At 37.3% G+C, this 144,179-nt stretch overlaps 8 protein-coding genes across 8 annotated transcripts; 4 read left to right on the forward strand and 4 right to left on the reverse strand.

The window, feature by feature from the left end:
* Positions 1-28,197: 28,197 nt before the first annotated feature.
* Positions 28,198-28,641, reverse strand: KRTAP15-1 (keratin associated protein 15-1; the record flags this gene model as incomplete). Its single annotated transcript, XM_082698400.1, is given in 3 exon segments — positions 28,198-28,448; positions 28,451-28,574; positions 28,576-28,641. Coding segments are annotated over 3 exon segments (441 nt in total).
* Positions 28,642-33,103: 4,462 nt separating this feature from the next.
* On the forward strand, positions 33,104-33,610 carry LOC309846898 (keratin-associated protein 14-like; the record flags this gene model as incomplete). The annotated part of the gene is made up of 1 exon (XM_082696527.1): positions 33,104-33,610. One exon carries the CDS (start codon positions 33,104-33,106, stop codon positions 33,608-33,610), a length of 507 nt encoding a protein of 168 aa, XP_082552653.1.
* Positions 33,611-41,220: 7,610 nt separating this feature from the next.
* LOC309847711 (keratin-associated protein 13-1-like) lies at positions 41,221-41,745 on the reverse strand (the record flags this gene model as incomplete). The annotated part of the gene is made up of 1 exon (XM_082698416.1): positions 41,221-41,745. The coding sequence occupies one exon, from the start codon at positions 41,743-41,745 to the stop codon at positions 41,221-41,223; it is 525 nt and encodes a 174-aa protein (XP_082554542.1).
* Positions 41,746-48,220: 6,475 nt separating this feature from the next.
* On the forward strand, positions 48,221-108,309 carry LOC309847715 (uncharacterized protein; the record flags this gene model as incomplete). The annotated part of the gene is made up of 2 exons (XM_082698428.1): positions 48,221-48,713; positions 107,759-108,309. 2 exons carry the CDS (start codon positions 48,221-48,223, stop codon positions 108,307-108,309), a joined length of 1,044 nt encoding a protein of 347 aa, XP_082554554.1.
* KRTAP13-1 (keratin associated protein 13-1) lies at positions 76,886-77,401 on the reverse strand (the record flags this gene model as incomplete). Its single annotated transcript, XM_082696509.1, has 1 exon — positions 76,886-77,401. One exon carries the CDS (start codon positions 77,399-77,401, stop codon positions 76,886-76,888), a length of 516 nt encoding a protein of 171 aa, XP_082552635.1.
* LOC309846889 (keratin-associated protein 13-1-like) lies at positions 84,768-85,283 on the reverse strand (the record flags this gene model as incomplete). Its single annotated transcript, XM_082696517.1, has 1 exon — positions 84,768-85,283. The coding sequence occupies one exon, from the start codon at positions 85,281-85,283 to the stop codon at positions 84,768-84,770; it is 516 nt and encodes a 171-aa protein (XP_082552643.1).
* Positions 108,310-127,756: 19,447 nt separating the features above from the next.
* On the forward strand, positions 127,757-128,283 carry LOC309847722 (keratin-associated protein 13-1-like; the record flags this gene model as incomplete). The annotated part of the gene is made up of 2 exons (XM_082698444.1): positions 127,757-127,966; positions 128,032-128,283. 2 exons carry the CDS (start codon positions 127,757-127,759, stop codon positions 128,281-128,283), a joined length of 462 nt encoding a protein of 153 aa, XP_082554570.1.
* A 7,632-nt stretch (positions 128,284-135,915) lies between these two features.
* KRTAP27-1 (keratin associated protein 27-1) lies at positions 135,916-136,552 on the forward strand (the record flags this gene model as incomplete). Its single annotated transcript, XM_082695164.1, has 1 exon — positions 135,916-136,552. The coding sequence occupies exon 1, from the start codon at positions 135,935-135,937 to the stop codon at positions 136,550-136,552; it is 618 nt and encodes a 205-aa protein (XP_082551290.1). The 5' UTR covers positions 135,916-135,934.
* Positions 136,553-144,179: the final 7,627 nt, after the last annotated feature.

The following is a 144,179-nucleotide window of genomic DNA, read 5'->3' on the forward strand; positions in this document are numbered from 1 at the left end:
CAGGTGGTATGCTCTCTCTTTACATCATGAGTTCCTACTCAACTTCAAAAATCAACCCAACTTTTATCTTTGTTCTTATTGCTCAAGATACCTGGTAGCATCATTTATGACAGTATCATGTGACTTCCTGACCACGCCACTGGCCTCTAGTCCCTTATATAGCTCTTTTATCATAACACTTATCACCAATAAGTATTATATATTTGCTTGTTCGCTCATATATTTTGTGTCTTTCTCAGGGAATGCAAAATCTTTATGGACAAGGACTTATTCTGTCTTATTCATCACTGAATCCTAAGTGCCTAGAGCAATGCCTGATCCATTGACAGTATTTCATAAAATATGTACTTAATAAATCTGTGATAGTACCAGCCTAGTAATTACTTATCTATATATACCAAATTACCCATTATATTAGGAGTCCTCTTATTACTATATGAGCCTATTGATAAAAAAAAGCTTTTATTTTTATTTTTTTTATTATTATTTTTTTTATTTTAAACTTTATACTTCATTCATCATTTCCATAGATACAGATAAACCATTTACAATACACTAGGCACTCTGCTTGGTGTAAAGTCATAGCCACAAGCCAGTGTCAATACAGCTAATAATGATAACTTATATTCATTGTGTACTTACATAATCTGACATTATTACCCCTAAACTTCAAAATTTAAGAGATAGTTATTGTTATTCCATTGGAATAGGTGAGAAAATTGTAATTTGGAGAGTTGAAATTACTTTTTCTAAATCATACAATAGTGAGCTATGAGTTAAGAATAACCAACGACAAATTTAAAAAAAATAGAGGTTGTTTTTTTTTTTTTTTTTAATAGAGGGTTTTCAACCTCAGCACAAGTTTGTGTACCTCAGTACACATACTACGCATGGTTATAAGAAGGCTTCTTGCCTGTTACTATGACAACCACACCCACATCAATGTTATATAACCATAAGTTTGATACTCATCCGAGAGCTGGGTTCACTAATAGGACTGGGGGTTGGCTGACAGTTGGTGTGGCTACATGTGTTACTTGGCTCTGCCCCACAAATCTCTTATTCTGCAGTAGATGACCAGATGTGTTCTCATGAAGGCAGCATGAGTATGACAGCAAAGTAGACACCTGCAAGGATATTGGACACCTATACCTAGAATAGACACCATTAATTCTGTCTTGTATTATTGGTCAAAGCACATTATATGGCTGAGCCAGGAGGCAGACTGGGAGAACACCACAAAGCCACAGGCAGAGTAAATGAGACAGGGACAATGCTTTTCCTTCTATCACAGACCCCACACTCTACCCTCTCTTTTGAGAAATTCTTTTTGTTAAGTTAATGTCATTTACTCAGAGCAAACCATGGTCTCCTCTCTGTAAGCTGATAACTCTCTAATCTATAACTCCAGGCTGTGGAGATGCCAGATAAAATAGTAGGACAACCCGTGAAACTTGCATTTGAGATAAACAAAAAAATGGGTTTTAAAAATAAGAATACAATATAACACTTGGAGCATATTGATAGTAAAAAGAAGTTATTTGTCTGAAATTGAAATGTAACTGGCACTCTGTATTTTCATTTGAACAATACGGTATCCCTTTCAATCTTGTCTCTCTCCTGGTGTTTTTCTGCTTGAAGAATGTTTCTAAATGTGTGTCAAAATAGGCAACTGAAACTCAACATGTTCTGACAATAGATTATTCTCTCACATGTTTCCATTTCTGCCCCCAGACCTTCCATTTCAGCATTTCTATGACCTGGTACTCCAAGACTGAAAAATCAGTAATGAAATTAATTCTCAATTTCTCTCCTCTCTTCATTCATTGATCATTAATTATTAATTCTGCCATTGAAATCTTACAGAAAGACGGGGTGCCTGAGTGGCACAGTCGGTTAAGTGTCAACTCTTGGTTTTGACTCAGGTGGTGATCTCAGCTGGTGGGATCAAGCCCCACCTGGGGGCTCACTTGGAGTCTGCTTATGATTCTCTATTTCCCTGGCCTTGTGCCCCTTCCTGCTGTGTATGCATGCTTGCTCTCTCTCTCTTTCTTTCTCAAATAAATAAATTAATTTAAAAAATAAAATAAAATAGATCTCACTTGAAGAGATTCTATCTTTTTCATCACCAGTTCTCCTTCCCTCTTTCAAGTCTTTCCATATCTTCAACCCCGTTGTCTCTCTTAAGGGTCATCCTAAATCCTCTTTTATCCTGTTCACATCTTAAGTTTCTTCTTTATGGCCATCTTATTGGTTGGAAACGCAAATTTTGAAGTCAGACTGCTTGAGTACCAATATCAGTGTTGACTAACTCCAAGACCTTGGGCAATTTATTTTACTTCATTAAGTCTCACTTTTGTTATTTTCATATTAAAGATTATTTCATTGTTTTCCTTATAATGTGAAGAGGATTAGTGAGCTAAGGTTCATAAAGCACAAAAGAATGGCCAGACACAGACTAAATATTAGCCATTATTATTACCTTAATGATTTTATCTCCTTAAAATATCTCCCCCCCCATATTTCACTCCATAAAATACTTCCTTAAAAACTACCCTTATGTCTCAGTGGGTTAAGCCTCTGCCTTCTGCTCAGGTCATGATACCAGCATCCTTGGATCAATCCCTGCATGGGGTAGGGCGCTCTGCTCAGTGGGAGCCTGTATATATCATCCTCTCTCTCTCTCTGCCTACTTGTGATCTCTCTCTCTGTCAGTTAAAGAAATAAAATCTTAAAAAAAACAAAAACAAAAACAAAACAGCAACAAAAAAACTACCCTTCTGTCATGGTACAGAGGGGGGAAAAAGGCTATTCTCAATGTTATTCTTTTCACCTACTTCCTTTTTCTACAACAAACTTTATTATACCAAGTGATGTTTGCTTATCTTTCTCTCCTTCACAACAGCAAGCTTTTCTATTGAAATTTGAATTCACTCAGCTTTAATGCATCTGTACTGAAATTCATTATGGACTCATGTGGTGAAATGTCTGACTTTCTTATTTCACTTCTGGCTATAATACTAGATGGTTATTAAACTTGATATGATCCTGTTGTAAGTTGAGTTTCTTTCATGCTATATTTTTATGTTGAAATGATAACTGAAATAATTTGCTAAAAAATTTTAAATAGCCCATATAGAACACTGGATTGCTTCTGGGCTGACAGTAAATGTCCAAAGCAAGTGCAATAAATTATTAGAAACTTAATTTCAACCTCCATTTGTACCATATGAAGAGACCCAAACCCAAATTCTCCCCACCAGACTACTCCAAGGCTCTGTTCAGGGGTCCCAGGGCAGTAATTGCAAGGAAGTAATTAAAGGAAAGATACCAGGCCAGTATCATTGTCTTCACTGTGTACTTTTCATCCAGAGGTAAGACTGTGAAGAAAAAGACAATTTACCGGACATGGTTCTTCATTGAAAGAGATGGAAATCATTTTTAAAAAGAGAAGCTTTGAGAATGTGGGTAACTCAAAGAACCTGTTGGTAAGTGGGGGGATGAAGTTGACAGGGTATCCAGGACCCAGGGATGTGAAGACTGCTGGACCAAGCTAACACTACAGTAACAGTTTTGTTATGATACCACTTTTCCTTTACTGTCACAGCTGCTTTTAGCCACTACTGGACATCACTCTGAATGAATGAATTTTGAATTATTCTTTGTCTTTTCATCACTTTGTCTCAGATCCAAGACCAAGTGACATCCTAATTCTTAATTCATGGATCCAATGATATCACTACTAGGAATAATAAAAGGAATTGTTTAGTCCTCCTCAGGCCCTGTCTGTATTGGGAATCACAACATTTCCTCATTCTGGAACAAAGCTTAGCTACTGAAGAGCCCCATCTCCCTCCCAAAAAAGTAACATCAGTGACACAGAGCTGAAATTAATCTACATTAGATGTTTTCTTCCATACCAGATTCAGCCCAGAAAATATGTACATGGTCCTCTTAGCTAAGTGATATGGTAAGCTAGTTGATTTGATCTCTCAATCATACCTCCTGTAATGGTTTGTTTTATGTGTCAGTTTGACTGGGCTGTGGTACTCTGTTGATTTATCAAACAGTAATCTAGGTGTTACTGTTTTGGGGGGCTGGTCTTAGCCTACCAATAACCAATGTTGTGGTTGGGCTAGCCTCTGTAGTTCTTATTAAGATTGAAAAATGCCCTTCAGCGATAACCATGGTGAAACTTAAAAAAAAAATGAAGGGATATTACTTATAAGATCTAAAAATTACATAGCACATCTGGGACCACACAGTGAGGTCATTGGAAGGGGAGAGAAAGAGAGAAGGCCTGCACAAGAGAGAGAGACAGACAGACAGACAGACACACACACACAGAATGGACCTGGGCTTCTGCTTTTATTTGCTGTTGGTAAACTTAAAACATGAGAGGAAAAAACAAATGGCCAAATTTGCAGTTACTGCAATCAAGTAATATCCCTAAAACCAAGAAGCCTTAGTGTGGGAAGGTGGCCTGGCCCTTTATTCAGTATGTGGCTGGAAATGTGTTTATTCAGGATCACTATCTTTGAAGTGGATGCCTCTCTGAAATGGGGGCAAGCAAAGCTTAAGTGAGGTAATTGAATTAAAAGAGAAAAACAACAACAAACAACAGTCAGGGTTTACACTACACTGTGATGATATTTTGAAGATGTATTTAACATCTATAATCAGTTGACTTTAAGTAAAGGAGATTACTGTGTAATGCAGGTAGATCTAATCCAATCAATTAGAGGCCTTAAAAGTAAATTGAAGTTTCCTAAAGAGGGCATTTTACCTCAAGATAGCAGTGTCAACTCCTGCCTGAATTTCCAATGGGCCAGCCTTTCCTTCTTGTTTCTGATTTGCCAGCCACCACAATCATGTAAACTGGTTCCTTAAAACAGATCTCTCCATCTAATTATATGAGATCACCCACCACATATACATATATATATATATATATATATATATATATATATATATATATACACACACACACACACACACACACACTATATACTGTACTATGTACAATATAGAGTAGCGTGTACTATATACAAGAATAAATGTATATATTAAAATAGCACATACACACACATACACGCCCAATATTGATTCAATTTATCTGGAGACTCTGATAAACCTTCCAAACCACTCCTCCAGTTTTCTATAGTTCATGAAAACGCCCCTAAATAAAAATTAGCGCTTAAGGTTACGACATGGGATCATGGTTGGAACTGGAAATTCATTTCCTGGAGTTGAGACGAAGACTGACCATCCGTACACACTAGACAAAACCTGGGGGAGGAAAAGTAAAGAGCAGTAGGAGAAAATAAAGAGATGAACTTCAGTGAGAGATGTGGTGTCAAAAGAACAGGCTCACTGGGAAAGCTACAGTGAGAGACCTGGAACCCAAGACAGAACCTGTAGGGAGTGAGTGTGAAGAAGAGATATGACAAGGGGGAGGGGCAGACACCAAAAGGAAATGGAGAAGGAGTCAGAGATCAACTATCTCTACAAAAATTATGCCCCAAGCTTTTATTGATAAAAATGTGTTGTAGATAATACCATCAATTGTCTATCTTACTCTCCTTCTGGAGGGCTTTCTCAATCAGCAGGGCAGGCAAGTGGAAAACAGGTAGACTCTTGACTCGAAGGCTCACCTAAGTTTATATCCAACTTGTGTGCTGAATAGCTGTGATGCCTTTGCATATATTATTACTGAAATTCTCTGAATTGAGAGCAATAATAGTTTCTACCTCACAGGAGGATCATATTAAATGAATTAATTAAATGAATTAATACATCTTAAGTTCCTGGTACAAAAAAGTATCAATAAACACTTAATGTTCATATTCTCACTAATATCACTACCAAGCTGACAGATGTGTCTGTCTCAGGGACTCAGCTGAAGTCATTAACCCTTCAACAGAAGTTTGTTTTGAAAAATGGTTAAACAGATCATGGCGTTTACATAAGATATGTTCTTACAGAGAGTGTCATAAGCAGGAATATATAATTAGAGAACCCAAATAATGTTTTGAAACACAATTGGCGTATTACCTCATGTCAAGGAGTGAGTTTATGGGAATCTAAACCAAGGTAGGATAAAAGCTAAGGCTTTGAGGATGGAAAAATTACCTCTAATAGGCACAAAGCTGATTAAAGGAATACTAAATTAAAACATGTTCACATGCTAGAATCAAGGGGATATTAAAGAGTTTGGGGGGTTCAGATGTCATTTGAACTGTAGAGGCTGCAGGCTTTCCCAGCTTCACTTCTGAGGATTTGTCAAGTCCCTGTGCAGAGAGTGACATTTAAGCTCAAGTAACTCAGCTTTTACTACCCAACTGAATTCATTCCTGTAATAGAGAGTAAGCTGAGGTCATTGACAATCTGGGTTTCCACACAAATTTTGCAATGGGTAGTGTGACCTTAGGATTTTAGTCACCACTCTCATTTGGATTTGAAAAGGAGGACTTTGGAGGACAGGGTGAAAATAATATTCTGGCCTCTCTCTGGTCATGGAGGATATATGTTCCCAGCAATCAGTTCAACACTTATTAACAAGATGTTAACATTCTGTCTTCATTTAGTTAATATTATCATTGCCCCATCACAGGGACCTATTTTGATCACAAGTAGAGTGGGATCTTTCAAGCATGGCTTTTGTCCACCAAATAATTTCATTGAGTGACTATTTAATTGTATTTAATTTTTAGTATTTGTCATAGACTCTACCTCAACTTTGATATCTTACAAATCACATTGCAGTATTCCAGGCTGCTTAATTTCTACCTCAGACATATCATGTGGAAAGAAATTTTAATGGGAAGGAGGAAATAAACTCATAAACTCTCAGTTCATGCCTGAGATGAGATGTGATAGCATTTTTCAAAGGTGTTATTTTTCTGGTAGATCCTTTCATGAGAGTGTTGTATCAGTTATGTTATTTCCTATGTGGACACTTGGTTGCTATGGACAGTCTTTATTTTTTATTCTAAGTGGTGGAAAATATAGAAACACCATAATATTTTAAGCCCCCAAAAGCAAACATTTAACTAGTACTCAGGGGGGATGCTAGTGAAAAACCAAGTCTATACCAATTAAAACAAATCAGTCCAAGAAAATAATCAAACGAGCCATTTTTGCAACATGTTGAGCAATACGATTATTAATTTTTCTTTAATATTTTTGATGCATTAAATATTTAGTGTCGGGGGGGAGAAAAAAACCTATATGACAAAAGTCTTGTAGGATATGGCATCCTAATCTCAATGAAGGTTTAATAGGAAAGAACATAATGACTTTGCATACAATTTAATTGGCCCATTTTTATATCAGTTCTTCCTTTTAGAAAGTCAGTTTTACCTACAGCTTTTGACTTTGTGGTTGTATTTGCACAATCACTTTGTTACATTTGCTGACTTGGCCCCAAATATTCGTTTATATCTTTCACAACAACTGTGAGCCATTAGTTTTCTCCTTGTATTTTCAGTTGGAATCTACTTGTTATTGTTATAAAAAAAGCATTGATTTCTGAGTATCATGCTTCTTTGGTGTTGATTAGGTCTTCTAAATGAGCAATGATTTCTTATTTTTAGAGATAATATATGTTATTCCCATAGGCACCTGATTAAAATGACTAGGTAGACACAAATGTTTTTCAAAGCCAATTTAAAGGATGTAGCTGATATAATAATTTTTTAACTCAACAAAAACACATCTCTTTCCTTTTAGAAACAACAGTAACTAGTCCATGGTAAATTTAAGTGTGACTTTATCTGAGGAGATAATTTTTTTCAACTTCTTTCCCAAAGAGTGGCACAATACAAACATTGTTCACCATTTATGTGCCATGCTCGCATTTGCATACTGCTTCCATAGTTCACCCAGGTACCCTCTGTAATTCATGTGTTGTACCAGATTCATGACCAAGGTATTTCGACATTCTGTGATTCTTTTTTTTACTGTTGCTACTGAGAAGAGTTTCTTTTTTTATTATGTATTTTTTAAATTAAATTAAATTAAATTTTTTGGTGTATGTGTTCCAAAATTCATTGTTTATGCATCTGACTCAGTGCTCCATGCAATACTTGCCCTTAATAACCACCAGAGTTTCTTTTTGAATACTAAAATTTTATTTAGAAAATAAAACCAAAAACCTTTAAAATTAGATATGTCTTTTGGGTTTAAGACATCTGGTTAAGAATTTTTATGACTACTACTACAAATTATTACCTAATACATGTTTTTATGTTTTTTAATTTTAGCATAACAGAATTTCCTGAAATGTTGATTGCCTACCTCATTTGGCTGTCTGATTATCTGTTAGATAGCCTGTAGTGTCTTAAGGAAAGTGTTACATTTTTCAAGCCAAATATATGTTTCCAGTTTCTCCTAAAGTACAAAGCTATAAAAAAAATAACTACCCCTTAGTGTTTACTGAAGAACCTAGTGAGTATTTAAATTGATGCCTTGAAATAACTTGGGTTAACTGATCTTTATTTTCAAGACATTTTCTTTCACTTCATAAAATGATATTTACTGCTAAAAATAAAATAAGAGAATATATGCATTGAGAAGAGTTTGAGTTACGGTGCTCAGCACTTAGTTAGTCAGGCTGGCTTCAACTTTAATCATCTGAGATCAATTCATTTGGATTTTAACAAAAAATCCACCATTTACAGCTGAATAATTTGCAACAATATGGATGAACCTGAGGACATCATGTTATGTGAAATAAACCAGATGCAGAAAGAAATCCTGCATGGTATCACTTTCATGTGGAACTTAAGAACATCAATATAATAGTAACAGAGAATAAAACAGTGGTTCCCAGGGGTTGGAAGAGGGGCAAATGGGGAGGCGTTGGTCAAAGGGTATAAACTTTCAGTTAAAAGATGGAAGTTATGGAGACCTAATGCACAGAATGGTGATTATAGTTAACAATAATGTATTGCATACTTGTAATTTGCTAAGAGAGTAAATAGCAAGGGTTCTCCTACCAAAAAAAAAATAAATAAATAAAAAAGGTAACAATGGGAAGCAATGGATATGTTGGTTGGGTTGATAGGGTAATCATTTCGCAATGTAGATATAGCTTAAGCATTACGTTGTCTTTCTTAAGCATGTACAGTTTATTTGTTCATTATACCTCAATAAAGCTGGAAAAAAAAACCCACCATCTAAATATACGATTTTACTCTAAACATTTCATCCTAATCATACATACATACAAGATAGGGAAGCAGAAACCAGAAGGCCCCTCTACTTATAAAACTTATGAAGAGTTTGTATCCCCTTCATGACAAGGCAACAGTTGCCAAAATGCTCTTGGGTTCAGCAACTTTCTTTTATTTGATTCCTTTCTTCATGATACCTTCTTTACATCACTTTATCTTACCACCTTTGTCCGAATTTCTTTTTTCCTCTAAATATTTACATTAAGCATTCTCTTTACTGAAACAGACAGAAAAGAATTCCTTTCCAACATATTTCCCTCCTTAAATTCTTCCTATAGTATGTTATATTTAAATTAAAGTGATACAAAATACACAGAATCAACTAATACACTTTTTTTAATTTTTATTTTTTATTTCTTTTCAGTGTAACGGTATTCATTGTTTATTCACCACACCCAGTGCTCCATGCAATACGTGCCCTCCCTAATACCCACCACCTGGTTTCCCCAACCTCCAACCCCCCACCCCTTCAAAACCCTCAGGTTGTTTTTCAGAGTCCATAGTCACTCATGGTTCACCTCCCCTTCCAATTTCCCTCAACTCCCTTTTCCTCTCCATCTCCCCATGTCCTCCATGTTATTTGTTATGCTCCACAAATAAGTGAAACCATATGATAATTAACTGTCTCTGCTTGACTTATGTCACTCAGCATAATCTCTTCCAGTCCCGTCCATGTATACACTTCTTGACACATTAGACACCACAAGTATCAAAGATAACTCTATTTTTTTATAAATATCAAGAATGTGTTTGCATTTGAATAAATAGATATGTATGAATATTTTTTATTTTAACTTCCCATATGTGAGGGCCACCCCTTGTAGACTACTTAACTGTGAAATCTATATTAATCTTCATCTAAATCAATATCAGGAATAGATTTAATTTTAGATGGCTGAAAGTTTTTTGAGAATCTAACCTAGAAGAGGGAGGAGAAAATTTAAAAAAGAAAGTACTTTTTATATGAGTTGATAAAATATTAAAGTTGATTGTTTCAGCTTGAGTGTTCATCAGCTAGGGCCACTGAAATTATGAAGACATAATTTTACGTTGATCCCCTTCTATGTCTTTTTTTAAAAGACTCTGAAGGAAGAGAATTAAGTCTTCAAAAATCAAAGTGAGAAATGCAGAGAAAATAGAAATGTTTTCCTAAATTGCTTTTACTCTTGTTACACAAAGGTTGGGAAACGGTATCAAAGTTGGAAGGAGTGTGCTAGTTTCTTATATGTACCTTGATTGCTCACTGGAATTAATCACAACGTTTATATTTCATCTATTGATTAAAAACCAGCTTCTGGTAACTTTAAAAAACTCCTGTTTATACAAGCAATGTTCTTCTGAAACTGCAAGTTACTATGACTAGCACTTGAAAACGTATATACATTTCTAGACCTAGAAAGAAATTCTATAAATCTCTGTCAGTCCTTATTTGTGCAATACTTCCCTGCCTTTTTCTTTCTTTCCTTTTTTTTTCCCAAAACCTATTTTATTGAGGTATGACTGACATTCAAAAAGCTGTGTATATTTAATGCATACAACTTGATGAGTTTGGAAATAAAAAGATGAAACCATCACCACCATCTATGCCATAAATGTATCAGTAACTTCCAAAAGTTTCCTCCCATCCTCTGGATGATGATGACGGTAATGAAAACACTTCATATAATAAGTTTTTAGATGAGCAATACAGCATTATTATCTATAGACACCACACTGTACAGAAGATCTCTGGTATTATCTTCCATAGCTAAAACTTCGTACCCTTTGACTAATACCTCTTCATTTCTGCCTTGCCCCAATCCCTGGCAATGACCATTCTACTCTTTGCTTCTAGGATTTCGACTGTGCTAGAGCCTGCATGTAAGTGTATCAAGTCATATCTGTCCTTTTGTATCTGTTTTATTTTTTTATTTTAGATTTTTTTCATTGATTTGAGAGAGAGAGAAAATGCACACAAGCGGGGTGGGGGGAGGGCAGAGGGAGAGGCAGGGTCCCCACTCAGCAGGAACCAGATGTGGGACTCAATCCCAGGACCCTGAGCTCATGATCTGAGCTGAAGGCAGATGCTTAATGACTGAGCCACCCAGATGTCCCTTGTATCTGTTTTATTAACCTTCGCAATAATGTCTTCAGGTTTATACATGTTGTCACAAATGACAGTATTTCCTACCTTTCTAAGGCCGAAAAATATTCTATTGTTTGTGTATACCATATATTTTACTCCATTTTCCTGTCAACAAACACTTAGCTTACCTTTATGTCTTGGCTATTGTGAATAATGCTCAGTGAATATGGAAGTGCAGATATTTTTGTTTCTATTTCAGGTGAAATGTATTGAGGTTTCTATGGGTTGCTTTACAAGCATTGACCTTATAAAAGAAAACTAATAAGGAAAAAAGTGTGGTTGCAGAGAAGAGAAATGAGATTAGCCAGCATTAAAGATACCAAGAATCTTAGAATTGGTAGACATAATAATAGAAATATAACATACCAAAATAGTATAGCCCTCACTTATTCATTACCTAATTTAAGTCAAAAACTTAATAACTTACATAATCTCTGAAAACATTATAATTTCCAATAGCAAGAATAAAGAAATGGAATCAGAACGTTTAAATGAGTTACTCAAGACCACACAGCTAGTGGGTGATAAAGTTAGGAATTAAATTGGGATCCAAAACCAGTGCTTATTCTGTTTACTACACCTGCTCTTGTCAGAGAGCACACATCACTAGTTATATTAGTGAAATAAAATAAAATAATAAAATAAAATAAACTCTCATCGTGGACTATTAGAAATGGTGGATTGACTATGTACTCATCACTCATCATTGGTCAGTTTTTTTTTTTTTAAGATTTAATTTATTTATTTGACAGACAGAGATCACAAGTAGGCAGAAAGGCAGGCAGAAAGAGAGAGGGGGAAGCAGAATCCCCACCGAGCAGGGATCCTGATGCGAGGCTCGATCCCAGGACGTCGGGATCATGACCTGAGCCAAAGGCAGAGGCTTTAACCCACTGAGCTACCCAGACGCCCCCATTGGTCAGTTTAGATTGAACATAAATTGGTAAAACTCAATCAAATTTTAGAAACAAGAATAAAATAAAGAGAGAAAAGTGAGTCTTGTTTAAGATTACAATTTTTGACTGGAGCACAGCTGGGTAAAATCCAGGAGACACGTGTCAGCTAACTATCAATAGTTCTCTAGAGCATTCTGTTTTAGCAAACCTGATTTTAGATAAATTGGAATAGATTATCAATAATACTTTGTGTAGGCTTTGAACAAGAACCACAATTCTAAATAGAGAATGGACAGAAAGGTCACCTTATTAGAGGAAAATTCTCTAGGCTCAGGACCGCAACGATGGGACTGTCTAGTGGGATATGATGAAGGAAAAGCAGATGATATTAATCTTTCCTCATTCTCCTCTTGTCTGTCTCCTTTTCACCATGGAAAATATGGTGCCTCAAACCCTATTTGATACCTTTTAAGGACGATAAGCATTTTGCAAAACTGCTCCAGGGAAAGCAAAGCATTTTATGGGAGATTGGCTAGGTGTTTGGAAGGAGGACATTTAGAAGGATAACCAGCTAGACCATGAAGTATAGCTTCTCTATGCTAAAGGTGATTGGACTTTACTAAAGGGCAGATGATTTGAACAGCAGAGGTAATGTAAATGAGGTGCTCATTAGATAGGGTTGTAAGGAAAATGACATTTTAAAGTAAAAAAGAAAATCATAATAGGGAAGAGAATCTGTACGATTTTCTCACAATTAGAGATTCTATAAAAATCTCTGATACAGATATCTGTAACTTGAATCAAGCAAAATGGTTGCAGTGGTGCTTTTGTACACCAGGGGGCATATTATAATTGTTCACTCTTTGTCCACCACCTTTTGGGATTTTTATCTAAATAATTCTCAGAACTCTTTCATTCACTTGTTCTGTCATCTATTTATCATATGAATATCTTTCAAGACTGCCCCTTGTCTCTTCTAATGTTATTCTGGAACCCAAAGACCTGATGTAAACTGGAAGTTTCTACTTTAAGTATCATTTATAGGCCAACTGAGAGCCATTTTAAGATTGGAATAAAACTTTTCAAACTTCCCATTCTTTATTTCCAAGCCTAAATACTTTGTTCTATGAAGCCTGACATTTCTGTTGAGGTAGAAACTGGTGCAAATTAGGATGAGCACGACCTAGTTTTTCATAACTTATGCTTTGGGTGGTTGTCCTCCAATGTTAGCTTGCTGAGGATATTTTGAACTTTATTTAGAACTATTCTCATTAAAAATCAATGTCAGATTGGGACACAAATGTCCTAAAATGTTGTTTAATGGCTCCTAAAGAAAAATTATTCATTAAGGAAACTCCTTTCTTTTTGCCTACTAAAGAGTATAGATTTTTGAAACTATTTTAATCTATGGTATACAGTAAGTACTATTTAGTCAACAAAAATAAAAGGATATATGCATATCTGTATATTTAATTGCAATACATACAGTTTATGTATATAAACTTTTATATATAAATTTATATATGTTATATATAGTTTATTACTATATATTGCATATATACTATAATATATAGTTTATTATAATTTCAGGACACATGGAAAATGTAAAATTGAATACAAAAAGTTATTCTTATACTTTCTTGAAGAAACAGTTCACAGTTTTAGTGTGTTGGACACCAGTATTCTAGAGAAAGAGCTTTGTCAGCCAGTTGATTTTTAACACTTGAACCCAAAGGAAACAGGAGCTGTGTGTCAATAACAGAAAGCATGATTTCGATGTTCCTTGCAGAGCACAGCCTTTGTAAGGCAAGTACCTCCTACAGATCAGAATTAGGAAACATATCAGAGAGCAGCAACTAACGTAGCTTCTGAGGCATCTCATCAATCATACTCCATTTACACTCTGGAAATGTCTCCGCTGGTAGTCACCTCTGTTTTCAGAGGTCAAGTGGAGTACTCTTCTCCTCTTAAATGCAATGCAAACTACAAAGCAAAGCTTAGTGACTGAATTGTGGTTTATTTCTCAAGAGACTCTGATAATTACAAGTGAAAAAATCCTGGACTGTTCTCATGATAGAAGGTTTTGGAAAGAAATATACCAATGCACAAGTGTTGCCTAGCAGCATGGTTTTCAAAAGGAAAAGCCAATTGTTGAACCTTTCAGAAAGTCATCACTGAGGATACCATATTCCTACTCCTTTAATGAAAGGGGGAGAGAATTGGATAGAGGCTAGAGGACTAAGTCCTTTTTGACCCCACTATCAATACTGAACTAGTGATGCATATTATATATGAAGTTCCAATATTTATTTCTTTATGCAATGATTCACATTTTATGGGACATTGCTGACAAACTAAGCATGTACTTCAGTGTGATGTCAACCCCTCACCCCACCAGATCATCTCCACTATCTCTTGAAGAAGTAGAAAATGACAAGGAAAATGATCATTACATCAAAGTATTGCCATATTACTTAATGGCTTAAAATTGGCATAATATTGCAAGGATCATTATTTAAAACACTGACTGGGGAAACTTTTCTAATTACAAATGGGATAAATATCAATGGAATATCTACTATGTGATTAAAAAAAAACTGGGCTGGATGTCGTATTTGATTTTTAATGAAGGTAATACTCAAATGGTAGGAAATAAACATGCAGGAGTGGCCATAATACCAGGAGAACACTGGGAAGTACCATCTCCTTAAGCAGAGGGACTCTTCTGAGGGGAGGAAAGTATGAAAGGCTAAGAGTCTAGCATTTCAAAGTATAAAAACAGTATTATGCCTCCATCAGAAAGGACGAATACCCAACTTTGGTAGCAACATGGATGGGACTGGAAGAGATTATGCCGAGTTAAATAAGTTAAGCAGAGAGAGTCAATTATCATATGGTTTCACTTATTTGTGGAGCATAACAAATAGCATGGAGGACATGGGGAAATAGAGAGGAGAAAGGAGTTGGGAAAATTGGAAGGGTAGGTGAACCATGAGAGACTATGGACTCTGAAAAACAACCTTGAGGGTTTTGAAGGGACGGGGGGTGGGAGGTCGGGGTACCAGGTGGTATTATAGAGGGCACAGATTGCATGGAGCACTGGCTGTGGTGACAAAATAATGAATACTGTTATGCTGAAAATAAATAAAAAATAAATTAAAAAAACAAAACAAAACAAAAAAAAACAGAGCAATGTCCCAAACAAAAACAAAGGTATATCAAAGCCTGGTGTGAAGAGGAAACTAATGAACAACTTGGAGTGTGGTAAGAAATGAATCTGCAAAAGCAGCTTGGGACCAAATCAAAGACTCTTCTGTGAAAGAATTGTACCAAATAAAAAGCAGACAGAGCTAAGCCCTGGCTTCAAAAACCATTAGGCAAGTATCCTTGGGCATGTTATTTGTTTTCTCCTATCTTGGGTACCTACCACAAAGAGTTGTGAGAATTAAGTAAAATACTTCATGCAAAGACCAGACTCCATAGGCACCCAGTAATGAGAGCTCCGTAGTTTATGTAAATGAGTATGAGAGAGCCACAAGAAAGGATTCAGGACATCTTATTTCAAATACTATCTTAGGTTACATTTGTTTTGTTTTGTTTACACACAGACACACTTAGTGTATAAATAATATAGATATAGTCTTCTTTCACAAGGAAATATGCTTTTTGTTGTTGTTGTTGTTTTGTTTTAAAAACATAGAGCCCTCTCTTGGGGCATGTTAGTGGCTCAGTTGGTTAAGCATCTGACTATTGATTTTGGCTCAGGTCATAATCTCAGGGTCCTAGGATGGAGCCCCTTGTGGGGCTTCATGTTCAGAGGGAAGTTGGCTTAAGGATTCTCTCCCTCTCCTTCTGCCCACCCCACACACTCCTTTTAGTTAACATTTAACTGAGCGATGGGAGGGGTCAGACTAAAGCCAGAGGTAAGAAGGGGTCAGAGACCTGGTATCACGTTGCTAAGGGCAAACCAGTAATGGGTTAGCCTCTATGCTGAAATCAGCACTGGCATGAATGCCATGAATTGTTGTTGGTTTAATGACTCAGCCTGGTAATGGTACTGGAATGTAAGCTCTCTGGGGTCAGGAACCTTCTTGACCTCATTCACCACTCTACCCAGCACTTGCCTGACATAATGGGTTAAAGGGTGTTGACTGATTGGCTCCTCGTTGATGCAGAAGTCCTTTCTGACTCACCCACTCTAGGGTTCTACTCACAACTTATTTCCTTAATTGTATTCTAAGTATTTTAATGGTGGGAGGTGTTGACTTTTAATTCTTTTGGTTTCCCACAGTTCCTTTGAATGCCTGTGATATTTTTTAAAGGTTCTCAAAAAAGGTGGGTGGCAATTAGTTTAAATTACAGCTTTTCATGTGATAAAGTTGTATGATCAGAATATTTTCAGGGATCCAGTTACCTCTGGTCATACTAGATGCTTAGCCATGGAAGACTCCAAATCAACGTTTGAGAACTAATGGCTAAAATTATGTTGAACAATTTCTTTAAAAAGATAGAAGATTTCCAAAAATAAAGTATTTTATAAGATTTGTAACATATAAATAATTTTCCCTCACCACCAACTTGCAGGAAATTCAACTACATCTTAATGTATATGACAAATTTGTGCCAGCAATTTCATTAATGTAATAGATTTCTCTGAATCATCATATTTAGATGTCACACCCACTCATAACCCTTTATGGGTTAGAACACCAGGTGATACTCTATCTTAGACCACTTTCTAAAAATGAATTCAGCAGAACGACTATCATCTGTTATTCTGGAAACTTCAGTCAGGTCGCTGGGGGATCCCTTTGGCTTCTGTCCTGCAGTTTTCCTATCCAAGCCACTTTCTTGTCTTTCTAGTTCTTTTCAAGATAATTACCAATTCCACAGTGACTGCCACGATTCTTTCCACAATACCAGTGGCTACCAGTGTTGTGGCCAGTCCCTGTATTTCCAGCTAAGACTTACTCCCTCTCCCATCCTTGGCAAAGAATGTATAACAGATCTTGGGATTCTGGGAGTGAGTTCTACCATCTGAGCAGAATATCGCTGGGGTTTCTACCATTGAGTTATGAACATCTGTGATATCGTACCATGGGAGAAACTGGTCACCTGTGACTGCTTCAGAAGCATCTAGGAACTACCACTAAGTTTGCAGGAATTCTCAATCAATGCCCCGGCCCTCTTTCTAAAAGTCTTCTAGTCATGAATATTAGTAACTTGCAAAGTCTCCATTCTGAGGAAATTGCAAAGCAATGCCTTTATGAAAGTAACAAATATCTTCTATAATACAATAAGTGGTGTTCATGAGATAATGCATGTGTATTAAAGTCCATATAAATTGTAAAACACTACACAACATTAAACTTTGTTGAGTATTACTTGAAAGAATTCAAGCTCAATATCTACCTGATTAATCTCTTTCTTGGATCACTAATATAAGCAGAGATATATATGGATTATTTTTAAAAACAATGATTTAAACTTGCATCAATGTATTTTCTAATTTTTACTTATCCTAAAAGAGATAAAGGCTCTGATTTTGTCTTAACTATCTTTCAACCTAAGGCTTGCAATTTCATTGAATAAAGAGTGTCAAGAAATCTAAAATTTCTTCAGTGGACATTTAGTGACCTGTGGTTGAACCTTGGTTTGCTAGAATTTTTTCCCACTTACTGGGGGAGAGACAGTGGGCAGTCATATAAAGGAATGGAAATTTTTTGAGATGATTTCAAGCAGGAAGACACAGAATTAGCTGCTTTAATAACTCCCATGTGGGCAATCCCAATAACAAAAATTTCCAATACTGAGCCTTATATCATTAGTGGGCCACAAAAATCTATTTTTTGATGGTGAAAAGTATTCTTTTAATAAGAACTAATAGAATGGAATGACATGAGATGGGATGAGAGAGGATAGAAGATGGTAGAGTCATCTTACACATTTTTTTTTCCTGCCTATTAGGTTCTTAGGAAACAGTAAGAGAGAGAGACACACACACACACAGAGAAAAAGAGAGAGGCAAATAGTTTCTGAAGTAAAATGTGTTTCTCAGTATGGGTTCAGGTCACACAAGTTTGAAAGCCTCTGCTCTGCAAGAACCTTTCTTGGCACCTATCCCTATGGTGTGGACACTCTGCAGTAGAGCTGTTCTGGATACAGTTTTAAAGACACACCTACTTAGAGGAAGAAGTAATAAAATCCCCATGGCAAGTGTCCATTTAAATTATACAGCATTTGAAAACAATTTTCTTCTTTAGCCAGGTAAAACTTGTTTCTAATGCACTTAGACACACATGGAGATTTTCTTTCTACTGCTTTTTTTTTTTTTTCTTTTTTAACTGCCCTGTAAGTTGTTTGAGGGTAAGAACTATCTTCTCATCTTTGCAAACCCAAGGACAGTGCAGTGACTGCCACACAGTTGACAATCAGTAAATATTTCTTAACTATCCACTGAAGAAATCTCCATGGTTGAGGACATGTAAATTAAAACTAGTAAAATAATAGCGGATAGAATCTAGCATTTATCAGCTGTCTTACATTAGATAACACGTGTTGTCTCCATTAAATGCTTAGACTAATCCTATCACATAGATGATTTTAACCAATTGTAAAAATGAAGAAATTGAGGCTAGGATGTAAGTCACCCAAGGTCACCAGCTCATGAGCCAGAAAAAAAAAAAAATATCACACTTGACAACTAAATTTAACAGGAAAAAAGAATTTATGTAGATTTCTCAAGAATGTGTGTAAACTAAATGATGGGATCCTAAGTCATCTTTCTATTACATTCCAACTCAGAGGACACTCAGGCTCTTAGCCTATCAATAAATACCTCTCTTTCACTCTCTCTGTCTCTGTCTGTCTCTGTTTATCTTTCTCTCTTTGGTTACTTAGTCTTATTGAATGTATTTTTTTTTAAAGATTTATTTATTTATATTAGAGAGGGAGGGTGTGAGTGGGAGGTCGGGGGGTAAGGAAGAAGAAAAAGGACAGAGGGAGAGAGAGAATCTCAAGCAGACTCCACACTGAGCATGGAACCCCACACATGGGCCTGGATCTTACGACCTGGAGATCATGACCTGAGATGAAGTCAAGAGTTAGACTCTGAACCAACTGAGCCACCCAGGCAGCACAGTCTGCTGGTTTTAAGAAACACTTTTAGGGCGCCTGGGTGGCTCAGTGGGTTAAGCCGCTGCCTTCGGCTCAGGTCATGATCTCAGGACCCTGAGATGGAGGCCCGCATCGGGCTCTCTGCTCAGCAGGAGCCTGCTTCCTCCTCTCTCTCTGCCTGCCTCTGTCTGCTTGTGATCTCTCTCTGTCAAATAAATAAATAAAATCCTTAAAAAAAAAAAAAAAAAAAAAGAAACACTTTTAAAAAAGGGAAACGTTTTTATTCTTAATAGAGCTCATGTCCGGGTGCCTGTTGCTCAGTGGGTTAAGTGTCTGCCCTCTCCTCAGGTCATGATCCCAGGGTCCTGGGATGAAGCCTCACATCAGGCTCTCTGCTCAGGGGGGAGTTTGCTTCTCCCTCTTCTGCCTGTCATTCTCTCTCCTTGTGCTCTTTTGTGCTCTCTTTCCCTCAAATAAATAAATAAAATCTTTAAAAAAAAAATAGAGCTCATGTCAAGTTTTATTCTTCATAAAGTCCATTTTATACATCAAATATTGTTGTGTATGCAACAGAATAATAAAATATAAATAAATACTGAGTAATTAAGTGTACCCATTGAAATACAGGGTATCTTTGGGGGTTAAGGGGAGCAATGGACAGACAAATAAATCTTAATTTCTCATAAAAGAATCTGTACAAAATTGACATATTTCATGATTTTTGAGGAAATAGAATGAATTTACAATTAATTGACCACAGCTTTAAAGCTTCCTGGTATTATGAGCTTGAGCAATTTAGGATTTATCATTATAGACTTTCATTACTTTGTTTCAATATGCAGCAAAAATATTCTGAAGATGACATATGAAAGAGCAAAATTAAAATGTTTCCTATTTTTAATTCTCTTGCTGGTTCTTTCTGTATTCCCTCTATAATTATGTAAAATCCAATTACTTAAGTCAATATCATAATAGTTAGAAATCTCTAATTTAGTAGTTATGAGAGTGTAGTAGCCAAATGGGTTTACTGGGAATGCATTGTATTTCAAACAAGAAAGCCTGTTCTTTACTTAGTTCTTCTGCATGAACATTCCTATTTTTGTGCAGATATGTAAATCTAGGTAGGATCTTTCTCCAACTGTATGTAATGCCATCCAATTCTTCAGACTATTTCTTTCATATTATTGTTCCTCAATTTGTGTTCCACTTGCCCAAATAAATATTCTTAAATATTACATCATATGTCCTGCCATATTCATTTAGGATTTTTTTAAAGCATTCATTTACCTTTTGCAGAGATTTTATTCATAAAATAAATTTGTGGAAATGCAATTTGTTAATGGCACAGATTCTTAATAACCAAATCCTACATTATCTAAGATCTTTGGAAAAGGTAATGCTCACTATTTCCTTGATGTCAAATGCTTGGAAATGTTATTTAGTCAAATAGAAATTTTACCACCTAGAAGATTGTTGACAATTCACTATTATCAAGATGAGTGTTCTCTTGTTCGTTTGTTTGTTTTTACTCATTGTGTAAGATTATATGTTTTTTTAATAGAGTTTTAAAAGTAGAACTGAGTTTATAATATAATATTGACTAGCTGTGTGACTTTGGACAAATAAATTTCTATGCCCCTAATATATCTTATTAAAAAAACAGACAAACAAATAAAACCGAATATGAAAACCAACTCTTTGTACTGTTCTATGGATTATAAGAATTTATTGCTATACCACGTATGGTTAAAAATAAAAGCCCACAACATTTTGACAAGTGTTTTTAAAAATAACATAAAGGTGAATAGACTAATGACCTCAATTTTCACAACTTATTTTTATTTTTAGGTATAATGATGAATCAGTTGCTAACATACTATTCAATGAGACTCTGAAAGTAATGAATTATGTAGAAGATCACATTTCTGTCTTAAGGGTTCCTTTCAAACAAAGTGGCAAGAGTTGGAAAGTAGCATATAGCCCATAACTACAAAAATATTTCTAGTACCTTCTGGTCAGAAGGATTCCAAGAGAAAATATGGGGGAAAAAAGTGAATTAGAAATATTATTGCAGGGGTGCCTGGGTGGCTCAGTGGTTTAAAGCCTCTGCCTTCAGCTCAGGTCATGGTCTCAGGGTCCTGGGATCAAGCCCTGTGTCATGCTCTCTGCGCGGTGGAGAGCCTGCTTCCCCCTCTATCTCTACCTGTCTCTTTGCCTGCTTGTGATCTCTCTCTCTGTCAAATAAATAAATAAAATATTTTTAAAAATTGCAAATGAAACATCAACTAAAACAACCAAGTAAAAGTTCTTATTTAAAAACGTGCTCCCCAAAAGCATATTAAATTTAGGTGAAAGAAGGAAATTCTAGAATTACTCAGAAATTTCCACTGTTCTTCAGTTCCTTTTATCATCTAATCTAAATTTGTTAGCATGATATCCATGGACAAATAGCCTTTCTAGTTCAAGCTCTTTACCAAATGCAAAAGGAAAAGGAGGTTCCTTGCCTTTCCACAAACAAGTACTTTGCACAATGTACTTGTCCTATTTCGTTTCCTGTGACTTTATTCTGCCTGATTAAATGCATTATCCTCTAGGTCCTAACCTGAGCTTTGCTTCTTCTGGGAAAAGTCTTCAATCTCCATCTCTTTTCTCGTGAGACTACACAGGTCTGATTAGAGTTATAGTTAATTCATAATATTGAAAAGCGTGTGCCAAATTCCATTACATTTTTGCTTAAACTTACATCCTCCAGGACTTAACATAAACTCTGTCATGTAGCAGGGACAAATAAATATTTGTTTAATGACTTGTTTTCTTGTATTTGAAATATGAGTCTCTTTGAGCAGATGCTTGTTAGCATGACATATTTGGTAGACACAGCTGAAGAAGTTCAAAGTCAGTAGAGTGCTCATATGATTAATTGAAATGAGGTGTTGAGACACTTAAATAGTGAAACCCATGGTATCAGCTTCCAAGCTTCAAAATGAAGAAAGGTAGTTTATGATCAGCTCCATCACTGCCGGTCAATACTAAGAATTGAAGTCTTTTTTTGTGGAGTACACAGAATGCCTTGGACAAATTGAAGAAAATCCTGAGAATACCCAAAGATATTAAAGCAAAGTCCATAAACTAGGAATTGGTCTCAGTTGGTCTTAATTATCTGAAAATATAGTGAGAAGATAATCCAAGTTTTGCTATTTCTCCTTGGTCCAGGATGATCAAAGAGTGAGTATGATTCCTATAGAGAACTTAAATGTTCTGGGACTAAGAAACTGGTCACAAAAATGCCATCTTTTTTTTCTCTAATTGCAGTTGAACAGGTCATTACAATTATCAACATCATCACAATTACTACATTCGTGTGTGATAGTGGAATAGTATTTACCAAGTAAGTAGCTCAACAATATTTTAGATTTATGAAATATACATGCATTTATCCAGTAGCCATCACTTATAACACTTTATTCATGCATGGAGTAATAACATATTTTATTTTCACTGCCCTATCTCCATCCCAAATAGGGAAGATGTTCAGTGTTCACGGTTAAGAACTATCCCAAGCACCTCATCTCAATCAGTGGTCCTAAATGAAGAATAATTTTGCCTCCCACAGACAATTGGTAATGTCTGGTGACATTTGTGATTGTCACAAGGGAATAGGGTGTGTGTGTGGAGGGGTTGGCGGTGCTACTGACATCAGGTAGAAGAGGTCAGAGAAGCTACAAAATATCTTACAGCGCACAAGACACCTCTATCCTGACAAAGAAGTACCCAATGCAAATGCTAATAGTGCCAGGAGCTCTGGAAACTATAAAAAGAATGAATGTTGGGGTAATGTGCAGGAAGCAAAGCAGAAAGGTAGAGAATGATAAAAGAAGGTATGACAAAAATGGGGTGGAGTATGACAAAAGCTAATGAGTGAAATAAACATGAGAAATATCATGACCAGGAATAGCATAAGACGGGCAAATATATTATTGGGGGTGGGGGTGGGGGAGGAGGGAGGCAGTGCCTGGGTGGCTCCATTGGTTAAGAGGGTGACTCTTGGTTTCAGCTCAGATCATGATCTCAGGGTTGTGAGATGGAGCCCTTCATTGGGCTTGGTTCTCCGCATGGCGTGGGGGTGGGGTCTGCTGGAGTTTCTCTCTCTCCCTTTCCTGCTCGCGTGCTCTCTTGCTCTTTTTAAAATCAAAATTAAAAAAAAAAAATGAATCCTTCAAAGAAAATTTTCCTGGAAATAAATTCCCTGAACACTGTCCTCTGCCCTAATATGTCTCATGTGCACAGATAGCCAGAGTTGTGTTCCTAGCAGGACTGCATTGGAGAGATCTTTAGCAGAGAAGGAATGGTTCTAACCAACACACACAGACATGTGTTAAGAGGTTTCCATATTCCAGTGGGAAACTGTGAAACTGCTAGAAATCTCTCTTACAAATTAGACTTAAGAATCTGAAAAATGGGGGCGCCTGGGTGGCTCAGTCATTAAGCATGCCTCTGTGGCTCAGGTTCGAATCCCAGGGTACTCGGATGGAGCCCCGCATCTGTCTCCCTGCTCAGCAAGAAGGTTAATTTTCCCAATCCCACTCCTCCTACTTGTGTTCCCTTTCTCATTGTCTCTCTCTCTCTGTCAAATAAATAAATAAAATCTTAAAAAAAAAAGAAAAATGATCTTTAAAAAGTAGGAAAATAATTTTATAAACTGAGAGGAAGATTACTTACAAGTAAAATTTTAATTTACTCCTGCTTAAGGTCTTATGCACTAATTTATACTGTATATGTTATGCAATAGATACCCTCAGGCCAGATTTTAAGAGAATGGATATTGTGGTAGATAATTTCTATGTGTCAGCTGGAGTAGGTTATGGTGCCTTCTTGCTTGGCCAAGAACTAGTTTTGTTGTTCTTGCGAAGATATTTTGTAGATTTAATTTTCATTTACAATCAGTTTTCTTTTAAAGAGATTATTCTAGGTAATGGGGGTGGGCTTTGTCCAATCAATTAAGGCCTTAAGAGCAAAAACAAAGTTTTCTCCTAGAGGAAGAAATTCTGCTCAAGACGGCAAATAGAAAGCCTGACTGAGTTTTCAACCCCCTGGCCTGCCCTAAGAGTTTTGGACTTGCCAGCTCTCACAGTCATAGGAGGTAATTCCTTAAATCTCCGTGTGTGTGTGTGTGTGTGTGTGTCCACACGTATCTCTCTTTCTCTAGTCACATCCTCAAGAGAAGACACAGCCAAACCATTTTATAGTTTTTGAGAATGTTTTAAACTTCAGAAGAAGCTTAGACATTCCTAAGGCTTAGACATTCATAAGAGGGAGAGATTTACTCTCAAGTAGTTCATTCTGATAAAATGATATTACCCCTCCCCCACAACACACACACACACACACACACACACACACACACACAGTACTTCTCATTTCTTGTGAAGGGAGAGAAGGTCACAAGTACCATCCGTGGACTATGTGGTGGCTTCCCTGAAGTGGTGACAGTAATCTTATCCTATATAATAGGAATATTTTATATAATAGGAGCTCAACAAATGTTTGTATAATGAATGCCTAACTGAAAATACAAAAACAAAAAACAAAAACTGAAGCAATTAGATGAATAAAGGCACCTAGGAGAGAATATACATCTCTCAACACATGAGCTATGTCATAGATTTCAACTATTTATTAACCTCTCTCCATTCTGTCTGCAAAAATGTTAATAAAATATATGAAAGAAAATATATGAAAAAAATATGAAACAAAACAAAGAATGTTGATCCAGTGAAGACAGTTGAAAAGTACAGGATGCATTTGCTAAATGCGCCCTGTTAATAAAAAGAATGGGAGGGGCACCTGGGTGGCTCAGTGGGTTAAAACCTCTGCCTTTGGCTCAGGTTATGATCCCAGGACCCTGGCATCGAGCCCTGAATTGGGCTCTCTGCTCATCAGGGAGCCTGCTTCCTCCTCTCTCTCTGCCTACTTGTGATCTCTGTCAAATAAATAAATAAAATCTTAAAAATAAATAAATAAATAAATGGGATACCTGTGGGATTTTGTGCTTAGTGCCACTGAGGTGACAAGGCAAAAAACTGTCTATGTTTCTTGGAGGCTGTGAGTTACAGTGACTAGTATTCCCTGTATCTCTCCCAAAATGCTGCAGTGAGTCATCAGCGTTTGCTGGGTGAAAAGAAGCTGCTCTAGGAGCAAACTCTGCTTCCATGGATAGGCAGATAGTGTGTGTGTTTCCTCTCGGCCAAGGCCAAGAGGTCTGTCTCTAGAGCAAACAGATGCTATCAAAAGAAAGCTGGATGGGGCGTAGCTCTGGTGGTGGGAGGGACAGAGGGTGAGGAACTACCGAGAAGCTGTGGAAGACTGTGGTCACTGTCAGGTGAATGATTCAGTGCAGAAGGTTCCAGGCAGTGGTGTAAGGTGGTAACAAGATGCTTTCTGGAAAACACACCACAGTCTCCACTAGGGAAAGAAACATTATTCAGACACCTGTGAAAACTGAGGATCTTCAACAACAAAGACAGATTCACAAATTACACTAGCTAAGTGAACACTTTTATGCCCCTTTGAATATCAGCCAGTATGTTACTTAAACAAAATAAAATATAGCCAAACTTCTTGGATGAGGGGAGGATGCTGGGAGTTTGAGCTGTTGACTCCCAAGAGAGGTGTTAGAAGTGAGATTCTAGGTTCAAATGGTGTCAGGGCAGGAAATTGATTGGGCCTGGGCAAACTTATTATGTGATATTGTAGGACTGGCGAGCGTAGCAAAGAGAACATACTGGCACAGGTCTCTCAATAAGCAAATGGTTGCTTACTTTGGCCTCTGTTTTTCCAGGTAGTCGAAAGCATGCTGGAACGGATGACGTGAGTTCTCATTTTCTTTCCTCCTGTCTTTTCTCTCTGGCTTGAACAGGAGAAATTGGGAGCAGCATATTAATGGAAGACAAGGGAGAGCAAGGAGCTTAAACCAAACGACCAGGTCACCAGTGGTCTGTCAAATCACGTGACAGGCCTAAATTAAAGAAAAAGGGAGGAGGCTCATTGTAGCTATAATGCTGATTTTTAATTTATAGTGGATTGAAATTAGCTACTAATGTGAGATAAAGATGTTTCTTAATATCTTAATGTGATCATGCATCTGACCATGGAATTGTTCAGAGATCCAGGCTAGTTAGAGCCCTCAGGTAAGTGCGAAATTCAGTATCATGAGAAAGATGAAGGAATTTCTTAATTATACCCTATTGGGTCTAGCATCTTTAATACATTAGTTATTTTAAAATCAAAGATGGCCATCCAGTAATTCTCAATTCTTTCTCATATTCATCTGTAGAGTTAGAGTTTCACTCACTGAGTCCTAGATAGGGTCTGTTTCAGAAATTAATTTTTTGACCTAATTAAGTAAAAAATAAAAAAAGATACTGAATTTAATTCATGAAAAATACCATCTTTTTATTTATCATCTCACCATTTATCACTATTTTGCCTTATTATAAATCAAAATAAACATCACAGAAGCTATGGAAATGTAGTTCTCACACTCCCTCTGCAGGGAAGATTATTGACTGACATCTCTAGTCTCCAGTCTCTGAATCTACCACCACATGTATGCCAACGTCATACTGTGCCCTCTCCTTGGCCAGTTACTGAGCTTGGCAGGGATACTAAGGCAGGCCCATCTCTCTCTGTGAGATAGGAACTACTTTAATGGATAACTTATCAAAGCTTTCTTGGATCTGCTCTGAAGAAGGTTATTCCAACAAAATATTCCTTCTTTGCTTCTCTCTTTCCTTCACTGAATTCAAATCTTCATTGTGGTCTGATGACTCTTCCAGAATTCTCCAGCTACCTCTCCATATTCCCTGACAGGCATTTTCTCTAATAAATTTCTTTTGGCAGATATTTCTCAAAGGACTACAACTAACACATTAGATCTACAAGAGTTATTTTTTTAATACAAAATTGTAACTCTTTGGTTTGTCAATGATGAGTTTTATGTGATTTCCTCACACTATTTTTTCCCCCTCACACTTTTTTTGAAGTCCCTGTTCTTCGTATTCCTATTGAAACTTAGTTTTTTGTCCCCATTATTGCACTTGCTACATGACAGTAAATTAGAATGGTATGTATGTGAACTTCATGAAGGCAGGGAATTTATGCCTTTATTCAGGACGATGCCAGATCTATAATCAAAACTCAATATTTTTTGCAGTGAATGCCGAACTAAACACAAGATTTTCTAAAGCAATTAGATAAACAAATTCATCTATCAGGGTACATAAATCCTTATCCTATAAGATATGTCACATATTTAAATTATCCTTTAAATTCCTTGTTTTCTATTCAGTAACATATTAATAAAACCTATGAAACAAACAAAACAAAACAAAAAGGTGCTTACTTAATGATGACAGTTGAAGGCACTGGCAACATTCAACAAATGTACCATAAGAAAAAGAAAAATGGAGTGTCATAATTCATGGTACAGAAAAATTTATTTTAAATGCCAGTGCTATTTGAAATATACTTCAGTGAAAGAATCCTAAGAGAAAAATAAGAGAAAAATCTTGGAGAGGAATGAAAGGGACTCTGAGCATTGACATAAAAATGAAAATCCAAGATTTATCTCATATGTCTGATTTAGAAAAGGTCACAGGCCAAGGTTACTTTGTCCACAGTGAATCACATACTCTGGGAGAGATGGTGATGGGAAGTCCTGGTGATGCAGATGGTCAGTAATTGCAGATATGGGACAGGCTACATGTTCAAGTTTCATAAGGTACAGACACAATGGTGAAATGATGGGGAATATTTCGCAAGTTGATCAAAAAAAGCAAGAGCTAAAGGCTCGTTGGTAACAAGTTGACTGGCAACTCCTGGGAGTTAAGTAAGTTGGATGATTGAAGCTGGACCCACAGCCCAGAGATTGGAAACCAGTGCTTCCACAATGAAGAGACCCAAGGCCAATATTTCCACATCCCAGAGACTCCATGTAATTTGTTTGACAGGGACTGAGGAAGATGGAATTCTTTGGGTGGAAGCAGGATTTCTGGTAGGATCTGGCTCCAGCACAGATGTCCCTAAGCTGGCAGGCTCAAAGCCCATCTTCTGATAGCCACCAAAGACAGAGGAGCCCAGCTGGCAGGTGCTGGGAGAGTAGACTACATTGCTGGGGTAGAAAGAAGGATAGGTGGAAGGAACATGGGTACCCCAGGTGAACTCCAAGGGAGTGGGAGGAGAAGTTTCCAGGGCTGCAGTTGTCATGCATATCAAGTTCTGAGTTCAGCTGAGTTGCACAGAGGTTTGCTGAGTGTGACTGTTAACTTCTACTGGACGATTATATAACCTAGCAATGGGTTGGTAGCATGTGCCCATTTTAATAAGAATGCTTAACTAATCTCCCGTCAAAATGAAATACATTAACCTTCAAAGACCTTTTTTTTTTTTTTTTAAATGAAGGCAGACTTTTAAATGAAAGAATTTCATTAGGTTTTCAAAGCAATTGTTTATGAGCAAAGATGTCATCTCTCATTCAACTAGCTTGGGTAGATGAATATAATTGTATGGTAATTGTCCCTATAAGATTGGTGTTTCATTCATCCTATCCCTCAAGATATTGTATCAAATGGGTAACACAGTGAGAATTTTGTTCTGTTTAAAGTTCTAAAAAAATACTTTGTGATCGGGAGGGCAAATTTATTTTGTCCCAAGTTTAGGAACCCAGTTGAGAACAGAAAACAAAACAAAACAAACAAAAACCAAACCAAACGAAACCAAAACAAAACAAAAAACCTACAATCCTTAATATCTGTTTCATTTTCCAAATCTTGTGGGCATTATAGAAGAAATAACCCACTAAGAACTCTTCACTGGTAAGAAAGCTAAATGTGAGTCCTACAAATTTGGATTTTGGTTTTCTTATAGCACAAGTACCCAAGGTACTTTTGTGTGTTCAGGTTTTTGATTTAAGAATGAAGGGTCCAGGGGCACCTGGGTGGCTCAGTCAGTTAAGTGTCTGCCTTCAGTTCAGGTCATGATCTCAGAGTCCTGCAAGCCAGCCCTGTTCTGGGCTCTCTGCTCTGCAGGGAGTCTGCTTCTCCCTCTCCCTCTGCTGTTCCCTTTGCTTCTGCTCTCTCACTTACACATTCTTTCTCTGAAATAAAGTAAAGTAAAATAAAATAATAAAATAAAACAAAACAAAATAAAATAAAGTGCACAGGGGCATCTGGGTGGCTTAGTGAGTTAAGTGTCTGACTTCTGCTCAGGCTGTGTTCTCAGGTCCTGGAATAGAGTCCTGTGTGGAGCTCCCTGCTCAGTCATGAATCTGCTTGTCCCTCTCTCCCTGCCGCTCTTCCCTACATACTCATACTCTTGCTCTCTCTCAAATAAATAAAACCTGGAAAAAAAAAGCATAAAGGGTCCAATATTTGCAGGAGTACATTGAAGATTACATTGTAAAAATACTGAAGCTAAAAATCCTCGCCCTGAAGTTGACTTGTTGACTTGCTTTTTGATAGGTCATGAATAAATTATCAAAAACTCTTCATCCGCATAAAGTTTAAGTAAACTTTTGGTAGGGTTGATGGTTTGAGAACAGAAGAATAAGGACTACACATTAAAAAAAACGGACTTTGTTCTCTTTGTTTCCTTTCATAGGGTAGGAATTTTACTACAGAAGGTAAACAAAATGAAGTAATTAGAAAAGTTGGGAGGGATTGGAAGAAGTTGGTAGAAAGCAGAAAATTGGAAAAAAACACATGATATGGTTTCACTTATTTGTGGAGGACACATAGCATGGAGGACATGGGGAGTTAGAGAGGAGAAGGGAGTTCGGGGAAATTGGAAGGGGAGGTGAACCATGAGAGACTATGGACTCTGAAAAACAATCTGAGGGTTTTGAAGGGGTGGAGGGTGAGAGGTTGGGGTACCAGGTGGTGGGTATTAGAGAGGGCACAGATTGCATGGAGCACTGGGTGTGGTGCAAAAATAATGAATACTGTTATGCTGAAAATAAATAAAAAATAAATTAAAAAAAAGAAAATTGGAAGAAGTCATAGTTATAATAGTTATAAATGATCTTTATAAGTTGAAATGGGGTGGGTGGGAATCAGAACAGATGATAATGTGAAATAAAGAATGAATGCCTTTGGGATTCATTATAATTCATTATAATATAAATAAAGAATGAATGCCTCTGATATGACACATGTATCAAATGACATACATATTATGCCTAGAAGACTAGTATTATAAGTCTTTTTCTAACCCCTCCTATCAAGTGCATCATTGATGACCACAAGTAGAGTAGTGCATGGGTGCGGGAAATGGCTTAAAATAACCTATCGGAATGGGCAAACCTCATAAGATACCCATCTTCAAAAACCGATATGTTGTCCAATGGAAGTGAGCTGAGACTTACTCTAGAAAGAACTGAGATTGCTAGGTGGAAGTTTTAAAGGAAGATTCAGTTAAAAATCTAAAACAAGTCACTTTTGTAGATAATGAGATTTCCATCTTGAGGGGACTGGGAATACCTTGTCAGGATATTATAAATGTGATTCCAGTCTGGTAAAGGACTGGGGATAACTGCTAAACCCCCAAATTGTAAACTTTATAGGTCTGAACATTTTGAATAGACAAAATGGTTTTCAAGTATTTTCATTTATCATTCCTATCAGCTATTTCTGTGGAAGAATATTCTATGAGTCAGATATTAAGTAATTTTTGAACATTCTTTTCTCAACAAAATGGAGGTTTTTTTTTTTTATATATAAATTTTTATTTTTTATAAACATATATTTTTATCCCCAGGGGTACAGGTCTGTGAATCACCAGGTTTACACACTTCACAGCACTCACCAAAGCATATACCCTCCCCAATGTCCATAATCCCACCCTCTTCTCCCAAACCCCCTCCCCCCAGCAACCCTCAGTTTGTTTTGTGAGATTAAGAGTCACTTATGGTTTGTCTCCCTCCCAATCCCATCTTGTTTCATTTATTCTTCTCCTACCCACTTAAGCCTCCATGTTGCATCACCACTTCCTCATATGCGACAACATGGATGGAACTAGAGCGAATCATGCTTAGCGAAATAAGTCAAGCAGAGAAAATGGAGGTTTTTGCACTCCAGCACTTTTGTTCAGAAGTGGAAGGGTATGCTTTAGAGTGAAAGGAATGAATCAAACAGCCCAGAAGCCATGGCAAGATGAACCTTCTCAATCAAGGTATCAATCTTCATTACCCTACTATGTAGAAGTGGAATACAAGTCATAGAACAAGAAAAAATATGACCATTATTTTAGAATTTTTGTAATACTTGTCAGAAACACCTGAAAACAATTTAAGTCAAAGTGATATATGTTGCTTTCCGAGGCAAGGAAGAATCTCCTTAAGATGGCTGCTTTGGTCCAATACTTCAAGGCAATTACCTTATAAACTTTCTTTAGAACAAGAACATTTTCCAGGTTCTGGGGAGGTTTTTTTAGTGATAAGCACTGCCTCTGATTAGAGATAGAAATACATGGGTCACTTATGGTGACTCTTAATCTCACAAAACAAACTGAGGGTTGCTGGGGGGAGGGGGATTGGGAGAAGGGGGTGGAGTTATGGACATTGGGGAGGGTATGTGCTTTGGTGAGTGCTGTGAAGTGTGTAAACCTGGTGATTCACAGACCTGGGGATAAAAATATATTATATGTTTATAAAAAATAAAAAATTAAAAAAAAAGAAATACATGAAGAATTTTTGCCATGTTTTGTCATTTTTAAAGATTTTTCTTTTTTTTAATGATTTTATTTATTTATTTGACAGACAGAGATTACAAGTAGGCAGAGAGAGAGAGAGGGAGAAGCAGGCTCCCCGCTGAGCAGAGAGCCTAACATGGGGCTTAATTCCAGGACCCTGAATCATGTCCTGAGCTGAAGGCAGAGGCTTAACCCACTGAGTCATCGAGGTGCCCCTTTAATGCTTTTTCAACATCTTAGATGAATCTCCTCTAACATTCCAGAATAATATAAAATAACTTCAATATTTAACTTATACCAAAGTAAATGCTTACACAAAAGAAAGAAAAACTGAGATCAACGCTTACCAGTCTGCATATGGTTTAAGCAGGAACATGGGAAATGAGGGAACCTCAGTTAATATTTCACTGAAGCTGTTCAAATTGAGAGCTGACTTTAAAAAAAATCCTCCTACATCTTGCATATTATCACTGCTGCTTTCTGATGACACTGTTCATTAAGTAAACTTGCTTGGCAACAATCAATGTGTGTTTTTGTTTAAAAGAAATGACTATGAATAGATCAGTTAGTTAGCAACTTTGCTATCCAGATGGCAACAATTTTGAGACAGATTGTGAAAGGGGTATCAATTATTTTTAATTAAGCCAGCTCTCCTCATCCCAGACACTGTCTACCTCTGAAGCAGTACTTTGAGTGATCTGCTGGGTGACCTTTGGTAGAGGGAGATGACTAATAGCTTTGAAGATTCAGCACTATTACCTGAATTCCAAGGCACAAACACGACTGCACTTTCCAGTTGTAAAACCACAAACACTACATATGTTTGATTATGATGATCTTTTCAATTCAGTTAAAAGCAGAAGGTAACCTGTTTTTATGTGTCATGTGGGTGGCACACCCGATGATAAGGGTATATAAATGCCCCAGTCTGAGAAGTGGCATTCAAGCTCAGAAGCTTCTCATTGTACAACACATCTCCTGCCACCATGTCCTACAACTGCTGCTCTGGAAACTTCTCCTCCCAGTCCCTTGGGGGATACCTGCGCTACCCAGGATCTTTCTGCGGCTCATCTTACCCCAACAACCTGTTCTGCAGCACTAACCTCCAGTCTCCTGGCACATACCAGCTGGGCTCCTCCCTCTCCAGTGGCTGTCAAGAGACCTGCTGTGAGCCCACCAGCTGCCGGACGTCCTACCTGGTGTCCAGACCTTGCCAGACATCCTGCTACCCCACGAGGACCTCCACACTCTTCAGTCCCTGCCAGACAACTTATACAGGGTCTCTGGGCTTTGGCTCCAGCGGCTTTCAATCTTTTGGTTGTGGCTCTCCCTCTCTGGGCTTTGGATTGGGTGGTTTCCAGTCAGTGGGCTGTGGTCCCAGTGCCTTTTCATCCCTGGGTTGTAGATCCAGCTTTTACCGTCCACTCTACTACTCTTCTAGAAGCTGCCAGTCTGCTTTCTACCAACCAACCTGTGGATCTGGCTTCTACTAATCTTATGTTGGAACATAATACCTACTATGTCTAGAAATTTACCACAATACCAGCTATGTCAAGATCCATGCTATCTATTGATGTCTGTCTGTCCTTTTCATTAGCTTACAAATTTGACTTCTATTGTGACCTTCTATGGTTTAGAAATAATTTGCATTCCAGTAATTGGAAAATACATTCATGGAAGAAAGATGTTGAAGCAACTTTCTTATAGTTATATATACAATATTGAAATGTATTTCTTTTTTAAACTTTCTTACTATCTCCTAGTTATTTCTCCTAGTACATTTGTTGCAAATTTTACAAAATGGAAAAATCTAAGTTTAAATAAAAGTATGTTACGTGACATTCACATATATGTTTTCGTGTTATTTGTTTACTCTGTGTCTTCAAAACTACTTTTAAATATCTGACTGGATATTTCTGTATTTGTATTTATCATTCAAAAATTTTTTTATTTAAGGGACTCCTGGGTGGCTCAGTTCATTGAACATCTAGCTCTTGATTTCAGTTCAGGTCCTGATCTCAGGGTTGTGAGATTGAACCCCATGTTGTGCTCTGTACTTAGCACAGAGTGGGCTTCTCCCTCTCCCTCTGCTCCTCCCCACTCACGCTCTCTCTCTCTGAAATATATATATATATATATTTACTTTAAAATAAAAAAATAAAATCTTCAACTGTCTTTTTGGTTTGAAAGAAATTGTTTTATCTTTAATCTCCACTCCATACCTTCATATGATAAAACCTAGAAACATATTTTTAAGACTACAAAGCCTTGTGACCTTTTGTTCTGTATGGAGTTAAAATTTCAGTGTTTTTATATAAAATAATTATAAATTATAATGGATATTACATACACTACAGAATTTTGGAAGGAAGGCAACTCTAATAAAATATATCCTAAAGTACGTGCAAAAGTGGAGTGAAACTCTCCAGTCAGAAGTTAGACGTTAGTGAGTTAGATTTGGTGAAGTTCCACTCACCCCACTCAACTGACATAGGAAACCAAATCTCAAGTGTTGAGTCACTATATGGTACACTTGAAACTAATGTAACACTGTGTGTTAACTATACTGGAATTAAAATTAAAAGTAAATGATAATAATGATGATAAAAAGAAATCAAGTCTCTAAATGAAATATCACACACATTCCAACATTTATTGGTAAATAGTCCCACTATACCCACTATAGTCAGTCCTGTAGGTTTGATGAAATCCCAACTTGTTCCTGCTCTTTGGTTGTTCAGTTAATAACACTTGTTTGAAAACAACAACAGAACAAAACTCAAGACGAGTGCAAATATTCTGTTGTCACAGCATTCAGCTAGACATCCAGGCCGCTGATGACATGGGAATCAGTTCTCCTCTAGACATTTATCCACTAAGTCAAGGACTACACTACTAAAGGCACAGATAACTAGATTCTCACCCGCAGGGTAACCATATGGCTTGGCTCATTCTGTTTGTCTCAGCATCCTGTCTCCTCTGGTAAAGGTCTTAGTTTTTGTTTTGTTTTGTTTTTGCTTTTGTTTTTTTACTTTTTATTTATAATGAGTGATAATTGAATTAACATAAGTGAGATTGGTTTGGGAGACCTCCAACTTCGGTCATGCTTTTAGTTCATGGAGTATAAGATGTATGCATAGTGAGCAGTGGTTTTACCTTAACCAACGTTAAATCTGGAATAAGACAAGACTTCTCCTCTGCTTCCTTTGTTGATCCTTTTTTGAGAAAAATAGAACTGTCACTTTTCTGTCAAAGACAGTGTGCAGAGGGATCATTGAAAGACAAATTACACTCAGATACAAGGGATAGGACCGCTTACATATTTGTTGCTCTAAAGCAGCCTAAAATACTGAAAGGGTTCTTTCCATAGGCTGCAGCATGCAATAATATACAACAAGTGACCAGTAGGTGGAGATAGTGAGGAACTTGAGAATTACCAATGGGTTGTGCATGAAGTAAGAGTAAGAAATTGAGGCTGCCACACAGCATATAAAGAATAATTTACATGCTCTTGCTGGAGTGGCTTGACCATATGTTATATTGTTTGAACCTGCAACTATTTGTTTTGTCTGATCTTTCTTCTTTAAACTTTGCAAAAATTTATTTTTAGGAGCAATGCGCTAAAATGGAAGAAGTTCATCTTTAGTGAAAAAGTGAATAGGTAATTTCTGTTCCTACAGCAAGTTGATGGTGAATATTTCATTCATACAACAATTTGATGCCATTTACTATCTACCATGGGGGTCAGCAATGTCACAGACCACATGAAAATTCAGAGACAATTTTGCTGAAGAAGCAACAATAACCAGTTCAAAAGAAAGCAGAAGTGTTCTTTGAGGGTTTTTTTTTTTTTTTCTGTGTACCTATGTGTGTATTTGCTTATTTTGTATTTGTGTAAGTGAGTATGTAAGTAATCTTTACACCCAATACGCAGCCCAAACTCACCACCTGCAAATCAAAAGGTGTATGCTCTTCCAACTGAGCCAGCCCCCCGAAAGTAGTTTTTTTTTTTTTGTTTATTTATTTATTTATTTGACAGAGAGAGATCACAAGTAGGCAGAGAGGCAGGCAGAGAGAGAGAGAGAGAAGGAAGCAGACTCCCTGCCGAGCAGAGAACCCGATGCGGGACTTGATCCCAGGACCCTGAGATCATGACCTGAGCTGAAGGCAGCGGCTTAACCCACTGAGCCACCCAGGCGCCCCCGAAAGTAGTTTTTTTGTTTGTTTTTTTTTTTTAGATTGTGATGAAAGAAAAACTCCCTAAGGAAGCCATTTTAGACTTCTTTCTAAGTCAGCATGACTGTATATAAACTTTGTTCAAACTGGAAGTCTGCTTTATGGCCCACTACGCATGCATTGTGCACTTGCTTTGTGAATGAGTAGCCTAAAGGAAAACCATCTTGTCCTTGAGATATCAATCAGTGCTTCTACTCTCCAAATTCCTTGATGTTAAAACTTAGGATTTCTACCTATATGCTCATCTACAATTTTTTTGAGCTTTTCCAAGATGTAGAAAAGCACATTATCCTATAAAGACTGTTTGTTCTCTGGAGCACTTTGTTTCTCCTGAAGATCCTCTTTCCTGGACAGCTGTCCTAATTGGGGCTCTATTTTCTTCCATATTGGAGTTCTCTTTCTGATAAATTTACATCACCAGTTGCTTCCAAAGATGATGAATTATTATTAGCAGTTGCAAAATATTTTTATTAGATCATTGAGATGCATACATTTTCATTGAGGTCAAATAACTATTCTAAATGATTTTCACTCACATTAAATCCTAAATTTTCCTGTACACGCAAAACAACACACACACACAAGCAATAGCTGTGGATGTGCTCTTCTATTAGCAGCAGAGAAACTTCACTAAGGATTAGATGAAGGCTGTTTTAGGTCCATATTGTCAAAGGCTTACATAGAAAATGAACTAATTCTAATAACGATTTGATTTCTTCATCCATTTGAATCTGCCACCTCAAAATATGCCTCCTTGTCCTGGCCATTATTTTAATCTGGGTATTTTAAAGAAAACACAGACACAGAAGAAGATCTGAAAATTGAGTAGAAGTTATCCTTTTATAAGAGACATTTATATTCATAAAGGAAACCTCTGTTTGTAAGAGTGCCTCTGCCCCACCGCATGCCAGGAAAAGGGGAAGGACTCAACAGTCCAGAAATCTCAGTCTGCGTAACAGCTTCAGCCTTGTTTACTGGTCTTTTCCTGGTCATCTCTATAACTGACTCTCTACCCCCAAAATCTTCCTTTGTCTTGAGCTACAGATGGTATTTAAGCTGATGGCTTTGGCCATTTCAAGGGGTTACTCCCCACCTTGGAGTTATACAATAATTATTAAACTTTGGTCTGACTCCAGTTCATCTAGTTTTGAAAAAAATTTTAAAAGATTTTATTTACTTATTTAACAGACAGAGATCACAAGTAGGCAGAGAGGCAGGCAGAGAGAGGAAGGGAAGCAGGCTTCCCGCTGAGCAGAGAGCCCAATGCGGGGTTCTATCCCAGGACCTGAGATGCCTTAGCCTGAGCCTAAGGCAGAGGCTTTAACCCACTGAGCCACGCAGGTGCCCCAGTTCATCTGTTTTAAATCAATTTAATTATTAGACCAGCCAAAGAATCTCAATAGTAGAAGTAAAATGTTCCTCTCTCCAGCACAGTAAAAGAATCCAAGTAAAGTTCATAATGCTCTATTTGACAATGTTAATGTAAAATTATTTAAAAAGGTCAATATCAAAGATAAAATTATTGGTTGCCTTAGTAATAATAAAAAGTATAAATCTGGAAAAGGACAACATCTTGGTAAAGACAGGTAAGATTCCTATGAAGAAGTAACAGTTGTAAGTATTGCAAACAAATAACTCATAATTGTATCCAAACAAACTATAATATTCTGCTAATGAAAGAGGAAGTTGTAGTTTTAAAGTTTTAAAAGCCTTCATGAATATCCACAGTAGGTTAGTTTGGTAATCAATGCTTTTCTTTTTTTTTTTTATTTTTTTTTATTTTTTATAAACATATATTTTTATCCCCAGGGGTACAGGTCTGTGAATCACCAGGTTTACACACTTCACAGCACTCACCAAAGCACATACCCTCCCCAATGTCCATAATCCCACCCCCTTCTCCCAAACCCCCTCCCCCCAGCAACCCTCAGTTTGTTTTGTGAGATTAAGAGTCACTTATGGTTTGTTTCCCTCCCAATCCCATCTTGTTTCATTGATTCTTCTCGTACCCACTTAAGCCCCTATGTTGCATCACCACTTCCTCATATCAGGGAGATCATATGATAGTTGTCTTTCTCTGCTTTTCTTTACCTCATAAATCACATCTGTTGTATTATTATCCTTGTGCCTTTGTATTGCTGGTTTTTAGGCTGTTAGTATACTGTTTTATATAACAAAGCACACACAAGAGATTTTCTTCTCTTTCTTGATTGGGCTACTACTCTGCCATGCTAGATTCTAAATCTTCCCTTCCCCACCCCCCAAACACACCTATGGTACTTCTGTGCAAACAGTACTCCTTTTCTCTACTCAAGGATTTTCCCATGATTTTACTCAGATTACTTCCACTCCTTCAACCCGACACACCACGATGGGACTGCCATTTACAGTTCTTGGGAGATATGGCAAGATTTTGGCAATTCTATAGTTCCTCTTTTTTTAATTTTCATAGAAAAGCTTCTAGGAACAGCAGTGTTAATGTTGGGGAACTTGAAAAAAAAATTAAGAAATCTGGCAAGTTACATAACAATCATCTTAATCTTTTATTTATTTTCTTTTTCAATTAAAAAAAAGATTTTATTTATTTGACACACACAGAGAGACATAAACAGAGAGTAGTAGAAGGAGAGGAAGAAGCAGACATCCCCTGAGCAGGGAACCCAATGCTCTATCCCGGGACTCTGAGATCATGACCTGAGCTGGAGGCAGATGTTAATGACTGAGCCACCCAGGCACCCCATTTTTAAAAGTTTAAACAAGAAGTTGATCATCTCTAATTGCTGGTATTGAACTTGAATATACCAAGTGAGGTGTGAGAATGCTTTTTTTCTTAAGTTATTTTTGTTCATGGTGTTAGTATTAAAGAAAGTAACATTGTGATGTGACACTAATAATAATAATTAAAGTGAGGAATATAGGATTTGTCACAGCACTCAGGATTTCCAGGGATCTTTTCCTGAGAGGTAGTCATATATTTTTCTCTCAGTCTTTTATTAAGTATTATGGTTAATACAAATATTTTCAAATAAAATTAGCTCACCCTTTCTTCACGCATTTCTCCTAAATGCTAAATTTGTTTTCATTTCTACTCTTTATTCTGGGTACTCTTCATGACGCTAATGAAACAAGATCCCATAGGAGTTGAAGCCTATTCATATGAAGGAATTTCTGTAGTACTGGGGGTACTCAGCTACTCTTTGGTTAAACAAAGAATTGCATATTGAAACAAAACAAAACAGAAAGAACAATAAAAGGTATATTCAAGAGGTCAGATTCTACAAGATCTTTGATTTATAAACTTTGGCAAGCTTCTAATCCTTTTGAGTTTTTATTCCCTTATGTCTGGAAAGGTCTATAGGACACAATGTTTATCTTTCTCACAGGGATGTTTGGGTATTAAATGGAAGTGGTATATCTGATACCTGTTGTGCTCTCCTTTATACCCTTATTCTCTCTGCAGATGCCCGGCACAGCTATAGTGAACAATTTCATCCAGACTCCAACTCTCTTTGCACAGAGTTTCTCCACACAAACACAGCATTTCCTTCACTTCTCTCCCTGAGCTTCTCTGAGATCACAGCCAGGAAAACAAATGGAACCCAGGTGAATCCTCCTTTGTATACTGAATGTTCCAGGAAATTAACATACATCTGGCTACAACACTGAACCAATGAGAGGTGGAGCTGATGGATAAATGCTTCTGCCTGTTGATCAGATCCTGGAGTAAATAATTCCGAGAGTCATTCTAGAAGTCCCTAAAAAAGGCCAAGAAAGATTATGTTCCCATTGCCCACTGTAATATTAACTAAAAAATGTGTCCCTTTATGAGATTTTCCTCCCTGATTCTTTAACCTTCCATCATCTCCCATACCTGCTCCCTGGGATCCTTAAACCAAGGAAACCACTTGCACCCAAGTTCTTGATTTTAGCTCTATTTTGGGGAGACAGCGATTGAGGCTAATATTAATAAGCATAAATGTTTGTTCAACACTGCTCAGGTGTGTTGCTCTTAGCTTGAAAGGCTGAACCTTGGAGAAGCATCAGGAGGTTATTCACATTTCCTTAACCTTTCTTAGGTAGGTACTCCCTACCTAAGATTTTGAAACTCATATACGTTTATACATAAGGGTCAGGAACACACCGCTTGTGGTAGGCAGGGATAGTGGCGCTTAGACTAACCAACAAAGAGCATACATACCATCTATCCTGGGAGCTAAGGCTCATCTTTTCTCTGCTGAAAATCCACTCAGATGCTAGACTCTGAAGTACGTGTCTATTGATGTATAACTTTACCTTATAAATTATATCATATTCTTGTTGTCTGCATTTCTAGTTTATGTACCAATTTGTTTTCCTTCATCAGCAAAATTCATGACCTTTATTCTCAGCTGTGTCACTGACGTTGAGACATGCAAAATATGGACCTTCAGGAAATGAATATTCCCCAACAGGAAACATAAAGAATGTCAACAGATATTTCTTCAAATCTATCATATTGTGTGTCCAAACCCAGTCCCAGAGTTGTATTGACCTTTACAAAAATCTCCCAAATCCATGAAGCACAAAACTACAGGCAAATAATAATAATAATAAAAAGAAGATCAACAATATATTTGAGTGCCAGCTTACGAAAATTTATTAGATTAAAATGTTAATTTTTAGTTACTTTTCAATGAAAATCCAATAGCATATATTCCATTAATTGTACAGAATTTAGTTCATTTGAGATTATTCATTAAGTTCAGTTGTCCAAAGTTCAGTGCTACAGGAAACTTATGATTTAGGAATAGAATAATAGTAGTAAATGGTGGAGTTGAAAATGATGGCAGTATAAGTAGAGACTTTGATTTCAATCGCATCTGGACCCTCAAAAAGTTGCTCTATAAAATCCAGATCCACAGAGTGGCCTGTAACACAATGACTGGTAGCTCCTAGAGGTGAAGTAGGTTGGGTGGCAGAATCTGGATCCATAGCCCAGAGAAGGGAAGCCACAGATTCTAAAACCCAGGGGTCTAAAGCCCTGGGATCCACAACCCAGTGAGTAGCAGCTTCTGGATCCATAGCCCAGGGAACGGTAGCTGCTGGACCCAATGCCCACAGACCCGGGGTAAGCAGTCCAGCAGGGACTACAGAGCGAGGAGGTCCTCGGGCGGTAGCAGAATGTCTGGCAAGGTCTGGACACCACGCAGGATGTCTGGCATCTGGTGGGCTCATAGCAGGTCTCCTGACAGCCACTGGAGAGGGAGGAGCCCAGCTGGCAGGTGCTAGGAGAGCAGAGGTCAGTGCGGTAGACCAGGTTGCTGGGGTAAGAGCCACAGGAGGATCCTGGGTAGCGCAGGTAGCCTCCAAGGGAGCGGGAGGAGAAGGTTCCAGAGCAGCAGCTGTAGGACATGTTGGCAGGAGATGTGGATTCAGCTGAGTGATTGTGAGGAGATTCTGTGTTTGAATTTCATCTCTGGACTGGGGTGTTTATATACTCTCAGCCACAGGTGTGGCACACTACAGAATCATGGTTCCTATGTTAGATCTGCTCTTTTGCATATGTGTAACTCAATAATATCCTTTGTAATTGCAGTTGAATAGTTTTCTACATTTGGATTTATGGGTGCTATAATTTTGGTGTTACAGTCAAAGCCAATGAACTGCTCCTATGTCAGAAATGCCGTGACTGTTTGACATTAATGTTCATCCCATCATGATGAGGAAACACCACAGCCAGGAGAGCTTTTCCTTGGGCTTATGTTATCTGCAATGGCGTCCTGTGTATCAACATCTTTCCGCCTGGATGGAGACTTCCTGGAATGATCCAACTTGTCACCATACTCTACAAGCTCCAAAATTATGTGCTGGTAATTTGTTATGGCTGCAATAGAGAAAGAATGCATCAAGTAGTGGTTACCCAGTGTGTCTCTTATCCAGTGAAGAGAGAACAAAAATAGATAAAGAGAGAGATAGCTAGACACTGACAAACACATGGCCACGTATCTAAAGAAAAGGTGACAACACAAGGGCTCAGCTAAAGCAATCCCAAAGAAGGTCAATGTAGACCCATTTCTAGGCAGTCAAGAGGAAAACACTAGTGTGCTGACGGCAGGGGATAGCTGAAAGAGAATAGCAGAAACAGAGTTTTTAGCCTTTTTTCTGGTGTAATCCTAAATGATGATCTGTTCTATCCCAATGTTTTTAGAATTAGAACCTTTCAAATTTAGTATTGTTTTTTAAAGATTTTATTTGTTTATTTGACAGAGAGAGACAGAGAGGTCACAAGTAGGCAGAGAGGCAGGCAGAGAGAGAGGGAGAAGCAGGCTCCCTGTCAAGGAGAGAGCCCGATGTGGGGCTTGATCCCAGGACCCTGGGATCATGACCTGGGCCGAAGGCAGAGGCTTAACCCACTGAGCCACCCAGGCGCCCCCTCAAATTTAGTATTTTTATGAGGAGTGATGTATTATCCATTTTATCATCTACATTTATAAATATCCAGGGCTTCTAACATTTTAGAAAGTTTTAGTTTTTCACTACTCGGGTTTCGAATGATTTTCTGGCAATTCCACAACCTGGTACCACCCTTCATTTTCCTACATAAATGTTTCTTTTCCAGGTCTCTTTTCCTCTGGGGGTACATGAATCTGTTTCTCTTTCTCTCCTTTTTCTCTATCTGTCCCCCTACCATTTTTCATTCTTGTTTTTTTCTGTGTTTAAATTTGGTTTTCTCCATTTTTCTTGTCTCCTCCTCCTCCTCCTCCTCCTTCTTCTTCTTTGCCATTGCTTAACTACAGATTCCATTTTTTTAAAATGTTGATAATTTATCATATTCTTACAGTGTAACCGGCTGCTTTCTAAGTTCAATGTTAAAATAAAATCAGTGAAAAAACAAATAAAATAAGGGTGCCAGTGTTGCTCAGTCGGTTAAGCACCTGACTCTTGGTTTGGGCTTAGATCATGATCTCAGGGTCATGGGATCAAGCCCCATGTCAAGCTTCACCCTAGGTATGGTGGCTGCTTAAGATTTTCTCTCTCTCTCTCCCCTTTGCACCACCCGCTCTCTCTAAAAGTTAACTAATTATTTGATTAAAATCAGCTAAATAATATTCTAGGCCTGGGAGAATGTACTATTATGGTTGATGGCAAAATTTTATTTTACCAATAAAACCATAATAAACTCACAACAATAATGTTAAAAGTATTGAATTCTTTCAATAAAATTTATAGCAGTTTTAAAAGAAACATTGTAGACTCTCTAGAAGGAAGAGAACTGAGAAAAGATGTAAATGAACCCAATTCAAATACCTACTTTGTGAGTCCTTGATTTTCTGTTCATCAAAATCAGAATTTCTCCTTGCTTTTTGCCTGGCTCAGCAAGTAGGTAAAGGGTCCTATTGATACAATACTGTGGTTGTTATGATTTCCCCAAGTTTTCTGTTTTCAAACACAATTCCTTAAAATAAATTTGGTCAGAGAGTACAAGATTTCAGTCATGTAGGATGAATAAATTCTGGGGTTCCAATATATAATATGGTAGTTGCAGTTAGTAAAACTACTAATACCACTTTTATATACTTAAAATTTGCTAAGAAAGGTGTTCTTAAGTATTTTAACCACCCATGCAAAAATTATAACCATGTGAAATGGTGAATATTTTATTAGTTTGATTTTGATAATCATTTCATGATGTAGACTTATGTCTAAACATCACATTGTATACCTTAAATACATATAAGCTGTCATTTATACTTTAATAAAGCTGGAAAAAACAAAATAATATTGAAGGTAAAACTTACGGGTTAAAAGAGGAGCATAGGTTTATGAGGTAAACCATGAAGTTTAGTGAATTTGTTTTCAATTACCGTAGGTGCCTCGTATAGGATCATTCTCTGACAAGAGGTATTTTTCTCTTCTCTTTACCTCTAAATTTCTGAAGCTTCATCCGCATTAAGTTAGTATTAATTTCAAAAAGATTTGTTAATTCCCCACCTGTAGACTAATTCATTAACCTTAGACCCAGTGAAATTATTGTTTGTTCTATATAGCATATAGCTCCACCATTTTTTGAACTGATTTATTTCTCAACAACTAAAATTGAGGTATTTCACATAGAATTAATCACTCTGGGCTGTGCACCCAGTGACATCTAGTGTTTTTTTTTTTTTTTCTTTAAGATTTTATTTATTTATTTGACAGACAGAGATCACAAATAGGCAGAGAGGCAGACAGAGAGCGGTGGGGGGAGCAGGTCACCACCGAGCAGAGAGCCCAATTTGGTGCTCTATCCTAGGACCCTGGGATCATGACCTGAGCTGAAGGCAGAAGTTTTAACCCATTGAGCCACCCAGGTGCCTGAAATCTAATCTTGTTATTGCAAAGTCCCATCACTAGGCTATGAACAAAATTGTTTTGATATTTGAGTCATGTTTCCAACAGAATCTCATCCACAGTTGAAAGTCGCAACTTTGGGCACCCACCTGCTGCTGTTCTTCAAATTGCATAACAGGCTGGAGATCTTTCTTTTACTAATTATCTAGGTTAGACATCCAATAAGCAAAAGCTAATACTTTTAAGTTAAAGATTCTAATACTATGTATTATTATTTATAGTGACAAAACGTGTTATTATCCAACATAGATTAAAGACTTTTGAATTCTGTATTCTTGAAAATATATTTGTTGTACAAAGATATCATGGCTGCTTTTCTTAAATGCACTACATGAAATATTAAAGTACATTTCTCTCTGTAATATATTCTTGGTATTTCTCCCTAGGGATCATTTCATTTAAATTTTATAAGGTGGAGAAACACTGAAGATTTCTCAATAAACATATCAGTGAGGTATCCGAGTATGTATCTTTTTTTCCTATAAATTATCCAGAAACAATGGTTATGAACATGAGTTCAAATGGACCTTATTTATTTTGGAGGGGATACCAGTAATTACATGCAGGGGAATGGGGAAATATGGCAGACAATGGAAGGAAGGCAATGCAGGGTGCATTACTAAGCCAGGCACCACTGCAAACAACTGAAACCCAATCCTAATGGAGAATTTCCCACACAGGGTGCAGCAAGCCCTTGTGGAATGAAAAAGTCCTTGGGCAGAATTTTATAGATACTCTCCAGTAATCAGTACACTTCGGAGTTTACGGATGATTACCCAGGGATGTAGGCTGGGTGTGACAGCTTCTGTTGGGAATGAGGTATTACTAGAAAAGCAGAGATACAATAAATAGGGAAAGGAATAAGATAAGATTTGGAAGTATAAATGGGAAAAGAAAAGCAGAAAGTTGTGAAGTCACATAGTGAATTCAGGTCATATTGTGACGCAATGTAAAGCAGATAAGGTATGGAATAGGAGACAGGTTTGGAAAGAAAGGCTGAAGACCCACAACTGTGGCATTTGAGTTTCCTGAAATTTGGAAGGTGTCATCTATTACCAGTGAAACCACTACAACAGGACTTTTCAATGGCTACCTTCACTGTGGCTCCTCACTTAATTTGAATCATTCCCTTGTATTTTTTATTTTTTATTTATTTTTATTTTTTTATTTTTCATTCCCTTGTATTTTTAAAACAAGTACATCTTTCAAAATTATGTAAAACTAACAAGTTAACATTACTTAAAACAGTGAACCCTTCTGCACAGTGAGAATAGAAACTCCAGTGAAAATACATCATCATCATCACCTCTGTTTGGAGACTTCAGAGAAATACCGAAGTATTTCAGAGTCCCGAAGGTACTATATGGGCCAGAATTTAAGTCAAAAGAAATAAGCTTCCATCTGGAGTTGCTATTCTCTTAAAATTACATGTTGATTTTTAAAGTAGTGACCGAGAGGCTAAGAGAATTCCATAAACTCAGTGGGCTTAAGAAATAAAATTGGAATTCAGCAACTATCAGAGTTGAGATCATGGCAAATATCCCAGATCTTAGAGAGCCAATTCCTAGAAGTAAAATTGAAGTGCTAATAAGCAGCTTTTCATAAGGACTGAAGCCCAGTTTTGAATTATCTCAATCCTTGATTGGATTAAAGTGATCTAGGATGCTGGTGACCTTATTTTAGCAGCCTGCCTGAAACATAAGTAAATTCTTTCTGGAGGAAAGTAAATCATTCTAAGATGTATGTGTGTGTGTGTTTCATATATATTTCTACTACTCTCAAAATATAGTAGGAATATGAGAAAAAAAAAAGATTGAAACAAAAGAGAACACCAGAAAATAGAATCTGAAATACATGGTCCATGTGCCAAAATCAGGCCTTAAAATACCTTTGTGAAGAATTTAACCTATTAGGAAATAGGAAGATATTATCAAGGAATAATTATATTTAAAGAAATGAAGATATGTTTGAGAACTTTGACAGAAAACTGAAAGCAATGTAACAGAACCTCATCGAAATTTTGGAAATTAACAATATACTAACTGATCCATAAAATTTAATTGATCTACTTTTTTCAGGAGATGAAACAGAGCTGAACAGACAATTAATGAATTGGGGGATGGAATAGGAAGAAATTCCCAAAATTAAGCATAAAGAGATTAAAAGAATGATAACAAAGAAAAGAGTATAAAAGGCATATGTAACATTATTTAATAGTGTATTTTGCTTATAGTTAGAATTTCAGAAAAGGGGAGATGAGAATGAGATAGAAACAACATTTGAAGAGACTATGGTTAAAAATTTACCCAAATTGATGAAAGGCATGAGTAGAGTTGGTTTGACACCAAGATGGAATGAAAGGCACAAGGATTTACCCAGGAAATGTCTGTGAGAGAAGAGTTGGAGGAGAGGGTGAAGAAGGCTAGGAGAGCTGTTAGATTGGGTAAAATAATCTGACCACAGTGCCTGAGGCAGCCACACAGACTAGTCCTAACTCCCTGGGGCCATTGGTGAATCCTCAGTCATTGGCTATCAGAGAAGTTCCAGGTGTCCCAGTTGGCTATCAGAGAAGTTTCATGTGTCCCAGGACAGAATTTATCTAATGTCTCTGCCGCACATGGCGTCCTTGGTCAACTCAACCTCCTCCAGTTGAAGATCTGAGAAGGGAAGTCTCAGAGTTGATATGCATATGGAGAGAATCTGTTAAGATTACAGGCCTCATATCAAACACACTGAACCTAAAACCCAATTATTTCCTTCCCTCCTTTCTATATTGTTTAGCTTTTTGGTTCTCTTCCTAAGGCCCCTGATTGATCTCTACTTGTGACTCTGTCTTGGTTCTGTCCTTCACTGTAAGCACGTCTCCAAATAAATGTCCAGGTTACTCTCTGGCTTTAACCATCAATGATATGTATCAGCTGACATTTTTGCCCCTTTCCATTGCATCTGGGACATACTATGTAATAGAATGTGGATATAGTTGGACAATAATTTTGGAAAATGAGAAAACATGGTGACAGGTAAGGTCAGTATTTAGTCTGTTCCTACTAAAGCCAAAATCGTACATCTGATCAATTGACAAAGCAGAAAAATAGTTATATTTCATTTCTTGCCATTTGAGAAAAGTATGTGCCCCATTATTGCTAGGAATAAAACACATGAAAGTTATGGCAAGAGGAAAGGAAGGGCTTTCCTGGCTGAGATGAACATTAATGTCAAACAGTCACAGCATTTTTTACATAGGAGCTGTTCACTAGCTTTGGCTGTAACACCAAAGTTATAGTACCCATAAATACAAGATATGGAAACTCTTTAGCCGTAATTACAGAGATTACTGAGTTACACATATGCAAATGAGGGTGTACAAATGTGTAAAGAATGACCATGCAGGTTACCACACCTGTGGCTGAGAGTATATAAACACCCCAGTCCAGAGATGAAATTCAAACACAGAATCTCCTCAGCGTCACTCAGCTGAACCCACATCTCCTGCCAACATGTCCTACAGCTGCTGCTCTGGAACCTTCTCCTCCCGCTCCCTTGGAGGCTACCTGCGCTACCCAGGATCCTCCTGTGGCTCTTACCCCAGCAACCTGGTCTACCGCACTGACCTCTGCTCTCCTAGCACCTGCCAGCTGGGCTCCTCCCCCTCCAGTGGCTGTCAGGAGACCTGCTATGAGCCCACCAGATGCCAGACATCCTGCGTGGTGTCCAGACCTTGCCAGACATTCTGCTACCGCCCGAGGACCTCCTCGCTCTGTAGTCCCTGCTGGACTGCTTACCCCGGGTCTGTGGGCATTGGGTCCAGCAGCTACCGTTCCCTGGGCTATGGATCCAGAAGCTGCTACTCACTGGGTTGTGGATCCCAGGGCTTCAGACCCCTGGGATTTAGAGTCTATGCCTTCCCTTCCTTGAGCTATGGATACAGTTTCTGTCACCCAACTTATTTTCCTTCTAAGAGTCTCCATTCATCTTGTTACTGGCCAGACTGTAGATCACGCTTCTATTGATTAGCATGTTGAAGAGCGAAATCCATTTGGGAAATGCATATTCTGTCCTGAGATTACCTACTGTCTTAATTTCTTCCATTAAAATGTATCTAATATTCCCTAATCACCAGTAGCTTTGGCTAGTAACTTTACCTCACCAGCCCTCAAAACTGGCTGATAGAGCTCTGTTAAACTATGATTAATGAGTAATTCAAATTGTATTGTTGATAGAAGTTATGGTTTGCATTGCATTTCTCCCCAAAATAGATGGAAAATCAAATTATTTTATTTTAATAAAATCTTTATTCTGCTACCCAAAAATGTTGTTAATATTTTTATTTATTAGTAGTGTGTCAACTAGGATTTGTGTTATCAACGCTTTTGTTAATGGGCTTTGGAAAGCTCAGGTTTTAACAGCCATGCACTAATTTTTGTTGGGTTTGAGTATTTCCTCCTATTTAAGCACTTCCTTGGATGCCTACATTTTCGAGGAATAGCCTTTTTCTCAATGACATCCCAGGGGTTTGAGCATCTTATTCACACAATGAATATAAACTATGCATACGAAGACGTAATAAAGACATTATGGATCAGAGCAATTTGAGGAGTGTAAGAACAAAGTTTAGACTTACATGCTGAGGTCTATACATGCAGGTTATTCAAATGGAAGACTGGTGTGGGGGTGTAATATTTTAGAGAAAGAACACCTATGAGCTTTAGCTAATCAAAGTGAAAGGATGCCACATACTTATTTTAATTGACTAAATCCCTGTACTCCAATTACTATTCTCAATCCATTTGTGTAAGAACAACTTAGATGGGAACAAACTTAGCTGGGAAGGAACTAGACTCAGCAGGTATAAAGTTGCACCTGTGTTCTTTGCCAACATATACACCGAATCTAACTAAATGAGAATCTTTTCTAAAAGAGAAACTTTAAATATCACTGAAAATTATTGTTTCTGCTGTATATTTAAATAAAATTGGGTATCCTTTATTTACACCATTCTTCTCTTCTACACTGGAGTGTTATAAATGCAAGGTGCTAACATGTAACATAGAAACTAACCATATAGTAGATGATAGAGATACCATAACATACTAACGTAGCATGATAATAACCAGAGACATGATATTCATATAGAACAACTAGTGTTTAAATATTTTCCCCTAGTCTTTATTTTATAAGATCCTCAAACATCCCTGAAATTAGGAAATGGAATGCAGAGTACTTGAAACTTGGATACAACCCAGTCTGCCAAGTTTATCCCAGTATATCTCACCAAGTTTTCTTGATTTCCTCCTTAACTACTGACATAGTAATATATGAAATATAAAAGGAGTGAGAGGGGCCATTAATTAAATCTACTTACTCCACAGAGGGGGAAAGTGAAAGCTAGAGAGCCAGATGGAGTTTTACAGGATTACACAGCAAGTTATTAGTAGAATTATTAGGAGAGTTGCTTTATCCTATGCATTCTCTCCAATTCTCTCTCCCCTCATATGTTCCCTCTCTTCCTCATCTTTCGTTCCCTCTTCCTCCTCCTCCACTATGTTGAGAAAAAAGTCATGACACATAGCTAAAGGAAAACATAAAGGAATAATGGAAGGAGATTTGGGGAAAATTTCATTAGCCATTGTGCTATAAAATTTAAAATAGTCAACACTTCTGTAAACAGTCCTGCTCATGAATTTTAATGATCCCAGTTGGTCTCGTGCCCATTATCCTCAACCAAGGGAAAGAGTCCAATTTCGTACCCCAAAACATAAGCAATGGCAGAGTAGTCATGAAGAGCAGCTGGAGCTTTTTGGCTAACCCGAAGCCACGTCTGTTAATGTCTCCAGATTTTACATGTCGGAATGGAAAATTTTCTGGCTTTCAGAAATATATTAGTGTCTTAGCTTTCCTGTTATTGATAAAACAAATTACATAAAAATCAGTGGTTTAAACAATACAAATTTATTATCTTACAGTTCTGTAGGTCAAAAGTCAGATATAGTCTCATTGGGCTAAAATCAACATGCTGACAGTGCTATATTCCTTTCCAGAGGCTCTAGTAGGGAAATCTACTTTCTTGCCTTCTTTAGCTTCTGGAGGCCAGCTGCATTTCTTAGCCCACACTCCCCTTCTTCTGCCTTCAGAGCCAGCAATGATGGGTCAAGTCGATCTTGCTCTATATCACTCTGACCACAACCCTTATGCCTCTTTTTAAGGATGCTTAAGATTATGTTGTGTCCACCTGCTAATCTCCCTACTTTATTTTATTTTTTTAAAAGATTTTATTTATTTATTTGACAGAAAGAGATGACAAGTAGGCAGAGAGGTAGGCAGAGAGAGAGCGGGAGAATCAGCCTCCCCGCAGAGCAGAGAGCCCGATGTGGGGTTTGACCCCAGGACCCCGGGATCATGACCCGAGCTGAAGGCAGAGGCTTTAACCAACTGAGCCACCCAGGTGCCCCAATCTTCCTATTTTAAGGTCAACTGATTAGCCCCTTTAATTCCATCTGCTACTTTAATAACCCTTTTTACATAAAGTAACATATTCATAAATTCTGAGGTTTAAGATATGCCTATGTTGGAGAGATCATTATTCTGCCTACCAACACTAGTGAACAAGCCAATTTACTAGAAAACAACAACAAAAACCCAACCAAACCAAAAAACGAAACAAACCAAAACACCTCAAAGACTGATTGACTGATTGACAAAACACCTCAAAAAAAAACAAAAAACGTGGTGAAATGCTCATGAACAGAGAGAGCAAAATTCAATGGTGAGAACAACAAACTTGCAATACCAGGGCTACATATGAAGTTACAGTATCTCATTTCATGTTGGTAGCCAGGAGAAGAAAACTCTAATATTTTACAAGAAATGTGACTCCTGAGCTGATGTCTTGCCATGCTTATTCAAGAAACTGCCCCTTCATCTATTCCATGTCTATGGTGCATACTAAATTTCCCAGAGTATAGAATTTCTTCTTTCTATATTTTAGTACAGTTAATTGTGATCTTCCAGTTTTCACCAAATTAACTCCACTCCACACAATGAACAAAAGCCCCGCTAGTACTTGTTTGGCTTCTTCCTGCTGCATTGTTTGACAGATGCCTAACACCTTGGATTTTGAACCTCAGGGTTTAGGTCCCACGCTTCTGCCACCCCACAACTATAATTCCAGAAGCTGCTGATTCTCTGTCTGCCAACTGGTTCCCAATTCTGACTTCTAAGAATAAGTGTGACCAGTTTCCCGGGAAATATGTCAATGAATCATTCCTAGGCACTTGATCTCAACAATTTCTATTTATTATTGTCTATATTATTAGTGATTACAGATACTATCCTCCCCAACTTCCTGCCCTCATGTTTGTTTGTTTGTTTCTCATTAGTTATGGGTCAGAACACATTGTCGTATATTTTTTTAAGATTTTATTCATTTATTTGACAGACAGATAGACAGACAGAGATCACAAGTAGGCAGAGAGACAGGCAGAGAGAGAGGAGGAAGCAGACTCCTCGCAGAGCAGAGAGCCAAATGCGGGACTCAATCCCAGGACCCTGAGATCATGACCTGAGCTAAAGGCAGAGGCTTAACCCACTGAGCCACGCAGGCATCCCTTATTATCAAATATTTTGTTAGTACCATCAGTTTTCACATTTTCACTGAGCCTTTAACATGAGCCAGAATCCATGGAATGGAAATGTGTTATTGAATGTATTCTTAAAAATAAGATTATATTTGTGTATTACTGCAAAATTTAAAATCTATTAAGGAAATGCTCTAACCAGTCTGAAAATCAAAGATAGAAAACAAGCACTAACTAAATAATTATTTAATTACAGTAATATTGAGCTATTAATGAGTTTTTGATACTAAAATAACATCAAGAGAAACTCACCAAGTCTTAGAAGTCAAGAAAAATTTCCCAGAGGAATAGCATTTGCAATAGGTTGGAAGAATAAGTAGAGAGGATGGATAGGTAGGGTTTGGAGAAGTATTTTTAGGACCCAAGTCTTGAGATGTGCATCATAAAACTGAAAGGCATTTTGTCTTTTCAGTGAGAGAAAATGAAAAAAATTACTTGAAATTAGGTCAGAAATATTTGAGGGCCATTTTTTTTTAGGTTTTCAGTGGTTTGGTTTAGGATTGGATTTTCTTCAGAAAGCAATGAAAGCCACTGAATGATTTTAGGCAGAGTTATAAAATTGTCTGATTTGTTAGTTTTTTGAAATAATCTTTGTTATCCAGTTAATATTAACACAAAATGAAATGAACAGATTTTAAGGGTAAAGTTCGATGTTTTTGACAAATATATACACCTATGTTGCAACTACCCGATCATATATAGACCATTTTTCCTCCTCAGATAGTACTCTCATGCTTCTTTTAAATCAATCTCTGCCAGCTCAAGCCAACTACTGTAATGATTTCTATCATCATAAAATGATTTTGCCTCTAAAATTTCATAAAAATTAGACCATACAGTATGTTCTTAGGTGTATCCCACTTTTCTCATTTAACATAATGTTCTTGAGATTCCCCATGGTGCTTATGTTTTACTCATTTTATTTTTGTGCAATGGTCCCTTGTGGGAATAGATGATGATGTGTTTATTCCTTCACCTGTGGATGGATATTGAGTTGTTTCAAGATTAAAGGAAACTTTTCTTAATCAATAAATCTGCAATTGAACATCAATTCTTCCAGTCTTTTTGTGGACATATGTTGTTAGTGTTTTTGTGTTTGTTTATTTTTTGAAATTCAAATGGAATTTCTGGGTCATAGAGTGAGTATAAGTTTAACTTCATAGAAATTTCTGAAATTTTCAATGTTGATTTTATCATTTTACTCTACCATCACTGATGCCCCGGATTTCTGGGAGCTCCACATTCTCATCAACGTTGGTATCTTCTTTCTTTTAACCATTTGCTGAATGAGAGTGGTATCTGGTTGTGATTTTAAGTTTCTTTTTTTGTGTGTGTGATTTTAAGTTTCACTTGCTTGGAGAAAAATGATTTTGAACAGCTTTTCTTGTGCTCATTGGTTATTCTCTTGACTTCTTTAAGGCAGTGTTTATTCACATTTTTCTATATATATATGTATATATACGTGTGTGTATATATATACATTACATATTATATATATACATTATATATACACATTCCATATTATATATACATTCCATATTTTATACACACACACACACACATATATATATATATATATACACACATTTTTTTGCTAATATGCTGGATTTCTTTACCTACTTTGGAAATAAGTCCACTGTTTGATTTATGTATTGTTAGTAATTTCATATTTGTCACTTGCCTCCTTATCTTCATGATGGCATTGGATAAACAAAAACTTTCATTTTGATGAAATCAAATTTATCAGTTATTTTCCTTTTGTTGTACTTTTTTGCCTCCCACTAGGTTGGAAAGATATTCTCTTATTTTTGTTCTAGATGCTTTAAAATTTCATCTTTTATATACAAGTTTGTGACATGTATCAACATACCTATTTTTTTAAGTTCTTTACATGCATCCATTAGTTCAAATGCCATGTGTTGAAAAGCTACATTTCCCCACTTGAGTTGTCTTGACATCTTTGTAAAAACAAACTTGTCAGTATACATAGGAGTCTATTCTAGAACTCTATACTGTTTCAAAAGTTAATTATCTATACTTATTTCAGTACCACAGTATCTTAATATACCTTTATATTAATGAGATTAATTAATTAATTAATGAGATTAATGAGATAATAAATGTCTTCCAACTTTGCTTCTGTTTCAAGATTATTCTTGCTGTCCTGCAAAATATAAATTTTAGAAGGACTTTTAAAATTTTTATAAAAATGCCAGTTTATAAAAATGACTACTGACATTTTTGTTCAGAATGTGTTAAATCTATAAATTATACATAATAAACATCTTTCAAACAAAGATGTCTATTTTCTTGGGTCTTATTTCTTTTTTTTTTTTTTTTTTTTTTTTAAGATTTATTTATTTATTTGACAGACAGAGATCACAAGTAGGCAGAGAGGCAGGCAGAGAGGGGTGGGGGGAAGCAGGCTCCCGGCTGAGCAGAGAGCCCGATGTGGGGCTTGATCCCAGGACCCTGGGATCATGACCTGAGCTGAAGGCAGAGGTTTTAACCCACTGAGCCACCCAGGTGCCCCTCTTGGGTCTTATTTCATTTCTTACTGTAATACCTTATAGTATTAAACTTGAAATCTTGATTCTTTAAATGTATCTCTTAGGTTATATGCATTGTTATTATAACATACTTTAGATTTGATTTTTCACATATTTTTGGTTATTATATAGAAATAAAATAGATTTTTTAATGTTAATTTTATAAATTCACTGGATTTTTTACATCGTTCTACCTGTGAGTATAGAATGCTTTCCTGCTCCCTTGCTCATACTTATACCTTTTATTTGTTTTTATTGCCTATTTCTCTGACTAAAACCTGTAGTGCAATGATGACTAGAAATGTGGGGAATGTTAATGTGGTTTGTGGTTTGTGCATACATATGAGTGTGTTGTGAGCTACCTTCTCCACTCATATTAACAGATTGCAGATTAACTTTTTAGTTTTAAGAGCCTGTTGTTTATAGTATCAAATTATATCCAACCAGGGAAATGGGGGAAAGTTGCCTGAATATTAATTGAGTTAATTTAGAGGACATTTGCAACAAAATCCTTGCGTTCTCCTCCCCAGTGCACCTGGGAATTCTGTTTTCAAACTTCCCTCACATCAGGAAATGGGAACTTTGCACATAGCAATTTATTAACTGAATTTTTTCTAATTCAAGATTGGCATACTCACTATACCACCCCCATTCCTATCACCTCGCTCTTTAAATTTCACTGTAATTCAGTTTAGCCCAATTTCAGAAGATTGAAAGATAACCTTTATTTGGTGAGGGAAGCACTATAAAGGAAATGACATTTAAAAATGAACCTAGGGGTGCCTGGGTGGGTCAGTGGGTTAAAGCCCCTGCCTTCAGCTAAGCTCATGATCCTAGGGTCCTGGAATCAAGCCCCATATTGAGCTCCCTGCTCAGTGGGCGCCTGCTTCCCCATCTCTCTCTCTCTGCCTGTCTCTCTGCCTACCTGTGATCTCTCTGTCAAATAAATAAATGAAACCTTTACAAAAAATTAAAAGTGAACCTAAAAGGTGGGACATTCTTAAATATGAAAGACATGAGAATTATGAGAAGAGAAAGGGGAAGTATAGGAAGATGACATGAAGTGACCAAAGCAGAGTGAGAAAATACATTTTATGCATTCAGGGAAGAATTGAAGTTCAGTTGGTTTATAGTAAAAGGAGGGTTTATGCAGAAATTGGGAAACAGATTTAAAAAAAAAGAGCAAGACAGGTTGTATACATGTGGATATGCTGACTACTGGACCTCATTATCACAAATTTTCTCATTCTCACTCAAATTAGTGGAATCATCTTCTAATCGGATGTCCTTGCTCCAACTTTTACCTTGATCAAGCTATATTTGCTCATTCTCCAGGTGCAGCTTGTAAATTACTTTCTCTGGGAAGCTTTGTTGACTTCTAAGACAGTTGAGATTTCATTGTTAAATGTACTTACATGTTGAGGATTTGCTTGTTTACAGCTTTAATCACTGCTGTAATTAAGTGATTATTTGGTTAACCTTGATAGAAAGTAAGCTCAAAGAAATAGGAACCACATTTTTAAATATTATTTTTTAATTTTCTCACTGTAAAGTAGGAGATGAATGAATGTATTCTCCTCAAAAGAAAATGTGATGGAATACTTGTGCATCATGCATTCCCTATGAGCAGAGCTGAATGAATATTATTTTGAGAAGTGACTAGTATCGACAAGATGTTTGACAACATACTACTGAGGCATGACTAATAAAAAATATGAAGGTCAAGGTTGAAGGGGAAAAAAGCTGTTATCTGTAATCACTAATGTGACACGAATAAATAAATAGGAATTGATGAAATCAGTTGCATAGAAATGACTCATGATGAGTTTCCTGGGAAACTGAAAACATCAATCCCTAGAAATCAGAACCGCAAGCTGGCTGGTAAAAAAGATGACTGGCAACTCCTGAAAATAGAGTTGCTTAGGCAGCAGGAGATTGGGAATGGAATTCCTGAGTTCAAAATTTACAGAGCCAGTGAGTGTAACAGAAGGGCAAGGAATACAGCAGTACAAAGTCAGAAGTCTGGTAGGGCCAGGGTCTATGGGAGATCTAGTAGGAATCTGATAGAGAGCAGGGCTGTGTAGGAAACAAGAAGCAGAATCACCGTTGCTAGAATTTTGAGGGAGCTTTACCCTGATCCTGGTAAACTCAGGACGTTGCAAAAGACTTGAAGGGTAGATGTTGACTGTTTCTAGAGCAGATGTTATATAGGATTGAGACAATTTCTTGAGATGTTTTAATGATAGTTTTTATGCTTTGATGCTGATATTCTTAAACAAGATATTGTGTCTATCTTAAGTATCAGTTGGGGTATTCCAAATTTACTGTCTTCAACACTGTAATTGGGAGTTGTGTGTATTTCATTATATCGTGGTATAATGACTATTGAATCCATCCTTGATTTGTCTATAAAAGGCTGTTTTCTTTTTTAATTAGAGTATGTCCTGGGGCCAGAAAACCACCTTTTAATCAGATAATGCTTTTAATCATCAGAGATAGCTCTGATTTAGCCAAAAAGTATTTTTCCATTTTAATGTTATTTTATGTATGTTCCAGATCTCTAAGATGACTGGCCCACACATGGAAATGTACATGAGGGATCATATGTGTTATTCTATTTTCCAAAATCATCGCAATTATAAACAAAATAAGATTAAGTTCATAGAGGAGTACTGAGCATTGCCATTTCTATTTCTGTCAGAGAAAGCCAAATGAAATTTTCTGTATTTTCTTTCATAATTTCAATCCTCTTAGATCTCCCAGTAACAATCTAGAAATCATGATAATTTTTCAAGCGATCTAGTGGTGATGATGATGAGTTTTTCAACACTTCTGCTCCACTTTCCTCAACGTGATGACTTTGAGTCTTGTGTTTGTTGCCTTATGGTCTTGAATGATCACGACACTGACCAAAAAAGATGAGCTGACTTGTGCCTCCCACCCCAACATTCTTAAGTTAGAGTCTTAACCCCCAACACCTCAGAATGTGACTCTATTTGGAGATGGGATCTTTAAAGATGTAACCAAGGAAAAATGAGGTTATATGGGTGGGCTCTAATCCTACATGGCTGGGGTCCTCAGAAGAGGAGATTAGAATCCAGACACTCAGGATGATAATGGAGAGCAGGAGAAGGAAATGGGATGACTGGAGGAGAGAGAAGATGAAATCACATGGCACAAATGAAATTTCATTAAAATGAAACTTAGGAACCAGAGGTCTATCCTTAGCTTTACCATTAACTCTCTGTGAGACCTAGAAACTAACTCTTCTAGGTCTCAAGATCCATGCCTATACAATAAATTAAGTTTAACTCGGTGATCTATACAGTCATTTATGTCTCTCATATTTAATGCATTCAGAAAGTGAGTGGGACACTTTCATTTCCTTGAAGAAAAGTCACTTTTGGAAAATCTATGATTCTCTTTGGGCTTCTATTTTCTCATATACTAAAAGAAACTTAGAGTTTAATGAGTGAATTCCACACTGGTATTCTTGTATGATGAAATAATGCATAGAAAATTTCTTTAAGTATTCCTGGGCTTTACACAAAGGTATCATTTTATTTTTATGTTTGGTTCATTTGAAATAAGCCTTATTTTTAGCAGCATGTCATTTCCTGAAATACTGTATTTATAAAAGATTAGAAAAGAACCATAAAATATTAAAGAAGATCTAATTTCATATAGAGATACAATTGAAACAGATCTATAGGCTGCTTTAGAAGCTCTTTTGGAAAGGCCCAAGATGGAACACATGCCTTTTGAACCTGGACCCCTCCCACCTAGCTTCAGTGATTACCTCCTTATAAACAGAGAAATGAAACAGGCTAGAAACTGTTTTTTTTTTTTTTTTGGAATGCAAAGTTTAGACATTTTCAACCAAAATGAGGTATATTTAATTCTAGCTACATAAATCTCATAGGCATTTTTCTGTCAATTTTACAAACGCATAGTAGTTTTCTATTTACTTTTATTTTTTTGGACCAAACCATATAAACTAACTTATTTCCTTGCTTTCTATATGCCTGGTATATGTGTCAACTTCTTCATTCCCTCATTCTGTCAGCACAGACACATGGTCTGTTGTTCACTGAGTGAATCCTACTCTCCTCTGCTCCTGAGACTCATCATCAGAGATATTTGTACCTTTAAACTATGAGCTTCCAGAAAATTACTTCTTTAAGAGAATTGAAACTCCAAAGATAGCCTGATGGTGGGTGTTAAGAAGGACACATATTGCATGGAACACTGGGTGTGCTGCATAAACAATGAATTTTAGAACACTGAAAAAATAAATAAAATGAAATAAAAATAAACAACAGATTTCCAGAGATTTCTCTGGAAGATTAAAAAAATAAAAAAGATATCTGTTAAGACCTTGCACACACAGGCTTTTAAAACCCATTCACATAAAAATATAATCTTTCATTTTAATTTCACAAATATGCAACAAACCAATAGTAGAAAATAAAGAAGTAACAAACTGCCACATTATTTTTGGATTAAGGAGCTTATTACAGGGGCACTTGGGCGGCTCAGTCAGTTAGGCATCTGCTTTCAGCTCAGATCATGATCCCAGGGTCCTGAGATCAAATCCTATATTGGGCTCTCTCCTCAGCAGGGAGTCTGCTTCTTCCTCTCCCTCTCCCTCTTCCCCCTGCATGTGTTCTTTCTCCTTCTACTGCTTTCTCTCTCAAATAAATAAATATAATCTTAAAAAAAAAAAAAAAGGAGATCAAAGCTTTGTAGTAAAATCAGGCAACATGATGCCCCCAGTTTTGTTTTTCTTTTTCAACATTTCCTTAGCAATTTGGGGTCTCCTTCTGATTCCATACAAATTTTAGATTGTTTGCTCCAGCTCTTTGAAAAATGCCTGTGGAATTTTGATCAGAATGGCATTGAAAGTATAATTGCTCTAGGAAGTATAGACATTTTAACAATGTTTATTCTTTCGATTCATGAGCATGGAATGGTCTTCCACCTTTTTCTGTCTTCTTCAGTTTCTTCCGTGAGTGTTTTGTAGTTCCTTGAGTACAGATCCTTTAGCTGAAGGCAGCGGCTTAACCCACTGAGCCACCCAGGCGCCCGAGTTTAAGGAATTATTTATGGATCTTGGATATCAGCCCTTTGTCTGTACTGTCATTTGCAGATATCTTCTCCCATTCCGTTGGGTTGCCTCTTTGTTTTGTTGACTGTTTCCTTTGCTGTGCAGAAGCTTTTGATCTGATAAAGTCCCAAAAGTTCATTTTCGCTTTTCTTTCCTTTGCCTTTGGAGACATATCTTGAAACAAGTTGCTGTGGCTGATATCAAGGAGGTTACTGCCTATGTCCTCCTCTAGGATTCTGATGGATTCCTGTCTCACGTTGAGGTCTTTTACTCATTTTGAGTTTATCTTTGTGTACGGTGTAAGAGAATGGTCAAGACATACAAATGGCTATCAGACACATGAAAAAATATTCATCATCACTAGCCATCAGGGAGATTCAAATTAAAATGACATTGAAATACCACATTACACCAGTTAGAATGGCCAAAATTAGCAAGACAGGAAACAACGTGTGTTGGAGAGGATGTGGAGAAAGGGGAACCCTCTTACACTGTTGGTGGGAATGCAAGTTGGTGCAGCCACTTTGGAGAACAGTGTGGAGATTTCTCAAGAAATTAAAAATAGTGCTTTCCTATGACCCTGCAGTTGCACTACTGGGTATTTATCCCAAAGATACAGATGTAGTGAAAAGAAGGGCCATCTGTATCCCAATGTTTATAGCAGCAATGGCCACGGTCGCCAAACTGTGGAAAGAGCCAAGATGCCCTTCAATGGATGAATTGGTAAGGAAGATGTGGTCCATATACACTATGGAGTATTATGCCTCCATCAGAATGGATGAATACCCAACTTCTGTATAAACATGGATGGGACTGGAAGAGATTCTGCTGAGTGAAATAAGTCAAGCAGAGACAGTCAATTATCATATGGTTTCACTAATTTGTGGAGCATAACAAATAATATGGAGGACATAGGGAAATGGAGAGGAGAAGGGAGTTGAGGGAAATTGGAAGGGGAGGTGAATCATGAGAGACTATGGACTCTGGAAAACAATCTGAGGGTTTTGAAGTGGTGGGAGGGTGGGAGGTTCGGGGAGCCAGGTGGTGGGTATTAAGGAGGGCATGGATTGCATGGAGCACTGACTGTGGTGCAAAAACAATAAATTCTGTTATGCTGAAAAGAAATTATATATATATATATATATATATATATATATATATATATATAAAATAATGATGCTACAACTCAGTAAAATTGTAGAGATGCTGCTGTTTAAAGGAAAAGTTTAAGTTTTAATCTACATATGAAAATGCAAGAAAACTTGAAATAAAATTTTTATTCTCTATATGAGGAAGCTTGGAAAAAGAATAGTTGAAAGCAAAAGTAATTTTAGGATAGGAAATTATAAAGATAAAAATATAAATACATGAAATAGAAATCAGACACAAAACAGAGAGAACCAACAAGTTCACAAACTTTGGATTTTGTGAAAATCAGTAAAATCAAATATTTCACTTTAAAAAAAGCACACAGGAAAATAGGTGACCAATAGCTTCAGAAAATTTACAGAATCATTTGGAAAAATATTTATTTCATATATTCCAATGCAGAACTCATTTTTCCTTTATTCTCTCCAGCAAGTATGGTATATGACTTTATCTTCCAAATACTTTTTCAAAATAGCCTTCATGACAAAATTAGAAGTTACTAACCACTAGATGAATAGCTGCAGAGCTAGTCTTAGGCAAAAGAGAAAAGTTAATAAACGTGTTTCAAAGAGTACCAAATCCTAATTCATATTCTCTGCACCTATCAGAGGGGCTTGTGACCTCATTCTCTTCCAGCTAATTCTCATCTCTGATTCTACGTGTGTGTAATGGTAAATGGTAAATGGTAAATGGGAGTTTCATTGAAGAAGACTTCCCATGCTCTCAGATCCTGGTCTGCCCAGCCCAAACTTGTATATTGGTCAGGACCGAACACTCTAGGCCTACAAGGCATAGTTTTTTTAAAAAAGAAAAAAAAAACACCTAAATTGTTTGTCAACATTATACAACTGGATGGTCTCAAAATATGGGTGTTGTTTACCATGGAAATACTGACTTGCATTTTTTGTTTGTGGGTCTGCATTCTTGAGATATCGATTTGGTTGTTTCTCATTTGGACGGTGACATCCAGAGATTTCAGTACTTACTTTTTCAAATGCACACGCTACTAGAAAGTTTTTTATCAAACCAGCCAGGGTCGAACTAATAATTTTGTAGATAATTTTTGAGGCTACACATTTTCTGAACATATATTTCTTTTTCTTTCTTTTTTGAAGGATATTTTGAACTGATATAAAATTCTAGGAGGCTGCATTTTTTTTTTCTTTTCTACTTTTTAAAAATATCATTCTGTTTTCTTTTTTTTAAAGACTCCATTCTTTTATTTGCCAGAGAGAGAGAAAGAGCAGCAGGCAGAGCAAGAAGCAGACTCCCCATTGAGCAGGGAGCCTGATGTGGGACTCAATCCCGGGACTCCAGGATCATGACTCCGGCTGAAAACAGAAGCCTAACTAACTGAGCCACACAGGCGTCCCTATCATTCTGTTTTCTTCTGGTCTTAAGAACATTAGCTGTATTTCTTATTACTGTTCCCCATATGTAATGCCTCTTTTTTCCTCTAGTTACTTTAAGATTTTCTTTTTATCTTTGCTTTTAATCAATTCACTACAATGCGCCTAAATGTGGATTTCTTCTGATTCAAGTACCTAAGATTCTTGGATTTTAAGGTGGAAGTTTTATTGATTTGCTTGATCCTGGCTTTTTGTTGTTGTTAATCAAATGTACAAAAGTTTTTGCTATGTTTTTTTTTTTTTTTTTTCCTTTTTTTCCCCTGATCCATTCCCCCCTCCCCGGGACTTTTCTTACATTGTTTTTAGATTGCTTAATGTTTTTCAACGAGTTTCCAAATCTTTACTCTGTCTCTTTTTGCAATCTTTATTTCTCCAAATAGTTTGAATTGGGTAATATATTTTCTCAAAAATCTATTTTCAAGTTCACTTATCCTTGCTTCATTTTGTCAAATATTCCCTTAATCTAATTTTAGTTTTAAGTCTTGAACTTAATTTTGTCTTTAACTTTTTGTTTAAGGATAACCATTAGGTTTTTTAAAAATTATTTTTAACTCTTAGGAGGGGGACAAACCATAAGTGACTCTTAATCTCACAAAACAAACTGAGGGTTGCTGGGGGGAGGGGGGTTGGGAGAAGGGGGGTGGGGTTATGAACATTGGGGAGGGTATGTGCTTTGGTGAGTGCTGTGAAGTGTGTAAACTGGGCGATTCACAGACCTGTACCCCTGGGATAAAAATATATTATATGTTTATAAAAAATAAAAAATTTAAAAATTAAAAAAATTCCTGTATTATTATTAACTATATCCATCTTTTTCTGAAATTATTCACATATTCATCATAGTCCCTTTAGGGTCTATGCCAATTAAGTCTAGTATTTGTAATAAATGTGAATTTGCTTCCATTGATTGTTTTGATTGGGTAACATCTACAAGACTTTTGAAATATCTTATGTTTTATTGCATTATAGATAGTGTAAATAAAAGACACATGGATTCTGAAATACAAATATTTATATTTACATACAATGACGATTGTATTTGTAAACACTTATGATTATATGATCAATACACATATACACACAAAAATATACATGTGCAAATGTATTGATTTATCATTTTCCAGAGAATGTAAGTCCTTCCTTCTGCATGTTAGAAAAACAAAGGGCTTAACAGTAAGAGTCCTTAAAGAATTAAGTTAAGAAAAAAAAAAAGAATTAAGCAAACTGTCCCCAGTTTATGTATCTCCACACTGCCTATACTCCTACTAGATATGTTGCCACTCTGATCTGAGCTTATTAGTATATTCTATATTTCAGTTGAGGGAAAGCCTAGCCCATAGTTTTAGCCTCTTTTAGTTTATCTTGAATTCATTGAGTTTCCTTCATTTTAGTTATTGTATTTTACAGTTTTAGTACTTCCATATTCACTTTTATATATTCTAGTACTATTGTTAAAATTCTAAAACTTTGTCTTTAATTTCTTATGAATAATAACCACAATTATTTTTCTGTACATTTCCAATATGTACATTATCTGGATATCCTGTAGGTTTGTTTGTGCTCTGTGTTGTCTCTTGGTTTGGTTTGGTTTTGCCTTTTTGTAGCATTGGTAGCTTTAATCAGTTACCATAAGTAATTTGGGTCTCTGAATGGGTCTATTTGCAGAAGAATTTACTTTGGTTGTACCAAGCTGAGGTAAGATTACCAACACTTTAAGTATCAAGATTGATACAATTTGGAGGTTGACTTCAGTTCCTATGAAATATATTCTATGTTTGCTTACTCATAAAATTCTAATACAGTCTGTAAAAGTCTAGAATGTTTACCTGTACTCCAAGATGCTTTAAAAAGAAAAAACGCCCTGGAATCTGTTCTAGTCATTCATACCAGGAGCCCATTATTACTTTAGGAATCAATGGACAACTCAGGAAGAAAGCTGACCAGATACCAACATGTATTTTTACTTAAAACTTGTCTTAATTTTGATTTAGCAGTTCTTAGCAGATAGTGCTCCAGAGTTTGTGCATAGATTGTGCATAGATTGTTTTATCAAGGTTTACTAAGGTTCTTATTCATAAGAGTGATTTAAACTATTTCCAGTTTGATGCTGTCTACAGTTATATTTTATATAAGTATCATGTTACTTTTCTATATCTGAGGATGATTGTTAAGAATATTTATTCTGTGATATATACAAAATTCTTTAGAATAGACAAGAAACCTGGAAGATTATCACGAGAAAACTGTTCTAGCAAATTTAATAGGTGAATATGAAAATTAGGATTATTGTCATTCAAAACTCAGACTTTAAAATGATGGGGTAATGTGCAGCCATTATTAATAACTAGTGCTATTTGCCAAATATATCCCCCATTCATTTTAAATTAACTGCCCAGACGTCTCCTAAACATACCAGCTAACTTTCTGCTTTGTTTATTCAATTTTATCTTCCCAAACTTCCTCTATTCCATTCTATACTATTTCTGTTTTTGTTTTTCATCATAGCCTCTACTTTTCAGGAAATTGTGAACATTGATTTCTCTATAAAACAGGGATCTTTGGCCAGACCTTGACTCACTTTGAGCTTCCACTACCTAATGTTTAAAAGAACCACAAACAATGTATCTCCCTGTTGGAGCGCTGCTTAAGAGTCTGAAGAAATAAAGACTTGAAAATCTGTTTGAACATGTATTTAGCTCAACACGAAGATAATTCTTTTTATTATTATAAGATTTGTCTCTTTATCAAACTGTGTCTCACCTAGCAATGTATTTTTTTGGGAATACATGCCCTTTAAAAGATTAGCACATATCTATTAAAAAAAATAATGCATCTCCATTTTTTGTTGATGTAAAGGCTGTGGTTCTCAGCCATATGTAGTTTGAGTTATCGGAAAACATAGAAGAAAATACATATAATGAACCAAAAATCTTTACATCAAGCATAATTGGTCTCCTTCTTATATTGCTATAAAGAAATGAATTCCATTGAAAAGTTCTCTCTGAGATTCAAAGATTTCAATACTTTTCCCAACCAATACTTGATGAGTTTAATAGAAGTTATTCAAGTTTTATATTAAGGATTTTCTGAAACATAAAGCCACAAGTTAGTTTTATATTTAATTTTTGTTTCATGTGCAGAGCTACCAGAATATCTAAATTTTATTCTTTCTCTATGCATTTCATATCTACCCACCAAATTTTGTACTTTTCTTCTTCTATGAGGAGAGATACAGAGACTTACATGATTAAAGAATTAGGCTTTCCTAAGTCTTGAGATATTTATTTATACAAAGTTTATATGAAAAGGAAAAATATCTAAAGATGAAAATTTTACTTCAAATTCTCCAACCTCTGTGATTTCAAAGCTTACTTTGGGAAGAAATTTGATCTTATTTTAATCTTATATTATCTTTGTATAATCTTTTATTATATATAAGATTTATATCTCATATAAAGATATGTATCTTGATATATCTTTATATAACCTGATATTAATCTTTACATGTATATTATCTATACATTTATATATATATTAATTAATATACCTAATAATACTAAAAGAAATCCCTACTATTAAATTATTAATTTATCATTATATTGCAATATTATATTGTATTTTATGATGTATTTTATATGATATTATATAATATTAAATGAAAATATATTTATTACAATATATATTTTATATCATACTATATATTATATTACTATTAAATACTGATAAATGACATATATGGATGCTAGGATAAATGTGCTTCTTTACTTAAAATAATTAGATTTTTTTTTAATTTTTGAATGATGTGTAATAATTATATGATTTCCATCACCATTGCAGGTATATGATTTAAAAGTTAGGCTTATTGGGGTGCCTGGGTGGCTCAGTGGGTTAAAGCCTCTGCCTTCAGCTCAGGTCATGATCCCAGGGTCCTGGGATCCAGCCCTGCATTGGGCTCTCTGCTCAGCAGGGAACCTGCTTCCCCCCATCTCTGCCTGCCTCTCTGCCTACTTATAATCTTTGTCAAATAAATAAATAAAATCTTTTTAAAAAACCCCCAAACTTAGGCTTATTGCTTAGTTTTACATTTTGCAAGAGCCAATCTGAGAGCTAGACTGGGTGACCATAGAGTGGGTGAGCAATTAGTCTTTGGAGACCATAGAGTTGTTTCTTGTGAGAATAAAACAGCTAACATTCTGCAAAAAGATCCGGACTTTCAACAAGTTAATCTGTAGAAACCAGGTCCATGGATTGGCTTGTAGCAAAATGGCTGGGAATTACAAAATAACTTGGGTAGCAGAATCTGGATCCACAGCCCCAAATCAGGAAGTCACAGACTCCATAACCCGGGCATCTGAAGGTACAGGACCCACAGCCCAGGGTGTATCAGCTTCTGGATCCATAGCCTAGGGAACAGCAGCTGCTAGACCCCAAGAAAGACCCAGCGTAAGTCATCCAGCGGGGCCCGCAGAGTGGGGAGATCCTCAGGCGGTAGCAGGATTTCCGGCAGGAGGTCTCCTGACAGCCACTGTAGGGGGAGAAGCCCAGCTAGCAAGTGTTGGGAGAGCAGAGGTCAGTGCGGTAGGCCAGGTTGCTGTGGTAAGAGCCACAGGAGGATCGTGAGTAGTACAGGTAGCCCCCAAGGGGGTGGGAGGAGAAGGTTCCAGAGCAGCAGCTGCAAGGCTTATTCAGAGGCGATCTGAGTGCAGCTGAGAAAACACTGTGAACACTGAATTCACAGAGAATATTCACAGACAATAGTCTGAGGTGTATTCTACTTCCTAGACGGTGGCGCTTACATATTCTCGACCACAGGTGTCGAAAGTGATGAAAGCTTCATCCTTATATTTGTACTCTTCACTTGCATAGTATTAACTCAATCACCATTTCTGTAATTGCAGCTGCATAGTTTCCTACCTATTACATTTACGAGGGCTATAATAAATTTCGTTATAACAACAAAGCCAATGAACTATTCTTACGTCAGAAATGCTATGACCTTTTTACATTAATGGCATGTCAACTTGGCCAGGAATGTTCCTCCTTTTCTTCCTGGTGTATGCGGTACATGTATTTGATCCAAGCTCTGCTGGGGTGTAAGTTCCTTCTAAGGGTGGAGATGAAAATGACATCATCTTTCTTTTTCTTTCTTTCTTTCTTTCTTTCATTTGGTTACGGGCATAGCTTCAACCTTGCCAAAAAGCCTCTGAAAGATTGAAAACTATTTGTGACCATTCATTTTTATCCAAAACTTATTTTCTAACTAGTAACTACTAATGCAGAGTATCTCATACTCTATGCAAAAGGCCCAACGATGTTAAGAACTGAATGGAGAAAGACTAGGAACAGAAGGAACTCTGGACAAATATTTGGAAACAAAAATGCAAGAACAGTGCATTGACAGAGTTTAAAATAGAGACCAGTTTGACAAGTTGGAGTCCCTCAGAGAATGTTTATCAATTGAGGTGAGAGGAAGAAGTAAGTGACAGAGGACAGAGTGAGACATTCAGGTTTCTCCTCTACCTTATTTTAAACTTCTAATTTGTTTAATTTAAATGTTATTCAGATCAAAACTGTTCCAAATTGGTGAAATTTATGAATTTTTAAACACTATACCTTTTTACTATCTGTCTTTATAATCATCTAGACATCTTGGTCTTCTAGAATAGCTTTAGGTGGACACTGCAATCCCATCAAGTTTTCTCTCACATTTTTCTAACTTATTGTCAAGTATCTTCTTTCTTCCTTATATCACCTCCTTGAGATTAGTACTCTGGAGCAGGATACCTGAATGCCTACTTCTAATGAGCTCTCTAAACTAAATACCATAAGGCTTTCTTTAGGTACAAACAGAACATTCTCAGAGAGAAATATGGAAATGCAGGAAGAAATATAAAGTAGATGTGTGGGTAAATATAAATCACATTTGAATAAAAATTTATAAAACAATAACTGAAATAATTTTTGGCTTTAAAATATATGTACTTGAAATGCACAAAGAAATAATGCTTAAAAAGAGAGGGATTTGATATAAGGCACTTTAAGGTTTTAGCATTATTGGGGAAATTGTAAAGTAATAGTTTATATTAAGCAGAAATAAATCAAGAAAGTACATTGAGATTCCTAAGAAATTCTAAAATCAGTAAAACAATGAAAGTATTACCCTTAAATGGGGGAAAAGAGAATATTAAGGTTTTTAAACTAATATTTAAAAAGCAGAATAAGAAAGCAAAAGTTATTAAAAGATCAAATAATAAGAAAGTTATACATTGGTATATATAAACATTGGCAATATAAACTCACATATATATACACATACATGCATACGTATACATATATATACACATATATACATATGAATATATATAAAACATGAAAGGACTAAGAGGCCCAATGCAAAGACTTGGAATGCCAGATTGAGGTACAGATAGAAGAACCATAATAACCCACTTTTAAGATTAACCAATAAAGAGGGACGGTGGGGGAGTGCTCAGTTGGTTAAGCATCCAACTTTTTATTTTGGCTCAGGTCCCGACCTCAGAGTTGTAAGATCAAGTCCTGCGTTGAGCTCCTCAGAGAGTGAAGCCTGCTTAAGATTCTCTCTCTTCTTTTCCCTCTGCCCCTGTCCCTCGCTTGTGGGTTCTCTCTCTCTCTCTCTCTCTCTCTCAAATATGTATATATATACATATATAGAGAGATTTTATATCAAAATGCTGGCTCTGAGTTGTGGAGCGAATGGCTTCAAAATATGTATGAGTCCCATCTCTGTTTTCTACCTAATTCTTTCAGATTTGTGGTTTGAGGAAATAACAGATTTCCATTATCTATTTTAGATCCTACTTTCGCCAACCATCTAACTGTTTTATGAGAGTTGCTGTTCAGCTTGTTACTGGTCATCCAGAGGTTTCAACTTTGAATGATCGTCTTACCAAGTAGCCAGGTACTTAAAAACAATGACTTTGGAATATTAAGATTGACATTAACAGATCATGTGTGGTCTATTTGTTATCCAAAAAGTGTTTCTATTATATTTGTCCATACAGGGGTCACTTGTATATTTGCCCACATATAGGGGTTATTGTATCCCAGAAAATAGTAAATATGTCCACTGAAGCCATACCATGACCAAGAAGGTGTAACAGTCTTAAGAATGAGAGGAGAAGTCAGCTCATATCTGAATTTCAGACTTTTTCCTATTGATGGGTAAAGACATTTTCCTTCTTACTAACAAACAACTTTAAGTACATATTTTAGTGTCATTCTGCTGCTGAGATGTTCTCTCAATTTTTTGTTGTCTGAAGTTATCTTCAATTTTAAAGCACATATTTATTGAGTATAGTCTTTTAGGATGGCATCTGTGTTTTTTTCAGAATTTTGAATATTTCATTCAATTATCTTTGTAAGTAATTTGTATTTTAGTCTTATTGTCACTTTTATCTTTTTTAAAAAAATCATCTTTCTCTCTCAGGTTTCTGAGAAATGTTTCTGTCATTGGTGTTCATTAGATTTACTAGTGTGTAGGTGTGCTATTCTCTGTCTTTAACTTTTACTTTGCTGCTTTAATTGACTTTGGGAAAATTTAAAAATTCTCCCCAATATATTTTCTCCCCACTTATCCCTCTTTTCTGTTTTAGAACTCCAAAACCAAGTATGGTAAATCTTTTTACTATAGTCTATTTTTTAATAAATTCCTTTTGCTATTTTTTACCTCCATTTCTCTCCATGCATTAATTTAGACAAATCGCTCTCAACCAAGAGTATTTGTGCTTTCTATTCCCCCAGGGAATAGTTTGCAACATATGGAGAGACCATTTTTGGTTGTCAGGGCTAAGGAAGACTCTGATCTGTTTTGTGTTCATTTCTTTCTATCTAAAATAACCTGGGGGTGGCTGGGTGGCCCAGGTGATGAAGTGTCTGACTCTTGATTTCAGCTCAGGATATGATCTCAGGGTTGTGAGATCAGCCCTGCAGTGGGCTCTCGGCTGGAAATGGATCCTGCTTAAGAGTCTCTCTCTTCCTCTTCCTCTGCCCCTCTCAAGTGTATGAATAAATAAAACAAATAAATAGAAAATAACCTGAATTTTAAGTATAGTCTTTGTCATAGATCTATTTGAGGGTCCAAGGAAGTAATGGGTAGGATATTCTTTGAGCCTTAATTATAGCACTATTTAGGGATAACATCTTATGTAATTTTATTCTTTAGTAACCTGTTGTTCATCTTACTCTCAGATGGGTTTCTTTAGGTACTTGGCCTGCAGAAGCTAAGAATACCACCAAAAGAGTAAAGATATAGTGTCCCCAGCTTTACAGTGAGATCCAAATGAAATAGTTAAGTCCACTGCTATAAAGTGCTGTTTGTTTTTATCTATATTTAGCTTGGGTTTTAACAAAGCATTGACAAGGAATCACACACATTCTTCCCACAAAGAATATCTTTCCATACATATAGAAAAAGCAAATTATGTTGGCTATTCAACAATGGATATTTGAATCTGGTCATTTTTAATTAGATTTGGGTAAACTCATTAGAATTCATATAAGGCTCATATATGACATTTAGTCATATATGACTGACATTTAGTTTTTCTCTCATTTATTATATTAACTTGCAAACCTGAATGATATTCTTGTTTATGAAATTCCTGAAGAATCTGTCAACTTCATAGTCACATTCCCTCTTTCCACATAGATAAAACCCATGATCATTGAATTACTCAAAATATATCCTAAGACCTTCATTCAGACCTTCATTCACAAGATTCTAAAACTAAAAAATATGGATGTCCAATAGCTATAGTTTGAATGAGAAAAATATCCATAATCCAAAGAAATTAGATCAAATTCACAAGTTTTTAGACTTCCAAAATTTACTGAGATTCATATTGAGCTTTTATTAAACCTATCAAATCAAACTTAACACAGACTCTTTGATAATGTTTAAATAATAACATAAAAATATTTCAATACATAATAAATTAGTTTATTGGATTATAATGATTGAACTTTTTATCCTTTTGGGGCAGAAAATAAATTAGCTTGAACTTCATCCATAATGCTGATACTACACTTAAAAGGATGCTATAATCAGCCTGTTAGACTATGCTTGATAGAAAGAAATTGGGTAAGGAACTGATGATTAAAGACTAAGATAGTTGCCACTGGAAATAAGGAGCATAATGGACCTCTGGGCAGACACTTTGATGACTTTACATAAATGTACCAGAATTCAACAAGTGATTCGCAGGAACCAGACACATAGTTAGGTTGGCAACAAGATGACTGGAAGCTACCAGTAACAAAGTCAACTGGGTGGCAGAAACCAGGTCTATAGCTTAGGAAAGAGAAACCACAGGCTCCATAACCTAAGGGTCTGAAACCAGCCTAGTGAGTAGCATCTACTAGATCCATAACCTGGAAAAAAGACACTGCTGGACCGATAGATATGATATAAACTAATTGATAGGGACTGCAGATCATGGAGATCCTTGGGTAGTAGCAAGACCCTGCCTGAGCAGAGGCTAGACACCACACAGAATGCTGGGCAGCTGGCCAGCTCACAGAAGGTCTCCTGATGGCCACTGTAGAGAGAGGATCCCAGCTGGCAGGTGCTGGGAGAGCAAAGATTAGTGCTTTTGGAGTTGTTGGAGTAAGAAAAGCCATAGAAGGAGCCTGGGTAGGTAGCTTAGGAACCCCCTTCCTGAAAGGACTGAGAAAATAAGTTTCCACAGCAGCACCTGTGGAATATGGAGATATGTTGACAGAAGATATGAGTTCAGATAGGTCACAATGAGAAAATTCTGAGATTTAAGATGATTTTGAGCACTGGGTATTTTATATACTCATCAGTTGGTACAGAACAGTGCGGGTGCAGTTCTCTCATACCATTGGCACACCTTCTTCTGTATTTGTGTAATTCATTAACCTTCTCTGTCATTGCGTTGACTTCATACCTATCATACTTAGGAGTACAATTGTTTCAATGATTCCTATCTCAGAAATTCCAGAACTGTTTGTCCTTAATCCTCAACCTATTACAGCCAGGAAAGCCCCTTCATTTCTCCCTGGCTATGACTCCATGTATGTCTATTCCTGCTTTGCTCCAGAATTCTTTCTGTCACTTTTCTACTATGACAAGTGATAAGTGACATAGCTTTATTTTTTTATAAGGATACTTCTAATGATTGATTCTACTTGTCACCATTGATTTACATTCTCAAAATTTATTTTCCATCTATCACATATCATATAATACTTCTCACATCCAATGGAGGGAAGAAAAATAACACATAGTGGGAAGTGGCTAGAAATAGAAAAGAACCAGACAAACGTTTAAAAGTGAAGGCTGAGGAGCACCTGGGTGGCTCAGTGGGTTAAACCCTCTGCCTTCGGCTTAGGTCATGATCCCAGGGTCCTGGGATCGAGTCCCACATCGGACTCTCTGCTCAGCGAGGAGCCTGCTTCCTTCTCTCTCTCTGCCTGCCTCTCTGCCTACCTGTGATCTCTGTGTGGTATATATACACAATGGAATACTATGCAGCCATCAAAAGAAATGAAATCTTGCCATTTGCGACAACATGGATGGAACTAGAGCGTATCATGTTTAGCGAAATAAGTCAAGCAGAGAAAGACAACTATCATATGATCTCCCTGATATGAAGAAGTGGTGATGGAACATGGGGGCTTAAGTGGGTAGGAGAAGAATAAATGAAACAAGATGGGATTGGGAGGGAGACAAACCATAAGTGACTCTTAATCTCACAAAACAAACTGAGGGTTGCTGGGGGGAGGGGGTTTGGGAGAAGGGGGTGGGATTATGGACATTGGGGAGGGTATGTGCTTTGGTGAGTGCTGTGAAGTGTGTAAACCTGGTGATTCACAGACCTGTACCCCTGGGGATAAAAATATATGTTTATAAAAAATAAAAAATAAATAAAATAAATAAATAAATATCTAAAAAAAAAAAAGTGAAGGCTGAACTGAGATGAAGCCACAAGAATAAGTTGACTCGGGCCCTATGAAGAGGGAACAGAGATGATGGTGACAATGTGGGAATCTGGAAAAAGGTAATGAAGAGAAAGGGATTTCAAGTATCTCTTCTACCTACTTTTAGCCTATGGATCTTTTCATCTAAATGCCATTTAAGGGGCACCTAGGTGGCTCAGTTCATTAAGCATCGGCCTTTGACTCTGCTCATGATCCCAGGGTCATGGGATCAAGCCCAGCATCAGGCTTTCTACTTAGCCAGGAGGCTCCTTCTCCCTCTTCCTCTGCCTGCTATTCCCTCTGCTTGTGCTCTCTCTCTCTCCACGCCAGATAAATAAGTAATATCTTTTTTTAAATGTCATTTAAAACAAAAAATACCACTAATGTATTTTTACATATTTTCATTCACATTGTCCAAATTTTAGAAAGAACCTGGGGCCTACCTCTTAGAACAACTCAGCCTTTCCAGTGTTCAGACTGAATGAGCTTTATGCATTTTCAAAGTCAGTTCCTTCCCAATAATTTCCACCAAAGTATAAAATAAGGGTGCTGGGAGGTTTGATCATTTAAGCATCGACTCTTGATTTCAGCTCAAATCATGATTTCAGGGCCATGAGATTGAGTGCCCTGTCAAGTTCCACATTGAATGTAGAGCCTACTTAAGATTCTTCCTCTGTTTCTTCCTCCGGACCTCCCCTTACCCTCTCCTTCTCTCTCTCTTTCTCTCTCTCTCAAAATATATATGTAAAATAGCCCTCTTTTATCACCCTTCTTCATTTTATTTTTCTTTTGAATAATATAATAACTGAGTACTAATTTCCAATGGGTTCACTATGTCAGATAAATTTGCACTGAGATAAATACTAATAAGTTTTTTCGGGGGGCTGAAGGAAAATAATCTTAGGTGGAAACAATAAACTCCAAGAAAGAATAAAGAGACTATTTGATAGTTGTATTCTCCAGGAAGCAGGCACTGAGACACAGATAGAAGAACAAAATGTTTGTAAGAGAGTAACACCTGTGAGTGAAAAAAGCCATTCTACCACCTTGTTCAGTTACTGACCAGGGGCTGCCATGAGAAAAAGCTGACCTTGGCCTGGAAGCTGATACAGAGCCCAAAGAAGCCAACAGAGAAAGCCTGTCAGCTGGCCTCACTGGTCACAGCCAGACAGCCATTTCCTTTGTGAAGTGGTGTGATGTGCGTTCCGGTGCAGATCTGTACCTGTCATAGTCCACTGGTTGCATCTTCAGGGTCAGCTTGTCAGGAGAGAGATTCTCCATGGCTCTGTTAGGGCTCTATTCTGAGGGGAAATAAAAAAGAGCAAAGCCAGTGGCATGAAACACAGTCCCCGTTTGGTCTTGGAGGTGCAGCTGGTGCTCTCCATCTCCTTCCTTAAACATCGTTAGAAGTTTGTATCACCCTTAGTTACCACCTCTGGTGGCCATGGTAGATTTCTCGGTGGTATTCACCAAATCTTATTCCTGAGAAGTATAAATCCTGATAACTATATCTTTTTCTTGCTAGAGTCACTGCATTTGACAAGTCATGTGCACAGTTGGATGGAAGGTTCTAAGAGACACCCAAGTAGATCAACTGAGCTTCCCACATATTCCCCCTTCCCTTACTGTGTAACAGTAACCCTGCTACTTTCTACTAATCAGGATCATCTCCTCTTGCATAGATGACAAGTCCTTTTTTTCTTTTTGCCCATTGGTCTCTGAGTACAAGAAGCCCACAGTGCACAGGCAGCAGCCATAGCTTAGTTCAATGAGACCCTTGATGTGTTCCTTAGGAAATCTGCCTATGGGAACTGGGCCTCTATCCTTGAAAATTCCAGCTGCAGAAGTAGGAAGCTCAGGGTTATTGAATGGGTCTTTGGAAGTAATAGTAGGGGGATTTTGGAGCCCAGTCTTTTGAGGATATCACCTCCATGTCAACAGTTTGACTTTGCAGTCAGTAGGCCAGTCCAGTTCACCAACAGACAGGAAGCTTCAAGGTGGAGTGTTTTTTGATAAAACCTATGGATCTCACTTACACTCTCTCTACTGTGGAGTAGATTACCTGCATGGATTCTACACTATGAGCAATCCCATGCTGGTAGATCAAACTATTCATTAACTCCTGAAAATGGTGCTGCTGAGGCAAGCATTAAAAGTGAACTCATACTCTGAATATGTATCTGCCCATTTGAGAATGGACACTGATTTTTCAGGGCAGAAGGAAAACACTTTCAATTTGCAACCAAGCAGCTAGTTGGTCTTCTTGAGGACTAATGTCATACTGGGAGTTTACTGTTAGCCTCCATTGCCAAGAAGGAGATTCACAGGTGGCAATGATATCAGCATTGTAAGTAGGAGCTTATGCTGGGGGACCCATTCATAGCCTCTGTGGTCACTTGTTCATCTGGTCAGCATTGTAAAGACTGCTGACAAAGGTAGGCTCACATCAACTAGCAGAGTCATTTTGTCTACATGATAGTTTCATTCCTCTTCTAAGGTGGATACATTCTGGTGGGCACTAAAAGGAAATACACAGATTTTCACATTTTGTGCCCACCTGCATGTGTCTACCCACATATTTCTCCACTAGACTTCTATGTATCAATATTCTAATCTTCTCTTTTCTAGGTCCCTAACTAACTGGTCAGGTCAATTGCTACTGTCCAGGAATCTAGAGGTATCAGATGTGATTTTTCCTTCTGTCAGCAAACGTCAAGGCCCCACATCCTTTGGGGGGAACATGCTCTATATTACTCCTGAGATTGTTATTCCTATAAAGCTTATGCGTGACAAAAAGGATACCAGAAAAAAAATTTTAAAGAAAGAAATGTCTAAAGCCCAAAATAAATTAGTTCAAATTCATCCATCTATTAGATTTCAAAAGTTGTTCCCAGAGACACTGTAAACATTAACTTGAATACCCCCCCCAAAAAAAAACAAAAGAAAAAAAACCTTACCCAATTAAAACTAACAATAAAATTAGCAAAATATTTGGAAACCAGAATGAAAGAGTTTATTACTTTATATGCATTTAGGTTTTCATCTCTTTTTTGTGAATAAAAAGTACGAATGAGAATTCCATTAATTCATTAAAATTAGTTCATGTTTATTAACATAAATTCCATTAGTCGATCTTGCAATTTATTTTATTAAATCAACTAATTCTATAAATTCATCCAGTAAAATTAATCATTTAGTTCAGTATATTCTAGAGACAGTTTTTGGCCAACACTTTGTGGTTGGAAAAAAGGTGACAAGAATTTTTCCCAAAGATTATGAAGATGATAAACTCTCTGTTTAGAGGTTAGACATTTTGCTCAAAAGGTCTGGACCCTCAACAACTTGAGGTATAGAAGCCAGATCCACAGGTTGGTCTGTAACATGAAGACTGGCAACTTCTGGAGGTGAAGTAAGTTGGGCGACAGAATCTGGAACCATAGCCCAGTGAAGGGAAGCCACAGACTCCGTAACCCAGCGATCTGAAGCCCTGGGATCCACAACCCAGTGAGTAGCAGCTTCTGGATCCATAGCCCAGGGAACGGCAGCTGCTGGACCCAAAACTCAGAGGCCGAGAGCAAGTCGTCTGGCAAGGACTGCAGAGCATGGAGGTCCTCGGGCTGTAGCAGGGTGTTTGGCAAGGTCTGGATGCCACACAAGATGTCTGGCAGCTGGTGGGCTCACAGCAGGTCTCCTGACAGCCACTAGCAGGGGAGGAGCTCAGCTGACAGGTGCTGGGAGAGCAGGAGTCAGTGCGGTAGACCAGGTTGCTGGGGCAGGAAGAGCTTGGGTAGCGCACGTACCCCCCAAAGGAGCGGGAGGCGATGTTTCCAGAGCAGCAGCTGTAGGACATGTTGGCAGGAGAAGTGAGTTCAGCTGAGTGACAGTGAGGAGATTCTGAGGTTGAATGTCACCTCCTGGACTGGGGCACTTTTATACTCTCAGCCATGGGTGTGGTATTTTTTACAGTCACCTTTCCCACACTTGGAATCTCTCATTTCCATATGTGTAATTCAGTGATATTTTCTGTAATTGCAGGTGATTCCTTCCATCTCGTATTTATAGGAGAATTCATCATGTCGTTATAGCACCAAGCCAACGAACTATTCCAAAGTCGGAAATGCTATGACTGTATGTCATTAATGCCAGCTAATCAGGGCCAGAAAAGCCCCTACTCTTCTTGGCTGAGACTCATTGTGACTTTGCTAGTATCTTGGCTGGAGAATGCTTAGATCTAAAGGCGGGGATTGAAGTCAAGTCACTCTTTTTTCTAGACCAGTGGAATAGAGGTGCCCTATTTGTCACCAATGATTTTCTTTCTGTAAATTTATTTCATCCCCTAAAATTCGTTTTCATATCTTACATTATGTTATTATATATTGCCTCTCAAATTCAATGGAAAGGGAAAATAGATAATATAAATTGATTAAGAAACATGATGGATCACAGAGATAAATCAGGACAGATGTTTAAAGGCAAAATGACTAAGCAAGACTAATTTGAAAAAGAGTCTCAGGGGATACAAATTTATACATATGCAAAAAAATCCCAAAGAGTCAAATACTCTTGAGGTGAGGGAAGATAGCTAGAGACACTATGGATCTGTCCATCTGTGTGTAATTCCAGTAAAAATGGGTTCTGGATCAGTATAGTTTATGGCTTTTCATATAGGCATTGCTCCTTTTGTTACCTGTTGTTACAGTGTGTCCAGTGATCCTGCTTTCCTAGTAAGAGCAACTCTTATCACACAGGACCTTCTTGTCATTTTTATCTTTTGATTCTTTCACATAATTGTTTTCTTAATTATAAAAACACATTTTCCCTACTTCAGTTCTTCAAGATTATTTTCCTGTGGTAAAATATCCAAATATTGTCTTGTATAGAGCTCCATGTCAGGCAAACCGAGGCTAAAACAAATACTGAAGTGTTTTCTCCAGTTAGGCAGACAATTACCTCAGAGGTGAAGTTGTAATTGCAGGAGGTGATAAAAAAGATTGAAATATAAGTGAATTGTCTAAATACTCTTTGTGCATAACACTAATAAAGTGGTTTGTGGTTCTTAATAAATAGGTAGAAGTAAATAGTAATTAAGAATGATCATTAAAATCTCTTAAAAGCTTACTAAAGAATTTAAAAATTATAAAATGATAATAACTTAAAAGGATAAAATTACAGCTTTAACCATTTTATTACCCCTTCCCAAAATGTGAAAATTTACTATTAGAAATGGTAAATGTGCAAGTAGAAATCTAAATGTAGGAATAATTAAGTTAAATATTTTAGACTGACTAATCCTTATTGAAGACTTAGACTATCAGACTGAACCAGAAGTCAAAAGTATTTTCTACTTAACATAAGTTTTCTTAAATATAAGGAAACAGAGAAGGGAAAAGTAAAAAGATACATCAGACAAAAGAAACAAACAAAAAATGTTACTTCCGTTTTACTAACTTCCAAATTTGTTGTATGATAAGATGTAAAACATCATGTCATTAGAAGTAATACAAGATATTTTAACAATCACTCTGTCAGCCTTCGGGATGATATTCCTGATTTTGTTAATCATTTAGAGGTTACCTCAATTCCACACCACCCAACAGAGTAACAGATAGCTACATATATCAAGTTCAGTTTATGTAATTTCAAATTAAGTTAAATGAAAATTTTGGTCTTCAGTCATATTAGCCACATTTCATGTGCACAATAGATACGTGTGGCTGACGGATACCATATATCAGAAAATGCAGCTAAAAATATTTTCAGCAACACAGAACGTTCTATGAGACAAACTGCCTTAGACTTCGCAGTGTGCTTTGTTGACTGGCTAATAGAAATAAGTACTTTTACTATTTCTAGTCCAGTATAAGAATGTCAGAAATCTTGAGGTCAATTAACCTTACCTCAATTCATGTACTACTATTTTGGGATTTTCTGTATTGTAATTTCATGTTTGCTTATGTATATTGATATGTATTTGTCTCCATGTTTTTATGACCAAAATTTGCTTAAATTTACCATATATATATATATATATATAGTGTGTGTGTGTGTGTGTGTGTGTATGTGTATGTATGTGTGTATATATACACACACACATACCCCTATCTTTTTTCTTGCTCTTCTCTTCTTCTTACATCTTTTTTGTGTGTTCTGGGAGTATTTTGCTTCTGACTGTATATAACTTTTATTGCATATTTTAGTGTTGGAAGGCTAGTAACACATTCTTTACAGTTTTGATGGTCTGAAAATATCTATATTTTCTTTTTCCTTTCATTTTCCTTTTTTTTGAGAAAGAGAGAATGGGGGTTGGGGGCACTTGCAGAGGGAGAGGAACTCAAGCAGTCTCCATGCCCAGAATGGAGCCCGACTCTGTGCTTGATCCCATGACCTTGAGATCATGACCTAAGCCAAAATCAAGAGTCAGATGCTCAACTGAGCCATCCACAGGCTCCTCTCCATTTTTTTTTTTAAAGATTATTTATTTATTTATTTATTTGACAAATCACAAGTAGGCAGAGAGGCAGGCAGAGAGAGAGGCTCCTTTCCATTTTTGAAACAAATGCTCATTAGTCCATTACTCTAAAGTTTTCTTTATTCAGAAATTTGAGGATACTTGTCTTCCTGCTTTCTTTTTATTTTATGATTTTATTTATTTATTTGACAGACAGAGATCACAAGTAGGCAGAGAGGCAGGCAGAGAGAGAGGAGGAAGTAGGCTCCTCACAGAGCAGAGAGCCAAATGCAGGACTCCATCCCAGGACCCTGGGATCATGACCCAAGCTGAAGGCAGAGGCTTAACCCACTGAGCCACCCAAGCACTCATGTCATCCTTCTTTCTTTTTTCTGTTTAGAATTCAGCTGTTAATCTTACTGTTTTTTTTTTTTTTTTTTAAGGTAGCTTACATTTTCTTTACCTTTGGTTGCTTTAAATTTTTCTCTTCTTTGACACCAAGATATTCTCTTTATTTGCTAGTTTAAATATGTTCTCCAGAACAATCTCTAATTGTCTCGCCAGCTATATCTAATTTCTTTTCAATCCATTCAATAATTCTACATTTAACATATTGAATTTTTCCATTTCAGAATTCCTACTGGGTTCTTTTTTTAAATTTTATTTATTTATTTATTTATTTATCTATCTACCTATCTATTTATTTATTTATTTATTTATTTTGAGAGAGAGCTTGAGTGAGGGTCGGGCAAGGGACACAGGGAGAGGGAAAATCTAAGCAGGCTCCATGCCCAGCAAGGAGCCTGACGTGGGTCTTGATCTCACGACCGTGGGATCATGACCTGAGCCCAAATGAAGACTTGGACACTTAACTGATTGTACCACCCAGGCTCCCCTCTATTTGGATCTTTTTATTTTATTTTTTTTTTTAAGATTTTATTTGTTTATTTGACAGACAGAGATTACAAGTAGACAGAGAGGCAGGCAGAGAGAGGCTCCCTGCTGAGCAGAGAGCCCGATTCGGGACTCAATCCCAGGACCCTGGGATCATGACCCGAGCCGAAGGCAGCGGCTTAACCCACTGAGCCACCCAGGCGCCCTATTTGGCTCTTTTAATATGTTTCTCTCTCTCTTAAAATTTTAAATCTATCTTTTTTATTTCCTTAAGTGAATTCTATTATCTTATATATATTTTGAATTTAGTCATTTCTTAACTTTTGCAAGTCTGGCAGATTTCCCTAGGGTATCAGATGATCCATATCTACCTCATCTATCCATGTATACCATCTATATACTCATCTATATCTGTATAAAACTATATTCACAATTACATCTATACTCTTAAGTCCATGCCTGCATTTATAATAATATTGATATTTACCAATGTAAAGACATAATATAAGGTTACCTCAACACTATGCTAATTCCTTTTTGTAATTTGAAGTTTTTATTTAAATTCCTATTAGTTAACATTCCAATTAGTTTCTGGTGTGCATTACAGTGATCCAACACTTCCACATAACATCAGGTGTTCATCACAAGTGCTCTCCTTAATCCCCATCACCTGCTTAACTCACCCCCCTGCCCACCTCCCCTCCAGCAACCTTCAGTTTGGGTTCCCTGTTGTTAAGAGTCTGTTTTATGGTTTATCTCTGTCTCTCTTCCTTCCCCTTCCCCGTATTCATCTGGGTTGTTTCTTAAATTCTATATATGAATGAAATCATATGGCATTTGTTTTACTCTTACTAACTTATTTTGCTTAGCATTATATCTATATCTATATATCTATATCTATATATGTATCTATATCTCTATCTATCTATAGATAGATAGATAGATAGATATATGCCACAACTTCTTTTTTTTTTTTTAACTTTTTTTTTTTTAAGATTTTATTTATTTATTTGACTGAGAGAGAGATCACAAATGGGCAGAGAGACAGACAGAGAGAGAGAGATGAGGAGAAGCAGGCTCCCTGCTGAGCAGAGAACCCAATGCGGGACTCGATCCTAGGCCCCTGGGATCATGACCTGAGCCGAAGGCAGAGGCTTAACCCACTGAGCCACCCAGGCGCCCCTATGCCACAACTTCTTTATCCATACATCAATTGATGGACATTTGGACTCTCTACATAAGTTGGCTGTTGTTGATAATGCTGCTCTAAGCATAGAGTGCATGTATCTCTTCAAGCCTGTATTTTTTAATCTTTTGGGGTAAATACCTAGTAGTTCAATTGCTGGATCGTGGGATAGCTCTATTTTTAATTTTTTGAGAACCATCCATACTGTTTTCCAGAATGGCTACTCCAGGTCTTATGCCATGTTAATCTAAGCAGGTACTGAAATGATTTCAGTTCATAGGAAAGGGTAAATATTTAAAGTTCAGCTGAGTCCTAAGGTATTGTTCGGAGTGTCAATTTTAGTCAAAATCATTGGAATTTCTAACTTTTGATTTTGGTTACCTGAGCTCATGAGTCTCCTCAGCCTCTCTTGGATTCAACAATGTCCCTAATCAAAAAGTAGTCCCAAATTCTAGGACCTTGTTGTTACATTGATAACATTTTGGCCCTGGTAATTTCTGGATATTTTCACATGTATTTTCTTTGTCTAAATTTTCTAGACAAAAAATAATAGTTTCAAATAATTTTTTTCATTTGTAAGTATATCAATGTTTATCTCATCCCCCTTAGGAATAAGCTTAAAATTCATAACCAATCCTTGGATGAAAGATTTATAATATATGAAAGCATGACTAGAATAGGTAAGAAATAGGAGTAAGAGTGCCCAATCACAAAAGTATTTTATTTTATTTTTAATATTTATTTATTTGAGACAGAGTGAGAGAGTTTGGGGAAAAGGGTAGAGGGAGAGAAAGTCTTAAGCAGACTCCAAGCTGAATGTGGAGCTTAACCTGGAGCTTGATCTCACTACGCTGAGATCATGATCTGAGTTGAAACCAGGAGTTGGAGGCTTAACCGACTGTGCCATGCAGGCACCCCACAAAACAATTTTAGTAATTTGAATGGAAGGTGTCAGAAACAAGAATTATTGCAATTCAAAATATAATACCCTTAAAAAACTAGACAAAATCTAAAACCTTTAAAAGATGAAAGGACAATTACTCATCAATGATTTTTAACCATGTTTATCATTGTCACACTGGATAAAATCTCCTTCAGTTGTAAGTTAACCAAGTTTCCAGTCATTTCTTGAATATAAACATGATTTTCAGTCTTTTCCACTCTGCTTATTTTATCTTCTCAGATTTCCCTTTTGCCCCTTCTAATATGCCTGTGTCTTTGCAATTCTAAATAAACTTCACCTCCTAAGAAGTCACAAGGCAGATATTCCTTATAAGTTCCTTACTCCTTCTGTGTCCCCTTTTCCTGCATTCAATATCACAAATTTATCATGGGTATCTTTGTCTAAGGGATGTTATACAGCCTCAAGAAATAAGGCTTAGGAACATTTATTAAACATATGTTAACTCTTTTTGATCTCAGTTTTAGGTTCCTTATCAAAATCTATCTATCTTTCTACTTTGTTATTCCTGAAAATACTTTGCCTGAGAAAACAAAGAATATTATCATGAAAAAGAGAAATAAAATTTTCTCTCTCTTTTTTTTTTTTTGTTGAGATACACATTAAATCATCACTTCTGATGTTGTCAAATACTAATTATCTTTTAGTTTGAAACATGGGTAAAAACCAGGGTGGAAATCATCCTGATGATTTTAGATTCTTCACTCAAATTTTATGGTATTGCTCTTTACACATATGTAGATAAGATCATATTGAATACTTGTCAGTGGGATACAGGTATTTATCAATTTTTTTAAAGATTTTATTTATTTATTTGACAGAGAGAGATCACAAGTAGGCAGAGAGGCAGGCAGAGAGAGAGGGAGAAGCAGGCTCCCTGCTGAGCAGAGAGCCCGATGTGGGACTCGATCCCAGGACCCTGGGATCATGACCCAAGCTGAAGGCAGAGGCTTAACCCACTGAGCCACCCGGGCACCCCAAGTATTTATCAGTTTTGCTAAGAAATGTGGGTGACTTCAAGCAAAGTTACTTAAAATTCATACATAATCATTTTCATTTGTTTTCTATTTATTTTTTCTTTCATGTATAAACCTAACCATATAAATATAAATATTATTTTTATTCTCTGCATTTCTTACATAGCTACCAACTAGTCTTCTACTTTATGCCTGTTGGCATTCCCATGTCTTGTGAAAAAACCAATCTAATTCCCAAATCTGAGCATTCAATTCATAATAGCTTATGTACTTAAACAATAGTCTTCTACTACTTATAGTTTGAGTAGGAAAAATATCTGGGGCTTCTCAAAATTCAAATCCCCAATTTCTTAGGATTTCAAAATACATTTCCAGGTGTGTATAGATCCTTTCAAAATATCTCCATTGTCTACCATAATCAAAAGTCTACTTAATAAAATTTAACAACAATGAACATAGCTGGTTATCAGGACCAATAAATTTATTTAATTATACTGATTTGGATTTTCATACAATTTTGGAAGAAAATCCAACATGAATTTTATCATTTATATTTTATTTTCAGGTATTATGTTAATTTTAGAATTTTCCAAATAAAGTCTTTCAGCCAGTATTTGGGGCAAGAGACAGGGTAAGGGTTTGATAACCTAAGAATAAGAAGATAATTCTTCCTGTAGGTGAAGATAATAAAGATTTTGAGTAGAGGCCCTGGTGAGAATGAACAACAAGATTAGAAATTTAATAAGGTGATCAAAAGAAGCCAGTTCCACATGTTGGTCTGTAACAAGAAGACTGACAGCTCCTAGAAGCCAAGTAGGTGGGGTGGCAGAATCTGGATCCATAGCCCAGAGAAGGGAAGCCACAGACTCCATAATTCATGGGTCTGAAGCCCTGGGATCCACAACCCAGTGAGTAGCAGCTTCTGGATCCATAGCCCAGGGAACGGCAGCTGCTGGACCCAAAACTCAAAGACCCAGAGCAAGTCGTCTGGCAAGGACTGCAGATCGTGGAGATCCTCGGGCGGTAGCAGGATGTCTGGCAAGGTCTGGATGCCACACAAGATGTCTGGCAGCTGGTGGGCTTATAGCAGGTGTCCTGACAGCCACTGGAGGGGGAAGAGTCCAGGTGACAGGTGCTGGGAGAGCAGAGGTTAGTGCTGCAGAACAAGTTGTTAGGATAGGAAGAGCCACAGGAGGACCTTGGGGAGTGCAAGTATCCCCCAAAGGAGCAGGAAGAGTAGTTTCCAGAGCAGCAGCTGTAGGACATGTTGGCAGGAGATGTGAGTTCAGCTGAGTCACAGTGAGAAGGTTCTGTTTGAATATCGTATTCCTCAAGTGAGGCATTTATATACTCTCTGCAATGGGTGTGGCACTTTACAATGTCAACTTTTCAAAATTTGGAGTCTCTTATTTGCATACATGTAACTCAGTAACCCTTTTTTTAAAGTTGGAGTTAAATACCTCTCTTCATCTTAAATTTATGGGTTCACTCATTTTTTTTTATAGCCCCATGTCAATGAAATACATCTATGTTACAAATGCTATGACAGTGTATAATTAATGCCTATGCCATCATGGTCAGGGAATCCCCTCTGATTTTTCTGGTGATGAAAACATGTGCACGTACATGTGCTCACCTTTGTCTGAAGAATGCTTTCTTCCCAGGGTGGGGATTACAATGCAGTCATCCCCCTTTTGTGTCAGTGTCTGAGAAGCAGAAATGTGGTCTTGATGAGGAATCTTCTAAATATTGTCCCTACATCAAACCATTGATTCACACTGTAACATAATTTTGTATCTACTACTTACTATTAGCATTGTTTACTATGTCCAGTCTAGAGGGCTCTTATAAAAGTAACCCAAAGAGATTGACCTAGATGATTAGAAGTAGGCATAATCCTGAACAAAAATGTTTCAGAAATTTAATCTTTAGAAAAATGAAATCAAATCTAAAGCAAGTAGAGACCAATATGAATGCATGTGAAGAAAACCAAAATGGGGGGGCGCCTGGGTGGCTCAGTGGGTTAAGCCACTGCCTTTGGCTCAGGTCATGATCTCAGGGTTCTGGGATCGAGTCCCGCATCGGGCTCTCTGCTCAGCAGGGAGCCTGCTTCTTCCTCTCTCTCTCTGCCTGCCTCTCTGCCTACTTGTGATCTCTGGCTGTCAAATAAATAAATAAATAAATCTTAAAAAAAAAAAAAAAAAGAAAACCAAAATGGGAAATGATGTTGAGATGAGGTAAGGAAACAAGGGCAGTGTAGAGAGAGGGAAAAGACTGTCCAGATTTTCTTCTACCCCATTGGAGGACTTGTGGATATTCTACTTCTTAGTTCAATCATATCAAATTTTTTTCAAAATGAACTTAATTCATGGCTTTTGTGCAATATATTTATATGCTCAAAACATCCTGAGGTCTACCCTCCCATAAGACCTCAAAATTTTGAATCGTCTCTTAATATTCCCAAGTTCATGGCAGATCCTTTATTTTTCTCCCTAATTTTGGTACATGCTTCTGTCCCAGCTTTCTTACTAAAGAGGATCCAAGTTGTGTGAAACTTGAAGTTTATAATTTGGGGGCACTTTTTTTTTTTAAGATTTTATTTATTTATTTGACAAAGAGAGATCACAGGTAGGCAGAGAGGCAGGCAGAGAGAGAGAGGAGGAAGCAGGCTCCCTGCTGAGCAGAGCCTGATGTGGGACTCGATCCCAGGACCCTGAAACCATGACCCGAGCCGAAGGCAGCGGCTTAACCCACTGAGCCACCCAGGTGCCCCAACACTTCTTTAAGAAAAGAATACAACATTGTGAACATAATAGTAGGTATAAATATGGATGCTAATTTAGAATAAAGTAAAATTAACAAATACAAACCGAGATGACAAAAAGCACAAATATCACAAAATCAAGACAATAAAATTGTATCATCATAATTATCACCGCCACCTATAATATTTCCTCTGTATTTATTGGCTGCATAGTCCTTGATTGCTTTTACATATGACAATAATTTTGTCAACATATTTTCAGTAGAAAAAATAGAGTATATTTCAGTTTTTCTTCCAAAATTATGAATCAAAAAATATGATACAATACATTAATAAAAGAAAGGACAAAAAACCATATGATACTCTCAATAGATACTGAAAAAGCATTTGACAAAGTACATTACCCTTTCCAGATAAAAACTCTTCAAAGTGTAGGGATAGAGGGTACATACCTCAATATTATCAAAGCTGTCTATGGAAAAACCACCACGAATATCATTCTCAATGGAGCAAAACTGACAGCTTTTCCCCTAAGGTCAGGAACATGGCAGGGATGCCCATTATCACCACTGCTATTCAACATAGTACTAGAAGTCCTAGCCTCAGCAATCAGACAACAAAAAGAAATTAAAGGCATCCAAATCAGCAAGGAAGTCAAACTATCACTCTTTGCAGATGATATGATAACTATATGTGGAAAACCCAAAAGACTCTACTCCAAATCTGCTAGAACTTGTATAGGAATTCAGTCAAGTGTCAGGATATAAAATCAAAAAATAAATTATTTTTGATGACACAGAAAAGTTCCTTTCAACATTGCTATTTATTAGTAATGCCACGTCTATAACATCCTGTGTCATTCTCAGTTGGTGCTTCAATCCTGGGATTATGCTGATCTCAGCCTGTTGTCCCTGCTTTATTTTCCCATCCCAGTCTGCTACCCCTAGAGGTTCGGTCTTGTGTTTGAATCAGCTACAAATGGCTGTGGACCCTCCGTTTTAGTAATCTGTTTGGTAGCAGAGAAATGTTTTGGTTCTAGTCCTTCTTCTTAAATTCAAAACTCCCTGAAGTTCTGAAGCTCATCAGGTTGATTCTAGGGTCTAGAGGTAGTACAGGCAACTTTTTGGATCTACCCATAGCCCAGAACTACTTCAAGGGCGAATGATTGACTCCCAGGCTACAGCAGCACAAATGGAGCAGTGGGTCCCTTCACATGTCTCTGGAAGATTGCAGTGGAGCCTTGGAAAATGTTAGACAAAAGTACCCTGAAGAGGACCCTGACACTGAATCTTCATTAGGTTAAGTCTGTCTCTGTCTTTACTAAACTGCTCTATCTAAGAAACTTGAACCTGTGCTAGTGACCTTCTGTCTGAGATATCAGGGACCCACATAGAGTGCCCAGGGCTCTCTTCAGTATGCTTTCCATGGAAATGTCTCTGTCCAGAGTTCTAACCTAATTTTCAATAATTGGATTATTGTGGTTTATTATTGCTTTTATTATTTGCCCCTGGTCCTCTTTAACTCCAAGTTTGTTTTTTTTTTTAATGAAAATGTCCGATAGATTTATCACATTCTTTGAACATATTGTTGTTTCTTGTCAATTTGGTATAATATAAACCAAATTTCAACTATGTGGTATCAGACACTCAGAAAGCATAGTGCTGTGGCATAAGGCATGGAGTTGCAACTCTATTTGATGAAACGACAATACAATTTTACTGTATATGCTTAAATTAACAACTTTTCCTCAATGTAAGAGTAAGTTTAATTGCAGTTTTACAAAAGGAAGCACTATATAAGACCTCAGTAAGTCCAAGGAATAATGAAGTAGTTCATTCTCATCAAACAGCTGCTTTTAAAAAGTTTATCTTATGATCTTCTAAATTTCTAGATTTTTTTTTTTTCTTATGGGTTTCTAGCCACTGAGATAAAAGTCATAGCCCACTCAATGCTGGGAACACCATGCCTTTCTCAAATTAGAGTGTTTCCAAGAAATTATTGGAAATAGCTATCTTATCACAAGTGAGAGTGACTTTTTGTTCACTGGAGATAGGATTACTGTTAATCAAAATAATAAGGTCAGCAAAATTTGTCTATAGTGACACAACATTTTGGTTGCCCTCCCAGGCACACAGTGATGACCTTCTCTTCCCTGTCCATCTGACCCTCCTCACATCAATGTGGTAGTGTTTATGTAGCTGAAATAACATATCACAAACTCTCAGGTCCTCTCACTGAATCCAGCCCACAGATGTATGGTCATCCCACAAGCATGAACCACCCCCATAGATTTTTCTTTTTTTTTTTTTATATTAAACTCTAAATTAGTCCCCAATATTTAAAAATCAAAAGAATTCATACAAAATGTGGGTTTATGACATCTTATAAAATTTTGAAAATCTGGTTCTGCTGGGCTCCCTTGCTTGCAGCTTCCTCGAACTCCATTCATGGAGGATGTACTCCCTGAAATTCCCAGGTTCAACTAATCCTCTTTATTTTGTAGTTGTGGGGCCCAATGTTAGTTGTCATCAGTCATCAAGCCTGTGCTATTATTTTGTTGTGTTAGTTAATGTCACTGTCATAAATTAAAAGGCTTTGCGTTTGAAGACATTTTGTGAAAACAAACTTCCTGTGCACTTGAAGGATATTCTTCCTTGTTTAATAGGAAAATATAATGCGTCTATGTTGGTGGAATTGGATTATAAAAACACTAATCATGAGACAAATCACAGGTTAACTGGACCACCTCACTTATGTTTATGATCCTCTGACCAAAAATATTTTACATGACAGCAGAACTTGACATGGTTTTTATATACTGGGCAATGACTTAAATCAGTGGTGTCTCGCTTCTGAATATGCAGCAGAAGTAACAAATGGGTCATTTTAGAACATACAAACCAACCAGAAAATAAATTAACAATTTAAAAAAACACAAATGATTGAATTCCTCCTCAGGTTGCTCCACATGTGATTCTGATATACTACTCACTATGGTTAGAACAAAGGATTAACAAAATTAAATTAAACTAAACTAAAGGATAAACATCTAGCTAGGAATCCTCAGGAGAGGTCATAGCCATGTGACATCACACTACTACATGCCTGACACCTGTAACCACCTTTGTACAGGGATTGTCTTGCCAAGAATATGAAGTACAGCATTATAAAGAGAGAATAGGAAATTCATTTTCTGTTTATAACGTCATAATTCTATTGTAATGGGCAGTTCCTGAAAATAATATGCTTCGCCCTCTCTCCTTGCTACTGTGCAGATATAATAGCTGTTACAAATGCTGTTGTTTGGAAATGTTGAAGATGGATTTAGTAGCATTAATATCCATCCGGCAAGATGCAGCATCCTAGGGCTTGAACAAAGGCTGCGTGTCACTACCCAGTGACATTGTGCTGATGGCCTCATGATGAGTGGTAAGGACTCCCTATAAATACAGGAAAGAAGAATAGCATTTGTGACAGACTGTAATAGTTAAAATTGGAAGGCAAAATGAAAACAGGCTTTGAGTTAGAAATCAGATGTTAAATCTGTGATCAGAACTAAAATGGTCTGTGGTACGTAGTAAACATTCTATAGACATATGTCGATTGAATGAAAAAGGACATTGTCTTAATGTTTTCAATGTCTTATTTGAAGTAAGTCACCTAGGAAGATTACATAAATATTAACCATTTTTTGTGTGTGTTCTCTCTTTGATTGACAGCTGAGTGAAGGTTAACTATGTGTATCTAATAGACACGGAAGCTTTTCCACTCAGATGTCACGGGTCAGCTAAGACTCATGGGCTTTAATGTTCCCGGGTGACACAAAGTCTTGACCTACTGGAAAGTAGTGAGATGAGGAGAAAGAGCACAGGCTAATAGATGTGTGTGTTTGTGTGTGTGTGTGTGCGTACACTCACCTTTCTCTCCTGCTACTTTGAGGTCTGGCCTATTCCTGATTCTGGGGTGTCAGCATCTCCTGCCTCATTTTTTTCTCTTCCCAGCCCTTTGCTGACTAAAGGCACAAGGAGTGGAATACAGAAGGCAACTCCACATTTACTCTGCACTTTCTTCATCTCCAGTGCAGGGATAAGAGGTGAGGTACATGAGTGGGCATGGGGCATAGCATGAAAAAGAGAACAGGAAAGGGAAAGGGAAAGAGGAGGAAGTTATTTCAGGGTACTTCCGGATTTTTAGAGGCTTCAAAGTAGAGGATATTTGAGTTTTCTTTGTCTCCTGAGTTTGTTCAAACTGGTAATTAGGCAGGAGCCCTTTACAGGAAGACAGCCTGATTTTCTCTAGAGGAGACCTTATTTAGTACTGCTCTGATGGTTGGGCTCTGTCTTGGTGGGTGGCTGGAGGCACAAACATAGCAGAGGTCATGGCTTCCCAATGTCTGCTGGAGGCAAAAAAACCTAGAGTGCCAACATCTAGGATGCCTCTATCCAGGGCTTTGTTGTGGTATTCTCACTTTGTGGCAGAGTAAACTCTTTAACTCCATTTATTCCTTGTCCCATTTCTATGCTCAAATCATAGCATTTTATGATTTAGCATTTCATAGATTTTATGATATTAAAATCTGGTTCTAGTGCTCAGAGACTAATGGGCAAATTTCCCCTGCATGTTCTGGCCCATTCAGAATAGACTTAAAGTCTGATGGGAGGGATTAAACACTGTAAAATATAGTCTAGCCTGTGGCTTCCCTATACACAGGGTTCCTTCTTGCTTGCTTGCTACTTTTCTTGACAATGGCTTTTTAACCTTTCCTATACTAGGATTTGATTTATTTTTATTTTTATTTTAAAGATTTTATTTATTCACTTGATAGACAAAGATCACAAGTAGGCAGAGAGGCAGGCAGAGGGAGAGGAGGAAGCAGGCTCGCTCCCTGCTGAGCAGAGAGCCTGATGTGGGACCCTGGGACCATGACCAGAGCAGAAGGCAGAGGCTTCAACCCACTGAGGCACCCAGGCACCGCACGGATTTGATTTATTTTTAGAGATTTGGAATTTAAAACAATGTAATTTTAGGACATTATGGGATGGACCGTGTGTGATCACTCAGGATCTTAAACTCTGGAAATTTAAGTAATGTGTATTAAAACATACACGTCAGAATGCCACCAGCACAGTGCGCGGCTGTGGTGAGGGGGCTTCGCAATCTAGGTAGAAGGTAACGTGGAAACTCATAGCCTCTGTTCTGCTTTCAGAATGCTTGGGAGGTGATTCCTGGCACTGCCTTTCCCAGTACTGTGATCTCCTGCCATTGACTTGAGTTCTTCATGTTCCACTGTTCTTGTTTGTGACATGGGTATAATAATAGTTCCTTTTGCATTGGCTAATTATGAGAATTGTCTGGGATAAAAATATAAGTAAAATGCCCACAGTCTTGCCTAGAAATTAGTAACGACTATATGTGAATCTTTGCTTAAATGATCAAAGAAAACGCTTCTTAAGTGCTTCTGAGGTATCAAATTTGAGAGTCAGTGCTGCAAATATCTTGAATGCTTTTTTATTGCCTGAGTCATTCTTTAACAAAAGAGAAAAATGTTTATAACTGGGAAAAACTTGGGATTTCAAAAAGTACACTTGTTTAAAAATAAGAGCATAGTGACTGCAGCGCTCCACAGAAAGCAGAGTTTTAAGCCTTCACAAGACTAATCTGCACCGCAAGGCCTGTGATAAATGGCCTTCTAACTTAATGGCTTAATGTTGTACTCAAATGCTGTGCTTTTTATCCTTCTGGAATGTCCCTTTCTTTCTCATCTCCATCCATCCTTTTCTTTCTTCCCTTTCCTTCTCTCTTTTCCCCGATATTTGTATTTCACACACCAATTGTGATTTAGCCTTCTAAACTGGCAATACTGTCAAACCAAAGAAGTGCTTCCATTTGTCTCATTCATTAAACTTGGTGCTTATTTTCAAGAGTAGCTAAGCATTTCTATTCATTTCTCTTAAAATGCTTGCAGTTTCATTAGTTTTGTTGTCATCTTATTTAATTTTAGATCAGATGTCTTTGAATGAAAGGTTTCTGACTCCCATTAAAATTTTTGGTCTCTCAGAGCACCTGGGTGGCTCAGTGGGTTAAAGCCTCTGCCTTCGGCTCAGGTCATGATTTCAGGGTCCTGCGATCGACCCCACATTGGGCTCTCTGCTAGGCAGGGAGCCTGCTTCCCTTCCTCTCTTTCTGCCTCTCTCTGCCTACTTGTGATCTCTGTCTGTCAAATAAATAAATAAAATCTTTTTAAAAAATGTTTTGGAATCTCAAGGGGCATGTAGGTGGCTCAGTCAATTAAGTCCTGGATTCTTGGTTTCTGCTCAGGTTGTGATTTCAGGGTTGAGAGATTGAGCCCTGCATGGGATCTGCACTCAGCACAGACTCTGCTTGAGATTCTCTCCTGCTCCCTCCCCCTCTGCACCTCCGTCTGCACTCACACATGTCTGTGAGCTCTACCTTTATAAAATAAAAATAAATAAATTAAATCTTAAAAAAAATAAAATAAAACTTTGGAATCTTCATGTTATAGTGTCTTTTCAATTAACTATTACCAGACAATTTCAAGATGATTTGCAAATGTGGCCTTGATGAAACTTTGCCGCAATTCTACATATCTGGCCTGTGTAGCTGTTAGTCTGATCCTCTTATGGAGTACTTTAGGAATCCTGAGTTTTGTGCATCCTGTCTTAATCTCCCAGAGAAGACCCCGAAGAAGGGACGACATCCTTCCCTCGTTTACTGGCTCACAGAGGACTTGTAATGTTTATTAAAAAGATAAATACAGGCATCTACTTTATTATTTTTACTTTTTAGCAATTGAACATACATGATCGTTGCTTTAAGAACTGAGATTCTGCTGCCTGGCTCCTTAGAACAGGAAAAAGAAAAGCGTGGTATCTTGTCAGTATGAGACTCTGGGGAGTGATACGTGGACAGAGCCCAGAAGCGTTGCATGGTGATTACTGGCTTCCTGGCTGTGGAAGCAGTCACCTCCATCCTATATATGAGAAAGGAATGATATTTGTCTCTTAAGTAAATGAATAAAATATATTCAACCATGTCTGTGCAGAGGAAAATCAATTTCATTTTAATTAGATAACTGATTAGTGAAACTCCAGAGGACTCTACCACATTGTTTTCCTCACACATCACACCCAATGGAAAAGGTTTATAAAGTTCCTGAGAAGAAAATTCACTGCAATTCCTCATTAAACCCAGAGAAAATTGAAGTTAGGAGACAATATCTAATCAAACTCTAAATTCTTTTTTTTTTTCAACTTTAATGACTGTGTGTCACTTGTTATGAGTTAAATTGTGTCCCTCAAAGTTCATATGTTGAAGTCCTAAACCCCAGTATTTCAGAATGTGACTTTATTAGAAGACAGGGTCTTTAGAGAAGCAATCAAGTTATATAATGAGGTCATTATGGTGAACTATAATCCAGTATGATTATCGTCATAAAAAGGGGAACTTTGGGCACAGAGACATTCATACAGGAAGGAGATATTGACAGACTCAAGGAGAAAATGGGCATCTACAAGTGAAGGGAACAGCCTGGAACAGATTCTTCCCTCATTGCCCTTAGAGGAATCAACCCCTCCGATATCTTAGTCTAGGACCTCCAGCTTCCAGAACTGTAAGGCAATTCATTTCTGTTATTTGAGCACCAAGTCTGTGGCTCTTTGTCTTATACATCCTCCATTGGTCAAAGTGGAGTCCTGTCTCCCCAGGAATTGAATTACCAGACCTTTTTGTCCATGTTTACCAAGTTTCCGCTGGCCACCAGAGGACCTTCTAGCCATCCTGTGCCCACTTATGAGTGCTCCTCCTCACCAGTCTTTCCAGAGGATGGACTGTGGGCTTGGAAGCTGGGCATCTGGGACTTTCCCACCTTTCATGATGAATTGGGCTTCTTTGACATTCTTGTTGTTTTTCTAGAGATCAGTCACCTTTTTCCTAAACAATATGTGTTCAGAGGTCTGCAAATCAGCATGTTGCTTTTCTAAGATCTCAAACAATGAATTTTTTAAAAACTTTATTCCCAAGGACATACTAGATCTTCTAACTCAGGAACCACCTATCAAATTAAACCTTCAAAAGCCATCTTGTCATTAACTGAAGCATTTTAATTCACCAATAATCTATGTTACAACTAGAAATCTGTAAGTTGTTTGTTCTTAAATTCTTTCTCCACTACCTCACCCCTACCCCTGTCCTCTCCCTTTCTAGAACACATTTTTTTTAAATTATTTAAATGCAATTAACTAAGATAAATTAGGATTAACTAGGATAACTAGTTTCAGAGGAAGAGGACAGGATTTATCAGTCCTATATAATACCCAGTGCACATTACATCACATGCTCTCCTAATGTCCATCATCCTGTTACCACATCCCCCACTTCCGTCCTACCCTCCAGCAACCTTAGGTTTGTTTCCTATGATTAAAAGTCATATTATTTTATCTACTTTCTGGATCATCTCTTTCTAGGATGACACAAAGAAATAGAAAGATGTTCACTTATTTAACAATAATTTCCTTAACAGAAATCTGGCTCATGTTTCTATTTATTTCAGTGTGTTTTATGTGTCATTATTCAGTTTTCTTTGGCATGAAAATGTATTGGTTCTGCTTCCCTAAGGTACACCAACCATTTTAATGCAAGGCATAGAGTTTCTGGAGAATATGCAAGCCAGGTGCCCTAGATAGTGAAATCATTGCTATAGTTAGATTCTTAATTATGTCTCCTTTTTCTCTTTTTACTTTTCTTGGACTCTAGCCAAATTTGAAGCCCCAAGCAAGATATATATATATATTTTAAAAGCCCAATAATGACTAACTTCTCCCTGTTCCTGGTGAGATAAAACAAAGAGTCCAGCCTAAGATATATCCTGAGAAAAGTTCTCTTTTTTTGTGCAACATTTTCTATTTGAGACCTAAGTATTGTCTCAAAGAAACAGAATCCAAATTCAAACTAAGATCGGAATATAGTTCTTTTCATCCAAAAATATATTTCAGGTTCTTAACAAAGTCAGTTTTGGAAAATTTGGGAGTGGATTTGGTACTAATAATCAGACTGTAATGACCTCATAGATTTTATTCATTTCTTCACTTATTTATGTATCTATACATTATAATCAAATTTAGTAAATATCTATTCTGTTCAAGAAACTCATGCTTATCAGAACAAATACAATGAACAGACGGAGTAAGTAAATAGTGAATGAATGAATGAAAAGAATGGAATTTAGAGTGAGACAAACATGAACTTGAATCTTAATTCCATTACTTAGGTGAAGGGAACTTATAAAAGTTTTGTTTGCCTCTTCTTCTGCATTTGGAGAATGTACATGATAATTGCACATCTTACTTAGGTGAATTAAATTTGTATATATAAAATTCCTGGTATAGGATTTTTTTCATAGATGCTGATCATATGTGCTTTCTTTTCTAAGCTGTTCGTTTTGATCTCCCTTCCAGGAAATCTATTTTTTTTTTTTTAAACCAGGGTGACGTTTTGGACCAAACTTTCTCAACTTCTTTGTATTTGCACCTGTGCCTATACCCACATAAGCTTGTTTATGATTATTAACAGTCTTCAGCTTGTCTTTGTGTGGATTTGTATGCTTATAATCTATGGCATGTAAAGTAGAAATTAAAATAAAAGAATTTTCACGGTTGACTCATAGAAAAATGATGGACATTTTTGAACCATGGGGATCTTGTCACAAAAAAGCTAGGAAAGGCTTCATGGAAATCATTATTTGAAAGACACTTAAAGTCCAACCCTTGGGAGTTACAGTTAAATTAAAAGAAGAAGGACATGTTTTAGAAAAGATACAAGGATTTGTATAAGATTATATAACCAAGGTGAAAATTTCATTTTTTATTTTAGGGGAGATAGAAGATTGGAGTATCATTGAAGTCTAGGGAGATGGCATGAAGTTGTAGTAGATCTTAGGTATTGATTTTCCTTTTGTGGATTAATAAAGCATAGACAACAGGGTAATTAAAACTTATTTTCAACAGAACTGAATAGCTGAAACCAAAAATGGGTCCCAAGAAAGCCTGAATCCTAATCATTCCAATATATCTCTTTGTTCTCTTAATATTTCTTCATTCCTTACCCTGTTTCTAATCTTTCACTCTCTACCTTTCCCAACCATCTTACCTACCTTCCCTATTACTGAGGCAGTACAGTTAAGAACTAAGTGTAGGCTCAGATAAAACTATGATGATTCATGGTCTCTGCTACATTGTAACTCATCTATAAGAGGACAGAAATTTTTGGAAAACTGCTCTGAGTTAAATAGGAGAACTTATGTACCATGTATAATGTTTAGTACAATGCCTCGTCCATATAAAATGTTTATTAAATATTACCCACTATTATTTTATTAAGAGAGAAAATTGATATTTGGCATTGTATTTCAAAATTAATCATTAAGCCCTCTACTTTATTTTACCAGCATATTTTTTAAAAAATCTGGAAATGCTTTAGGTGTGTTTCTAGTTCCAGGGAACTCTTCAGGGTTTTCACATGGCTAAAGTGAGTTAAGGATAGCTAACTCAGTGATGCCATAATTGAAATACAAATAATTACAAGTGTAGTATGTAAAAACTCATATCTTACAGCAAATGGCAAACACAGTATATAAATTTAAGTGAATGAATACATCCTAACAAATGTGGTTTCCTGTAACAGATTCATAGTCTCATGTTTCAAGTCAAGAATTCTTACAACTATTATAATGAACATTTCAATATTACAGGAAATCAATTTGTACTTTTGGTAAATAAATATGTAGAAAACATCTGTCATCATGATAAGATATAGAATATAGAGAGATTTAATTTGCATTGAATAGTACTGGCATATGAATATTTTTAAGCATTCTTTCTTTTCTGAATAGACAAGACGAATGTCTTTCCCAGAGGGTGATTCACCTTTTTTTTTTAAATTTATTTTTTATTTATTTTCAGCATAACAGTATTCATTATTTTTGCACCACACGCAGTGCTCCATGCAATCCGTGCCCTCTATAATACCCACCACCTGGTACCCCGACCTTCCACCCCCCACCCCTTCAAAACCCTCAGATTGTTTTCATTCTTTCTTTTCTAAAAGATAAGACGAATGTCTTTCCCAGAGGGTGCTTTACCTTTTAAAACACTTGTGTTAAGAGCAATTTTGATTTCCTTTAAGTGCTGTTGAGATTTTAAAGCTTGTGATTTTAAATATAATTTAATCCAGAATGACTCAAAGATATTGAGATATTCACAAGTTCCATATTATTAATATTATTGAATAAATGAAGAAGCAATAAATCAACAGAAGTAAATAGCAGAATGACAGTTATATTTTTCTGATGAAAGAATTGTTTGCCTAATACTTTAATGTCTGATAATGCCTTATTTGCTGATACTGTTTAATGCCTTAATAACTCTATGTTATGGTTGTAACTATAATGTTTCCACTCAGCTTGTGGTATCTAGTTATTTGTCAAACACCAGTTAAAATGTTGGTCCAATTATCATACAAATCAGTAGATTTTGAGTAAATCAGATTATCTCCATAGTATGGGTAAGCATCATTCAATCAGTTGAAGACCTTCAGAGCAAAGATAAAGTTTCCCGAAGAAGGAATTTTCAAGGCTGCAGCATAGAAACCTTGCCTGAGTTTTCATCCTGCCAAGTTATGGAATTCAGACATAGGATTGCCACAAGAGGATGAATTTCCAGCCTGCTCTCTTGTCTTATAGATCTCAAACTTGCCAGCCCCACAACTACACAAGACAATTAAAAAAAATAAATAAATCTCTCTGCTTCTGCACACACACACTCACATATATATGCATGTATATATACAGACTTCATATTCATATACTATTCATACACACACATGCGCACATATGAACAGTTCGGTTTCTCTGGAGAACTCTAACACACTCTCTGAGAAATAGATGACTTTCTTCACATTTGCTCTCAGTATCCTTTCTAACCAAATTGACCATGGACTTCGTGAATCTTGCTTATACTTTGCTAGAGAGGGGATTTACCTTTTCCTTCAAAACCAGCCAAAGAACAAAAGTTAAGTAACAAAATGGAGTCATGTGGAAACTCATTATGGAGACTGAATTATCAGAAAGTGAATTTTACCTTAAATTCATTGAATTTTGCGATGGTCAGGACCTTTAACAACCATCTGGACCTGCCTCTGATCTACGTCACAACATAAACTGCTCTCATTCAGTGTTCTTTCCACCATCATACACTAAAACTTATACCTTTATCAGTGTAAAAAAATCAGACATTGTAATCTGTAGTTTCACACACTAGCATTTCCTTGGTAAGTTTAGTGATATAAACAAATAAAATGATAAGGAACATAGAAGTTGAATGTAGTACTGGACTCCTTTTTCAGTCCCTTAATTTTTCCCCCTAGATTACACATATCTTTGAAAACTTTCAAGATGCGGATTTGAGAACTAGGGCTTGGAAACAGATGAATTGAGTATTTTCTATTCTTTTAGAAAAATTGGGCTTATCAACTGACAAACAGACTGAAGATGGAACCTCCACCAGGTAAAGGATACAGTCAGCATCCAGGGAACGAGCTTTACTTCAAATGCAGGGTAAAAGCTATCACCACAATCTGTCGCCTTAGTAACACACAGGTAATGGAGGCCCTGAGAGCAAAGTAGGGTAGAAAAGTGGCCATACATGTCCACACAAAATTATGGAAAGGAGAGAAAGAAGGCATTTTTTTCTTTCTGTTTTGAATGAGCATTCTGTTTTGAGGCAGTCAAGCTTAATAAGATTCAAAAGATGTTTGGTTTCCTTAAAATATTTTTAATAAAAAGAAGCAATAAAATTTCATTTGAATGAACATCTGAGGGAGGACAGTATATATCATGGCAGAAATGATTAGCATGAAAACAAACAAACAAAAATGGATAGTACATGTGAGTGTTGGTTTTATGCTTTCTGGATTCAGTTTTTGCTCCAACTGGTATCATTGAACTCGCCTTGTGTTCTGGCCTCAGTGGCCCTAGCAATGGCTCATACTGTCCATGTAGTCGTGAGATAGGTCACTGCTATCTGCCTTTTTTATAGCTCAAGCAGATTTATATGATCGCTGTTGCTGGATTCTGAGGTCACTTGCTGGGATCCCATAGGTGAAATGGGAAAATTCCTTGGCAGATATATACTAACAGCTCTATCAGAAATAATGAGACATCCTGGATTGCCCTGTATGTATAAAAGAAACTAAAATGACAGTTTAAAATTTCCCCAAAAAGCAAATTCCAACCTGAGGCAGCTTCATTGGAAAATTATTCAAAATATTTGAAAAGGGGCACCTGGGTGGCTCAGTCCTTAAGTGGCTGCCTTCGTCTCAGGTCATGATCCCAGCCTCCTGGGATGGAGTCCTGGGAGCAAGCCCTGCATCGGGTTCCCTACTCCTCAGGAAGCCTGCTCCTCCCTCTCCCACACCCCTGCTTGTGTTTCCTCTCTCGCTGTGTCTCTGTCAAATAAGCAAAATCTTTAAAAAAAAATTGTTTTTGAAAAAAATTCTATATAAAATATTTTGGAAAAGAGAAGCATAAACACTTCTCAACTAATTTTATAAGATCAACATTACCTTCGTAGAAAACTAGGCATGGACACTGTTAAAAGAAAATCACAAACCAATACCTCTCACAAAATAGGCTTTAAAAAAAAAACAAACCTTGGAAAATATGTCACTAAATCTAATCCAGTAATATATTAAAAGTATAATACATCATGATCAAGGATGTTTTCCCCAGGAATACGAAGTTGATTTAATATTCAAAATCACCTAGTGCAATTTGTCACATTGAAGGATTAAAAACTCAACTATACAATAATTTCAACAAATGCATGAAAAAGCATTTAGAAAATGCACTAATGGTAAGAGCTCTCAGCAAACAAGATTTAGAAGAGAACTTACTTGGCCTAAAAAGTGACATTTACAAAACCATACTAGTAGCATCATAGTGAATAAAGAAAGATGGAATGCTCAGGAACAAAGCAAGGATGTCTGCTTTGACCATCCCATTCATCATTGCATTGGAAATTCTACCCAGTAGAATGAGACCAAAAGAAAGGAGTCATATATATCTAAAGGAAGAAAGAATCGTCTTCATTTGCAGATGACATTATAGCCAATACAAAAGACCAGATCATGGACTTTGTGAATCTTGCTTATACTTTGTTAGAGAGGGAATTTTTACCTTTTCTTCCAAAAATCTGCTAGAACTAATAAACGAACTTTGGACACTTGCAAGATACAAAGTTGTATTAAAAAAAAAAAAGCAATTCTATGTAAAAGTGATGAACAAATAGGAATTGAAATTTTAAAATACCATTTAAAATAGCACCAAACTTCACAAAGTACTTAGCTGTAAACCTAATAACACATATGCAGGATTTGTATAATGAAAACCACAACACATTAATGAGAGATATCAAAGAATGTGTAAATAAATGAAGAGATAGGTCATGCTCCTGAAACAGAGACTATTAAGACTTCAATTCTCCCCCAACTGGATGTAGATTTAACATAACCCTGATGAAAAAAGCATACCACGTTGTTTGTAGAGGCTGGCAAACTCATTCTAAAATTTATATGGAAATGAAAAGGAACACATATAGGCAAATAATTTTGAAAATAGAGAACAAAGTTTGGGGATTTACAGTCTGATGTCAAGGCTTACTGTAAAGCTATAGTAATTAAGGCATGGTGGTATTGGGTAGATGTGTACCTTAATGGAATAGAAGACTGATTCCAGAAATAGGTCTGTGCATATATGACTTAGACAAAGATGTCATGGTGATTCAGTAGGAAAAGGGCAGTCTTTTCAACAAATGGTCTAGGATAATTGGATATCTATATGACACAAAAGGAAAAAAAAAAATCTTTGACTCAAACTTTGTACCATATACCAGAATTTTTTTTTTTGATAAAGTGAACTTAAGCCTAAAATCATCTGCTCTTCAAAACAGTCTGATAAAATGAAATGATAAGCCACAAGTCACAGCCTTAGAGAATATATTTGAAAAACACATATGTGATAGAAACCTTGGATCTAGGATATATAAAGGACTCTTACAACTCAAGTATGTAGGGAAACAATCCCAAAATGATAAAAACATTTTTAAATATGCACCATTTAAGGAGAGCTATGGAAGGCAAATAGCACATCAAAAGCTGTACACTCTTATCATGAGGGATATGAAAGCTAAAATCACATGTGACATCACTACATGCCTCTTAGAGTAGGCAAAATGATAATGGATAATGGTAATGATAATAATAATAATATGCATGGTGCTATTGAGGATTTGGAACAACTGGAACTTTCATACCTTGCTGTTGGGAATGCAAAATGGAAAATGGCCATGCAGTGGTTTTGCAATGCTAAACATGCAGTTACCATATAAACTAACAATCCCCACTGCCAAGCATTTATCTGGAAAAAAACGAAACACATGCCTATGAAGAAACTTGCATGTAAATGCTCAGGGCAGTTTGGTCCCTAACAGCCCCAAATTGGAAGTCATTGAAATGTTCATGGATGCTGTGAGTGGATAACATAGATACAGAGAAATACCACTTAGCAATAAAAAGAAAGGGGCTATTGATCTGTATAAGAATATGGATGAATCTCAAAAGCATTGTACTCTGTGAGGGAAACTAGCCCCCCAAAGCTGTGTAACAGACAATTCCATTTACAGTGCATTTCTGAAGCTGTGAGGACAGAAATTCAGATATATGGTGGCCGGAGTTGACACAAATGGGCACAAGGAAACTTTGGGTGATAATGGAAAAGTACTGTATTTCCATTGCGTTGGTGGTTACATGACTGTATATGTTTGTCAAAACCCATTGAACTGTATGCCTGAAAGAGGTGAATTTCATTATGTGTAAATTCTACCTCAGCAGAGCTGACCTTAAAAAAGGCAGTCAAACAACCCAGTGGAGAAGTGTTTTTTGTGACATATGAAAGATGAAGGCAGGGCTCCTGGGTGGCTCAGTCAATTAAGCACCTGACTCTTGATTTTGGCTCAGGCCATGATCTCAGGGCTGTGGGTTCAAGTCCTGAGTCAGGCTTCATGCTCAGCATGAACTCTGCTTAAGTATTCTTTCCCCCCTCCATATGGCCCTCTCCCCACTGCTCTCTTTCTCCAAAATAGACAAATAAGTTGTTTTTTTTTTTTTTTAAAGACGAAGGCATAAAATAAAGAACACACAAAGAATTCCTGAAAAATCAACCTGAAAGAAGAAATAATTTTATAGAATAGTTGATAAAAGGTAATAATAACAGAATAACCTTGTAGGAGTGTGAGTTGTATAACTACCAAATGAGGGAGTCAGGATTCAGACCCAGCCATTCGGAGTCCAAAGGCCGTGCTTTCCAATTACTACACCAAAATTGAAAATGAAATTGAAAATATCTAGCAAGTCTACCTCTATGTGTATACCTGACAGGAACCCTAGATGTGTGTGTAAGTTCAAGTATGTTTCTTGTCCCAGGGTTTGTGATAGTAAGAAGTCAAAAATAATAAAGAAGTAAGTCAATAAAATGTGATATTGTTATAGAAGAATTCTATACACTAGTAACAAGAAAGAAACTATATCTTTATATTATAATAAAGTACTTGTTGTACAAACTCTGACAATGGGTCCACTATCTGGGTTCAAATCCTATTTTTGCTACTTATTACCTGAGTGGCCATGAGCAAGAAACTCAACCTGTTTGTCTCAGCTTCATCATCTCTATAATAAAAACAATAGCAATATGTACTGAATGGGATTATTATGAAGATTGAGCTAATATTACAAATGAGCTTTTATTTGTAATAAAGTACTTAGAACAGTCCCTGACTTAAAAGTGCCCCTAAAGTGAAAATAGAACAGTACCCAAATATACAAATATCAACATGGATTTATTTTTAAAGTGATTTTTTAAAAATTTAAAAATAAGTAACTTTTCATAAAAACACATTTATAAATATAGGTGCAATAAGACTGCATTCTTGGGGCACCTGGATGGCTCAGTGTGTTAAAGTCTCTGCCTTTGGCTCGGGTCATGATCCCTGGGTCCTGGGATTGAGCCCCGCATCAGGCTCTCTGCTCAGTGGGGAGCCTGCTTCCCCCCCTCTCTCTGCCTGCCTCTCTGCCTACTTGTGATCTCTGTCTGTCAAATAAATACATAATAAAATCTTTAAAAAAAAAAGACTACATTCTTACCCTTCAAACCATAATAGTGAAACAGGGGTGCCTGGATGGCTGAGTCAGGTAAACATCAGACTCTTGATTTTAGGTCATGATCTCAGGGTCCTGGGATCGAGCCCTGCGAAGGTCTTTGCACTCAGCAGGGAGTCTGCTTGAGGATTCTCTCTCTCTCCTTCTGTCCCTCTCCCCACCACACACTCTCTCTCAAATAAATGCATAAAATCTTAAAATAATAATAACAAAACAACAAAGTGCATAGACTTATAAATATGTGTGCAGAAAACTTCCTAGCAGACTCCTTCAAACTGAATGTGTTAGTAGAAAGATAGGAAAGAGCAGCAGACTGAGGTTGGCCCATGAGGGAGCCTATCTCTAACGTTTTATCTCTTTAACTGTGTGAGAGAGATGAAACAAACATAAAAAAATGGTAACGGTTAGGAGTGTAGTCATTTCAGAAAACTGCCCTAGAGTTTGCCATATCACTCTGCATATTCTTCTCCTCCCCTCCCCCTTTTTCCAAATAAATTAGGTAAAGGCAAATGTCAGAAGATCAGGAAGGTCTGGAAGCAGAGTCTAGAAATCAGCTACAGTGGCTTTTTCATTTAAAATCAAAGTTATGGATGATGTGGTTCTGCAGACTTAAAACGGTCGGTTTGCATCAGGAAGAGGCTGTGGTTATATTAGCGGAGGTCCAGTGCCCAGAGAGTCAAACAAGGCAGCAGGGTGACCTCTGGGAAAGTAGCAGCTCACAGCCAACTTGCCTGGTTCCTGGGTCAGAAGCCAGAGCAGAGAGGTGGACTGTTTTTCCTCATCCGTTGCCCAGAAATGGTCTTTCAGCCTGTACTTAGTAATAATCTTTAACAGATAAATCACTCCCTAGGTGAGAGAATTTGGAAAGTAAAATCCTTCTGAGGAAAACCTGCTAGGAAGCAGACAGAACCTTTGCAGATAGCTCAATAGGTCTTAAGAAGGCAGTTTTGAGACTATAAAAGTGAAGAGGTAGGATAAAGGTATCGGCCAGCATATATGGATTTTTACTGTTTCTGGTCATATTCACTTGATTTAAAAGGTATTCAAAATTTTCTGAAAACATTGCAAAACGGGATTGTCAACTTGAAGACTGAACTACATTAATGGGATGAACTGGAAAAATAATGAATACTTAAGTAATTCAAATCATGATGTTACTTGTGGCTACTGAGCTCTCTAATGCTGGTTTATTCTATGTAGTATTGGTATATCTGCATTTCCAAAAAAAGTATTGCAGTATAGCATTTTTCTACAGACATATCCAGATAGGGATTTTTTTTTTTCTTAAAAACTTTGCCTATGTTTGTAGAGTACACAGTGTTTTATTAGTTCCAGGATCCACTTAGGGACTATTAAAACCACTGTAGTTTTGTTTTGCTTTTTCTTCCTTTTAGTGGGACACATTTATTAGCATTTATGAGGTATTCACTAGTATCTGTACAAAGTGCACGAATGAGTAATGAAAAGTGTTCACCTAATTAGGAATGGGTGTGGGGCGATGTTAATTGGAATTGACTTATTCCCGACTTATTTTCATGTTAATTCCCAGGTATGGGGATCCTGCCTGGAGAAGCAAGAACTTCCGGGTATTAGAAAGTCTTTTTATTTACCTAATTATATTTAGCAGAATCAACCAGGAGGAGGAAGAGAGAAACATTGTGCATTCTAAAGGAGTTAAAGGCTGACATTTTAAGGAATCCCATTTGTTAGGGATGGCGCATACTTCTTTAGTAAATTTAATAGGTGTCCATTCATAAAGCATAACTTACTTTACTTCAGTGAATCAGAGTGATGGTTTAAGTATTGCACAAGGGCACTTCATGTGATGCATGCCACACTTTGGATTCTGCATGGGAGAGATAATCATAAAGCAAAGTAACTAAGTGTTCCGAAGCTGCGTGTTTTGGAATTCGGCAAGTTAATTTTCAGGTCGTTAAGGGGCTTTCTTTTCAATGACAATTGTAAATGCCATTCCCCTTAGTTAAACCAAATAAAATGTCAGATTTGAAGGAGGATGAATGGGCACAAACTGGATAAGAAGAAACCCTTTTTCTTCTCCCTTTTTTGTTGTTGTTTTTCATTAATCTAAATAGGGGTTATTCAGATTCTTTTCTCTTTCTTGGGCTAGAAGGTAAAATATACTTTAAATGCATGAAGATCAGTGATGCATGGAATTCTACTGTTGAATACTATTCAATGCAAATATTCTTAGGAGAGGTAAATAAAGCTTTATTAGCCTTTTATATCTTAGTGTAAATAAGCTTAATAGATTCTTTTCTGAGACAAGTTAAAGTTAAATTTGCTTTTTATATTTGCAGACTATTTGGGTCTTGACTCTGCATAAGGAGACTGTGGTTTCCGCTTCTATCTTTCCTAGCAGTTAGGAGGCATTCACTGAACCTCTCCAAGGCATAATTTTTTCATGTGTGGGTTCGCCACAGATATTAAAGACCCATGTAGCTCTAATACTTCAAGTTAGCTGCTTCAGAAAATGTTTGGTGTTAATTCCCGATATAAATTAGTAAGCAGAACTAGGAATATGTCCCTTCACCAAGAAATAAGGCAAAACAAAACAAAACAAAAAGCAAGACAAAACTGTGAGTTGGGTTAGGATAAAGCAGAGAAGATGCCTACAGCAACATAGGCTTCTCAGAAAATACATGCAGAAACTCAGTTCCAGCAAACACTTCTGCTTAAAGTCTCACCCAAAGGGTTGTGTTTATTGTTTTTATTATTTATTTATTTATTTATTTATTTTTTGCTCTTTTGATAGTTAAAATGTATTTATGTTGTATAAAGCTATTACTTTAAACAGAATCCAAGTTGGGAGATTTGTGAAGTTATTTGAGTAATTTTCTTCTTTTTAATTTATTTTTTATTTTTTAATTTTAATTTTTTTTCTCACCATAGCACATACCCTCCCCAATGCCCATCACCCAGCCACCCGATCCCTCCCTCCCCTCCCCAGCAACCCTCAGTTTGTTTCCTGAGATTAAGAGTCTCTTATGATTTGTCTCTAGAAGAGCATCCTTTAAGGAAGAGATTTAGGCTTCGATTCCCTTTAAAGAAGTCCACTGGCATGGTCAGCAAGGATGATATCCATATCCCTTAGTTCCAGTGGTGAGCTCAAGATAGAAGAAAGTCAATAATACATATCAGTAATTACATGGATTAATTCAAATAGAAAAAGAGTAAAAGGTTTGATTGATAGATTGTTGAGTCTCCTGAGTATAGTTAGCATTTGGAGAAATCCATTGTTATATGCTTATGAAGAAAAGGAAAAAGTATTTTGAATAGTAACCACTGATGCTCCTGATAGCCTTGCAGAAGTGAAGGAAAAGTTTATGCAAGTCCATTTGGTGTGATAAGGACTCAAGGCCCACATAGATAAAAAGAGGAAGGGTATTGGAAATGTGATGATGTATAACTTCAAAGGTCAATTCATAGAGAATTCCTTGGGAAAGAAACTGAGTAGCTTCTTCCAAGGTGTATCAGAATGATTGAAGCACAATTAACTATGTGAAGATGTGATAAATTAGAGTTAGGCAATAACCTAGTGAGGCATTCTTGCATAAAGTGACGAGCGAGGAGGAGGGAGCATCTGGACGATGACACACCCATTTCTAAGAGTATATATAACCTGGAGTCCAGACTATGGCATTGAAACTCAGAGCATCTCCTCACGGTCACTCAGCTGAACTTACATCTCCTGCCAACATGTCCTACAGCTGCTGCTCTGGAAATGTCTCCTCCAGCTCCTTTGGGGGGTACATGCGCTATGTAAACTCCTCCTGTGGCTCTTCTTGCCCCAGCAACCTGGTCTACCGCACTGACTCCTGCTCTCCCAGCACCTGTCAGCTGAGTTCCTCCCCTGCTAGTGGCTGTCAGGAGACCTGCTGTGAGCCCACCAGCTGCCAGACATCCTGCATGGTGTCCATTCCTTGCCAGACATCCTGCAACAGTCCGAGGACCTCCACACTCTGCAATCCCTGCCAGACGACTTGCTCTGGGTCTGTGGGCATTGGGTCCAGCAGCTGCCATTCCCTGAGCTATGGATCTAGAAGCTGCTACTCACTGGCTTGTGGATCCCAGGGCTCCAGATCCATGAGTTATGGAGTCTGTGGCTTCCCTTCACTGGGCTATGGATCCAGATTCTGGGATCCAACCAACTTGGCTTCTAGGAGCTGCCAGTCTTCTTGTTACAGGCCAACCTATAGATCAGCCTTCTGTAGACCAACTTGTTGAGTTTCCAGACACTTAGAGTAAAATGTTACAGTCTCTACATAGAGCTGCTACTGTAGTGTTCTCAGTAATGTCAGCTAATGCCTCTTATCGCCCGCTCTTCACCCTCTGTCTGGCATTAGGTATCAGCTCATAGACTAGTTCCTTCAGTGAACTTAACAAATGATGAAAATATTAAGTGTGTGCCTGTAATTTTGAACAATTGACTAAGAATTACATAAATTCTTCATATAAAATGTATGGAAGTTCAGTTTTGCTTGACCTAATAAACACATTTACTCTTGCATCTGGAATGTTCTCATTGTTCTTATTGATTTTCAAAGTCTGATTTGCGATCTATCTTTGGGGCTCCAGACCCTCAGAATACTTTCCTTAGGAAATAGGTTTGGATTTTCTTAGGAAATGGTGTCAGGCCCAGTGTATGGTGAAATTCTCCGGGCAGTTTACTGACAGAGAGCTATTAAGTGTGCATGTTTTCCGAAGCTGTTACAGTTTTTATTATTGAGAGTAGGCCCATATAAAGTCAACATTCTTATCATGTTTCCAGTATGCTTATCTAGTTTTGAACATCTTATGTTTATTTGGTTTTCAGTTTACATTTTTAAAACAGTATTGAATTAGAATTTATCTTGTGATGTTAACCGGGTGAAAAAGCATTTTAAAAATATACAAATTATTGAATAAATCTGATATACTGACATGAAAAAGTGAAAATATGAAGTGTTAGGGGTTATAGGACATGATGATTGTCTTTAAATATATAGAAATATGGATTATTCAGTGTGTGTGTATTTGTATGTGTGTGGAAGAGAGAGACAGATAAACAGAGTCTTAAAAGTTTAAAACTGTGAGGAATAGAAAGAGTTATAGGGAGAAATATTTTGGCTTATTATAAAGAAATATAAATTTGTGAATTGTAAATTTACATAATTATTATGACACAGGTACTTTGAAGCTATTCAGTTTCTCAACAAGTAGAAGATGAATAAATCCCATGTTTGTTTGTCTTAGTGACTTCTGCCTTTCAATTGGAGGTAAGATTAGATAACTTTCCATGTTCTGAATCTTATAACCCATGCAGGTATCCTTGGGACCCACTACTCAATAGTGGTAGTGAAAAGCAGACATATCCTTGTAGGATACTACACAGATCTGAGACAGAATACCCTCTGTGTTTATTTTTAATATGATTAAGTTTTTGTTTCAGAGGCTAAATGTAGCATTACAATTCAGTTAAAACTTTTTCATAACATATTTAGTGACAACTGATCATGAGTGGGAGAAATCACCAACAGATAATTATGCGTCATGAGTGTTTATTGATTTGTCTTCCCTAACACATTTTCCTCAAGCTTTTTCTAATTGAAGCTGAGAGAAGAGGGTTCCTTTTCTCTCTCTTTTTTTAAAGGTTTATTTATTTATTTGACACAGAGATAGAGAGTACAAGTAGGCAGAGCAAGAGGGAGAAGCAGGCTCTCCACTGAGCAGAGAGCCCAACGTGGGGCTCGATCCCAGGACTCTGGGATCATGACCTGAGCTGAAGGCAGCCACTTAACTGACTAAGCCACCCAGGTACCCTGTTCCTTTTCTCTTATATCCAAGACAATCATGGACTAAGCGTGGTTGCATGGGAACCCAGTTTTCTGTGCACAGAAAGGTGCCCAAGAGACAGAAAATAGAGGAATAGAGACATAGAAGTTGCTGGTGACACAGGAGTCTCTGGTTTCCATCATCCCTTAAGCCAGCTTTACTAGCCCTTCATGTACTTTGATTATATGGGCCAATAAGGTCTTCTTTTGGCTTAAACTAATTAAAATAATTAAAGTAAGATTTCTGTCACTCACATTCAAAGAGTTATAATTAATAAAAATGTGCCAGCTAGGTGCAGACTTACTCATAGTACAGACTATGGTGTGAAGAAACACTTAAAAATTTTATTAGTAAGATAAAAAGATTCTAAGACTCTATGACCATTAGCAGTGAGAGCAAACTACTATTTCCTTCCTAAAGTAATGTAGAATGAATAAAATGTAGATTAAAGAAAACATTTGGGAAAGCAAACTAAGAGGGTCATAGTAGTATGGCCAGTGAGCAAGTCCTGGGGACAGAGTCAGCAAACGTGATTCTACTTTCAATCAAGGAAGGCATGAGGCCCCACAAAAGTGATGAGTATAGATAATGTTTAAAACTGAGAACAACCCCACGATGGAAGGATCCAGTGACATAGAGGATCTAGTTCTGGAATGACTTGGAGATTTCCCCCCCACTATAATGGAATCTTTGAGGTGAACGGCCACAAATTGAAACAGAAAGGCAAAGCAGGGGAGAGGAAATAGATACATCAGTATACTTTTAATATGCAAGCTCTTCCCAATAGAGCAGGAACATTCAGATTTCAGGGAGCAGGCATGATGAATATCCTTTGCACCCTTCATTCTTTGCCTTGTGATTTTCTCAGTATCTCATCACTGCTAGTTTCCCCTTCTCTTCTCTCAGCCCTCTGCTTTTCTTCTTGGTCTGCTCCCCATATCTCCATCTCTCTAACGCTCATGTCTCCATCTCTCTCTCTCCACTGCTCCATCTTTCTCTCTCTCTCTCTTCCCCTCATATCTCCATCTTTCTCTCTCATATTTACATTATTTCCATCTCTTCCTCTTTCCTTCCCTCCTGACCTGCCTCTCTCTATGATTTTTCACCTCTTATGGGCACCCTGCTTTTTTCCACATCCACCTTCTGGTGCCCTGTTGAGTCTGGGCACCAGGTAACATTGGTTTTCTGGATGAATGGAGACAAGGTATAATGGTAGGCAAGGCTCTGTCGTTGGCTAGGAAGAAGCTAAGAGAGAAGAGGGACACTTACCTCTCAGGCTAAGTCTGCTCATTCGTAAGTACCCCACTTCTAATGCCCTTACTACATTAGATGACATCAGCTCCTTGCTGAATTCAGCTCACTTGGAATTTGAAGTTTGCATTACAGCTCTTTTGTGAAGAATGCTGGGAACTCAGAAAAGACAAAGACTTTGGTCTATTAAGAGCTAATTCACACGTAGTGGAAGAGACAAACTTCCTCCCATTATGTTGGTGTGAGGGGTGGGTTTAAGGGGGTGGCAAGGGAGCCTCAAGAGAGGTAACTGCATAAGCAATGGCATAATCACCTGGAAGAATATTGTGCGGGGTTCAAGGAGGAAAGTGGCAGGCTCTTTTTATTAAACTCTGAAATCTGGGCACAAGAAGGTAAGATATTACATAATAATAAAAAGTGAGCTGGTGCAACACTACAGATCCAGAAATAGAGACAGTAGCCACACCAGTGCTTGAGAAAGAAAGCCTGAGCCTGTATCTGGAGTGACGAGACATCACTGATAAAAAAGAGCCTTCATATTTGATACATGGGAATGGTTCTTTGGGCTCCTGTTATTCTTGGGAATCAAAATTAATGTGCTTATTTCTGTGACTGGGGACTCATTCAGTTGCAATTAACAATCTAATAAAATGCTAACACACACAGGGTAGAGTTCCGAGATGTGGACTATAACTACAGAGACATTGCACTCAGAATTAAGGAAACGTGAATTGTTTCTCAAGTTCAAAATACTTTATGCAGCTATTCAACAGGAAATCATACTTCTCACTGCACCTTACCTACTGTTGCTTTGGGAGTTTCCCTCACTGAACCCTTAGGGGTTGTCTGATTTCCTAGTGTTCTGCTGTGTCTGTTCTCATCCCACTGATTTGCATTACTGTGGCATCACATTCTTAAGGGTACACTCACCATCAGAGTTGTGCAAGGGACTACCTTCTTAAAAGATACCCCCCGGGTTTCCACTCATACACCCAAGCCCCAGTCCTAGAATGTGTTCACATCTACTCTCTAATTACCATGTATGTTGATGGTCACATGCATGCCAGCCAAGATCTGTTGCTTTCTGAAGGCCCCACCACCTTGCTGACATCGAGTCTTGGGTCTAGGGACATAATAATTGCTACTTCTCGGTTGTGGGCCCTGTTTCTGCCACCCAACCTATCTGCTTCTGTAAATTGTTTGGATATTTTGCCAACCAGTCTCTCTATATAAATTACTCATCAAACTACTGCATGATCATATTTTCCACGCACAGACTACACAAGCTTCTGGTGATGTTGAGCCCTCGCTACACAATTATGATTGTTAAATAATGAATATTTCCTTATTGGACTGTGACCTTTTCACAGATAAACTGTACCTTTCCTAAGATACACCTAGAGATTGGATAAGCAACCATCTACCTAGAGAAAAATAGCCTTTGCCCATCACTCCATCCATTTGATTCATCCATTAAAAATTATTAAATCTTAGTAATGTTACATTTCAAGGCCTATCCTTTGCAATGAAGTATATCCTTTAAGCAAGTATAAAATAATGAAGAAAAATGAGATTGTAGAGATTTAACTTACTGGAACCAAAATTGTGCACTCTATTATTTTTCATTAGTGTGTGTGGTCTGGTATATCTTTTGGATATTCTAGGTTTTAAAGAAATATTGATCTTTTTGTTAAATAGACACTAAATTTCCAACTTAGAAAAATGTTACTATATGTAGGATTACTATCAGTAGACTAGGCTTTGGAAATCTTGTAATTTCTTTTTCCTTTTATGACACTATCAACTGGGAAATAGAGCAAATAAAAAATATGTTGAGAGTTGGGTTCTGGTGCTGATTCTCTTATTAACCAGACTTTGATCTTATATCCATCACCTCCTTCTCTGTGTATTGTCTTCCATACATGCAAAATGAGATAGTCCTTTATAATCTGTGATCTCTAAGATTTCTTTCAGCGTTATAGACCTATTCATATTATATGATAATAGTGTGTTGTGGGAATGGGCTCTTAATGCCCCCACTACAGTTTGGATTCTTCTTTGTGGCCAGAAAAGGGTGGGACAGAAGGCTAATATGTAAAATGGGATGCAATATAAAATGTAATAATACTGAGATAACTTTTCAAATAGTAGAATCATGATTCTCAAGTACACAAAAAGAAAAAAAAACACATGAAATATCTTATTGAACCCATTAATAAGTGAAAGGGCCATTGGAAAGGTACAAGTGGCTGGAAGGAGAAGTCAAGGGACCCAGTTATGTAGACTGTCAGAAATGCTGAAATGAATTTACAAAGATCGATGCAAAGTGGTCACTCAATGGCACTGGATAGAAATCATTTTCATTTCTATGGACAAGAATCATTTCATTATTATTATCAATTTTCTACAACAAAACAGATCAAAAGCAATAAAAAGTGCAGGTACCCTGAAAGGTGTGCAAGACAGGCCACAGAGTAATTCAGTTCCAGGTCCCCTAATTCAGTCTTTCAAGACTTCTGACAACAGTATTTGAAATCAGAAACGTTAATTGTAAAACATTTTAAAACATGTAATACATGTGAACCACATTTTTTTCTTAATATAGAAAATAAGAAAAGGAAATTATATACACTATTACATGGAAAGATCTACTCTATCTTTCAATTTATGCTTTTCTAATGGCATTGTATCTACTTGTGACTTGAGGAAAAGGGATATTACATAGGGGTGTGATTTTGGGGGAGGGGGTAAAGATTTTATTTATTTATTTATTTGAGAGAAAGAGAGAGAGAGAACACAAGAGGGGGAGGAGGGGCAGAAGGAGAAAAAGAATTCCTGCTAAGCAGGGAGCCCAATAGGACATGGGGCTCCATTCCAGGACCTTGGGCAGAGCTTAACCCCAAGACCCTGGGATCATGAGTCCTGAGATCATGGCCTGAGTGGAAGGCAGAGGCTTAATCCACTGAGCCACCCAGGCACCAAGTGGTGGGATATTTTGACTTGGTCCTTCTTTCTTCCCTGCCCCTCCCATCACCTCACCTCAATTGTCACACCACTGTTTGACATCATTGCTTAGGAAAAACAAGCCTCACTCTTTTAAAACCTCAGATGTAATTAAATTGAATAATATTATATAAATATAATAGCCACAACACGGGGTCCATATTTTAGATTTATTACCTTTTTTTTTCCCCCTAACGTGAAGAAGTTAGCCATTGTTGGACTAGTTCTCCATCTTGATGGCAACAGTGGTTATGCAAGTCTATGCATGGGATAAAATCACACACAACTATACAAACACACACACACACACGTGTGTGCATGTTTAAATTGGTAAAACTGAACATGGTTGTAGTCTGACAGCTTCGAGCTAATGTCAATTTCCTGATCTTGACACTGTAACACAGTTAATTAAGTCATCACTATTGAAGGAAACTGGGTGATCACTATTGAAGGATTCTATGTGTAATTTTTGCAACTTGCTGTGAGTCTATGATTATTTGAAAACAACAACAACAACAAAAACCCAGCTAAATGAAAGTTAACTATATGCGGAAAATAGAAGTAGACTATTGATTGATAATATGTGATATGAGGTTCATAATGGGAATTTCTGGAAGATTCATAGGGTCATGCGAATGTCTGTGAGTTAAAGTGACAAGATGCAGCCATCATTGATGCATGGAAGCTCTTTATTTGCTATGGGTAGATATGTAGTTTGAGAATTAAGTCAAAGGATTAGAAATTAACCAAGGTTGTACTTTTCTTCTGTGTTCACCAGGTGTCTATTTCAGAATTTGTAAGATTTCTCATCAATCTCCATTTTTCTTCTTGATGGAATCACTAGAGTTCCTCTACTCCAAATAACTAAAGCCTCACTTCCCAATATTTATCTCTTGGAACACTAGTCTTAAGGGACATATAATAGATTAGATATAAATTTACATTTATGTGATGAATATAGGACTAACCAAGTTAATCAGGTTTGCATTTTTCCCCTTTCAGAGTTTTAAAATATGCTTAAGGATGTTGTGAATTTCTAAAAAAAAAAAAGATTACAGTCCTAACCACTCCCCTGTCCCCTGTCCATGACGGAGTTGACAGCGACACCCCGTAAGTTTTCCCAAGTTCTTTAGACCAGATAATATTATAATTTTTAGTCAAAATCAGTTTTAGTCAAATCTATACTCCAGGCAACGAGGTATTGTCCTTTTTTTGGAGAATCTTTGCAAATGGAAAACATCTAAATTTATTTTTTGACGTACATTCTCTTTTTGGTACTTTACCAGCAAAATAATCCCAGTCATGTAATTGAAAGGGAAGCTGTTATCACACTCATAATCATAAAAATAGTGAATAGTGGCTGATTCTGTGTTTTTAACAGCTCACTCTTCCTGCTGGGCAAATGACCACAGAGGTTAATGTCTTGACTATAAAATTGATTCCAGAGAACTTCACTTTCTGTGTCCTATGGATACCACAAGGTGAAGAGGTGTCATTGATTGTTCATCTTCTCTAGCTTATAAACCAAATTTGAAAAATGCTTTAGCTTCAACAATTTTAGGGTGATTTCTCATGGTCCATTATTGTGCTAGGTAAAACAGGAAAAACAAACAGTCAAACCACATTTAGCACAGCCTTGGGAGCTGCAAACTCCCTTCTGGGAGAATGATGTGGAAATGTTCTCCTAATCGATTGTCAACACATGGAGGGGAAGGCTTTTGTACCGCAAGCCTGCGTTTACCGAAGTCATGCAAGGGAATTCTTTTCGGTTTTTCATTTTCAAATTCTCGAAGGGAAAGAATATGGTTGTGAATTTTAAAATGATTTACTTTTTACTTTCCTGCTCTGTACCTTCTGGACGTGGTGTAACACTTTGCCGGAGATTGTCTCCTATCACCTCCATTTTAATTCGGTCTTCTGAGAGGTTTTAAGTGACGAAAGATGTTGTAATAAAACTGTACCTCAACTGCATCATGCATTGGTCTTTGGCATTTGTAGCTTCATATCGTGGCTTAACAGATATGGAAGGTAAGAGTGAGTAATGGATTATCTGGAGACAGACAGACCCAGTCTCACTTTTTTGGCTTTATAAAGTTTAAAAAAATTCTTAACACATGACTTAACATAACACTACACTCTTTTTATATGGAAAATGGAAATGATATTAGTTCTTTCACAGGACGATTATGAGGGATATATATGAGAATTATGTAATATGCAGTAGGAGATTTTTAATTTATCGAAGGTACTGTGATTCGGACATCTTCTTTCTGAGTATATTCCCCTTGCTCTACGATGCAGTTGTTGGATGCATGGTAATTAATGTTCACATATTAATTGTCTCTTGGCAAGTGGGAGCAGCACAGAATGGACTTTGTTCTGCACTACTGGGATCCCAAAATGTATGCAAAGGACATTGCTATTTCAAGCAGAAGCAAAACAGTGGTTGTTTTTTCTAGTATGGAGAAATACCAGTTTTGTGTTCCAGCTTACTGGTGACTGATTTAATATATTGCCTTGCTTAAATCTTTGCCCTTAGCTGTGCAGGGTCAGAGTAAAACAGGCAAACATGTGCAAGCCTTCCTTAATAGAGTCCTTACCTGCTGGGATACTATTTTGGATAAACCCCTGTAAGTCACTGCAGAATGTGATGAGAGTCACTGAAAAGTCTGACAAACATGAATCTGGAAAGAACGAGCCACCTGGCACCCATTAGCTCACCAGAACCTCTTCTTCAGGGTAATAATTTCAGCCATTATTCTATTAATGATTCTTTGGGAAATGCCAAACAAAAAATTACTAATAGTCTTGAAACTCAAAATGAATGAGCAACATACATTAGTATCTTTGCCCGTTGAACTTTGAAGTTTTGCCAACATGGGTACAGAATGAAGACACATTGCCTTCAAGCTGCTGAAACCATGTAAATCTGACACTGTCTCCAGAGTTCCTGCCTATCAATGGGCAGTTGACTTCTGAATGGTGGGGCCTGTTTAGACGTCAGGACTTGATTATTACCAGAAACCCCTTCTTCACCAAATGCAATTAGAACCAGGATAGCTCCTTCTGATGGTAGGTATGGAGTCAGTACAGAGGAGGCGGGGCTTTCCTATCCATTAACCAACTGACATGACAATCTGTACCACCCTCCAGGCAACGGGATTGCTTGGTCATCAGAATGCCACATTTGGGATCTCCACTTTGGTTTTTCCACCTAGAAAGTCTGAGTTTTTGTGCTTCAGAATCATTTCTTAGAACATTTGAGCATTTAGATAATCACACTTTTTTTCACTTGGGCATTAGTTTGTTTGCTGTAAGAGGGAACCCAGTTAAAGTGTCCTTAGCATGTGATTCCTGAGGAAACACCATGAATATTTGAATCCACGATGCTAACATGTATTGGCTACTTCTTTTGTACATACTGCAGGACCTCTCAAAAATTCAATTTCCTTTAATGTGAAAAAGAGATAATGATAGTATTTATATCACAAGTTTACAATGAGAAATGGATGATAAGATAGCCAAAGCAAGTAAAAGAGTTCCTTGGATATAGAAAGCACTCTATAAATGTTAACTATTATTTAGACTATAAATGTATAGAACTTATATCCCCCAAATCAATGCATGTGGGGCCATTGACCTAAATGTCTGGTTGCGTGAGCCATAAACATTGCATTCTTTTTTTTTTAAAGATTTTTATTTATTTGATAAAGAGAGAGCTAGAGAGAGAGAGAGAGGAAACGATCACAGGCAGGAAGAGGGGTAGCGGGAGAGGGAGAAGATCCCCCCTGAGTAGGACACTGGGATCATGACCTAAGTCAGATCATTAAGTCACTGAGCTTCCCAGGCAACCCCATCACATCTTTTATGTAGTCTAAAACCAAATATCTATTCTCTCAATACCTAAACATTTTAAATATCCACTAAAGTACACAATAGTGTATTCCTTCCCAAACAACAGAAAAATACAAATAAACATATTCTAACCCAATACCTTTAGAATATATATTCTAAATATATATATTCTCTCCCTCTCTCTCTCTCTCTATATATATATATATATAAAGAATTATATATATATGTGTGTATATATGTATATATATGAAATTTTTATCTGAGACAGAGAGAGTGAGATAGAAGACAAAAGGGAGGTGAGGAGCAGAGAGAAAAGCAGACTCCTCACTGCGCAGGAATCCCAAAGCAGGTCTTGATCCTAGGATTCCAGGATCATGACCTGAGCCAAAGGCAACCACTCTACCAACTGAGTCATCCAGGTGCATATATATATATGTATACATACATATATATATATGCATACACACATAATATATTGATAATATGTTTAATCCTGGTTACAACCTAGCTCAGAATTGCCTTATAATGTTTTTTTCTATTCATCTTAAAAAATATATATTTCTTTTATACTGTGCCCCCTCTGGGTAGTCTTACATCTTTGCCTTTGACTCCTGGTCTTCACTGGAGCTTGTCTGGTCTTTAAGCCACCACATTCTTCTATCAAGGTTAATCAGGGATCTTTAGATGTAATAACCACGCTCACATAACATGAGAATGTGATATCTATAACATCACTCTGGAAGTTATTTGTTCAGCAATTTTCAGTGTGCTTGAGGAAAATAATTTGGTATTTGTTTTACTGCTTATAAACACAGCCCCTAAGGGGCTATTAAAAATTTACACACTGTAAATTTGATGGTAGATTACTTTTTTAAAGTATTTGGGCTGAAATTTCCATTTTCTTTGCTAATATAATTTAAGTCCACTTATATGAGACATTCCATATTCATCCAGCTGGTAAAGAGGGCCAAGCAGAATTATTTTTCCATAAAACTCATTTGATTCTCATGGAGTATCATGATCATAGAGTGACCTTTGTCTTTTATGAACCATTTCTGTCACACACATTAGTTGTTACTGAACATAAGTACATGCTTTATATTATGCAAGCCACATTAGGAATGACTGAGAAAGGAATCACACCAAAATATAGTACCATAACCTCGGAGGAAAGAAGATAGCTATATCTCAGCATCCTATAAATGACCCTAAGAATCACAAATTAAACCAGCAATGATGACCCACTGCTTTGTGTATACAACCATCATCTGAAATCCAAGGCAAAACTGTTAGCTGGCTTTTACCTACAAAATACTAGTCAGTATATTTATAATAGTGCTATTCTAGTTCTTTGAAGTTAGACCATACACCTTGCTCTTACGCAAATTGTGGTGTAGAAGAATATTGAAGTCAGCTGTCAAGAATGTTTCAGCAACAGGATGAGCACGTAAGCCATCTAAGCCAGCAGAGAAAAGTGACACTCTCTGACATTGATAACAAGTGAATGAGACATAATGATAATATGTTTCAACTGCTGGGTTGGAAACTTCTCTTCTTCTTCTCTTACAGAATTCCTGGTCTACCCTGTTTTATTTTGTGGCCCTTCTTAACCTCAGCTACTGTGTCTACCCATTGATCTCTGCTCCCCCAGTCTCCAGCTAGATAGGTCTCTCTCTAGTGACTCACAAGAGAGTTGCCCGAAGCCCACCAGCACTCAGGAGCTATCCTTTTCCCAGAGACCAGGAATTTAACAGTCTCCAATCTTTAAATTACAGATCTGTGATTGCCAAAATATGAATTACCTTCCCAGCTTCTGCCATGAAAACTATTTCTCCATAATTTAATACAGACCATCCTGTAGGACTGGCTTTTTTTTTAATTTAATTTAATTTCTTTTCAGTGTTCCAGAATTCATTGTTTATGCACCACACTCAGTGCCCCACGCAATACATGCCCTCCATAATACCCACCACCAGGCTCACCCAACCCCAACCCCCCTTTTCCCTCCAAAACCCTCAGTTTGTTTCTCAGAGTTCACAGTCTCTCATGGTTTGTCTCCCCACCCCCAATTTCCCCCAACTCCCTTCTCCTCTCCATCTCCCCATGTCCTCCATGTTATTCCTTATGCTCCACAAGTAAGTGAAACCATATGATAATCGACTATCTCTGCTTGACTAATTTCACTCAGCAGAATCTCTTCCAGTCCCGCCCAGGACTGGCTTTTATAAATCAGATTCATGCCTCTTCACACTCCTACAAGCAAATGCTACTATTATATTCATTTACTAAAACGCCTCACTTCCTGAATTGACTGACCACCAACTACTTATTTTCTCTGACAGATACATGTTCCATCATCATTATACAATCAAAGAACAGTGAAAAAAAAAAGTCAAAGTTGGGAAACTACCTTATGCCAGGTGATAAGAAGTTATATAAAAGAAATTACAAGGTTTTTTCATGTTTTTTTCTTCCACAATGTGACAGATATGTCTCTGTTTACTAAACTTTTATGGATTTTGAATGAATTCATGTTTTTCTTTGAAACATTCAAAATGAGAGATAAGGGAAAAAACCAGACCACCTGGACCTAAATGTTAGGGAGTTTTTTTGTTTGTTTTGTTTTGTTTCTGCAGCAACGTTGTAATCACAGAAAATGACCAGACCTCAAAGAAGTAAGTAAGTAAGTCATTAACTACATTGTCAATACTCCTTGTTCAAACCAGGATGGCAAAGAAATATCAAGGTCACAAGATTCCTGGTCAGCTCTCAATAAAAGACTGCCACTAAAAGCCTTCAGTGGCGACCCATTCAGAACCCCTCTCATTTCAGAGAGCTTTTTTCTTTCCTTTCTGTTCTCACCTTCACTTAATAAACTTTCACTTCACTTCATTTCACCCTTTTGTGTCCATGAGATTCATTCTTTGGCTCCATGAGACAAGAACCCAGTGACCCTATAACACTAAAAAACTCCAAAAAAAAAAAAAAAAAAAAACAAAAACCACAAAACACTTGAGCAAAAACCTGGAAGCTGTGAGGGCATTAGTACTGTGGACTAACTGTGTTCCTTTCTTTTTGACATCCAAGAGGTTTAGAACTGAATTTGAGGCTTAAGCCTGGTACTCCAGAGACCCCCATGATCTGCAAATTTGTGTTCTTTTATCCTTTGGAGAGGCAGGGCAGGGGTGTGGGTAAGGGCATGAGTTCCAAATTCAAACTAGATTCAAATATCCGCTCTACTGCTCACTAGTCACATGACTTTGGGCGTCATATTTAATCTCTCTGGGCCTCTAAATGTTGATGAAAATTACCTCACAGGGCTCTTTTTTAGGGATGAATGAAATAATGTACACAGATTCCTCTGCGTGCAGGAAGAGCTCAATAAAAATGAGCTGTAATCATTTTAAAAATTGGAAAAGGTGGTTCAGTTTAACCAGCATTTGTTAAGTATCTGCTATGTACCAGGCACTGTTGAAATTGTGGCCATTTCCAAATTAAAAATAAAAAAAAAAAAACCAGGCGCCTGGGTGGCTCAGTGGTTAAGCCGCTGCCTTCGGCTCAGGTCATGATCTCAGGGTCCTGGGATCGAGTCCCGCATCGGGCTCTCTGCTCAGCAGGGAGCCTGCTTCCTCCTCTCTCTCTCTCTGCCTACTTGTAATCTCTCTCTGTCAAATAAATAAATAAAATCTTTAAAAAAAAAAAAAAAAAAAAAAAAAACCAAACAAAGTGTATGCAGTAAGGAGAGATGCTTAAAATTCAGGGGCAGCATCTACTAACTTGACCTTTCTCCAACATTCAATACTTTTTTGACTACATTCCTCTATTTGTAACATATCTTCAAATTGATTTTGTTTGTTGTGTTCCCGATTTTGTTCTTACTTCACTGACTATTCCATCTAGGTCTTTTGTGGGCTCATCTTTGCCAGTTCCTTAAATGTAAGATTTTCATGAGGTGCCACCATAGGCACCTTCTCATCTCATTCTACATGTTCCTGGTGTTTCATCATTTTCATGGGAGGCAGTCAAGCACTGTGGTTAAGAATATAGGTTATTGAATCATACTGCCATGGTCTGAACCCTAGGGCCCACCCTTACTGCTAGGGGACCCTCTGATCCATTCTTCACAGAATCATTTTGTAGGAGACAAATTTGATCAAGTTGGATCTATATTTATAACCTATGGATGGTTTCTCACTGCTACACTCATATTCCCTTATCTAAGCCAGTGAGGACAGACAAAATTTGGAATCCAGAGTTTTTCAGAGTTTAGGAAAGTAATGGAATGGGTAAGCTATATATTATACAATACCCCAGGTAGTGACTGAGACAACCATCCATAATCAAACATATTTATTTATTTATTTATTTATTATTATTTTTAATTGATTTATTTATTTTCAGAAAAACAGTATTCATTATTTTTTCACCATACCCAGTGCTCCATGCAATCCGTGCTTAGAACCACCACCTGGTTCTAAGGCACAACATATGATATACACACTAAAAAGAAGAAGAAAAAATTAATATGTATTGTTCCCATTAATTTGAGCCATGTGATTCCATTTAAGAGAATATATCATGCTGTCTTTCACCTCTAAATTAATTCCAAAGAATTTTTGATTTTCAGAGATTTGGTGACCTTTGAAGAATGTCCAACAACCCTCCCCACATCATGACTTCCAGAGCCCCTTGTAATCTGGCTCCTGTCTCTCTCCAGCTTCATCTTTCATATCCTCTCTTCTGACATTCTTCACTGATGCTTCACTTCTTGAAATAAGACCCCTTTGCCTGACTAACTTCTCTGCCTTCAATCCTTAACCGAGCTGAAGAGAGGTGCTATCTTTTGAAGATAAAATTAGGGCATTAAGGTATCAGATGTGAGATAATTGGGGGTCAGATCATAAGATGGCTTGCATAAAATACTTAGAAATTGAATTTAAGTTTGAAAAGGTGAACCTACAATTTTAGAAAGAACATTCAGAGAAATGCAAAGGACAGTGGGTTAAAAGAGGCAAAATCAGAGGTTTGGGGCCAGGATGAGGACAAGATCCAAGGGCAAAGGCAGAAGAGCTGAGATGCAGCAAGAAAGGAAAGGAAAGTCTTCTAATATGTTTTGGAGATTAAAGAAAAAAAAAATGAAGAAGAAAGGAAGACATGATGATCCAAGATCGGAGAGCAGAAGTAAGGAATAGCAGTGTCATAGATATCTCCTGGGCATCCCATTTTGAGGGTTGTGTTGATGGTATACTATAAGTAAGGTGGGTGTGAAGGGGTAGAAGAAGGTCTGGGCCAGGAGACTGGTTACAAAGGTAGTCAAGCTTCTGCTGAGCTTGCTCTTTTTGTGAAATACCTAGGGTGAAGTAAGGAAAACTTTGGAAGTCTAAAGACAAAATTAGATAGATATTTATGTAGTGATAAAACCATTGATTTCCTAATTTATCCATTCAGGGGTATTTATTGAACAATGGTGTAACTTTGTTTTTGAGCTGAGGATTCCGTGTTGAGCAAGAAAGAGTAATTGTCTGCCCCCTTCCCCTCCCCCTGAGATTACAGTCAGAGACATGCCATTCAGACAATGAGTCATAACCCAGAGTAAATCCATGGTGTTACTGAACCTATGATTTGGTTAAGCTGACATTTTTAATGTTCTTAGTGTTCTTAATAAGGGGAGCGATATACTGATTTATCTGTTGGTATACTCCATCTTATGGTAGATAGTAACGATCTCCACAGACTAGTCATTTTCAGTAGCATTGCCCTAGTCGACAGGACAATTTAAAAAATAAATATAAAGATGATAGAATGACGTGCAAGGATGATAGACATCATAACAGAGAAGCCTAATTTTTTCTGGGATACAGTGGCTATAAAGTGAGCAAAGGGTTAATTATCTTAATTATCCGGATGAAGGAAGAACATGCAGGGCAGAGAAAATAACCAGTCTTCGTGGTAAGGGAAAGCTGGAGATAGTTTAATTGTGAGGGAAAAGGTCCAAGGTGCAAATGAAGTTAGAGACATGGCCAGAGCCACGACCCTGCAGACTTGCAAATCACATACATGATTTGTATCTTATCATACATGTGCTAGAGAGTTTCATCAGGAGAGTGATGTGACCAGTTTTCCATTTTAAGAGTTTCTTTTAAGGGTTTTATTTATTTATGAGAGAGAGAGAGAGAGAAAGTCAGAGGAGGACCAAAAGGAGAGGGGCAAACAGACTCCACACTGAGCACTGACCCGATGCAAGGTTTGATTCCAAGACCCTGAGATCATGACCCGAGCTGACACCAAGAATCAGATGCTTAACTGACTGAGCAACCCAGGTACCCCTTCATTTTAACATTTACCAGGCAGGGATAAGGAGAAAAGAATGGAGGGAACAATTTCTGAAAATGAGACAGGCCATGTTGGCACTCCTCCATAGCTTGCCAAGAAAGGAAACACCCAGAAATTGCTTTCGCTCCCATGCAACTTTTGGAGACATAGTCAATTGTTATGATGTGTGTGTGTGTGTGTGTTGGTGGAGTTGGGGAGACGTGTGTTACTGACATCTAATGGACCTAGAGTACCACTAAATACCTTACAATACACAGGACAGTCCCTACAGCTAAGAATTATGCATTCCAAAATGTCAGTGATGCTGGGGTTGAGAAACCCTAGACTGGAAGGTAGGCAGTAAGAGTATTAGATTTTTGGAGAATTTGGAAGACAGAAGGGACCAGGTTTGGGATGGATGTCATTCACTTATTAGGAGGATTCCAACTAGATGGATGGAAATGCTGCTTAGTCAGATAAGAAAAGAAATATTTTATTCTCCCTAAGGAAGAGCAAAAGTTTAATTTCATACACATAAAATTTGGACACCCTTATGACCTCCAAACTGAAATGTCTAGTAAGTAATTAGATATCTGAGTCTAGAATTAAAAACTAAAAAGAGGTGTGTATGGAAATACACATTTGAATGGCACCGAATATGGATCCTATTTTAAGGCATGAAGGGGAGGTTCCCCCACCCCCCTACAGAGAGCGTATGTGAAGAGATGATCACCAAACCTCAAGAGACATTATGTACCAGTACCCAACCAAGGGTCACAGAGAATTAAGTGGAAAATGAGGAGATGTGCTGGAGCAACATAGAAGAACATGTGTCAAGATGAAGTCACTTGTGTTGAATGTGACCAAATGTTCATGTAGGATCATCCTAAAAATGTCCATGGCATTTAACAGCATAGGGCCACTGCTAAGCATGGCAGTGAGGTTTCCGAAGAGTTTTAACCAGATAGAGACAATATGGTTATTGATAAGTGAATAAGAAGCGAGCTAGTTGACAAATTTCTTAGAGAATTCTATCTTTAAAAATTAGAAGAGCTATACCGTCATGAAGGAAATGCCACTCTTTGACACTTTTAAATGGAAGAAAGTTGACCATGTCACAAGACTGAGAAAACAGAACTATTAGAATGGAGGGGAATGAAATTGTTGGAAAGAGAAAAAGAAAGAAATAATAACTGACCAAGGCCCCAAAGACAGCTTTGTGTGGAGTGGGGGTGGGGGACACTGAAGCTGATATGCTGAACGTAGGGATTATATGTAATTATGAAAGATATATTTATTTTCACTTAGCATTTTTCGTAAGGATAAATTTCAAAAGAATAAAACAATTAGTTTACATGTATATATTTATTTTGTATAATATGGAAATAGAAAATTAATGATTTGATATGTTCTTTCAGTTCATAAATAATTTGAAGTACCCACCATGTGCTGGTCACTGGGTCAAAGATAGCTAAGCCCTGTTGTTGAACCCCACATGGGATCCTTCTGCAAATTCAAAAGAATTTGAATTCTTTTGTTTGAATTCTGAAGTTGGGGCACCTGGGTGGCTCAGTTGGTTAAGTGTCTGCCTTTGATTCAGGTCATGATCCTGGGGTCCTGGGATCGAGCCCCAACTAGGGCTCCCGACTCGGCCAGAATTCTCTCCTTCTCTCTCCGCCCCTGCTTGTTCTTTCTCCCTCTCTCTCTCAAATAAATAAATACAATTTTAAAACAAAAAGCATAAAACAAAAAATTGAAGTCTTAGTCATTCTGCATGGGCCATAACAAAAGACATCTCTTGCAATTCCTCCTCTGTGAATGTGTGTGTGTACCAAACAGATAGCTTATAACATACGAAGAGTCTTTTATGTCAGAAGAGTCAAAGATTAGCTGAGATGAGCACCTGTCAGATAGGACGAATTTGATTTAGGATTTAGGGTTTAAGAAATGAAAAGGACTTGGAGAAGTGAGAAAAATATTTGCTAAAAATTCGTAAGCAAAACAATGGGCGGACTCTTCTACTGGTGCCAGATAAGCAAATACTATAGGAGATTAGAAAAAAAACAATCACCTGGGAAACAAACAGGAAAGATCAAGTCACAGAAATAGCTTCTTTGTTTCTAATTTCTAAAAGATGCTTTAAGGCAGAAGCTGGATATTATAGTAAGTGGGAAAAAAGACATCTCTAATTCCAGGACTTTTCTTTATACCATTGATTTTTTTTTTTTTATAGTGATAAGGATGATTTTAACTACTTAGTATGAAGGTAAGTTTTATGTTTCTTTGTCTTTCTAGAACGATGAGCAAAAGAGAAGCTCAGCAGGGAGTGAAATGAATCACTCTCTGAGGTGTCTCATTTCTCACTCCCAACGGAGTTGGCAAAGGTTAGCACACTATTAAAATTCAAGTTTTTGCAAATGTATTTCATTGGTAGTCAACTCACTCAAAAGGTGTATCAGTTTTTAGCAATTATTCTCACTGATAGTCTAAGTGTTTGCCAAAGAATTCTCTGCCTCACCTGGAAAAAGGATCCAGTGACTCCATACTGGATAAAACATGAGTTGTTTATTGATGACAAGCTAAATGACAGGACAAAGGTAGTTTGAAACAACCATCTTTATGCTAACTTTGCATACTAAAAAATATTAATCAAAAAATTAAGAAGTTGTTCCTTCAGTGGCTGCATTTGGGAATTTCAAAAAAGAGGTAGGACTTTATAAGTAGGCACCTCAGATAAAATGCAAATGTTATCACACTGAAATGTGATTTTTCTGCCCAGGCATTCATTGTTCATGTGGTTGTGGGAGTGGAGAGGACAAGCTTCTTGAATTGTTGGCATACTTACGATGTTCCTATTGGCTTTGAAGACAGGCACACACTGGGTTACTATATTAGTAATAAATCCTTTCTTATAGGGTTGTTGCAAGGATTAAATCATAACACAATTTTCAAGTTGCACACATGGTAAATGTTCAATAAAATACGTACAAATATTTGGAATGGAGGTGCTGGTGACTGTTAGGAGTATATTGCTGGTAACAAGACATTCATGCTCAAAAATCCCCATAGTCAAGCTCATGAAGAAGGGAGGGTACTACAGGCCTCATGACAAGTATCTTTTGAAGGCAAACCACACCTTAGTTCCAGGAAGAAAAAGAGAAAAAAAAAAAAAAAGTGGGAAGAGGAGTGTCTTCTATAAACCCAAATAATTAAACAGCAGTTAAGAACACATGAATGTGTTCAGTTATAATTATGGCCTAGGTGAATTAGTTATTTTCATGACAAGACATGTACAAGAATGGTAAGGGTCTGAATCACATCTAGTACAGTGAGGAGATACACACACACACACACACACACACACATATGCCTGGGAGAAAGGGGGGATATCAGAGCATCTCTTCACTGTCACTTAGCTGAACTCACATCTCCTGCCAAAATGTCCTACAGCTCCTGCTCTGGAACCTTCTCCTCCCACTCCCTTGGGGGTTACCTGAGCTACCCAAGCTCCTGTGGCTCTTTCTGTCCCAACAACCTTGTCTACCCCACTGACATCTGCTCTCTCAGCACCTGCCAGCTGGGCCCCTCCCTGTCCGGTGGCTGTCAGGAGACCTACTGTGATCCTACCAGTTTCCAGATGTCCTACATGGTGTCCACCCCTTCCAGACCATTTCCTACCACCAGAGGACCTCAATACCCTGTGATCCTTGCCAGTCAGCTTACCCTGGGTCTCCAGGCTGTGGATCCAGCAGAACTTACTGCCTGGGCTATGGACCTAGAAGCTCCTACTCCCTGGGTTGTGGATCACATGGCTTCAGATCCCTGGGTTATGGAGTCTATGGCTTCCCTTTCCTGGGCTTCGAATCCAGATTCTGCAGCCCAACCTACTTGGCTTTTAGGAACTGCCAAACTTCTTGTTGCCAACTAATCTGCAGATCTGGCTTCTCCCACCAATCAACTTGGTAAGGATTCTAGACCCTGACTTTACAGTCCCTCAAAGTCAATCTCAGCTGTCATCTGGCTAGAGTCTATATCATACTACCTAGAAAAGTATAAATAAATTTAAAAAATCTATTAATATGAAATTTTTTTATCTCATAGAATACCCATCTTGTTTTCCATCTCTTTTCTCCTATTTTCCTTCTTCTTTAGTTAAAACTGAACCAATAGGTCTTTTTTTCTTTTCTTTTAAATAAACTCATGTAATTTGATATTAGATCACAGGTTAATGTTAATTTAAAGAAAAAGCTATTCATTGGGAATTTCAAACCTACCGTTCTTTTTCTAAAAATAAATATTTAAGAATTAGGCTCCCTGGTACATAGAACTCTCTGACAACACAGAATTAGTTCCCTAGAATTTTTGGCAAGTGGAATCACAGCTCAGAGCAGGGGGTCATTCTAAATGCTTCTGTGTGTAATCATTTCAGTCTTACTAGGCATCTTATTTGGTTAAATTACTACTGAGTCTAATCCAGGAAGAAAAGCTTCAGATGGCAGTGATGCTTCAAGTGTACTATTCTGGATGCTTTAGATGAGGAAATGTCAAAATGATTTTCATGAGGCCCTTTTGTATACTTATACAAGTGGTAATGGAATTTTGAGATCTCAATATTAACTAACAGCAGTATCTGGTATGATGGAGCAAATATCCTAAATATGGATGAAATTAAACATTTATGCATTTGATTATAATAAAATTATTTCCATTTTTAACTTATTTCTCATCTTGGTGCTTAACTCTCTCCTTCCTCACTCTGGTCATTGTTTTCAAAGAAGTCACCTGGGAACTTCTGGAAACATCGCACTATCATAAATAGATGATATTACCTGAGAATGAAGACTTTACCTCTTGATATCCTGGAGTTAGATGGATGTGAGAACTATATGGTCTACTAAACTCTTGTTTGGGGAACAGAGTCATCTACATTCGAAAATACGTAAGCGGGAAGAAAAATATGTAAGTGAATATAGGTACTAATTGTTCATTGCCCTCACAAGGTGTTTCTCTCTGCTCTTTCCAGAAGAACTGGGTTTTGTTTGTGTACCTCTCCTTATCTACACATGGTTCTATAAAGTAAAGTGACCATGCTCCTGCATTCAAGATGGATTCTGGCTAGTTCAAGGGACACCCCAATCTTCCCTGAAAGTGGTTGGTTCAGGATGGAGCATATCATCTGTCTTAAGCCAATGAGAAACAAGGAATGGCATGAACAGGCACTTCTGGTAAAGTTCTTGTGGAGTTTTTCTGGAGTAACCATCTCTTCTTCTGGACTTTCTTATATCATGTGTGGAATGCTATACCCATATTGTATGTGGCCTAAAAATAAGCCATTAATGAAAAACAGCAAAGCCAAGAGAAATGCAAGGAACAGAGTCTCATTTCTGTACTTTAGTAAATATGAGCCAATAAACTTCTCTTATTACCTAAACATTTTGAAAAACAACTTCAGTTACTTGTAGCTAATGTTTTCCTTTGTGATACATTCATTTAAAAGCTGGAACAACCCGCTCTCCCAACAAAGACCCCGTGTAATATTAAAGACCGTTTGCCATCATCTTTGCCCTGTCCTAGTCCCTCTCCCGCCACTTCCCACAAGCATTCACTCCACCAACTTGCACTCCACCAATGCTATCTACTCCTGTTTCCTTGAACACATTGTACAGAACTGAAGTCTTTTTTTTTTTTTTTTTTTTTTTTTTTTGACAGACAGAGATCACAAGTAGGCAGAGAGGCAGGAGGAAGCAGACTCCCCGCTGAGCAGAGATCCCGACTCGGGGCTCGATCCCAGGACCCCGAGATCATGACCCGAGCTGAAGGCAGAGGCTTTAACTCACTGAGCCACCCAGGCGCCCCCAGAACTGAAGTCTTAAATGGTTTCATAATTTTAGGAGTGTCATGTCTTTCTAACCCTTTAAAACCCACAGAAATATTACCTCTTCTCTCCCTTCTTTTTGGAAGACTCCATAATCAATAGAGTTGATTAGTTCCTACCCAACATTAGCACTAAATATTTCTCATTTTTTATTAATTACAAATTCACTATTTTATATTTTATTTGGAGCATTATTTTGTTTATCAGTTCTATTTTGTTTGGTCTTCCTGGTTATATTCTCAATGAACACAATGGAATCTTACCTGATGGGGTCTGGAAAGTAGTAAATACTCAATAAATATGAATTTAGTAGATGAAATGGATCTAGGACGATATTCTCCAGGATGTATTATGTCAATATAAACAAAGAGTCATTCATTTTTTAAAAAAAGATTTTTACTTATTTATTGGACACAGAGAGAGAGATCACAAGTAGGGAGAGAGGCAGGCAGAGAGAGAAGGGGGAAGCAGGCTCCCTGCTGAGCGGAGAGCCTGATGTGGGGCTCCATCCCATCATGACCGGAGCTGAAGGCAGAAGCTTAACCCACTGAGCCACCCAGGCGCCCCACAGTCATTCATTTTTGATAGCTGAACTCAATTTGGATAAGCTAGTTGTCAGTAATGTCATTAATCTTCTGGTCACCATTATTATAAAAAATGACTTAGTACCATCTTAATGACATATTATCACAACTGCAGTAGTCATTAGAAAAGTGTGAGATCTCACAAGTAAATTCCTACTTCTGGGTCACACAAAGGCAGAAAAATAACTTCACCAAAAGCTAACCTCAAGGACAGACCAGAGTGAGTACATCTGGGGAAAGGAACAAAAGCAAGTGTATAATTACTATAATAAACCATGACACTTTCACATCCAAGACATAGTGGAACAAAGGGTTGAAAAATATGGGAGTAAATGCTCAAATGGTCAAGATACTATGGTCTATTGTTTCTTTCCAAATACTCTTTGTTAATGGCTAAATAGACAGTGTGTAGTTCGTTCTTTCTTTCTTTCTTTCTTTCTTTCTTTCTTTTTCCTTTTCTTTCTTTCTTTCTTTCTTCCTTTTTTGCTATTTAAATCAAAGTCTGACGGCATTGAATTGTAAACGACCAAGAATTGTCCCAAGAAGCAAAATTATTTAGAGATAGTTTCATAGAAAAAAAAAAATGATGTCACATGTGAATTTGTTTATTACAGTGTTCTAAGAGAATCAATTTCAAAATAGAAAAAGCTGACATGAGGCCATTCCCATATTCCACATGGGATCATTATTATAGTAATAGTGTCATAATTCTGAGTATTCCAGAGACTAAGATTTTTTTTTCTGTATGCATTACAGTGTCTGAAAGGGGTTGTATAATACTTGACTTATTTTACAAAACGTTATATTTAAGGGAAGTTGGTCATTCCCCTTGGCACGCTCTTTTGAGGTGGACCAGTGAAAAATATACTTTTTCTGTATTTCTCAGAGTTAGTTTCAAATACAATAGGACTATTCATTTTAAGTGATGGATTTCTACCACCATACATGGCAACTAATAGCCTACTGACTTCAGTCTTTGTTCCATCCTGTTAAAATTTTTATAAGTAATCTTAATAAAAATTAGATGGCTTAAATGAAAGTGCAGATTTCATTCAGCAGTTAGATTTGACAAGATGCCATTTCATGTCCTTTTCAACTCTAAGATATTAAGATTCTGATAGAAAATCATAGAATGTGACAGCTATAAAGGACCTTCGAGATCTTTTCATCTGAATTCATTATCTTAGAAGATATCCAGAGAGGCAGAGTGACTTGTCCAAACTCATGCAATGAATTAATAGAAACAGGGCTAGATGCCCGATCTCTTCACTCTTGGTCTAGTAGTCTTCCATTGCTATACAATCTGTCTATATGAGTGACTTCCTGGTTGGAGAAGAGGAATGGGTTTAAATTAACTTAAGTCATTTGGTTGGTGAGATAAAACTAAGACAAGGATAGAGGAAATAAACTGTGGGAGAACTGAGCTGAATTATGTTACTCTAATCTTTTGTTTATTTATGTTTTACTATTTAATATGGCTGAACAAGTGTTCAGAAGTCCAACGTAGCCACATAATCAAATATAGAAGTAATATAAACTGTTCAACCTTATAATCATCAACTGCCAAGCCCTTGAGAGATAGAAACATGTTGACTGGACCTTTAATGGGACTGATGAATATAATCCAACCCTTAGAAAAATGGAATGTGCTACATTTATGGACATAAAAAAATACCAAACACACAAAGAAGATACTGTGTTTATTTTATCCTGTGTTTATTTTCTTTTTATAGTTTTATCTCAATCCAAGATAGACATCACCAACAGAACAACATTTTGGTCTGCACAAAGATCCTTAACCTGATCAGAAATAATTGCTACTTTTATTCATTTCCTATTCCATATGTAGCAGGTAATCAGGTATTGTATGTATCATCTCATTTCACCTGTAAAACCATTTTATGAGGTTGATACTCTCACAATTTTCATTTTAAAAATGAATAAGGCAAGGCATAGACATTTAAGGGAAATGTTCAAGGTTTGTGATTCTAGATCTTGGCTTAGAATCATAACTGGAAAATCTTTCCTTGTATTTCACGTCTTTCTCCTCCCCCATTTTTAATATTCCACCCTCTGGTGGTAAGGGGGTGCTACTGCAGCTGCAATCATGTTTCTATTTCAAGACTGGGAGACCAGGGAATTGTTCAACCATTCAGCAGCAAAGTATCCAGTCACCATAAACAATCACATGACTATTTCTACCTCCGTCACAAGAAAACTAGGCAATAGACAACATAATTGTCATTGTACAAGTGCCTACAAAGTGAACACTTAGTTTTTAGTTGGTTGCACTAAAGCAGTCTGAAGGTGACCGGTTGTCCTACCATACATCATGCCACAGTAATAAACCTAGTAACTCCCTCTATAAATCTAGCACCAGCCAAAATCTGTATTTACTCATTGAGCTAAAATTGCATGCTGAAACACCTATTAATTCAGCACTCAGTTAAATAACATGTGCAAGTTAAGGCTTCATCCCAAAGAGAAAAGAATTCATGCGGTGGCCTTATTCACAAATGACAGACCTAGCTTCACTATTTGACATTTGGAGATTGGGAACTGCGCAGGTATTCGCTAATTTGCAACACATTGTGAGGTTAATAAGAAGGCAGTCTGCTGGAGACAATTGTGTGAATGCCGGCCTGGGTGATGTCCTGCCTCTGCCCCCCTCCAAGTCTAGTTTTGCAACAGGACTCTGTTGTGCTGACAGTGAAAAGTGGTGCCCTTTTTTATTTTCATGGGAAAAGCTTTTTAAAACATGCCTACATACAATCAAACAATATTTTGAAATAATTGACTCAGCTTGTGCCATGCTAATAAGTGGCTTCCTTAATGATTTTGCTCTTATTTCACAAACGGGTAGCTGAAAGGTAAGCATGGGTCTTATTATTATTATTATTATTTTTCTCTTTAAACTCTGTACCCTGGCCAATTCTCAAAAATCTTGGGTACGTCAAGATTTCAGAACTCTATCCCTTCAGACATTATCTATAATTTGAGCACATTTAGCAACTTCCATTTATTTAAAAAAAATGCAGTTTCTATTCATTAATTTTTTGAAATACATTTATGGAACTCTTATTATATGTCAGCCATGTGCTCAGTGCTGGGGATACAATAGCGAGGAAGATATACATGCTTTTTGCCTTTATGGAACTCACAATGCTGTGGCAAAGGCACAGTGAAGAAACAAATAAAATCATTATAATCTGAGATAAGTTCTATGAAAGCAGAAAAACACACTTTGAGAATGGAATCTTTTTTCAAACAGGGTGATGAAGGAAAGCCACTCTTGAGGGTCGCTCTTATGCTGAGACACAAAAGATGAGGAAAGGAGCTGTAGGTGGCGTGGGAGAAGGCAGGGAAGGGGGAGACGGACAGGCAGCTGCACATGCAAAGTAATGAGGCAAAGGGAGGCTTGACATACTCAAGAGCCCAGTAGAAGCCTGTGCAAATGGAGGATGTGAGGCTGAGGGAAAGGGCAGATTTAGATTTAGTAAAATAGGGAGCACCCAGGTTTTACAAGTGCTGAGTAGGCTGGGCTAAGGAGGATGGATCTTACTCTCAGGGCAATGCAAATCCATTTAATGCTTCTAAGCCTGAGAGTTAACAAGCTACAGTGGAAGCCTCTGTGATGATAAATACAAATATGCCTATGATTTAAATGAGGTCCTGTTGGGGTCATAGGGAAGGCATAATGGGATCTTCAAACACACAGGACTGGTAATTCAGCATTATAAGTAACTTGCATATGTTGTGAAGGCATTACACACTGGTCGAGCGTGCTGCTTGTCAGGCTGAATGCCTTCGCATGTGTCCTTTGAAAGAGAGGCTATCCCCAGTCCGTCAATATGTTAAGGAGGAGTTTGAATCAGAGCTGTTCCAGGTTCCTGAATGTTCTTGATTTTCTTCAGATCTGAGGCAAGGGGCCAGAGCGCTGTGCTAAGAATACACTTCAGTTGTTTCTCTTTCATGAGCTGAGCTAAATGAATTATAGAAGGTGCTATAGAAATTGTGCTGGCAGGTCCTGTGTTACGAGGATGAAGCTAAACTGCATCCAGCTGCTAATGTGATAAATGTGGGTGCTGATCATCAGTCTGCAGTCAAAGAAAACCACAGCAAACAAAAATGAGGAGCAATTCTGAGACAAGTTTGTTACAAGGCCAGATTATCAACAGCTGAGAAGTACAAATAAATACATGACTTCATCATTAATAAAGAATTATTATTATTATTCATTATAAACTGAGTTAAGTTCTGTAAAAGCAGAAAAACAGACTTTGAGAATGGAATCTTTTTTCAAACAGGGTGACGAAGGAAAGCCACTCTTGAGGGTTGCTCTTATGCTGAGACACAAAAGATAATAAATAATAAAGAATAATAAAGAATAAAGCATAATAAAGAATGTGTCAAAGTCCACTGGTAATTCAGAAGAAGAAATCGTAACCTGTAAATAGGAAGATCAAAGAAAAGCTTCGTAAAGAGGCGGTTTATATTTGACTTTCAATAAGACAAGGGATACAAAATGTTAAACAAAGGGAATGATATTTATAAGGCAATGGCCACTTACAGTACTTTGGGTGAGAGTAAGAAGAGATTCCATTGTTGAGTCTTTCACACATCCCAACCAGTTGGACAGACCAAGATCTGAGTGGAATGAGGGTGAGCTTAACTGGATTGCCTTCTGACTGAAAATGTCTTGATCATATTATTCTGTTTTGCCAAAAGAGCATCCCTCCAAACTCCAGTGCTGAATATTGATTAGTTTACGATTGGTTTTTTCCATTAGTCGCCATGACTCTCCCTGGAGAGTCATGGCAACTAAGAAAAAAAAAAAAAATGTTAGCTTGGGTGACATGTTGGGACTCATATTTGAGAAACTCTGCCCTGATGAATCAGCTTTGGGGCTAACATGAAAGCCATTTTGAAGATTCGGAATGGACTGGCTTCTTTGTTAATAGGATGTCATCTTCATATGTTACTAAACAAAGTGCTAATGAGATGTTATCCTTCAAATTAGCTTAAGCAATGAGGTGGAAAGGAGTCTTGAGAAGAAGCCAACACCCAGTTTTCTGAGTATATAATCTCACCAAAAAAGAATCTTCAGACCTGGCACCCTGGGTCCTTAAGACCAACTTCAATCAAGGGTTTAAACAGTATGCCTCAGAGCCAAAGCCACTCGCTCAGGAGCTCCTACAATGTCCCACCACTCTCTGCCATCGTACATGGGTCTAAGCTTATAGACTTTGAAGATGGACTTTTTTTACCCAGCAGCTGCCATGGCAGGACCTGGCTCTTGGACAACTTTCAAGAAACCTGCAGTGAGACTACCAGCTGCAAAGTGCCCAACCATAAACAGGAACTGTGCGCAGAACCGAGCTGTGCGCAAAGTGCTGACCTCCCCAGAGTTGTCCAAACAACTTGCTCTAATTCCAGGGCCTTTGAAAAGACAATGTGCCAATCAGGACATTCCTCAGCAGTGTCGGAGTGTGTGTCTCAGCCTTGCCAGTCAGGAAGCAGCCAGCAAGTGGGTTCTGTAGTCCAGAGCTGCCAACCTGTGAGCTCTGTGGCAAAGAGTTGTCCACCCAAGACATGTGTGTCTAAGAGTTGTCAGTCTCTGGAATGTGAACCTGGCCCAGGTCAGTCTCAGAGCTCTGAATCCAGTTCGTGTAGGCCTCCGGTTTATGTGGCACCAGGGTCACAACTCCTGGAATCTTCTCAAACTTATGAGCCAACTTGCTGTGTTACTGGTGGTTTGCAACTGCCCCGTAAGTGAAGAATGGGTGGAATGTGTGGATAGGAGATAACTGAGATAAATTGATTTCTTATGATATCTAGAAACTTTTATTTCTCTAAATACATATTATTGTGCATGGGTTTGTGAGTGAATGGACATGTCTTCTGTCTTCAAAGAAAATAATTTCTGTTTTTTTGCTCTTTGGGGCATTTCTGGTAGTAAGCTGGAATTGGAAAGCATGTTAAATATTTTAGGTCACTAGGAGACTATATGTTATAGAGAACTGGGAGTTGCAACCAGGAACTAACATGAGTGCTTAAGTCAATATGACACTTTGGTCACTGGTTATTATCAATGGAAACACTTAGCATTGAATCTGGCTTATAATAATGTATGAATATAATGTGCTACTAATATCAGAAATCCATTTAATGTTGGAGTTTAAAGGGACACTGAACCCTGTCTAGTCCCATGAATTCTGATGGATTTAACTCTTATCAGATGTTGTCCTTGTTATTAATAACATCAGAACCACAACTGAAATCTGTGTCTACTCCCTGTCCGTCCATGATTTTATCTGCTGCATCAGAACACTTATAGTCAACTGTGAGGTAGAATCTATTGCTTGAAAAGTGTAAGAAAATTTTCAATTTCACCTCTGTGGACTTCATAATCACTTAGTAGCCAGAGACCTTTGAATATAATGAGTTCAAGCTTAGTATACTCACTACATTTCTCTGATTTTTCTTCCTCTTTTCACTATTTCTTCACTGTTTTTTTTTTTTTTTTTGAGTTGGGAAAATACTCTTTGTGTTAAATAAATTGACTTCATTTAGAATTACAAACTTAATGGTCGCACTATTATTTTTATTCGGCACCTTTGTGGGTTTTGGGTTATTGGTTTTTCACCAGATGAAAATCGAATAAATATTTGGAAGAAGAAGGGAGCACATGTTCCCTTCCGATTGTTTGTATGGTATGAAGCGGAATAAGAGCATGTTTGTGCTAGTCAGCAGAAGATGAGGAACATGACATGATGGGGAACATGACATGAAAGTCATAAGGCCATGGAGCCAGAAGGTGTGAAGAGAGATGAGTTTTGTTTAGAGTAGCCTAGCTATTGTGCAGCTGTGGGTGTGCTCTTAAATGGAGCTTTCAGTGTTCAGGGTGTCAGAAGGTAGTGGTAAAGAGCATGAACCCTGAAGTCAGGTTTTTCTGGGTCTGAATATTCGCCTTGCTGGGTGAAGGCTGTTTGAATTCCACCTGCGTGGCTATGTACTAGTTATTTAACCACTCTCATCTCAGTTTCCTTAACTCCAAAACCAAGATGATAATGATGGTTCCACTGTGGTACTTGATAAGTTAATAATGTGAAAGTTCTCAGCACATGACCTTGAAGGAAACACTCGGTAAGATACAGAATCATGATTAGCTAGCTCAGAGGCTCTATCTGAAGAGCAGAGGCAGGGATTTATAGATAAACCCCAGAATCTATGATAGATTAGGAAAGCTAGTCATCCAAAAAGAAAAAAAAAAAAAAAAAGGAAGACTAGCTGTTTTGTATGTTTTGTATCTTGAATGATGCAAGAAACACCTTTTATCAAGGGAAATGCTCAGGAAACATGCCAAGCCTCGCTGAAGTGGGCTGGCAAGTAGCTGAGTTTATGACAAAGCTAATGTTGATTTACTGTCAGTTCTGTGGGTGGTTTAGAGACAGGTCATCCTAAAGAGGAAGTTTCAAGCCTAAATTCTATAAAACACCGCTTACACAGGTGTTTCCATAGAGAGGTGAAATTGAGAAGTGGTTGAGGTAGGCCTGAAAGAGGCTGAAAGAACACTGTGTGATCTCAATAGTAACAGAGCATACGACAGCCTCACCAGCAGAGCATTCCTCCAGCAAGAGACATTGACACAAAGCTTCTGGGCACAGTAGTGACAGAGCCTTGGCAACAACAAGGAGAGACTTCATCTGCGTGGCAGCTTCTCAGTATTCCTGTCACAGCCAATCATGCAAATGAAGTTGAAATTCATGCACAGGGAAGACTGTTACTAATGCAACTCAAATCAGAGGGTCTGGAAAGAGTAAAATGTGTTTTGGCCACTGTTTCTGAAGACAAGAGGGAGAACATTTCTTTTGTCTCCCAAGGATATGTTCCTCTAGTGGGTGTGGCTTGTTGGGTGACAAGGTGTTGGTGACCAGTGGCCGGCTAAGCATGGGGTTTGTGTGTGGTGCTGGTGGGCATGGGGATGCTGAGGAGAGGAACAGCAGTGTTAAATGAGGTTTTCATTTTCCCACCTACTCTGTTTATTATCCTAGACCTTAATTCATTCTTTCCAGGCTGACCAGGATCACTACAGTAAGGAGAAGTTAGCTGAAGAAGATGTCAGTATCCATCTAATCTGAATCATCATGGAGCATGTTGGAACTCTTTACAGAGAGAAAATGTGTGGATTCAGGAACTACAGATTCTTGGTATTGGAATAGATAATGGGGTGATGACATGAAGAGATGCTGTGTAGGCCATTTAGTGTAGTGGGAAGAGAATTGGCTTTGGATTATACTGGACCTTTTTCAAATCCAAATTCTGCCATTTATTAGCTATGTGCCTTGGGACAAGTTAACATTTCTGAGGCTCAGTTTCTCTATTAGAAAATGGAGATAATGGCTAATTCCTTGGATGATTGTGGCAAGGAAATGCCATCATGGCCATTAAATGCCTAATGATGTGTTTGTGTCAGTATATGTAAGATATTATTTGATGCTTCGGCCGATATTTGCTTCTTGGGCCACAGTCTCAGTTTACTCTCATGATTTCTCTATATTGGACTTAAATTTTAAGACGAAGACCAAGAAAAGTCCTTCCATTAAGCAATATGGAACATAACCTAGGGAGTGTTCTCAAAAACTATAGAAGTGACTCAGTGGGTACACATTACAGAACATTCTTCATAGATCATAGATCCTCTTGCTTGAACAGAAAGGCTATGGTAGGAGTTGTGCACTGGTATCACTTACCCCACACTTTTCAAGACATAGGTTTAGATTAAAAGCATACTTTTCTCTTAGAAGCCAAGCATAATGAATTTCAAGAACATTTTCTTGCCCATGCAGTACTACGCCAAAAGCCTTAAGGTAGATCTTATTAATTTGGTCCTAGTTGTTTACCAAACACTGTGTATGTATTTTCTAACTTGAAACTCAAACAACCGAGTCAAATGAGTATAATTTTTTAATACTCACTTTTTTTTTTTTTCAAGGAGGGTAAAGACACAGATACATTTAGTTAGTTGTCCAAGATCAGGAAGATGGAAAACAGTGGATCCAGGATTTTAATTCAATGAGTTGGACTTCAGAGATGGAGCTACAAGTCTTGACTACCTGGTAACATCACATGCTTTGTCTCTAGAGCAGCTCGAATATAGGGAATATCTGTGTCCTATGGAAGGTCTGTATAAGTAATTTGAAAATTATTGGTCCATCTATATTTTATTATTGTAAGTCTGTAGAGGAAACCACCAGAAAATTAAGTATGCTTGATTGAATGGCTTAATCACAACTCAGGAATAAGTGCTAAAAAGTAATTAGGTGTATTTCACTGGGATTTGTGAAATATTATAGATTGCCAGTATCTTAGAAAAGACCATGAACTTCAAATCATGTGAAATTACATCATCTAAGTTTCAGGGAAGGTGTTTAGATAACCTGGAGTCAGATTTTTCTACCAGTAAGATTGACTCTCTTGATGTTAGTAATCGTTTTTAATTCCATTAGTCCCTATCATCTTTCTGTTAAATATGTTCCTTTTGAAAACACTGAGCCTGTTTTAGGCATTTATGGGATACAAGGACAGCGTTTTGTTCCATGTGGTATTAGAGTACCTGGCACCTTTCTTGAAGCCACAATATTTTTCTCTATGTCTGCTTCCCATTTCTCCCTTCAGAGAGTTCCTGTTACTCCCTCAGTCCAGAGTCTTTCGCTTCAGAATTGTTCCATATTCTTGTCCTGACATCCAAGGGGAAATAATGATAAATTTCAAAAAAAGCTAATAAAGGGAACAACGAACACAAAGCAAGAGTACTTTTTTTTAAGATAGTTGATAACTCACTAATACTGGTTATATTAGACCCAGGCTTTGGTTAGCAATAACATACACCATAGGGAGATAGGGACAAATGGAGTAAAGATCTAGAAATTAAATGAAATTCTGAATTAAGAAACCCCACATTTTTGTCGTTGCATGGTGTTAAGAATTTCCCAACTTTTTGGATAACGTTCTCTGGCTTCATGGAAATAGATTCACTAATGGGATTCAGAGAGAGTTATTCCTTGGAGCCCAGAGGCAAAACCAATATAGTTGCATCCAGACACAAGAACAAAAGAATTTCAGAGGTGAAAACTGGAAATGTTTAAGTCCATTGCTGTTCTTCCATCACTCAATACGGTATTTCTTCGAGTGCAGGGCTGATGCCCCTGCATGAGTCCAGTAACTACTAACTGATGAAGATAAAGACAAAGGAGACAGAAAACCAAAGAAAAATCTAACACTTCCCTTATCAGGGCACTGTCTTGTCATCAGGGCTTTGTGAAAAGTGGCACACTACTTATTTAAATTGAATGTGCAGAGTGGAACATCTGGATTAAAAAGCTCTCTCCACCATAAACCCTGTCAACCCTTACAGGAGGGTTATTAATTGTTCTTGTTTCCCCTTGAAATGAGCTACAGTCACTCGGACACTCTCTGGGTTAGGAAACCAATATAATAATACATGTTGAAAGTCTTAAGAACAAAGTATCTTCCTCTAGACTTCATATTTTATTAAATTAGGTTGTAGGACAGAGTGAACTAAATAAATTTTAGATGTTAGCCATATTGATATCTCCAAGTGCTATAATGTATTTATCTAATGACCAGATTTATATTAAATCACAGTCAAGGTTTGGAATGACCACAAGTGTACTTACCAGATAAAAGAACATTCATGACTAATGAGGGAAATGTTTTTTAAAAATGCTTCTCAGGAAACAAAAGCAGGCATAAGTGCCATTCTATCACTTTTGAAGTCTTGATTGGTTCAGCACGTTGCTCAAAGGCAGTTTGTTCCTTGTTTCCTGAGTCCTGCCTCCCCGGGCCTGCAGCTGAAGGTGGCTTGGTCCCCAGGAATCTGGTTTAATTTCCTACTGTGAATGAGTCTAACAATCAACGAATTCATCTTGAGGTGGTCCTGGAGGGGTTCCTAATGCAAAGCCAGTTGTCAAGGGCCCTTGACTACAAATGAAATGCTAGGCAATCAAAAAACAATGTGATACATTCTAGCCCACTGAACTTTCCTCTGGAGGACAAATATCATCCAAAATTGTGTTTGTTCTGAAAGATGTCCAATCAGAGTCAAGTGTTTCCCATAACGTTCTTCAGGTAGCTTAGCAAAGTGCTGGTGGCCACAGTATTTGTGGCAAAGACCAGCCAACCATTCTTACATGGTTCTTCTTATGCCCCCTCATTTCTATGATAGTTACATCTTCTTCGAATCATAATTATTTCTCAGTGCGTAAGGATCTTTAGTGAGCTTCACTCATTATACAGTTGAGCAAATATACTTGCCAAGGTTATGTGATTTACTCAAGCAGAGTCACGGCTAGAGCTCAAATCTAGTGATTCCCATTCCAATGCCCCACTGACCATACTCCAAAGTGTCCCTCATGAGAAGTTTATTAAAAATATTTAAATGTACTAAGCACGATAATTTTTAATGAGCCCTGTATGTGCATTAAAGGCTGCACATAACACATAAAAACCTTTATTGGACCATAAATGTGACCTATCTTAAATTAATATGCCAACTATAATAAACATTAATCTATCCACAGAATTTCAAATATCTTTTATTTTTTTTTTTTAATTTATTTATTTGACAGAGAGAAATCACAAGTAGACGGAGAGGCAGGCAGAGAGAGAGGGAAGCAGGCTCCCTGCTGAGCCGAGAGCCTGATGCGGGACTCGATCCCAGAACCCTGAGATCATGACCTGAGCCGAAGGCAGCGGCTTAACCCACTGAGCCACCCAGGCGCCCTCAAATATCTTTTAAAGAAGGTTGGAATATTGTTTTTCTAAATGCATGGTTTGTTGAATGGTAAATAAGGCTATAGGCCCCTTGTTTTGGAGATTTAGCTGTAAATAGCTATCTTTCCTGACATTTAAATAACTGAGTTATGTTTATCACCAGCTTTGGAACTGTGAGTCAGAATAAAGCCTGCATTAGATGCCAATACTCATTCCTTAAAAAGTTCTAGAAACCACAGCACAAAAGGGGGAATAGCACAAAGTGTGGGTACTTTGCCTAGAATCTACACTAAGGTCATCTTGTCTTTTTTAATAATTACTCAGCTACAAACTACAACTGTGATTCCCTCAGGGGTTACTGCTGTTTCTGTCATCTCCTCAAATAACTCTTACCTCCACATGAGCCGTGGAGGTGACCTCTGCTTAGCCAGTAGCAGTTGTGACAGAAACCAGTTCCTGAAGGACTGCCAAGAAACCAGAAGGGAACCATCAGATGCCAACCAGCATGCCTATGCCCGACTCCCAAGAACCACCCGCTACATCTCTTCATTTGTGGCGTGACCAGACCCTGCCACGTAATTATCATCTATGTCTTCTCTCCGAAGTCTTTAGTCCCTACCACCCAGCAAACTACACTCAAAACTTTGACCTTAAGGACAGTAATTACTGTCCTAGGATTACAGGTTTTGTGGCTCATCCATGATTGGTTGTAGCAGCTGCTGACCCCTAGTGGAGTGTTTTTCTTGTTAACAAATGAGCTACATATTCAACACCTTTTGTCTTTAAGTTCCATATCTCATACCTTGAGGTATTTTGAGTAATCCCTCATAGGTGATGATTCCTCAATAAAGTACTTCCACATTTCTGCCTGGCCTCGTTGGGAGAGGAGGACAGTCTCTCAGAATACTATGTTATATGTTTGGAGGGGAGGGGGTTGGGAGGATGGGGCAGCCGGGTGGTGGGTATTATGGAGGGGACGTATTGCATAGAGCACTAGGTATGGTGCATAAACAATGAATTTTGGAACACTGAAAATACATAAAATAAAGTCAAATGGAAAAAATACTATGCTATATGGCTTTTTTTTTTTTTAAAGATTTATTTGTTTGAGAGGAAGAAAGAATGAGCAAACAGGGAGGAGGGGGAGAGGGAGAGGGACAGAGAATCTCCAGCAGACTCCTGCTGAGTGTGAAACCCCACGTGCAGTGTGATTTCACAACCCTGAGATCATGATCTGAGCTGGAAAGGAGAGTTGAAATACTTAATCTACTGAGCCACTCAGGCTCCCTTTGGCTGCATTGTTTTAAAGAAAAGTCTAGCATACCCATATATCGCTTTACTATTCAGACTGAAAATTATTTATTAATTAAGTCATGGTTTATATTTGTTGTGTTTGTTGATTTTCTTCTTCTTATAATGCCCTTTAAGGTTTTGAAACATGTTTTCAATATGGCCTCAATTTGTTTTATTTTTTTTTGTTTTCTTTATTTTCTAATAAATTTGATCAATCTGTGCTCATGACTGCTCCATAAATGTCAAATTTTTCATCATTATTTCACTATAATTATATACTTCTACTAAAATTTCTGCCTTATTAAATGATCGTT

This window comes from Mustela nivalis (assembly GCF_964662115.1).
Source record: "Mustela nivalis genome assembly, chromosome: 1".
Classification (NCBI taxonomy): domain Eukaryota; kingdom Metazoa; phylum Chordata; class Mammalia; order Carnivora; family Mustelidae; genus Mustela; species Mustela nivalis.